The sequence below is a fragment of the Lissotriton vulgaris genome, chromosome 6 (genome assembly GCF_964263255.1).
Source record: "Lissotriton vulgaris chromosome 6, aLisVul1.2, whole genome shotgun sequence".
In the NCBI taxonomy this organism is placed as follows: Eukaryota; Metazoa; Chordata; class Amphibia; order Caudata; family Salamandridae; genus Lissotriton; species Lissotriton vulgaris.
In genome coordinates, this window is record NC_141694.1 from 734353941 (window position 1) to 734498119 (window position 144179).

Consider the following 144179-nt stretch of genomic DNA (forward strand, 5'->3'; position numbering starts at 1 on the left):
GAACCCTGTTTTAGTTTCCTGGAGGTACACAATTGTCTCATCTCCTGGAAGCTAAGGGCTGCATATCTGGAAGTGACCTGTGGAGGGTCATCAACCACAAGGGGGGCCTCTGTGTTCCCTCCTGTGGTAGACATGCTTTTCTAGTGAGGTGTAAGTGGTGCACTTACCTACACTATGGGTTTACCTACTGATCCCATGCTAAGAGTTGTAGTCAGGGTGTGCTACTCCCTTTCTACTACAACAGCTGGTTCAGTAGAACTCAGAGTATTTCTAAGCTTGCTATATGTACCTATGGTACCTTATGTGATTTTTCAAATGATATCTCAGATTATATTTGGTAAAAACAACAGCAAGCTCAAATCCCAACCGCTGCACACCAATGTGAGAAGTTGGCCTGATATATGATGTTCACTAGTTATAGTGATCACCTTGTATCAGTCCAACAACCCTTATGGTGATTGGTTGTAAGTCAACCTTATAGACCAGCTATCCTAGTAGCGTGGACAAAAGCAGTCATTAGGCTAAACTCTTTATGGCATGTGAAGCCAGCTGTTTTACCACATATAACCTTTGAATACCAAATGAAAAGGACACCACACAGGTTGTTATGAAAATAAACAGTTATTTATTAACTAACATACACCTCTGAACTCTTTATGAGGTCAGAGGGCTAAGCACATGACAAACTCTTAGGAAAAATACGTTTAAGTTGCACGATTTACAATGGTGCCCTAGGGGCACGACAAACCATATACTAAGTAAGTGGAATGTGAAAGTCAATTAAAGGAATGGAGCTGTCCAGAGGTTGTAGGATCGCTGGGACCACACTATACTAACTTGAGGTAGGTAATAGGAAGCCCACGGAGCGTGTGTGCAGAGTGTGAACTCACACGCGAGATGCGTACAAACGTCTATGGACAGTACAGTTTAAAGAAAAGGTGAGTACGGACGTTCCTGACTAGATAGGACTGAAACAACAATGGAACTGGGCACTAGGATAGTCAAGCTACCCTTGAGCACCGAAATACTCGTGTTACCTCACCCACAGGCTGCGGGTGCATAGGTGCGAAGTCATGTCGGGTTTCCGCGGCGAAGTCTATGGAGCCTTGAAGAAAGATGCTGCAGGCGACCAGGAGGAAGATGTCCGGTGCAATCCAAGGGTGGATTGGTGAAGAGAGGAACCTGAAAGCAGAGGGGACAATGTTCAAAGTCACTAGCCAGTGACTGGAGTGGAACCAGGAGTGGAACCAGATGTCATCGTCGCGATCAGGTGAAGGTGGACGCTTGTCTCTGCAGCCACATGGACCAGGTGGTGTCTTCGACGACCAGGATGGAGGCACGAGCTGTCCCACACAGGCTGTCGCTGTCGGGGGTGTCGTCTCCAGATTCGGGTGCAAAGGCAACCCACGCGGTGACTGGAAATGGCGTCTGGAGTGAACCAGGAGGGTCCGGGGTGCTCCTCTTTTGGAGGGGAGCAAGGGCCAGTCTGGAGCAACCAGACCAGCAGCAAAGTTGTCGGTGTTCATCGTGTAGGAGGTCACTAGCCAGCCGGCAAGTGACCAGACAACGCGTCGAGCAGCAACCAGGCAGAAGGGCCCCACGCAGATCTCGTGGATGCTGGAGGGCTGATCTTCGATGTAGGAGCTGCTCGTGGTCGGGACTTCTCAGTCCCCAGAGCACTTGGATGAGGATACCTCAGGAGTCGTGCTGGAGCGAAGTGCTGCTTCCTTCAAGATGGCCGGTCCCATGTGTCTCATCGCACCCACGGGTCTCAGCTCTGCTGCAGATGCGGGTTGAGGTCTGAGAGGTCTGGGAATCCGAGTCTCGTCGGGCTCTGAAGTCTGGATCCTTGCAGGAAGACGACAAAGGGAAGTCGCGGTAAGCTGATGGTGCCTGCAGATGCAGGGTGGACACTCCTTGCCCACAAGGGAGATTCCTTCTGTCTTCTGTGGAGCAGAACGTCGAGGCCCAGAGTTTCTTCTTGTGAAGTTGATCAGGATATTCTAATTTGGAATGGGACCAGCTCCTACCTTTATCCGGCTAAAGGGGGCTGCACTACGACTAGGTCCCTCTTCTAAGTGGGACCAGGAAGGGGGGTGGTTACACCCCCTTTCCTTTGTCCGGTCTTGCACCAGCTCCGGGGCTGGGGTGCCCTAGGAACTGGTTTAGACCGGCATAGGCACAGGGACACCTTGTGTGCCCCAGGCATGTCTCATTCCTTTCAGCCCTGTCCTACCTAATACACAAAATCCTGTCTGGGGTGGTGCTAGCACCTCCCAAGGCAGGAAAGCCTTTGTCCGTGCCTCCCTTGCTGGAAGGACTCCCAGCTAAGCATGGGCAAATTTTGCGAATCTGGCGTTCGCGAATTTTGCGAATTTGCGAACTCGCAATCCGCAAAATCTGCGAATTCTCGCGAATTTGCAGATTTTTCTTTTTTTTTGTGTTTGCAAGGATTTCTGCCAGTTCGCAAGGATTTCTGCCAGTTCGCGAGGGTTTTGTACCAGTTCGCAATTGTGAACTTACATGTCGGCTGGCAACGGTCACGATTATGTTGTTTCTACGTCTGGTTCATCATCACAGGTTCCCAGAACCCTCTGTTTCACCCCTGCCACCCTCTGTTTCACCCATGCCATCCTCTGGTGCATCAATGCCACCCTCTGGTTCATCATCACTGTAGATTATGGGGGGGAAAGCAAGCACACCTGCCTGCTTCAACTGATATGAATTAATTTGGGGTTGATTTATTAATGCGTCACTGTTTTAAAATTCCAGTCTGGCACCTGCTTCCTTATCTGTAATTTGCTTTCTGTTGCAGTGCAATTTTTTTTTCCAGGACCTTTGTGGCCTACTTGTAGCTATTCTATGAGGCTGCTGTGAGGGTCAGAGCAGGGTCATATAATTGTTGCAACTAGCAACTGAACTCTGGAGGGGCCCTTGTCAGGAAGCACTACAGGGAATGGTTACTAATGATGAGTTTGAACTTTTGAACCTGCTGAATGCTTTTTTGTGTTCGCAAGGATTTCTGTCAGTTCGCAAGGATTTCTGCCAGTTCGCGAGGGTTTTGTACCAGTTCGCAATTGCGAACTTACATGTCGTCTCGCAACGGTCACGATTAAGTTGTTTCTACGTCTGGTTCATCATCACAGGTTCCCCGAACCCTCTGTTTCATCCCTGCCACCCTCTGTTTCACCCATGCTATCCTCTGGTGCATCAATGCCACCCTCTGGTTCATCATCACTGTAGATTATGGGGGGGGGGAGCAAGCACACCTGCCTGCTTCAACTGACATGAATTAATTTGGGGTAGATTTATTAATGTGTCACTGTTTTAAAATTCCAGTCTGGCACCTGCTTCCTTATCTGTAATTTGCTTTCTGTTGCAGTGCAATTTTTTTTTTCAGGACCTTTGTGGCCTACTTGTAGCTATTCTATGAGCCTGTTGTGAGGGTCAGAGCAGGGTCAGATAATTGTTGCAACTAGCAACTGAACTCTGGAGGGGCCCTTGTCAGGAAGCACTACAGGGAATGGTTACTAATGATGAGTTTGAACTTTTGAACCTGCTGAATGCTTTTTTTGTGTTCGCAAGGATTTCTGCCAGTTCGCAAGGATTTCTGCCAGTTCGCGAGGTTTTTGTACCAGTTCGCAATTGCGAACTTACATGTCGGCTCGCAACGGTCACGATTATGTTGTTTCTACGTCTGGTTCATCATCACAGGATCCCAGAACCCTCTGTTTCACCCCTGCCACCCTCTGTTTCACCCATGCTATCCTCTGGTGCATCAATGCCACCCTCTGGTTCATCATCACTGTAGATTATGGGGGGGAAAAGCAAACACACCTGCCTGCTTCAACTGACATGAATTAATTTGGGGTTGATTTATTAATGTGTCACTGTTTTAAAATCCCAGTCTGGCACCTGCTTCCTTATCTGTAATTTGCTTTCTGTTGCAGACCAATTTATTTTTTCAGGGCCTTTGTGCCCTACTTGTAGCTATTCTATGAGCCTGCTGTGAGGGTCAGAGCAGGGTCATATAATTGTTGCAACTAGCAACTGAACTCTGGAGGGGCCCTTGTCAGGAAGCACTACAGGGAATGGTTACTAATGATGAGTTTGAACTTTTGAACCTGCTGAATGCTTTTTTTGTGTTCGCAAGCATTTCTGCCAGTTCGCAAGGATTTCTGCCAGTTCGCGAGGGTTTTGTACCAGTTCGCAATTGCGAACTTACACCGCACGCAGCAAAATTGTATCACCAAGAAAAAAAATCCGCTGCGTGCGAATTTGCGGATTGTGTGGGAAATTCGCGGATCTCGCGGATTGCGAATTTACCGAAAATCCGCATAATCCGCGAGCGTAACGGATTTTCCGCCCATGCTTACTCCCAGCAGCAGGAGGTCAGACTTGTGTCTGTGGAGGCAGCATCCATTTTGTGATGCTGAGGCTCGATTTAACTTTAACCGGGGTTCACAGTTACATACATGTCGTGTCCCTCTAGAAGTGTGGAATGCTACCCCCGTCGCCAGAATTGGCGAGGGGGTAGTATTCCAATTCGTATGACACCTAACTTGACATGTTTTGATAATGCTATACCAAAGTTAGCATTTGACCACGAGGTTCATAATGCACTTAAGAGTATATGGTATAGCGTTATCATGGAACAGCTATTAGGACTTGGTTCCGCAAGCTGCAAACGGGCTCAGCTCATGCCAGAGCACCATCTCACATAATTCCAAGCACTCTGCCTTCAGGACTGTTAAGGCCTGCCATAGGAGTGACTGATAGGAATATATGTGTCCATTTTAGGGTTAGATATAGAGATACTATATCTAAAGCAAAGGGTGATTACACCACCTTGCCCTAGCTGTCGTGCAGCCAGTTGTGTCAGATTTGGATGGCCAGCCAGGGGTGGCATAATACATGCTGCAGCCCCTGGTAGAGCCTTGGTGCACCTATGCCCTGGGTACCTAAGGTACACTGTATAGGGACTGATAAGGTGACTCAGTATCCAATTAGATATGTACCTAAGGTACAGGGAATCCATTTTACAGAGAGAGCAGTGGGCCTGGGGTCCTGAATAGCAGGGTTCCAGGTCAACTAAGTCGAAAAACCAGCAAAACACCAGGCAAAAAGTTGGGGGCAACCCTAGTTAGATATCCACCTTCCTATATCCATTATGACTAAAAGAGTATCTACAGGGTCATAAGGATTCACCAACATTCAACACATGGTCTATTTTGTTTGCACTAGTCGGTCTCTCATCTAGTCCTTTCTGAATATAGTATATCGTTTTATTGAACAAACAGCCTTACTAGCACTACTTGAGAACATACAGTTGATGGTAGCATCACAGGACTCCAATATTGAGTCTTGATCACTTGTCGATAATGAATGATGGCCTTCTTTTTTAGGGATTTGTTAATATTTTCGACACTAATTAAGATTTTCTATAAACAACCGACAGCGTGGGTTTTGTATACACAGCACTATAGTGAAGTTATAGTGTGGACTCTAAATAACTGAGATACGGCTCTGTTCTGTTTTGAGTCCTGAACACATACCTAAACAGTAGACTCAATAATATTCGTACGATTTTCACGATTGCGCGATTGGAATATTAGTCATATTTCTATTGACATAGATCGGTATGTGTGAAACATTCAAACGTTATTAAAACATCAAACCCAAGATACTTGTAAGAAATGGCTAGTTTAAATAAATTGTTATACAGTCTAAAGGTTCTACTGCTATATCTGTTTAAAATATATTGTAAAACCTTACACTATGACAATAGACTACATTTCCCAAGCCGCCAGTGCACGTGATGAGGAACTGAGTTGTCGGATATGGTCGGGATAAAGAGAGCTCACCAACGCCATTTGGTACATCCCCGAGACGGCTTGGAAGCCGGCAAGGAATATAGATGGATAGTCGAGGGTTGTGCATGTGGACATTTTCGGTCTTTGAAGTGCTCAGCAAATGTGACTATTGCCAATGCTGTGAAGGGCTAGTGGTGCTTTTTAATTTGAACTGTGGCTGTGTGTAGCGGTTTAGTATGATAAAGCGAACTCTTGCAAAGCCAATGCCACATTGAACACACAAGGTGCTGTGCAGCGTTCATGACAAGAGACTAAAATATAAGATCCTCCATTCTTTTTTAAGACTGTTTCTAATGGCTGATAAAGGCACGTAGCTGCATTTCGGTAGCTACAGCATCTGGCTATATACAACGAAGGAAATTGGCTTTTCAGGCCATTCAGAGTGATGAGTTTCAAAGAGAATAGTGCACTTGATTGCTTATAAAAGTGAAGTGGTTCTGTGGTTTAATATGCTTGGTCCTCTGGCTTAATATGTTACTGAGTCACGTAAGATGGCACAACAACATAAGAGAGGATGTGGCTGAATAATCTGACCACAATGCAATAACTTATAGGACATGACAAGAAATTTTTGAGAATTGTATATCTCGATTTACACAGGTTTATCAGAGACAGCAGGGCATTTAACTTGGTTTTATGTTTGTTTCCCCTGATTTTTATAGAGCGGTGCTTCCTCTCCCTGAGCCGCAGCCAGGTGAGGTGAGGCCTTATCCTCCTGCAAAAATAGGTAAGCGGGAGTGTCAATGCATTTATGTAAAGAACATTACATGATGGATTTATTAATAAAACTTACGCAGACACGTATATGCACGGCATTATAGCCTGATTGGGATGTCTACTTAAAGAGACACCTGTTATATTGTTTCTACCTCTTTGACAGACTACCTAAAAATTGGTAACAAGAAATTATGTATCTATTTCAGTGGCCTATTAACCCACATGCAGATGGATACCAATATACACCTTGGAGTTCAGGTGATATGTTTTCATTTTAATCACATTTCTATGTTGTCACATATTGCAGTAGCAATTATATTTGTAAGGTCCTGAGGAAGGCAAGGACAAAGGTGTCCGCTGAGATTGCTGAAACATGTCGACCTAAGAATACTAACTTTGGCAGGTATTTGTTAGAACTGCCTTATTTTGCTCTGTTTTTAATCTTGGGCATTTGAGTGAAAATAATAAAACATAATGTCTCTCTCATCTACCCAATTTTAAGTCACTTTTTTCTACATCTTTTTGCATGCACTGCAATTTTCTTTTCCCATCACACCTCACTACCAGCCAACATCTAGAGGATCATCTAGTATTACATAATCTGATGTAGGAAACTGTCATCAGGTCCATAGTCTCATCATTTATATCACACACTGGTAATATCATAAGGAGTCCCAGATGATGACCGGGGCGGTATCGAGTGGTGAATGATGGGTTTCCCTTAACTTTAAGAATAATTTTGTGTTCGTATACATATAGATTATTTTGCTTATCGTTGTTCCGTTTTGTTAGGATTGTTATGTCATAGAGGTAGTCTCTCTTTTTTTCCTATTGTTAGAACAGTGGACATTCCATGAAAGGCTGCCCTGCTCATACCCTCAATGAAGTCACGAGTCCACGAAATGTGCAGACCCAGCGCCGATAAATACATATCTACTGAGTGCCTGCATGAAGGGGTGCGCAGTTGCAATATACCAACTCTTATAGACCGACTTAGTAGGGCAATCTTATAGGGAACATCCCATTCTGTAGCTATCAGCTAAGAACGATACAATACTTCACCCAATTTGATTGTAAAGCATCATCATGACTTGAGCATCTACAATAAACAATTCAATAAGCCTCCACCTCCCCAAACCCCGTAGCTTATATATGCTCTACTAATAGCAAAGCGTACAATGTGCTTCTAGTCATTTTCATCAATGGTGCCCCCCTCAGCTCCCTGTGACTGTTCCACATCAGTTGTGCGTTGTTGCACCTTGGTGTAGTCCTTAAGCACTTTCTACAGGGACTTGGGATCCAGAAAAATCTTTGAGACACCATTCATAGTAACTCGCAGACGCGCAGGGTAGGGCATAGCATAATGTACTTCTTGGGCACGTAGTGCATGCTTTAATGGGGAAAACAGTCTTAGCGCCTCCTGAACTTTGGCTGTAAAGTCAGGGAACAGCGAGATTGTAGAACCCTCACAATGTAAAGTCCCCAAGTCTCTGGTTTTTTTTCAGGGCCGCATCTCTATCCCTGTAATTTAAGAACTTGGCGATGATCGGCCTCGGGGAAGCACCCGGAGGGGGTCAGACCCAACGAGCTATGCCCAGCTCGATTTGAAACATAGTGGAAAAAGTGTCACGGCCCAGTAGCGATACAAGGAGGGTTTCAATTAATAGTTCCATATTTCCGGTGGATGTGAACAGTCCAATGAGACGTATTTTGCTGTTCCTAGACCTAGCTTCAAGGTCTTCTGCTTTGTCTTGCGGCTGCGTTAGGGCCTTGCCCATCTGCTTTTGCATTGCTTTAGTCTCCATGTGTGTCACCTCTACCTCAGTAATTCGCCTCTCTGTCATGTCAATCCTCTCAGTATGTTTGTCAAGGCATTCAGACATACGCTCAACACGATAGAACAGCGAGTCTATCTTACCATCTATGGAGCTGAGACTAGATTGTATTGTGGCCAGGATTTGGTGGAAATCTGCAGGGGTTGTTTCACCCATATTAACCCCGGGTCCTGGTCTTGCGCTGTTGAAATGGGAGCTTGAATTGGACTTTGTCCACCTTCCCCATCGCTGCAGGGTAGTGCCCTAGGGAGAACACCTCAGATCCTTACTGTCGCGTGATCGCAGTAGCTGCATGTCGGCCAGGTGCATGCCCCCTATCAACTCGCATAGACGAACCAAAACCCCAAAGGTGATGTAAAGAGGGGACGGAGGGGGGCCCCAGTAAGCCCAGCTTATTTTTTTCAATTTATTTTATTTGAGAAGTTTTCTATAGTGCTGGCCAGACCCGAGGGTATCGGAGCGCTTTACAGCAGGATGGAGTGAAGTCAAATACAGGATAATAGAACATAATAAATGTAATCATAAGTGTTCAGAGATTACAATTGTGCTGAGCGACTGAGGTGCAACGTTGAGGTAGAGAAGTTCAGGGATCTGAGGTGCGCCATTGAGGTAGAGAGGTCAAGAGGTATTCTTGATGCATAGACAAAGTTTCATGCTGAAATTTTCTCCTAGCGGCGATGGGTTGGGGAGAGGGGGTGAGGTAGGCCGTGGGTGTGCGATGTCAGTTGACTGCCAGGTGGAAGTGTGTGTGTCACATAATTGAGTTCGGGAAGGCACGGTTGAGATAAAGGACTTTTAGGAGGCTTTTGAATCTTGGAAAGGAGGGGGTAGTTCTGATGTCCACAGGGATGGAGTTCCAGATTTTAGGAGCTTTGCCTGCAAAAGAGCGGGCTGCGTTTTTTTGTTTGCGCATTTTCAGGAGGATGAGTAGAAGGGAGTTGGAGCTCCTGAGACTTCTAGACTGGCTGGCTTTCTTGAGTTTAGAATCTAGGTATTCCGGTTTCCCTGTGTGCAGGGCTTTGTGTGTAAGGCAGGCAGTTCTGAAGCTGGCATGCATTTCCACTGGGAGCAATTTTAGATCTCTGAGTGCGGGAGATATGTGGTCAAATTTTTTGACTCCGTTGACCATTCTGGCAGCTGCTTTGAGGGTAGTTTTCAGTGGTGCTAGGTGGGAGAGAGCCTTACCGGAGAGGACTGCGTTCCCATAGTTTAGTCTAGACAACACCGGAGATTGGATGGCTTGCTTGAGGTCCAAAGGTGGAATGTGAGGTTTGATTTTATTGTGGAGCTTCAGGTTGAGGAAGGCGCTCTTAGCGGAGTTCTTGATGTGATTAGTCATGGATAGTTTGTGGTGAAGGGTGATTCCAAGTGATTTTACTGAGTTTGTCAGGGTGAGATTCCCATTGAGGGCATTGATTGCTTTCAGCCATTCAACGTTTTGCAGGTTTTCTTCCATGTTGGAGATGAGCAGGATCTCAGTTTTTCCTAGAATGCGTTTAAGGTGGTTCGTTGATAGCCAATCTTGTACTTCTCTGAGAGTAATGTTGAGTCTTAGAATGTTGTTAAAGGAGGAGGTTTCCAAGTAGATCTGGATGTCATCTGCATATAGATGGAAAGTGATGTTAGCTTTTTCAAAATGGCGGTGAGGGGTTCCATATATATGTTGAACAGTTGAGGGGCGAGTACGGTCCTTGGGGGACACCTTTGTTCACGGGGAGAAGGTCAGATGTAAAGGATTTGATTTTTACTCTTTGGGAGCAATTTTGAAATACGGAGGAGAACCATTGAAGGACCACTTCGTCTGCACCTACCCGCTCCTTGAGAGCCTTGATGAGAAGACTGGTCTACTGTGTCAAAGTCTGCTGACAAGTCTAGGAGGATGAGTAGACAGCAATGATCTGAATCAAGGGAGTTGCGGATGTCATCCACGATGTTGAGGATTGTGGTTTTGGTGCTATAGCCTTTTCTAAAGCCTGATTGGTGGTGGTCAAGTAAATTAATATTGTCAATATGTTTGTTCAGTTGGCGGGGAACGCATTTTTTGAGGATTTTGGCTAGGAAGGGGTGATTGGAGACAGGTCTGAAGTTATTCAGGTCGTTAGTATCTCGGCCTGGTTTCTGCAGAAGAGGTGTGACTTGGCCGACTTTGAGGCAATCTGGTATGATGCCAGTTTTTAGGGAGCTGTTTATGATTTCGCACCAAAGTGGTGCAAGGATGAGTTTCATCTCTTTGGCCATTAGAGAGGGTATGGGGTTGAGGTTGTGGGTTGAGGGCTTGGAGGAGGAGATTAAATTGAGGATCTCAGCTTCAGGGACGGGGTAGAAGGAAGACCAGGTAATTGCGGGTCACCCTCTAGAGGTAGTTTCGATTGCTGGGATGTAGTTTCTGCCGGGAGGATGGAGGTTGATGTCGAGTGATAGTTCGATCTTGGAGATTTTTTCGGTAAAGAAGTTGGCGAAGTTGTCACATAAGGCATTATAGGGCTAGACATGGGTAGTAGACGGCTTGGACGTTTGTTTTTTGATGATGTCAAATAGTTCTCTTGATCTGGGGGGAGCTAGGGGGTGCACAAACGGAATGGCCGCCTAACTGCGTGGCTCCCGTTCCTTGATGCATTGGTCCTTCCTTAATCCTTACCTGCTGGAGGGTTGCAACTCCCAAAAGTGGCTGCATTGGTGCTGTGAATAGTCGCCCACACTCTGTCCAACTCTGGGACCTCTGGGAGCAATCAGGAGTGAGAAAACATCCTTCCAAGATTAACCGACATCGCCCCTGGAACTGCTGTGACGGCGAGTTCGGGCGCCGACTGCTACACAAGACCGGTGCTCGCCACGGGGTGGTGGGCCTCGAGCGTGGGCCTGCCTGCAGACACAGAGTTGCTCTTGGCCGTAAACAGCATGATCGGCCTGCTCATCTGGGTACTGTGAACCTACCCGAGGCTCTGACGGCGATTGTGACCTCACACCTGGCTGGGGCATCGCAACTGGAGAAAAGTCGCCTGCAGAGCCTACAGCGCGCAGAGATCGCCGCTGGATCCGCCATCTTGCTCATCCTGACCCCGTCGCTGGCGCTGAGGTACTGGGCACTTTTGGGGGCCGCCAAATAATTCTCCTCAGCTTTGGGGCGGCAATAGACTGACTCGTTTGCCGCCGGACCCACGGGGGACACCCCCCGCCGTGAGGAGACCCCTGCCCTTGCCGGGGACTGTACACGGAGAACAGACACTGCGAGTGTGGTGCCGGGGAGATTGCGGGAAGAGTGGCCTTCCGCGCTCATGCGCGCACATTGAGCCCCGCTTGCCCGGGACTGTCGAGAACGCCGGTGGAACTGGGCGTGCGGCTGCTGCCTACCATTGCACTATCTGCTTTGTGCTGCTCGGTAGGCTCCTGCTGACATTGCGGCCCTGGCTGTTGGAGAGGCTGTGAGCCCCGAGCACTGACCGAAGCTTGCTGTGGAGGTTGTTCTTGATGCATGGTGATACTGGCCCCTTGGCCTGTGGGCTCCACTTACCTCTTAGAAATATCACGTAGCTTCTGGCTGATCCTGTCTGAGACGCACTCCTGGCTACCTGTCATCTCCTCTTGGCCAGTGACCTTCCTTATTGCCTCACTGAGGTGGTCCCTGGTTTGTTAAGGCTCAGTGGAGTGCAAATTTGCGGGGTGCGATCCTTGCCCTGCCCTTTGTCCAGAGACAGGTTAGAAGTTGCCACAAACCCCCGCCTGGCCAGGGTACACCCCCTATTGCTCCAGTAGACCCCAGGACGGCGGGTCATGAGAGGCGCAAGAGCACGATGGTGCGCCCAGAGAACCGTCAGACAAAAATCAACTTTGTTGGCGCAAAGAAGGGGCCTAAGTCGGGGACTGCGGAGCCTGGGCCTAGCGGCGCGGATCCTACAACTATGCCCTCTCCCTCTAAAGAACTTGATATGCACTGCCTGCTCCTAGAAATGCGACAGGGGTTCGCCACAGTAGTGGAGAAGGTGGACAGGATGTCCTCCAGGATGGACGCCTTAGTGCATAAAGTGGACCAGCATGAGGAGAGAATAACTGCGGCGGAACAACGGATCTCGGACAACGATGACATCACCGCTTCCCATACATCTCAACTAGCCCGCATGGATAATCTACTGCGAGTCATAGCAGCCAAGAATGAGGACTTGGAAGCTCGAAGCAGACGCAATAACATCCGTGTCACGGGCGTTCCGGAGTCCACAGATACTGGCAGGATGGAACTATATTTGGAGAAACTCCTTCGAGCGTCGGTGGGAGAGGATGCCTTCTCACCTCAATTTATAGTGGAGCGTGCGCACAGATCACTGGCACCGATCCCTAAACCCGGAGCGCCGCCTAGGCCGATCATCGCTCGATTGCTGAATTACCGTGACCGAGAGGTCGCACTAAGAGCAGCTTGGACCAAACAGAACCTGCATTACAATGGAGTCACCTTCTCTATCTACCCTGACTTCACTCCCCGGGTGCAGGAGGAGCGCCGCAAATTCCTGGCTGTTAAAAAGAAACTGAGAGAGGCCCAGCTGGATTATGCCCTGCTCTACCCGGCAAAGCTGCGGGTGACACATCAGGGTAAGCAGAGATTTTTCACCAATCCGCAAAGAGCAGAAGACTACTTGAAAGCGTTCCGCAGGGCACAGAGGGAGGACCGGAGTAACAATGCAGACCTTGAGGACGACTCGATTTTAGTAGACAATGAAGATTGATGTGAAATGTCCCTCATGGACCAGATTGTTCGAGGACTGTCCCCATGGGCTTGACCCTTAAGACATTGAATCATTTAGATTGGTCCCTCTGCAGCCACATGGGACTACTAGACCTCTTCTATGGTAAAGTATTACAAGGACCACTATCCCTACCCTGGCCTCCACGAGGGTAGAACAGTACGGTGGGCTATCGGAGGGAGACGTGGCTGTGCGCCCTCGATGTTGTTCCCCCTACGGGTATACCCCACTTGTGGACACAAGTTGTGGAAGTTAAGGGGGGTGGGGGGAGGGGGGACGTGGACATGGGTGGCTGCTGGCATGATTGGGATGCAGTAGTGGGAGCGGGGTTGAGTTATTTCTTTAGGGTGGGCGTTTGGTTCAGCTGGGAAGTAGGACGGCTGATTGGGCGCTGTGGGGATCCGCATCATTAGAGAGACGTTGATGTTCTTGTATCGACTAAGGCATGTTACACTTCTATACAGAAACTTAAGTTATGGCGGGTCCGGGGTTTGATGCACGATTGAATTGTATGTCTTGGAATATACAGGGTCTTAACAATGCTAAAAAATGTCGAAATGTGATTGCGTACTTAGATTGCCATAATGTTCAGATAGCCATGCTGCAGGAAACACACTTCTCACCGCAGACACACCCCACCTTTGCAAGCAAATGGGCTACTGCTCGTGTTTTCTCCTCTTACTCTACCTATGCGAGAGGAGTCACTATCCTAATTAAACAAACTGTGCCATTTCAAGCATGTGGAGAACTAGCGGATGCAGAGGGCCGTTATGTCCTGATGTGGGGACGACTGGGCCGTGATACTGTCACTTTAGTTAACTGTTATCCCCCTAACTCGGACAGACCCTTATTTTTCACCATGCTCTGTGGAAAAATTCTGGATGTGGGGTCCCGTCATGTCATTTGAGGGGAGACTTTAACTTAGCATTGGTGCCTCACCTGGATCGGGCGGACGGAGTGTCACATTACAAACCTAGGTCTAGGGAAGCGTTGGGTGGCCTGATCATGGAGGGTGACCTTGTGGACGGATGGCGTTATTTACACCCCCTCCGAAAGGATGGCACACATTTTACATCACTGACAGGCACATGGGCACGACTAGACTATTTTTTCACGACCAGAGAGATATGTACGGGGGTCACCAAAGTGGTACACCTTCCGAGAACGTACTCTGACCATAGCCCGGTCCTGATGCACTTGCAGATATCTGGGTGGGGCAATCCTAGACCGGTTGCAGCCAGCGGCCCTTCTGGACACTGTGTTCCGCACTGTGCTCAGAGAGGAGATCGCTGCTTTTTTCCCCAGAAATAAGGGCTCTGTTAACTCGGTCGAAAGCATCTGGGAAGCCTTTAAGGTAGCGGTACGAGGCTATTGCATATCAAAGAGCTTCGGGGTCCTGCGCGATATTCAACGCACAATCCGCAAACTTGATAGTGAACTGAAAACATTGGAGGCTCGGATGGCAGAGGTAGATAGTACAGACACCCATGCAGAGTTTAGAGACAAACTGTCACAATATAAGAATGAAGCCAACAGGGAAGCCAAGTTTAAAGGAAAACACTGGCAGGCGAGAGGGGGATAGACCAGGCAGGGCTCTGGCACTATTGACGAGAACACCACACACTAGCAACACAATTCTGGAGCTGTTAACAGAACAAGGGCAGACACTCAGAGACTCTGATGACCTGCTCGCCACTTTCGTCTCACATTATCATCCCACATTATCATACACTGTACACCTCCACCACGACCTCTGACGTACCGTATGAAGACTTTCTGGGCGTTGTGGCCCTCTGCTGTCTTAGTGATGGCGGCAGGGCCTTCCTTGCTGCCCCATTTGAGCTGGACAAAATTCAGGATGCCATCATGTCGCTCCAAAATGGGAAGGTACCCGGCCTAGACGGGCTACCCGCAGAGTTTTTTAAAACATAAATAGACATTATGGCCCCCGTACTCCGTGAGATCTTTGAGGAGTCACTGGCAGACGGACTCCTCCCTAAGTCGTAATTACATCACTCTTAAAGCCTGGTAAAGACCCTAAAGTCTGTGGCTCTTATCGTCCACTCACGCTCCTGAATTGTGATCTTAAAATATTGGCGAAGGTACTGGCTACCAGACTGTCTCTGCTGATGACCCGAATTGTATTACCTGATCAGTCTGGATTTGTCCCGGGCCGATCCACCTCTCATAACGTGCGTACTCTGTTTTCCCTACTACGCACGGTACACCCTGACCTCCCTGTCGCTGCGGTCTTTCTCGATGCCACTAAGGCCTTCGACTCGGTCGAGTGGCCTTACTTGTTCATCGTACTAACGCGTATGGGTTTTCCTAAATTATTCATCTCATGGGTCAAGTTAATTTACACACAACCGACAGCGAAAGTCCTGATTAATGGCCGCCTGTCCACCTCTATTGACATTTCCAGAGGCACCAGACAGGGATGCCCATTGTCCCCTCTCCTGTTTGCTATAGCTGTCGAGCCCCTGGCTTGTAGGCTGCGTCAGCTGCACCGTGAAGGCGCGTTTCGCTGCCTTCAACGCCAAATTGATGTATCGTTATATGCTGATGATATGACGCAATTTGTCAAAGTCCCTGCATGTAACCTGAACCCCTTACTCAGAGAGTTTGTTACCTTCAGCGGGATGTCAGGTGTACATATTAATTGGGCCAAGTCACAATTTTTCCAGCTCACGAATGCCGTCATAGATTTTTCCCTTGACTACCCTCTGGATCTCCCTCCCCTCTCCATGGCGGGCAGGGCGTCACTCATCAAAATGGTGGTGCTCCCCCGCTTTCTTTATCTTTTCCTTTATTTACCATACTATTCAGGTGCTTTTTTTCTTTAAAACATTGAAGTCAGAGCTCTGTCCTCTTTTCTGGGGGGGTAAGAGTCCGCGGCTGAAATGGTCCGTGCTGATTCAGCCGTATGATAAGGGGGGGTTCGATATATCCGACTTTGAGGTTTACTACCTGTGCGCTCAAGCACATTATGCCTACCACTGGATGACCCCCACCCCTTATATGCCGCAGCTGGCAGTGGAGGACTGGATTGCAAACCCTCTTCCCCTTAATGGGCTCCTTCACTGCCTGACATCGGTTATAACCACACCGTATACCTCCGTCACATGCACAATCGATGCCTGGTGCCGTATGGCTAAAAAACTGGGCGGCAACTTGATATATTCCCCTTGGATGCCACTGGCATATCACCCTAAACTTGAACTCCTATGCGAACATGGCTTCCAGAAGCTCTGCAAGAAACTCCAGATCACATGCTGGGGCGACCTTTTTATGGCTGGCCGATTCAAAACTGCGGACCTCTTCTTTGCTGCACACAGCTGCACTCCGCTCGAGGTATTCTACTACATACGACTGCGCCAGGGGATGAGGGAAATCCTACCTGACTTCCCAGGCGAACCCGAGGCCCTGCCTCCTCTGCACTTCATGCTCTGTTCACAAGATGGCTCATACTTAGTGTCGGGCATGTATCGCCATGTAAGGGCATGTGCTCCAGTGCTGGAGGCCTCGGCCCGCCTGCACTGGTCCGCTGACCTAGCCATTGAGCTCACTGACGAGCAGTGGTCGTACTGCTGTACCCTCACAGTCCGAATATCAGCCAGTAGCAGGCTCAAAATGATACATTACAAATAAGCATGGGCGAATTTTGCGAATCTGGCGTTCGCGAATTTTGCGAATTTGCGAACTCGCAATCCACAAAATCCGCGAATTCTCGCGAATTTGCGGATTTTTTTTGTGTTCGCAAGGATTTCTGCCAGTTCGCAAGGATTTCTGACAGTTCGCGAGGGTTTTGTAACAGTTCGCAATCGCGAACTTACATGTCGGCTCGCAACGGTCACGATTATGTTGTTTCTACGTCTGGTTCATCATCATAGGTTCCCAGCACCCTCTGTTTCACCCCTGCCACCCTCTGTTTTACCCATGCCACCCTCTGGTACATCAATGCCTTATGCCACCCTCTGGTTCATCATCACTGTAGATTATGGGGGGGAAAAGCAAGCACACCTGCCTGCTTCAACTGACATGAATTAATTTGGGGTTGATTTATTAATGTGTCACTGTTTTAAATTCCAGTCTGGCACCTGCATCCTTATCTGTAATTTGCTTTCTGTTGCAGTGCAATTTTTTTTTCCAGGACCTTTGTGGCCTACTTGTAGCTATTCTATGAGCCTGCTGTGAGGGTCGGAGGAGGGTCATACAATTGTTGCAACCAGCAACTGAACAATTGTTGCAACTAGCAACTGAACTTTGGAGGGGCCCTTGTCAGGAAGCACTACAGGGAACGGTTACTAATGATGAGTTTGAACTTTTGAACCTGCTTTCACTTTTGCAAAACTTGTTTTTCTGCAGAGCAGCATTACAGCAACTTTAATGCCCCACCAAGCTTATATGAGAAAGTTGATTTCTAATCCAAAAGTTATCCAAAGAAAATCAAAAGGCCTCAAATCTAAAAAAGTGCAGGCAAATATCAACCTGAGGAGTTATTCTGATAAAAATAATCATTTTCAGAAGGTCTATGCTGCTTGCTAGTAGATTTCTTGTGCGGAATTGCAATTTTTGTAATTTCGCGAGTGCGAGATTGTTGCTGCCCGCCGCACCTACATGTTCGCAATTGCAAACTTACACCGCAAAGAAAAAAATCCGCTGCGTGCGAATTTGCGGATTTTGCGGGAAATTCGCGAATCTCGCGGATTGCGAATTTACCCAAAATCCGCAAAATCCGCGAGCGTAACGGATTTTCCGCCCATGCTTAATTACAAATTCTTGCAGCGCTTATACTATACCCCGGTGAAAAAATTCAGGTTTCAATTGACTGATAATGATAGATGCGATCGTTACCGTATGGCACATGCAGGCTTCTTACACCTTGCCTGGGAGTGCCCCCCGGTCCATGTCTATTGGCAGCAGGTACATGGGGCTCTCGAATCCATGACTGGGGAATCCATAACTACTGATCCATTATTAATGCTCCTAAGACACATACCACACATTCCCAAGACATGCAGGAAATTCTTAGATATTGCACTACTCCTTGCGAAGAGGCGTGTGGCATGCAGATGGGGTCAGGGCAGGGCTCCGAAGTTCAAGGAGTGGCTCACGGACATGACACACAGTCAGGAACAACACGCAATCTTTGCTGAGTTACTTCCGGTTCCTAGCAGACCGAAGGACATTTGGGGGCCGCTAGTCAGCTATCTTCTGGCCCAGACTGGGTACGATCTCCAAGGCGATAACAACGCTCAGATGTAACACAACCACTCCATCAAATAGAATCACAGGTGGGAGGCGACAGATTACAAGCATCAGCATAATATGAGTATGACTGCCCCACTGCCGACGATGGGGCATCACTAACCGCTATTCGTTGCATTTGCACGCAACTGTTGTAATCCCCTACCTACCATTGTTAAACACCGTGACATGGCCCCCCCTAGTGTATGCTAACAAAATTGTATTACCCTGATAGACAGGCATTGTGCTCACCCTGTAGACCCTCTCGCTGTTACATGCATGTGCTTACATTGCCATATACTGTAAATGATACATGCTCTTGATGCTACCCCGCCGACTGAATAGGATTAGGTGATGGTCTGACCAGTCGACCGGAAAGATGTGGCATCCAGGATTGACCCTTTGTTTTGAGTCTCTTTTGAGCAGTGCTGGGTAAGGTTGTTGGAATGTAATAGCTCATTCATGTTTTGTACTAGAGCACTGGTCTTATCATTCCAGTGGAGGTTGAGGTCGCCTAGAATGAGGTTGTTGGGATCTCGGAGAGAGCAGTGGGTGATCAGGTCTGACAGGTGTTCCATGAACGTGACAGTGTTGCCTTGGGGATGGTACAGGAGATGGCAGTGCAGTAGATTGTTGTTGGTGGTTTTGATGTTGGCGGTTAGGCATTCAAATCTCTGCTCTTTGGAGCCCGCTAGTATCAACTTATCCTGGCTTGGCACTGCGGAACACCCTTGCTCTCCGGCTCCCTGGGGGTGAATGTTGTTGAAAGCAGCTATATGCAGACCCCAACCTTTGGGTTTATATTGCTGTGTTGCAGTATCTGTCTTCCTGCGTGGACTTAGGCCTAAAGGCCACTTCGCTGTACCCCAGGCTGATCAATGCTCCCTGCCACACCCCGATCCCGGAGGGGTTCCCCCAGACCTCCGGCTCCAGGTGTCAGATTAGTCAGGTGCAATCAGGCCCTGTGGGGCGCTTCTGCTGACACCTTCTCGTGCCCGCCAGGACTGTTTCCATTAGCGCTCCAGGGGGGCCCGCCTCACTGCTAACGCTGATAGCTAAGACCAATGAGAGTCTCTTCCAGGGGACTTTCACAGACCTACCCCGCTCCTCACCAGCGCATAAAGCAGGACTCCCGGTCTCCGTTGTCCGGATGTGTCGCAGGGGGCTCCCGGTCTTCAGCGGTTCTCACCGCCATTCTGGGTCGGGCCTTCGGGTCTTTGTCTTTGGCCGCCACCACGCCCAATTTCAGGCCCACTGTGCCGCCTGCTCAGATCGGGGAAGTCAACTGGGGCTGCCAATCTGCCCGCACGCCTCATTCACCAGCGCATACTGGCAATTCCACCGCAACTTTCAGGTGGTCGGGCACTCCTCTTTCATTGGGGCCCCTCACGGGAGAACACCGCCTTTTGCCGTAGTTCGCATGCGGGCTCAGGGCACACGTCACCTCTCGGTGGGGGTATCTCTGTAGCCAGCTCAGAACAGCCCAGATCGATACCGTAGAACCTCCAGCACTCCAGGCGCCAACATTTGTGCCAATCAGGCTGCAAGGTCTGCCAAGAAAATGCAGGATAGAGCTATGACCTAGCGGAGCTCAACTAGCTTGCGGCTATCTTGTTGAGCCGGCAAGCTCCGCCCCCACTAATGAAGGAGAATTGTACTGCAAGATCCTTGGGTGTCTTTTGTTTACTTAGGAATGATTGTCTCCTTTTGAGAGAGCCTTTAGAGTGATCCCGGGAGATTCCAATGGATGAGCCCTTCCAACTGTTTTTCTGTAACTGGGATAGGATCAATTCTGTGAGTGATAGATTAGTGCTCTGGGGGGAAGAGCTGTTTTTATGTTTGTACTTGGGGAACCTATGGGCGTGGGTTATTTAAAAATTCCTTTATAAAGTTAATTCTCTAGACTTGAGGAATCCACTTTCCCACAAAGGCTCACATGATGAGTCATGGTCTTATATTCCGTCCTGGAGCCCATAGCTATGGAGGTTACCCATCCAGTGGCAATCCGCCAAGTTTGGAAGACTTCTCTCCAGTTGTGTCAGCCTTAGTGAGGTGGCAGTTAAGGCTTTCATCAAGCTCTGTTTTTGGTCCTTTAGGAACGTATTTGTGACTCTCTGACTCTGCTCCCATCATTCTTTCTCCTAGCAGCTGGAGATCTTGTTTAATGCATGTAAAGTCATTTTGCATCGTGATATGGTAGCTTTTGTAGATTGAGCAAGGACATGTAGGGTATCAAGTTTTTGCATGATGAGATCCGGAGTTGGTCCAAAGTCCAGCTTAAATTTGATTGGTGACTCCGGAGCAGGAGGACCCTGTTTGAATCTCTATTGGCCAGGTTTCATGTCCTTCTAACCCGCTTTGCCTTCTCTGGAATCATATTTCCTGAACTCAGACGTTGTGGTGGGTCAGGTCTCCAAAAATGAGGGACAAGAGGGACCCAGCAAGGCAATCAGTGGCGTCTACCATATGGTGTATATTGTATGAGGCATAATATCAGCCTACATATCTATTAGGTATTAAACAAACAGTAGCCCAACAGGAATCGTTCAATTAGACAATTAAATGGGATATGAAAAAATATTATCAATGACAGAAACAAGAGACTCAATATATCCGTTTGTATGTGCCATTGGCTTCATATATTAATGCAAACAAAAAGGGAGAAGCAGTACTATCTGCACTGGAAGTTAAAATTATACAACCCAAGTTGTACTTGGTGCAAACAAGGTGCAAGTGATGTGCACAACAGCGACGCAAGTGACAAACGTGCTCAGCGTGAACGGCGCAAGAAATACAGGTATACAATATTTACAGTGATAGAATACAATGTGACTAGATCCTACGTAGGAACTGAATTTATTGGCTATTGAAGGTGGTCACATTGTAGGTAGCGCCTTTTGAATTGGCTGGGGAGTCGACGACGTTTCGATCCAGTCAAGTTAGGATCATCCTCAGGACAGAGTTGCAGGATGAAGCAGTGCTGTAGAGGGGGGGGGGGAGGAGTTGGGTTAGGAGAAGGGGAGTTAAGCGCCAGGTAAGGTCGTCAATTAGCTGTGAGAGTGTTGTATTGAAAGAGCCAAGGGGTGGGAGGGCCTCTAGGCAATGCGGGCAACAGAGTGAAACTGTTTGCCGCATGAAGATAATCAAAGATCTCTGCGTAGAGCATTGCGAGAGAGCGACCCGAATGGTTGGAACCAGCGTCTACGGCAATGCGGGAAACAGAGTGAGACTGTTTGCCGCATTAATGGAATCATAGATCCCAACATAGGACAGGGGGTGGGTATGACAATGAAGGTCAGAATCATCGTCTGCGAGGATGGCGGTGCACCGTGTAGAATACCACCATCTAGTGAAACTAAAAACGCATGGCAGCCAGGCGTGGAAACAGGGTGAAAAAGGGGGGAGGAAAGCCGTTAGTGCTATAACACAGCAGCGGAGTGAGAGGCCGAGTGAAGGAATGGGGCCGGGAGTCATTGGTGATGAACTGAATTAGCCGGCGATATTAAATCGGGTGTGGGCGGTATGCCTAATAGAAGGACCGGGCCGTGAATAGAACCGGATCAGGCCATGCATGAAGTTAGGGGAAACGGGAGGGCTGTACACGGCATGTGAAGCATAGCGCGCTTGGACTGACTCAATTAGTGCCCAGGGGCTCAAAAGGGAGTGAGACGCAAGCGTTAAGGTTACCTGTCAGGTATTGGAGTAAGTTCCTGGGTGTCGGCTCAATCAGATGTCAAGGGGAACTGTGACCTGAGGGAGAACAGGATATGAGTGAGGGGGTCAATCGAATATGACCATGGGCTAGGGGTGTAGTCGCGTAAAGGAGCATACCTGGATGGCGTCTGTAGTCTCTTATGACAATTTGGTAGTCGAGGATCAGGGTCCGGCGGTCGGGATCGATGTCCTCCGTCCGGTAGAGTGTGCGGTAGCACCACAAGGAAACCACAATGGCCGAAAATTAATCCTGGGAATAGAGGGAAAACTAATCAAGGGATAGCGAGGTAGACATGGGCAGTCAAAAAATTGGCAGTGTCGGTGCGGCATACCTCTGGCTGAATCTGGAGCGCTTCCGGGTCAGTCAGGACCCTCGGGCGTAGTCATGGAGACAAGGAATGTCCAAGGAGAAATAAAGTCTGGGGGCGTGGCTAACTAGAGAGGGTGGGCCCAATGAGTGAAGGCAGGCAATGAAAGGAGTGGCGAGAGGTCGGGGGGGTGTGTAGCAAGGCGGAGATAGCAGTAGCGTGCTAACGAGGGATGGCGGGAGCCGCGAGGGGTAAGGGGTCGTGTAGCAAGGCGGAGCTAGTACTTTTGTGTTCTCGAAGGGGAGCATAAACATTGACACTCGGATAGGGTAGCAATGGAGTAAGGGAGAACTTGGGACTCGCCTCTTTCGAAAACCCACAGAGAGAAATACCCTCTTGCAATACGCAAGCTACCACCACCGCGGGCTACGTGATGGTCTACCCTACGGCCAATTCCTTCAAATTAGACGTAAGTGCATGTGGCGTGTCGACTACTTCCGCAAATCTGAAGTACTGGCCAACATACTCATTCTCGCGGATATCCTAAATGACTTGTTTCAAGAGCTAAAAAGAGGGCATGGTATTGCCCCTGTGAACATCTTCTCACCCCACAAGTCAAGAAACCAATGAAGAGGATTCCATTTGTATCTAAATTCAGTCCCTCAAGCAATCAAGTGGCCAAGATTATAAAGAAAAACTGGCCTATATTGCGGGCTCTTAAACCATTTCAAGAACAACCACTTTTCTCCTATCAGAGAGGCGATAACCTTGTTACTCACCTGGTACATGCCATTACTTGGCCCAACAAATCTATCAACAGAAATACCCTGACAGCAGCATGGGGGCTTCTACCTGTTATTGGCCATTTTAAATGCCAGAATTGCTCGGTCTGCGACCTTACCATCAACTCTAAGGTTTTCGCATACCTGAACAGAACACACAATTTGAGACACTTCACCAACTGCCGATCTACCAACGTCATCTACGCCATTAAATGTCCCTGCGACCTTGTGTACATCGGCCAAACCACCCAGATGGTAAAAAACCGCATTATCCAGCACAAGAGCCGCATTAACTTCAAAACCATTAACGCACCTTTGGTCACACACTACTTAGAAAAGGGACATAAGGACATAGACATGAGTTGGCAGGTTGTAGAACAAGTTTCTTTACCAGTCAGAGGAGGTGACATTCGCAACCTGCTTAACCGATGTGAATGTAAGGATGACATACTGTGACTCAGTCAACCAAGGGCTCAATATCCTAGATCGGAGTTCTTCAAACTGTGGGGCCGCGCCCCCCTGGGGGGGCGCGACACCATCCTAGGGAGGGCGCGCACTCCACTCTAATTTGACCTTTGATCCCTGTGGCAAGTCGAGGGAGGGAAATCAACAGGGCACGAAGTGCCCTGCTCTTATTATGTTCACGGTCCCAGGAGGGGGTTAATTAATTCAGCTTTAGCTGCAGTGAGGAGGCAGGAAGTCTCCTCTGCTAAATTGGAAGGTAAATGAACAGACAGGCATGTTCCTTTGCATTCTAGTAGAGGAGACCAGGGCCGGCTCTAGGGCGGTGCAATCGGTGCCACCGCACAGTGCGCTGAATAGGGGTGGGGGTGTCATTTTTTGCCAGTATATCATCATGTTTAAAACACCTGCTGTGCGTTCCTGGCATCAATTAAAATGTCAAGATAACTCAGCTGATTAATAATCTTCCTTGAAAGAGACCGGAGTTTGTCAAGTGGAAGTTCTGAAAAAGCGCATTATTATTTGTTGTATTTTTTACTCCATCGTCGCAGATGTGCACATTCTTCACAAGAAAGAAGCAAGAAGACGGCCATTTCTCCACAATTAGAATTTATGTTTATGCAGGCTTAAGTGTTATACATTGGGTAATATTAACAGATGTTACAGCGCTTAGAAAACGGCACTTGTGCGGTATGGAGCGCTATGTTGAAACACGGTGTTTATTAATATTGGGAATGTGTTTGTTTGCCTTGGTCTTCTAAGTGCAATTGATAATGTACTGTTTTTGTTTTGCTTCCACCCTGCGCATCTTAGTTCCCCTCAAATGGGATGAAAAAGGTGAATGGTCTCTAACAGGGGTGTGGCTGATAGGAGTAAGAAGTCTTGCCAAGTGACTTGACGTGTAATTAAGGGTGTGGCTTAAAACATATTAGCAGCATACTGAGCTAGGCACGGCATGGTGTGTAACAAGCATTTGGATGTTTTCATATGTGTTTTCATCCAACCATAATAAACAGTGAGCACATGCCCTTAAAGCTGACCTATGGGCTTTGAAAGTGCTAGTTAGCATTGGTGTGCTCAACATCAGATACATGGATATCCAGTAATACCGCCCGGGACATCAAAATAATGAGCTGGCAATCCTAATCACAAGACTGGGAGTTTGTTGCAGGATCACCACATTTCTTTATTTCCTACACCCTGATCCCTGATTACTGCCATATTAGCAATAGTTTAACACATTTTAAACCCTACGCTGCCCTCAATAACATTCTGAGTTACTTCAAGTGTCTGGGAATGCACCTTGAAATCAGAAAACTTGCTTCTTATTACCGCCCTTCACTTTCACGCTCACCCTGCACTCACACTGATCCCCATGCATTCACACCATTCAAGCACTTACCCTGCACTCACAGTGATAACTCTGCACTCACATTGCACTGTTCACCCTGTACCTCACCCTGCAGTCACAGGAGCACACTACTCACCCTGCGCTCATGTGACATTTCACTCAACTGTCCCCCTCACTGCTTAATCTGCAATCCCACTAAAATAAGCCCACCTCTAACCATACGTTCATTTGTCCCACTCTGCACTTATATCTGCACCCAAATTCATATGGTCACCTCTCTCACCCTGCAGTCACTCCTCTTACCCTACTCGCAAACTGTCGCATGGCTCACTGTGCACTCACATGAGCACTCCTGCCACCCACACAGCACAGAGGGTTAATGTGCCTGCTCCACAGAATGTGTACCATGCAGATGACAGAACTGAGTGTGAGTAAACAATGAGTAGCGCTATCACAAAATAAAGAGATGAGGTGAATCATTGGTGAGTGGTAGTGAGGGAATTCATGAAGAAAGGGGGAAATGTGGGATGGGGTACCAAAAAAAGACTGTTGCACTGTGCTTGGGCCAGCCCGGGCTGGAAGTGTTAGCCCCCACCTGGTTCGGCCCCTTCCTGCACAAAAACAATCTCCCCACGACGCAGTCATCCTTGCACCATGGTGCAAGGATGCCTATGCCAGCGCGTGGCTGCAGTTTGTGCGCCAGCACAGGGGGAAGCACAGAGATGCGTCATATTCTTGTAAATATGTTGCATCCCTGTGCTTCGGAAGTGCTGCAGCGTGGCGCAGCCAAAGGGCTTGCAGTGCCAAACCGCGGCACTTCCTTGTAAATCTGCCCCTGGATGTGGAGCACAACCGGAGGATGGCAGTAGCAAAAATCCATCCACAGGTTGATCGTCTGTGGCGAAAAACAGGCACACCCGTGACATTTATGTTGGTGGTGTTATAAATCAATGTCCATCCTAGTAAAAACTATTTGCGCACAATTTATCTAGGAAAATGGTTGTTTGAGCTATGTAATAATCTGTCATTGCAGCACACCCACTCACAAACCTGCACCTAACTAAACACTCTTATTATGTTAAACATTATATGCTGGATATGGCTCAGGATATGAGAGCGGCGGTCAAATATGCAGTGTACCAGATTCCAGAAATTCCTTTCAGGTATTGGGGGGCCCAACAGCTAAACAAATTGAGGTGGGGGGGGCTCAACCTACAAAAGTTTGAAGACCTCTGTCCTAGATGAATGGAATAGTACCATTGCCATATAATTTCAATAGTGTCATTCCATACTGACTTCTGCTTCTACATCCTCCACCCACCACTGCTGTATCCATGATCCCTCGGAGTCATCACAATTGTTTGCTATAGGCTTAACTGTATGATTGTTACAGCAATCTGTCCAATACTTGCCTTTGGCTTCCATAACTGTTATTGTTCATAATCTGATTTTGTCTCATCTTGAATTGTAAATGAATGTTATGAATATTATGAATTTAAGCTCCCTACTGCTTCATTTATACCTGCTGGTTACTACATTATTTACTTGATGGAGACCACCGATTGCTCATGATCATATTTATTAGGTGTCATATTTAGCTGTTCTCCCTTACTCCATTGCCACCCTATCCGAGCGTCAATGTTTACGCTCCCCTTCGAGAACACAAAAGTGCTAGCTCCGCCTTGCTACACGCCCCCTTACCCCCGCGACTCTACGCCATCCCTCGTTAGCACGCTACTGCTATCACCACCTTGCTACATGCCCCCCCGACCCTGCACCACTCCTTTCGTTGCCTGCCCTTCACTCATTGGGCCCACCCTCTCTAGTTAGCCACGCCCCCAGGCTTAATTTCTCCTTGGACATTCCTTGTCTCCATGACTACGCCCCAAGGCTCCCGACTGACCCGGAACGCTCCAGATTCAGCCAGAGGTATGTGGCACCGACACTGCCAATTTTTTGACTGCCCATGTCTACCTCGCTATCCCTTGATTAGTTTTCCCTCTATTCCCAGAATTGATTTTCGGCCATTGCGGTTCCCTTGTGGTGCTACCGCACACTCTACCAGACGGAGGATATCGTTCCGGACAGCCGGACCCTGGTCCTCGACTACCAAATTGTCATAAGAGACTACAGACGCCATCCAGGTATGCTCCTTTACGGATTACACCCCTAGCCCATGGTCATATTCGATTGACCCCCCTCACTCATATCCTGTTCTCCCTCAGGTCACAGTTCCCCTTGACATCTGATTGAGCCGACACACGGGAACCTACTACGATATCTGACAGGTAACCTTGATGCTCTCGTCTCACTCCCTTTTTGAGCCCGTAGGCACTAATTGAGTCCGTCCACGCGCGCTATGCTTCACATGCGGTGTATAGCCCTCCCGTTTCCCTTAGCTTCACGCATGGCCTGATCCGGTTCTATTCACGGCCCGGTCCTTCTATTAGGCATACCACCCACACAAGATTTAATATCGCCGGCTAATTCAGTTCATCACCAATGACTCCCGGCCTCATTCCTTCACTCGGCCTCTCACTCCGCTGCCGTGTTATAGCACTAACGGCTTTCCTCCCCCCTTTTTCACCCTGTTTCCACGCCTGGCTGCCATGCGTTTTTAGTTTCACTAGATGGTTGTATTCTACAAGGTGCACCGCCATCCTCGCAGACGCTGATTCTGACCTTCATGGTCATACCCACCCCCTGTCCTACGTTGGGATTTATGCGGCAAACAGTCTCACTCTGTTTCTCGCATTTCCGTAGACGCTGGTTCTGACCATTCGGGTCGCACTCTCGCCATGCTCTACGCAGGGATCCTTGATTATCTTCATGCGGCAAACAGATTCACTCTGTTGCCCGCATTGCCTAGAGGCCCTCCCACCCCTTGGCTCTTTCAATACAACACTCTCACAGCTAATTGACGACCTTACCTGGTGCTTAACTCCCCTCCTCCTAACCCCACTCCTCCCCCCCCCTCTACAGCACTGCTTCATCCTGCAACCCTGTCCTGAGGATGATCCTAATTTGACTGGATCGAAACATCGTTGACTCCCCAGCCCATTCAAAAGGAGCTACCTACAATGTGACCACCTTCAAAAGCCAATAAATTCAGTTCCTACTTAGGATCTAGTCATATTGTATTCTATCACTGTAAATATTGTACACCTGTATTTCTTGCGCCGTTCACGCTGAGCACGTTTGTCACTTGCGTCGCTGTTGTGCACATCACTTGCACCTTGTTTGCACCAAGTACAACTTGGGTTGTATAATTTTAACTTCCAGTGCTGATAGTACTGCTTCTCCCTTTTTGTTTGCATTAATATATGATGCCAATGGCACATCCAAACGGATATATTGAGTCTCTTGTTTCTGTCATTGATAATGTTTTTTAGATATCCTATTTAATTGTCTAATTGAACGATACCTGTTGGGATACTGTTTGTTTAATACACATTCTTACCCCAATCCCAAAGTGGTTGATGGGTTGTACTCTTGTTCTTTTCATAAATACATATGTCTTACAGCAGTAGAAGGCAGTAGATTGCGTGTCCCGCTGCCAGAGGAGGATTCGTGTATGGTGGATTGGAAAAGAGGTCTGCCATTTTATGGCAGTGAAAGCGGTGGATAGGAGATGCAGTTCACAGTATGGGAGGCAGCCAAGAGCCAAGTAGGTTATATAACTAGATGATCTGTTTAGGGGAGTAGGTAGCACATTTTGGAGCAGGGGGATATTTAGCCAGAATCCGTATTTATTTGAGGCAGAGTATGCAACTAGATGTTGGAATTGTCGCTCTCAGGCTCAAGTGTGCAGCATGTAGGGAGAAGGCACCTACCCCACTGGTAACAAGAGGCTGGATTTGGGTGGTAAAAGGCACAGTACTTATAAAAAGATCCCATGAGGCACAGGGTCAAGACTTATTTGTATATAGCTGTGTCTGAACTGGGGTGGCGAAGTGAGCTAAAGAACGATGATGGATTCAACCCAGATCTGTAACTGGGGGTGAGTGTCTGAAAAGTTTCAGCACTCCATCCATCATCTCCTTGTGTTTGCTTTGTTCACTCTAAGTTGGCAGGGTATGCCCAGACGTGGGCCCCTTGCTCACTTTGCACTGGATTCAAGCTAGCCTGGCTGATGAATGCTGTTAGCCCGAAATTGGTCCCAGGATATTTTTTCCGGTCCAGGGAGGACATGGCTTGGCAGTTCAGGCTGGACTGTTCCCATGAGGCACAATGTCAAGACTGATTTGCATATAGCTGTGTCTGAACTGAGGTGGCGAAGTAAGCTAAAGAACGATGATGGATTCAACCCAGATCTGTGACAGGGGTGAGTGTCTGAAATGTTTCAACACTCCGTCTATCATCTCCTTGTGTTTACTAATAAAAAGTTAGCAAGCAAGGTGTGTCAAATCGTGGATGGATATGTCCCATTGGTGGCCATTTTGAAATGTTCACTGAAGGGCCATGCAATGCTCAGGGAGTTCCTCCAATACTTCGTCGAGAGGCCTGGAGCAATTACTGGCAGTTGCACACAAGGAGCGCCACACCAGCTGGACCCAGGGTCCGCTCCTCAAAGTAGTGTGCGACACCACTGGCCGGAGGGGAGAGCCGCGGTGATTGCGGAAGTAGAGGAGTTCAGGGACTAGGTAGTTGTCTTCTCAAGTGCTAGCCACACCCCTTCCGTTCATTCAGAGGTTTTATTACACACAAACATTTCTTATAGGCACATACTTTCTGCCAAAACAATAGCGCTCAACAGTACAGTGCCATAAAGTAAATAAATATTTTTCCATGGTTTTCACTTCACAGGTGCCTATAAAAACATATTAATTTCAAACCAAATATATGTAACAAATTAGACTGTAGAGTTGTATTTATGCTCTGTATATCTGTGTAAACAGAATTTTAGTCAATGGACTACATAACCTCTCAGAAAGAATGGAATGCTGACACAAGAGTAGACAGTAACCTTTTGTTGTTTTGTATATGCATGCTAGAGAAGCTGATGTCCCACAGAGCAAAATACTTACCCATGTTTCATAAATACTAGTCAAGGGGATACAATGTACTTAGCACTGAAGGAACACTGGAATCACAAGGAGTGTGTCAGCAGAACAGCTGAATTCTTTACTGCTCCTGGGGCTCTGCCATAAAAAAAATACCCCTTCAGCATGTCGTCACTGTGCTATATATACATTCAGTTCAATTTTATCATTATCAAGTGACTGCCTCTAGGTTCTGCTTTATAATAGAATCTTGTGTGCACTGCTTAAACATGGCTCAAGAAAGAAAAGGCAACGTGCCAGTGTGCCTTTGTGACAGCACATGACCAGCAGGCACATTCCAGGCATATCTTGCTAATGTGGAACTAATTCTCCTGCTTTTTCGCTGGGTGTCAGGGGGGCTTATTTGGAAATCCTTCACATTTTGACACAATTAGTTGATTCAGATTTACAAAGCCTTGCACCGAGTTTGAGTCACAATACAGGCCCGACGCAAAGCCTACTGGGGGGATTTACAATCTGAGTTGGATAGTAAACTAAATTAATTCAACGCAGCCTTGTGCTTATATGCGTTAAGGGGGGCATTCCACGGGTGGGGCATTGGCGTTTTCTTGCAACCACCATAAATCCCTATCTGAGAAGAATTGTAGACAGGGATTTACACCAAAATTCTTCGTCTCCCTGAGGGAGGCATAATGAGGAGAAATTTTTTCATTTTTTCTCAATGTTTCATCTTTGCAGGTGTGTTGTATTCTACAGCACACATACAAAGAGGAAAATGCCTTAAAGCATAGTTTTCTTAGAGAATAGGACCGCTTCTTGTAGAAAAAAATCTATGATGACCACAATGCAGACCTCCTTGCATTATGTCACAAGTGTGCTTGCATATGGCTGCCAAAAGTGGATAAGCGCAAGGAGAGCACAGAACTACTCCACTGCTTATTAGATATGGCACAGTTCTAATCACTCCCTTCGTGCAAAGCAGTGCAACAACATTACTTGCTGAGCTACACTGTGTGAACTCTTTGTAAATCTGGCCCAGTGTATTTGGGAAAACACAAATACCCATTTGCTTCATTTAAATGGAAAACAAGAATTAAGGTCCCAGATACCTGAATACCCAAAAAGTTTTTTAAAGGATGGATGGACACCTATGCTTAGATTTGTGGATACGATTGACAGAGATTTTCAACTTTTGGGGAATTCACAATAATCCCACAGAGATGCATGGAATCCAATCAAATCGTACATTTCCACAGGTACTGCAGCTCCTCTAACATACTCCTTTGGGTAAGCATTCAACAGAGGCATGGTCAACCATTTTTGCACAGAACACTTTAGAGCATATTTGGGGTCGCCTTTTAGGACGGGTCAGTGGCAAAATGCCCTGCTCTGTATTTACAAAGCAGCGATAAGCTACTTTGCATGGCTTAACGCCACTTTGTAAATGGCGTACCCTTTCACTGCGTGAAAGGGTAATACAAAGGGTGTTGCTGTATGCGTTCCATTCCAACACCCATTGTTTTTTGAAGCAGCCACAGATTTACAAAGATCTGTAAATTTGAGACAGTGTCAAAAATCTAATGCCACTGAAAAGCAGGCGTTAGATTGGTGCAATGTGTAGAAATACTTTTATCCTCTTGTTTGCTCTTTCTATGTGTGCTAGATTCTGCAGCACATAAAAAAGGAGCACATTTCCTTTAATGATTGTTTATGTGCAGGAAAATATCCCTTCCTGCGCATAAACAATCTTCCCTTCAACACAGAGACCACTGTACCATGGTGCTAGGGTGGCTGAGTTGCAGGGAATCATCCCTGCACCGCAGGCACCTTGCACCTGGGCGGGCGAAGGGGTGTCTGTGTTGGCGCCAGGCAGCTTTTTTTAGCACAAGGGAAAATACAGGTGTGTGGCATATTGTTGTGAATATGGTGCATCCCTGTGTTATTAAAATGATGCAGCACATTTCTTTGTGAATATGCTCTTTACCTTTTCCCAGCAATTAATTTCTTTTGACTTTGTGGAAGCTTTTCTCAAAAAATATGGCAGACTTTTCTCTCGCTTAGCATTACTTAAATAAATATGCCTCCTTTAGCAGAGTAATTTTAGTTCTGGATACAACCTGCTAAATGAATACCCACAAATATTCATGTTTGTCACTGCATTTGGCATAGTCAGCCCCAAACCCCTTGTGACAGCTGGGGCCTTTTACCTCTGGTGTCCTCTAGCCGTACCTACTGATGAACTCAAAATTGAGCACCATGTACTCCCCATTAGCACTCGATCCAAAAGGTAGCAAAACATAGTGATCCAAGGATTGAAGAGTAGATTTAGGGTTTGAAAATCAGACCTCCATATAGCATACAATTACATGTAATGAATCAAGAGGTGCACAGTCAAAATATCGATTCCTTAATATCGACCTACAATAATATCAAGTTGTAAATATCGAAGGTGAAGAATATCGAGGACAAGAATATCGTTGGACAGAATATCGACCCTAAGGTAAGTAATATCAATTATATCGATGTCACTAATTTCGATGTTACTAATATCGATATTTGTTTGTTATGTATTTTATTATGTATTTTATATGTATGTGTTATATGTTTTTGTTAAGTAGTTTATTTGTTTAAAATTATATGTGTACTATTTATTATATATAAAAAATGTTATATTAAATTTAATAAAAAATTTTAATTACATTTTTTAGTTCTGGAGCGGGTTGTGGGTTTATAGGGGAATAGGGTAGGAAGTAGGAAGTAATTTAATTATATTAAATTAATTATATATTTTTAGTAATTGTAAATTAATTTTAAATAATTTTTGCGTTTAAGTTCTGTAGCGGGTTGTGGGTTTATAGGGGAATAGGGTGGGAAGTAATTTAATTGTAATAAGTAAAGATTTTGTTTGGATTGGTATTGATAAATATTGTATTTCTAAATAATTATTAATTGGTAATTAATTATTTTAATTGGTAATGAATTTTATTAATTGGTAATTTAGGTTTGTAATTGATAAATGCATTTTTTAATAGGTAAATAGTTTTAATAATTGGTAATTTAGGTTTGTAATTGGTAAATACATATTTTAATTGGCAATTATTTATTTTAATTGGTAATTAAGGTTTGTAATTGGTAATTACATATTTTAATTGGCAATTATTTTTATCAATTGGTAATTAAGGTTTGTAATTGGTAATTACATTTTTTAATTGGCAATTAATTTTTTTAATTGGTAATTAAGGTTTATTTGTAATTACAATTTTTGATTTGTAAATAATGTTTTAAATTGGTAAATAATTTTTTGTATTTTTTTTTTAATTTGTTTTTATTGTTGCATCATTATAATTGGTTACATTGAGAGAATCAGCTGCTGGCGTGGCTTCAACATTCAGCCGCGGTCAGCCGCGCGTGCAACTTTTCTAAGTACAAACTTGTAGAATGTGACATTTCTTCCGTGAAACAGTACAGATCAATCAGATATATTCCCAGGCTAGGATCCTATAATCGCGCTCCGTGAGGGAAAGGGGAGCACTCTAGCGGGTACATGATGCCCGTCTTAGCGGCGTAGGATCGGGGTCTGTACAGTTCCTATAACTGTCTTACTAGTAACTGGGGAAACACAACTGTGGAGGGGAGCATATAGGCGTTAGCAGACATACGGTAGAGGATAAACAGGTGTCGGATGTTGGGAGATAAGGGGTACCCTCAAAGTGTGCCCATGTCAAGGTGGCGTAGTCAGGGAGCAGGGGCATTCCATGTTAGTGCTTAGTGGGATGGCTAGTGTGGGGTCAGGGTCTTGGCCAGGAGCTATGAGTTCACTCGGGAGAGGGAGGGGGGGTGGGGGGTGGGGGAGGGGCCGTAGGCGGGTCTTCTGTGTGCAGGGACTGCCGGAAGCTGTGCAGGAGCATGGCCCATTCCATGGAGATGGGATGTCTACGCGCGCCCCTGGCTTCTTCTTCCCTGACGGCATCTTCCTCCGCCGCCGCCCACTTACAAACCGCTCCCGTCCAGGCTGCTATAGGGGGGCCCTCCGGGGAACGCCAATGCATAGCTATACATCTGTTTGCCAACAGCAACGCCAAGGACACAAACCGCCTGTGTACTGGTTCTTGCTTAGGGATATGTAGGATGCCTAGAGCGCTGGATTCCCATGAGGCTAGTGTTGTGAGGCCTGTGAGATCTGTCAGTGTGTCGTGCACTGTTTTCCATAGGGGGCGGAGGTCGGGGCAGTCCCAAAACATGTGGCGGAGATCTGCGTCAGGGGATCGACACCGGGGACATAGGAATTGTGTGGATGTGTAAAACCGCTGTAGGCGCGCCGGTGTAAGGTATGCCCTATGTAGTATATAGTATTGGATGTTTTTGAATCGAGCATTCCTGGAGACGCGTTTCAGGGCCTCGAGCGCCTTGGTCCATTCTGAGTCGTGTAATGGGCGACCGATGTCCTCCTCCCAGGTGGCCCGTAGGGCCGTCAGAGGGGTGAGCGAGAGTTCCTGGATTGATTTGTACAACCAGGTGACCAAGTGGCGTCCCACTCCCATGGGCAAGATAGCATGTATTACTGGGTGCGTGTCTGGTTCCCCTGCCCTGAGATTATGGTAAGGGCGGAATCCCTCGAGTAGTTGCCGGTGCCTGAGGAATTGACCCGGGGGAAGGTCATATTCTGCAACCAGCTGTGTGATTGGTTTCAGTTGTCCCTCCTCAAAGAGCGACTCCATATCCATGATGGCGCAACGTGTCCACTCAGCCAGCATCGGCGCCGAGAAATAGGAGTCCTTTCTGGGGCAGCCCGCTGTGGTAAATAAGTTTTACCTGATCAATTTTTCCATATAATTATCAATACAAGACAGCTCATTAAAATGAGAGGCAGAGTCCGTGGTATCTGAGTCATACGGGCTTTAATATTATGCTTCGAAGCAAAGGATATCAAGTTCCATCACCATGCAGGTTCAGGAAGGGACATTCAACGTTTTATTAACATTACACATTATATATAGTAAATCGTTACACATGAATCCAATACAGGAGGCGTAACAGGTGAAAAGAGAGAGATAAGAACACATGTGCGTAAGAGGAGGCGTGAAAAGAGGCGTACACATGGGCGTGCACTGTACATGCCAGAGAAACGTCACAGGATACGTCACATGTGGGTGGAAGCAAAGTGAGAAGTTGCAGAATCAGCAGAAACCCTTCGCCTATATGCGCGCGCAGCTAGTATGACGTGAGACTGGGGGCTTTGACTTTAGCACAAGTGGAGGAGACTGGTGTCTGGAGTGTCAGGGCAACCTGTACCTATAGCATATCTGATATCTGTTGTTTGGAGGATGTAGTGTCTGAAGCAAAGGTCTCTCGGGCAGGGGCCTTTCAATACCGAATGCTAGTACATGCATACGTGTCTTGGTGCAATGCGCGGAGCCATGGGCCTACCATGGTAACGGGTTCAGTAAATCACCTGCAAGGAGGACAGGAAGGCCGGGCCCTTTGCTCTGCAGCCGGGAATATGTTTACCCATTTCACTAGACTGGAATGTGTTTTCGAGGAAGGCTGAGCAGATACCTGTAGGCAAAAACATGAACTTGGCAGGCAGTCCAGGCTGAGCCGGGCACCGCTGCGCTGGCAGAAGTAAGGCAGGGGTCAGGGATGCGTGCAGCTTTCGGAGACAGGAGGGATGAGGCAGAGAGGCCTCGTTAAGGGCCTAGCTTGACTGAGTCAGGAAACATGGAGAAAACGTGTGCGAATTTCAGAAGTGCACCACATAAAGACGGTGGCACCGTATGCTTAGGAACATATTTAACGGGATTTCTTGGCATGGTTGGATAGCTAACATGTTAAGGATGGACGCAAATGTATTTGCGTCTCTCTAGCATGTACAGAACGGAAGTTACACGACATACAGGGAACATGGGTGCATGGATAGGGTGCGAGTTTGGGGACACTTTGGCTACCTAAAAATTTCTATTACCTCATTCCCTCCTTGGACCCTACTACACCCTTCAGGATATATCTATATTCATGAGACCATCTATCTGTTCATAGAGCATCATTTGTTCATCTTTCTTTATTCGGGAATGGGAACGTGTACTTGGACGGGGAATACAAACTGTGGCGCACAAGCCGCAAATCGCTGGCCCACATTGCAGACAGAGACAACAACTGAATACTATGGCCAATATTATTCCTAGGAACGATAGCAATTTCCATCCCCAGGCAGAGACCACACTCCAGAACCAACCGGACCAAGTCCAGGAGCCTGGATTCTGATGCATCTGATGGGCTATTTCATGAAGTCGAGTTATAGCCTTATACACAGATGGCGCGTTATTTGGAATAAAAACACAACAACTGGATCCGATGACTCTACAAGCCCCGCCCCTATCCGCCAAGATGACGTCAAGGACAAGGCGATTTTGAAGAACAACAAGTCTCATAGCAGACTGTTCCTCGGTCAGGTTACCTAAAGCAGAAGCAGTCTCATTCACTACTGCTTCCAATGTTCTAGTCAATTTTCGAATTAGTTTACTATTTGAGACAGTGCCTATGAATGGAAAGAATCCTTTATTGAAGTCTATGTATTGTTCTAAAGTAGTTTCGGTCTGATCGAAAATCGGGATTTTGATCTCCCTTCGATGTCTTACATGAACGAGATGTGAGTTTCTGCGATAATCAGGCGGGGCTAGAAAAACGGGTGGCAATAGGAACGCAATATAGCACGTCCCATCCCAATCCAATGGCAGACGTACATAGGCTGTCTGACCACATATGAAATAAGAATGGCGAGAAGCTTTGAAAGTAGACTTTCCTTTATCACTGAAATCGACAACAGTGTTACAATCACTGTGTCCTAAATGTACTGAGCCATTCTTTCTGATGCATAGTTCACCTCTCACTGGTAAAACTGTAATAGACGGCAAGTCCGAATTAGTCTCGGACTGGACGTTCAGGATCATGAGGTTGAGGGAGAAGTTACCTAATGCATACACTTCATTTTCTAGATCGGTCCCAGTCCTTTGTGGGAGACCGTCTGCATCTGGAAAACATGCTTTATTCATGACGGTATTCAGGTTCCCCCATATCCAATTGCCTTGGGAAACTTTGGACTTACTATCTAGGGAGGACATTAATGTAAACCATGCTCCACACGAACCATTATGTGTGAACGGGTAAGGAAAGAGGGGCAAAGCTCCCTTGTACTTCTGATAGGGAGGGAGTCGGCCACATATCCAGCAATTAGTGGCATTGCTGGTTTGGTGTGAATGATGTAACATACGGATGAACGTATTGTTGCGCATTGCTAAACGATAGGACAATTCGTGGGGAGGCAGGTCGCTGAAAGTGTGCTCCATAGTGTCATTAGAGGAAACATGTACATTTGAATCAAGAGGAAAAAAGATGTGTAACATTAAACTTATACAGATTATCGTAAGACTCAGAAGAAACATTGAGATCAAGGCGATGATGCATCCGCTGTGCAAAACTTTACAATGTTTTTTCCATTTCTCGTTTCGCCTATCTCTCTGACTACTGGGGTCTATTCTATACATGTCAGAAACCTGTCTAACCGCTTCACCCAGGGGGACTTAAACAATTAAACTCTGTCTGACTTACTAGACCTCAGCTTCTCCCGATACTCCTCTTGGGGAGTTTTCTCTAGGATGGGGAGTTTAGTATCAGTCTCTGGAGAGGAAAAGGGGCAGTCCTTAATAGGCAGGTCTGGACACAGTCCGTGAATCCTTTTTATGTGGCTGGAGTGCACCCAGCCCTTCCTGCCCTCCAATTTCACGGCAGTTCTTGTAGATAATAAAACCAACTTCGGCTGCTTCCATCTGGGTTCCAGCGGACTCTTCCGATCGAAATTCCGAATCAGTACGAGATCTCCTGGGCGGACTTCATGTGGCTTTACTTGGGTGTTGTCCGGGAAGGCAGCCGCGACCTGTGAACGACAAGATTGTAGTGCAGACATCAAGGAGGCCAGGTAATCTGTCAGCATACTACTGTCAACATCAGTGATCCTACGGGGCATAGGCGTCCCCCACATATTCGGAGGTCTCCCAAAGACCACCTCATACGGGGATAGCCCTGTCCTGGAATGAGCTACCATTCGCATATAAAAGAGTGCAACTGGCAAGGCAACTATCCAATCTACACCTTTCTCGGTACAAATTTTGGCAAGACGGGTTTTCAGGGTCTGATTGTGTCTCTCTACGAGACCTGCGGCTTCAGGATGTCGGACACAGTGGAACTTCCACTGGTAACCTAACAAAAGTGAAACCTGTTTCATGAGCTCGGACGAGAATGGCTGTCCATTATCAGAGTACACAACACGGGGCAAGCCGTATCGTGGGAAAAATTCACGAACCAGCTGCTTGGCAGTGGTCGGGGCAGTGTAATCTGGGACTGGATATGCTTCTGTCCATCGGGAAAGAGCACATACGATTACGAGGACATACTTGAATCCTCGACATCGGTCCATCTGGATATAATCCATCTGGAGGACTTCAAAAGGATGGTCAGGAGGATGAAATCCACCCTGTTCCACGGGGACACCTTTTCCGGGATTGAACTGACAACAGATCATGCAAGTACGCACTTTCTGTTTTGCTGCTGCTCGTAAGTGTTTGTTATACCAGAGGTTCTGTAAGCTGTCTAACATGGCTTTTTCACCTAAGTGTGCTGGACTATGTGCTGTGTTAATGATGATTTGAACCATAGAGTCAGGGAGGAACCATGTGGCCCTTCCCTTCGTCATCCATCCCTGATCTGTTTGGATCCCTCCTTGTTCAGTCCATTTCTTGATTTCGTCTGGTGTAGCATGTGTTTGTATGTCGAGTACATCTAGAATGGGATCCTTAACCATCAGGCAATGTGTCAGTGTAGTCCTTGTCATGTCAGTCGGGATAACTGTCTGAGCTGTGAATTTGGCTGTACGATCTGCCAGGTCGTTACCCTGGGAAATCCTGTCAGTGACTTTGGTATGTGCTTTGCATTTCATAATGGCTATGGCTGTAGGCAAGTGTATTGCTTCTAACAAGGCTTGAATGAGGGGACCATGCTGGATCTTGGTACCGTGAGAAGTTAAGAAACCTGTCTCTTCCCAAAGGACTCCGAAGTCGTGAACGACTCCGAATGCATATTGCGAATCAGTGTATATGTTTACTTTCTTGTTCTTGGCTAGTATACATGCTTGGGTCAAGGCTATAAGTTCTGCAGCTTGAGCAGATAGTATGTCAATGCGATGTGTATCCAAAACTTTAGTTTCAGTGGTCACTGCATAGGCGGCCACTAACTCTCCTGTGTTTGTTCTCATACATGAACCATCCACGTAAAGTGTCAGGTCTGGATCAGGTAAAGCAATGTCTGTCAAGTCTTGTCGGGGCTTTGTTACTGTATTGATGACTTCAACACAGTCATGTGGTGCTGGATCTGTTGTGTTCGAGGGTAACAATGTGGCAGGATTAAGTATGTTGCAGCGTCTGATTTCTATGTGTGGCTGGAACAATGTCAGTTCATAACCTGTCAGTCGTGCTATGGTCAAGTGCTGAGTCTGAGTTCGGTTCAGAAGTACTTCCACGGAATGTGGAACCTGTACTGTCAAGGGATGTCCTAACACTATTGAATCGCTTTGTCTGATAGCTAGAGCTGTTGCTGCAACTGATTTTAAGCACGCAGGCAGAGCCTGGGCTACTGGATCCAATGTACTAGAAAAATAAGCACAAGGCTTATGGTGTCCTGCTTGATCTTGTGTGAGAACGGACAACGCTGTGCCATCACGTTCTGTGACAAAAAGTGTAAAAGGTTTGCTGTAACATGGTGTCGCTAAAACTGGTGCTTGACATAAGGCTTTCTTTAAGTCGTTAAAAGCTTGTGTATGTTCCTGAGTCCAAGGGAGGACAGTCAAAGTCGCTGCCTCCTGTGTTGTCAACTGAATAAGTGGCTTGGCTAGAAATGCATATTGGGGAATCCATTGTCTGCAGTATGAAGTGAGGCCAATAAAGGCCCGTACTTCCTTTTGAGTCTTGGGTTGTGGCAGATGTGCTATTAACTGGATACGATCTGGTGTCAACTGTCTCCCCTCCTTGGACAGCAAGTGCCCAAGGTATACCACTTGCTGGGCACAGAATTGGAGCTTTGAAGGGGACACCTTGTGCCCCTTGTCGGCAAGGAAAAACAAGACTGTCAGTGACGCGCTCTCGCAGTCACGTTCGGTCCGTGCTGTGATCAATAGATCATCAACGTACTGTAGCAGAGCAGTGTCAGTAGGCATGTGAATACTGTCTAGTTGTCGTTTCAGGGCTTGGCTGTAAATACTGGGACTTTCCATGAACCCTTGAGGTGCACGTGCAAATGTAAAACTTCGGCCATTTAATGAGAATCCGAACAAATATTGGCTTTCCGGGTGAATGTGAACACTAAAGAAAGCGTTCTTAAGATCAATTACAGTAAAGAACGCTGCTTCGGAATCAATGGCAGTCAGTAGTGACGAAATATCGGGGACCACTGGGTACTGTGGTACTATGCATTTGTTGAGTTCTCGGAGATCGATCACCAGCCTATAAACTGGAGGTGCATTTGGGTCAGTTCGTTTAAGAATCGGAATGATCGGAGAATTACATACATTGGAGTCAGTTTCTACGACTACTCCCTGAGCAATGAGTTCGTCAATTATTTTCAATAAGGCTGTTACAGCCTCGGGGGCAATTTGTATTGTCGGATACGTGGTAGCACAACACCTTGCTTGAGTGTGACACGATAGGGAGTAATGTGCATACAACCTACATCAGTTGGACCTTGCGCCCATAAATGCAGTGGCACATTTTGCAATCTGACATCAAAATCTCTCAAAACATAATGACCCTTAAAGTCACGAAGGAACAGTCTCACTCCTTCCGGAGAACAACATATAACAGCTCCTAGAACTTTCAGTGTTTTGATACCAAGCAGGTTTTCAGGACATGATTTGGTAAGCAATAAATCTGTAGTACGGGACAATGGACCAACTGCAAGGGGAACTGGCTGTGATACTTCATTAACAATAGGGTTTCCTGAAAATCCAAGGGAAACATTCTGTGAGCCTGAGAGGGGTGCCCCTGGAACCTCGTCATGACTAATGGTAGTTCTGCTCGCCCCCGTGTCAATCAAAAATGTTCTGTCTTTCCCTAATACCTGACTATGTACATAGGGACCATCTTGATCTACAGGAACCTCGATAAGGGGCAAGCCAACCTCCCTCTCTAGGCTGTTTCATGTGTACTGCTGATAATCGGGGTAATCTGACTGTGCATACTGGTACATTTGGGACGTGACATGTTGAGTTGCAGCAATAGGTTGGGGTTGGGGTACAGCTACTGTCTGTTGCTGTACATGCTGTGGAGGTTGCGGATTCTGTGGAATATTCTGTTGAACGTGTTCTGGTCTAGGTGGGCGTGGTCTTTCTTTAGTTTTGCCGGTAGAAATATTGTGTCTGAGAACGGCACAATCACTTATATAGTGCCCTGGCTGCTTGCAATAATTGCAATTACCTTTAACTGGACCTTGTAGAATGACTAGTCTGTGTGTTCTGCGTGTTACCACCCTTCTGACCATTTGCTGGTACAGACTGGGCAACTAGTACTTTCATTTTCGTGTCTTTCATGCGTCTCTGTTCATGATCGTGTTCTTCTCTGATTCTGTTCTGGTGGTACTGTAACATCTGTAGCATTTGGGAAGGCGTATTAGCTTGCCATGTACTTTCTACCTTCAACACTCTGTTTTTAACCTGGGGCAAAGAATTCTCGACTAATTTGGTCACAAAAAGATGTGGGAAAGACTCGCTACTTGTTTTCAGGCCACTATTGATAATGAAACATTTCTCGAATCTCGAATAAAAATCACTAGTGTCTTCATCTTGTTTCTGTTTGCAGGCTGAGATCGCATCCCAGTCTTCCTTTTTAATTGTCAATAATCTAGGCAAAACCTGTACTAATAATCCTGGTAGTGCTTTAGCTTTATCCCCAAGACCTAGACCTGGGGTGCGTCTATTTTCCTCGTTTTCTAATTCAGTCCAAATAATCCTTTTATCTCCCACCTCCCATTCTTTTTCTTTCAGTTTTTCGTATATCCCTGCTGGCAATAATACTTTTAGCATTTTAAGAATATCGGGATACGTATAATCTCCCATAAGTAACATGTCTTTTAATTCACGGTGGAAGCCTGCAGGGTCTTTATCGTGACAAGGTACAATTTTCTTCATTTCCAAAAATTCCATTTTAGTCAAAGGAGTGTATACGAATACACGTTCAAAAGTATTATCAGGCTTCCGAATTGGATGTACTTCACGTAAGGGGTTCTGTCTATCTAAGTGATATGGCTGTCTTACTGGGGGTGGAACGGAAACAAGATGTGGAGTCAGGAAAGTTCTATATTTATGACGTTGTTCTAGAATAATATCAATTAAATCAGTACCTAGGCCTCTCCATCTTCTCAGGAGTAAGTCTTGTAATAAATTATACAATGGACCTGGATCGGATTGCTGATTTTCATATGAAGTGATGAGATGTTGGGTCATGTATATACCAGCTAGTCGCTGTTCATCTGGAGTAAGGCTTAAAAATGTTTGCACTACTAAGTCATCGTTATATATACTGTCATCCCCGGCCCATTGGACTGCTGACCGGGCTAGTTCTTGATCACGTAAGGTATTAAGTTCATGATAACCTATTCTTTCTTTCAATATTTTATCAGTAACTTGAAAAACATGTTCAAGAGAACATTGCTCTGGTATCGGGGAAAGGAATCGTTTTTTGTTTTCTGAACGAACGGATCTGTCATAAGTTCTATCAGAAGGATACTGTTTAGGGAGTTTCACTCTACCGACGTACGCTATTGTACCCGGAGTCTGATTCTCTAATGATGTTTCTATTTCTTCCTCCTCTGAGGATTCATTCTTGTCTGACCCGGCTTCAGCCTTCTGTCTTGTATGTATTGCTACTATTTCCTTACGAATCTTTCTGGTCATGGCATCTATACACGTTTGTTTATCATGTTTACAATCTGCAATATTTTGACCCCATTTTGTCAGTACATCCATCTCTTCCTGAACAACACCTGTCTGATCTTGTTCCCTTATCAAACAATTAATCAAGAATCGTAATATAAAACCCTGTGTCTCAACCTTCTGATATGCCATGGCTTCACGAATACATTCTGGTCTTTCACCTGTCCTAATAAAATGATATATTTTGTCTAGATGTTCTGGCATTTCTGGTAATAACATCAGATAATCTGTAACACGTCGTAGACGTAACGAAGCTAACATCATGTCTTTGGTCTTGCCTGGTACTGGATCATATCTACAATCAGTAAGATACTGTTTAAGTTTTTCTTGAGGCATCGTTTTCGGAGTACGCTGTGATGCTAAGTCTCTCATTGTCACTCGATGTAATTGTGGCGGGGTGTGAAATTGGCCCCCTGCGGCACCTCCTAAAGCAGAACCATGAGCATGACTTGACGTTGTGGTATGTGGGAGAGGTACATGTGTCGGGGACTGACTCTGGGTCGCATCTGTCGAAAAAGGATTATGAGGGCCGGTAGTAGGGGAACCAATAGCAGGAGAAGTGACAGTAGGTGCGGGAAGTGAATCTTGGCGTGGAGGGGTCGTGGCTAAAGCAGCCGGAAATTGCTGCGGTCCATTATTAGCTGGTTGTATGGGTACATTGGTATACTCTGGGGCTACATCATCTAAATAGGAAGAAAGGAAAATGTCTGCTGCGGTCTTTTTGTGACGGAGTTGGGTCGGGACCAATGGTGGTGGCAAGCTACGGGGTACTTCCGGGGTCGCCTTGAGCAGGCCCTCAGTTAAAACTGGATACATGCCTGTAATGAGTGCATTTCTTTGGCGGTCTAATTGTTCTGATCTGACCTGTTCTCCTTCTTCTATTAACTCATTTTCTCTGGCTTTTTCGGATTCTTCTCTACTTCTCTCGACTTTCCTGAGTTCTTTTTCTGTACGTCTATGCGATTCTTTACGCCACAATTCTATGGCATCTTTCTGGGATTGTCTGGATTTCTTTTTCCATAATGCTTCTTCTACTCTCATGATGCACTCGGCATCCCATGTCCCTGAGGCAGGCCATCTAAACTTCTCTTCCAGATTCTTGGTGTACTCCACCCATAAGTCTAAATACAGCACAGCATCTAAGCCGTGTTTGTGGTACATGAAATATCCTGGAGTGTCCCTAGGTGGGACGGGAACTGCTTCTTCTAGTATCCCTTTCCTAGTACCTATCTGACGTAATTTAGAAAACAGCGGCATGGCCGAATTACTTTAAACGTAGGCACAGTAAAACACAATAATGAATAGCAAAACAGTCACTCATACCACAACATTAAAATATATTGCAAACATGTTATCTGATACATAGAAAACACATAAGAGCCAAACGGAAAACGTGAGTTGCAACACTAGATACTGGATCCCTGAATTACTAGACTAGATGCACTGCTAAAACAGTACAGACCGGTCCCATAAAGAGACACGTCGGACCGTATCCACCTAAGTGAACACGTACGGACCAGGCCTGTGTACCCAGACCTGTCTTTACCGAGCACAAATTAATGAACCCGTCTAGATGCGTTCCCAACAACGGTACTCACCGGGAAGCAAGAAACTGAAGGCCTCGGAACGGAAACTGGACTGGACTGGACTGCGTCAGGTGACGATTCTCATACGCATGCGCTTCGGAACAGGTGGGCCTCCGGACACCTCGGACCTTGCTCTCTCGTCTAGGGCTCTGGTCGGGATCCTCCGCATTCCTCACCGCCTCGTCTGGACGCCAGACCGCAGTCTCCGTCTCCCTCGTGGACCCGAGGGAAGATAGCGGGAAACCCCGCAACGTGCACGGTTTCCGTCGGGGTTGTGGAAGGGGGCAAAGGCCGCGTGACTTCACCGGCGAGTGGGGAAGGGGGGGTCCCTATTCGGGCGCTAAATTGTGTGGTAAATAAGTTTTACCTGATCAATTTTTCCATATAATTATCAATACAAGACAGCTCATTAAAATGAGAGGCAGAGTCCGTGGTATCTGAGTCATACGGGCTTTAATATTATGCTTCGAAGCAAAGGATATCGGGTTCCATCACCACGCAGGTTCAGGAAGGGACATTCAACGTTTTATTAACATTACACATTATATATAGTAAATCCTTACACATGAATCCAATACAGGAGGCGTAACAGGTGAAAAGAGAGAGATAAGAACACATGTGCGTAAGAGGAGGCGTGAAAAGAGGCGTACACATGGGCGTGCACTGTACATGCCAGAGAAACGTCACAGGATACGTCACATGTGGCTGGAGCCAAAGTGAGAAGTTGCAGAATCAGCAGAAACCCTTCGCCTATATGCGCGCGCAGCTAGTATGACGTGAGACTGGGGGCTTTGACTTTAGCACTAGTGGAGGAGACTGGTGTCTGGAGTGTCAGGGCAACCTGTACCTATAGCATATCTGATATCTGTTGTTTGGAGAATGTAGTGTCTGAAGCAAAGGTCTCTCGGGCAGGGGCCTTTCAATACCGAATGCTAGTACATGCATATGTGTCTTGGTGCAATGCGTGGAGCCATGGGCCTACCATGGTAACGGGTTCAGTAAATCACCTGCAAGGAGGACAGGAAGGCCGGGCCCTTTGCTCTGCAGCCGGGAATATGTTTACCCATTTCACTAGACTGGAATGTGTTTTCGAGGAAGGCTGAGCAGATACCTGTAGGCAAAAACATGAACTTGGCAGGCAGTCCAGGCCGAGCCGGGCACCGCTGCGCTGGCAGAAGTAAGGCAGGGGTCAGGGATGCGTGCAGCTTTCGGAGACAGGAGGGATGAGGCAGAGAGGCCTCGTTAAGGGCCTAGCTTGACTGAGTCAGGAAACATGGAGAAAACGTGTGCGAATTTCAGAAGTGCACCACATAAAGACGGTGGCACCGTATGCTTAGGAACATATTTAACAGGATTTCTTGGCATGGTTGGATAGCTAACATGTTAAGGATGGACGCAAATGTATTTGCGTCTCTCTAGCATGTACAGAACGGAAGTTACACGACATACAGGGTACATGGGTGCATGGATAGGGTGCGAGTTGGGGGACACTTTGGCTACCTAAAAATTTCTATTACCTCACCGCCAGCGGTAGCAACAGGGAGTATGGGGTCCTACTTGGGGCCATCTGGTGGATCCGCATCATACATTGGCGCGCTATCGTGACCTGGTGGGGGTACGTTCGTCTGGGTTTGGTACCCGGAAGGAGGAGACGGATGAGCTCCGGGGTCGAAACTCTACCGGTCGGGGTAAGAGTCTCCTGGGTGTAGCGGTCCGCTTTCCAACACGATAACCATTGAACCTGTTGTGCCGCCAGGAAGTAGGACTCGAAGGATGGAGCTCCGAGTCCGCCTACTGTTGTGGGGAGTTGGAGGGTTTTCAAGGCCACTCTGTGTCGGTTCGCGCCCCAAATGAGGGTGCCTAGGAGAGTGTTGAGGTCCCGAAAGAAGGATCTGGGCGGCACCACCGGTAGGTTCGTGAAGTGATAGAGAAGGCGGGGGAGCATCACCATTTTTGCCAGGGCTATCCGTCCTATCGGGGCCAGCGGGAGCTTGTTCCAGAAGGCTACAGTCGGACGTAGGTCAGCGAGCACCTTCCGGTGATTGCCATCGAAGATGTCCGCCGGAGAGTGGTACAGGCAGACACCGAGGTACCGAGGAGCCTCCGCGGACCACGAGAGTGTATGGGTTCCCAGCCCGACGTTCCGGGGAGGCAAGTGTGGGTGGAGGGGGTAGACCGTGGACTTGTCCCAGTTCACCCGGAGACCCGAGGCGTCCGCAAACTCCGTCAGCGCTACTCCTATGGGAGTTAGATCCGCCTCTATGTCACGGACATATATTAGGAGGTCATCTGCGTACAGAGAGACGCAATGCGTCTCGTCCGCTAGCAGGATGCCCCAGTGGACTCCCTCCCGACGCAGTCTGGTCGCCAGCGGCTCGACCTCCAGGGCAAACAACAGGGGTGATAGGGGGCACCCCTGTCTCGTGCCTCGGCAGACCTCGAATGCAGAGGAGATGTGTTTCCCAATCCGCACTCGTGTTGTTAAGCCGGTGTATAGGAGGAGGGTGTATGCCATGAGGGTCGGGCCAATGTTGAGACGACTCAGGGTCGCGAATAGGTACGGCCAAGTGAGAGTGTCGAACGCCTTTTCCAGATCCATAATCAGGCAAGCGGCGCGTGGGAATCTGTCCCGAACCTGATCCTGAACATGGAAGACGCGGCGGATGTTCTGTGAGGTGTTCCTGCCTGGAACGAACCCACATTGGTCTGGATGGACCAGCGGGCAAATGACCTGGGAGTACCTGTCAGCCAAGATCTTCCCGAGGACTTTGCAGTCCGCCGATAAGAGCGTGATAGGACGATACGATCCCAATTGTAGAGGGTCCCTGTGGGGTTTGGGGAAGGTCACAATTACGGATTCCCGTAGTGACTGGGGAAGTACTCCGAGATGGAGGGCTGCCGCGAACATCCGAGCCAGTCGGGGAGCCAGCAGGGGAGTAGTACTCCAATGGGAAGCCGTCGAGTCCCGGGGCTTTATTCCGGGACAGGGCGCGCAACGCCTGAGTGATATCCGAGGGCGTTATTTTATTGTCGAGCGTGCGCTTTTCAGCGTCCAATATCGCGGGCAGCGTCAGTGAATCGAGGAAGCGATCCACGCATGATGGAGTGTAGCGGGTTGTGGCCTCGTATACCTGTGCGTAGTGGTGTTGGAACGCCAAGAGGATCTCGGCCTGGGATCGGACTAGCATGCCTTCCGGATTGATGATATCCGTAATTGGCTTGATCTCGGTGTCCTGCCTTGCCATCCAGGCGAGCATTGCCCCCGTTTTGTCTCGGTCTTTGTGTACCCTGGAGGCGTAGGCCCGGAAATTATATTTCCGGAGATCGGCGCAAGCAGCTTGGTATACCGACTTCGCCTCGGCCGTGAGCGTGACAGTCTCTTCCGAGTCATCGGTTCGTTTCGTGAGCGCGGCCAGGCGCCGCTCCGACGTGAGGAGTGTCTGTTCTAGTACGCGGCGAACCCCTGCGATTTGTTGTATGCAGTCCCCCCGTGCCACCACTTTGAATGCATCCCATTCCACCAACGCCGATGATGCCGAATCCGCGTTGTTTAGGAAGTATTCCTGTATGCTGGTTTTGTGCGTATCCCTGAAGACCTGGTCTGACAAGCAGTCCTTAGGGAGGCGCCAGGTGGGGACCGGCGGGTGTGGGGGGCGCCAGACCAGGCGTAAGATGTGAGCATCGTGATCCGAGAGGATCCGACCCAGGTAGTCCGAGGATGTCACCTTCGGGAGGATAAGTGCAGAGCATAAGAACCTGTCCAGACGGACCCGAAGGTTGTGTGGAATCGAGTGGAACGAATAGACCCGGGCCAGCGGGTGTAAGTGTCGCCACGCGTCAGTGAGTGCCCAGTGTGTTGCCCAGGCCCTGAAGAGTTCCGCCTGTCGGGGGGTTGGGGAGCCTACGGGGGGGGTGTGATCTGTCCAGGGCGGGGTTCAGTGTGCAGTTATAATCGCCTCCCAGAATCCATGGAATGGTAGTGAATTGGGCCAGGACTACTGTGAGGTGATCCCAGAATTTATCTTGGTCAGTGTTAGGGGCGTAAATGATGCCCAGGAGGACCCCTTGCCCATCTAAGATTCCTTCTAACAATGCGTATCTGCCCTCCCTGTCAACCACCCGTCTAAGTGTTCGAAAAGGAGTGCCTGGCCTAACCCACACTAGAGCGCCTCGAGCGAACGCTGAGTAGGTCGTGGCGCAAAAGGTCCCTCGCCATTTAGCCTGCAATCGGCCCAGTTCGGCAGCGTTGGTATGTGTCTCTTGTAACAGTGCCACGCATGCTGACATACGCCTAATGTAGGAGTAGACGGAGTAGCGTTTGCTAGGTGTGTGGAGACCCCGTACATTCAGCGTGAGGACGTTAACGTCCGACCGTGAAGTCTCCATTGCTGTGAGTTCGTGCTTGCGAGTGGGGCACCCCTGTACCTCCCATGGATCGCGTGGTCCTGTGTTTCATATGTGCACCTGCGCGCCATGCTTCCGTATGTGTAGGGGGTGTCTAACGGGGGTTACAACAGGTAGAACCAAAGGTGGGCAACAGACCCAATGCGAGGGATATATCACTGAGGGTGGCATATCCAAACTGGTGTCCCACTAGGGGAGAAATATAACAAAATTCTGTGGGGGTGGCAGCAAGTGTTACTGCAGGGCTTCTTCGCGGATCGGGCTGTTGTAGGAGAAGTGACATTCGCACGTGTGCACATACAGCCAATTAACTGAACTTCTTCGGCGCGCAGATTACGCACAGCGCAAGCAACAACCAGAAAGAAAGAGGATACAGCAATTGTCCAGTTGTTCATCCTGAAGAGGCGCCTGGTTGGCCCGCTTGGGTAGTGTCTGTGGTATGCATCACAAGGAGGGGAGATGAGATCGGACCAAATCCTGACATTGTTCCGTCGCTGTCTCGGTCCTTCTCAGGGGTGAACAGGTGTGGCTGGCTCTCCAGGTCCGAGGCTTGGGGAGAGGTGTGTAGTTCGGTCACCGCTCGTAGGGCGTCCCGTCGCTCCTGCATAATTTGTGTGAGGTCGGGCGAGCCTGAGGGAGAGGACGCTTGACTCTTGGAGTTGCCTGTCTGGGTGCGGTTCATGCCACGTCTTCTGGATCGTCGTGAGTCGTTGTTTTGTCTCCGCTGAGGACCGGGTTTAGGGATCAACGGACAGTGGAGCTCCGCCCAGTCTTGTGCCTCCTCCGCCGTGGTGAAGAATATGGATTTCCCGTTATGAAGCACCTTGAGGCGGGCCGGGAACAGTAGGGGGTACTGTAGGTGATTTTCACTGAGACGTCTTTTAACCTCCAGAAAGGTCGAGCGTTGCTGCTGTACCTCGCGGGCATAGTCCGGGAACACCATGACCTGTTGGTCTTCCACTTGCAGAGGGCCCGCCACCCGGGCCGCGCGAAGCACCGCATCTCGGTCCCGGAAGTGTAGGAACTTGGCCAGCATAGGGCGTGGAGGCAGGCCCGGCTTGGGCTTCCGGGCGGGGACCCTGTGTGCTCTCTCGATTGAGAAGAACGCTGACCGCTCCGACTCGGGGGTAAATGAACTGGTCCATGATTCCATGTAGGTCAGCGGGTCCGAATTTTCGATCCCCTCCGGTAAACCCAGGACGCGGATGTTGCATCGTCTTGAGCGTCCCTCCAAATCGATTGCGCGCTCCTCAAGGGCCGCCACTCGACGCATGACTTCCTTCATGTCTGCTTCTTGTGTTTTCACCGTGGGCTGAATAGCTGCCACGTTTCGCTCTCCCTCCTTCACTCTGTCCGCCAGCTTGCGGTGATCATCACGGATTAGGCTGATGTCTGTCGTCAGGGCGCCCAGACGTTCCTCCATAGAGAGCCGGGACATTTCGATCGCAGCCAGTACCTGGTCCAGTTTCGCCGACAGCGTGGGGTCCGCGTTAGGCGTGTTTGCCTGAGTCCATGTCCTTGTGTGCGGCCTTTTCTCGATGGCCGTTTCGGGGACGGCTGTCGTCTGCGTGCCCCTTGGTTTCCCCATTGGGCTGTGGGATGGGGCGCCGTGGCGTCGTGGGGTCCTAAAGCCACGAGTTGTTGGGGCGGGGGCCAATCCTGCGGGGATCAGGTATGCAGTCTTTGTGGTTGTCGTGGTACCCCCGGGCTCGCCTCGGGGTCCCTCTGGTTCGGTGGTGGGGCCTGTGCTGGCGTTTGCAGGCTCACGGCAGCAGGTAGTTGGCGCGGTGTAGGGCCAGCTGCGCCCCTCCCTCAAGACTGTGAATAAGTTATGGCGGGAGCCGAGGCCGGACGGGCCAGGTAGAGGGCTCCTGTGGGACCGTGGTGATGAGGAGCTGGCCCTAATGTGGCGCGCCTCCACTGTGCCCTGGGGGGGGAGTCGTCGTCGCCGTCGTTATGGGAGGGCCCGGACCAGGCCCGGTTTCTGAGCCCTTCCGAGCGCCATGTTAAGGTCAGGCAGCCCGATCCTTGGAGTTGTCCACTGCGCCAGGGGTGTCTGTGTTGCCTCGTTCCCTGGGCCAGGAAGTGCGGTGTTGGAGAACCGCTGGGGGTCTCAGGGGGGGTCGGAAGTCACTGGGGGGGTTACAATGAGGGCCCCTAGGGGGGGGGAGCCGACACTCACCGCCCGGCGGGATCTTCTCCGCCGCAGGAGGGTCCGGGCGCCGCGTTGGTGGTATGCTCGTTGACGTCCCTCAATGCTCGGTGGTCGGGCCGGCATCCAACCGGGCAGGAGTGCTGGTGGGGTGAGGCCCCAGTCCGGGTGCCGCCATCTTGAGCGCCGATGCGCGTTCGCCGCAGCGGATCCAGTGATTAACACCCCTCCGGGTGTCAGATGCGCCGATCTGCCAGGGGCGCCGCAGCTCTGGTCCATGTGCGCGTTCCCCGGGGTCTCCGGTCCAGCAACGAGGGTGTAGACGCCTCTGGTCTAAGTGGCCGGGGACGCGGCCGCCATCTTGCGGTCCGACTCCCCACTCCGGTAGTCGAATCTTCCACCCTGGATGCCGCACTTCAGCAGCGGCCGCGGCTCTCACAAAGGAAGCCCCCGGTGCTGCCGCCTCCGCCGGTCTCTGTTGTGTTGGCTGTGGCTCACTGCGATCCCAGGAAACGGGCGAGATGCAAGCCCGATCGCGGAGCCTCAGCAAAACACCGCCGCCATCGTGGCTTGCTAAGCCACGCCCCCCATAATTTTTTGTATTTGTTAAATAATAATGTTTATTTTGTATTTAATTTTTATTAATTGGAAATTTATTTTATTAATTGGAAAAGAATTTTATTAACAAATATTTTTTATTAAAAAATAAATGTACTGTTTACCATTTTTTAATTGTTAATAAATTTGTCATAATTAATATGTTTTATGTTTAGAAATATATTTTAGAGTTCAATATCATTTGGTTATTTATATTTATTATTTAATATTTATTTGTATTTATTGTTCATTTATTGTTAATTAATTATTTAATTGTAAGTATGTATTTAGCAATTATCAATGGGGATTAGCGAATGATATAGTTATTTAAAAATAAATATTTTAATTATTTTATTTACAACAATTATTTATAAGTTTGTTATATTTAATTTCTACACTATCCGATGCTTTCCCTCCTGTTGCACTCTCTGGAGTGGGAATAGTAATTTTTACCCCTACGCTATCCAACGCTTTTCCTACTGTTGCACTCTCTGGAGAGGGAATAGCAATTTTTACTCCTACGCTATCCAATGCTTTCCCTACTGTTGCACTCTCTGGAGTTGGAATAGTAATTTTTACCCCAATGCTTTCCTTACTGTTGCACTGTCTGGAGTGGGAATAATAATTTTTATTCCTACGCTATCCAACACTTTCCCTACTGTTGCACTCTCTAGAGTGGGAATAGTAATTTTTACTCCTACGCTATTCAATGTTTTTCCTACTGTTGGACTCTCTGGAGTGGGAATAGTAATTTTTACTCGTACGCTATTCAACGCTTTCTCTACTGTTGCACTATCTGGAGTGGAAATAGTCATTTTTACTCCTACGCTATCCAATGTTTTCCCTACTGTTGCACTCTCTGGAGTGGGAATAGTAATTTTTACCCCTACGCTATCCAACGCTTTCCTTACTGTTGCACTCTCTGGAGTGGGAATAGTAATTTTTATTCCTACGCTATCCAACACTTTCCCTACTGTTGCACTCTGTGGAGTGGGAATAGTAATTTTTACTCCTACGGTATCCAATGTTTTCCCTACTGTTGCACTCTCTGGAGTGGTAATAGTAATTTTTACCCCTACGCTATCCAACGCTTTCTGTACTGTTGCATTCTCCGGAGTGGGAATAGTAATTTATGCCCCTATGCTATCCAAAGCTTTCCCTACTGTTGCATTCGCTGGAGTGGGAATAGTAATTTTTACCCTTACGCTATCCAACGTTTTATATAAATAATTTTAAAAATATTAAAAGTATATTTAATTTATTATATTTTTTACTTTTTATTTATGTTATTGTTTTATGTTTGTAAATGTATTTGTAATTTATAATATTTTTTATTAATTTATAAATTAGTAAAATAATTATTACAACTTATTGTTAAGTACATATATATCATATATTTACTGTATATATTTAATTAATGTATTATTATTATATATGTATTATTTATTAATTTTAAACATTATTAGATACTTTTAACTATGTTGATTTTATTTATTTGTGTTATTTACTTTATTTTACATTTATATTTTAAAAGAAAAAAACTATATTTTTAACACCGATATTTTTAACATCTACATTATATTTTCGATATTTTTGTACTTACCATGTTGTAGATAGGATGTCGATATTCTTGCCTTCGATATTTTTGACTCGATATTCCTGTTGGTTGATATTTTGTAGGTCGATATTTTGTCAGTGATCCGGGAATAGGGTGGGAAGTAATTTAATTATATTAAATTAATTATATATTTTTAGTAATTGTAAATTAATTTTAAATAATTTTTTCGTTTAAGTTCTGTAGCGGGTTGTGGGTTTATAGGGAAATAGGGTGGGAAGTAATTTAATTGTAATTAAGTAAATATTTTTTTGGGATTGGTATTGATAAATATTGTATTTATAATTAATTATTAATTGGTAATTAATTATTTTAATTGGTAATTAATTTTATTAATTGGTAATTTAGGTTTGTAATTTGTAAATACATTTTTTAATAGGTAAATAATTTTATTAATTGGTAATTTAGGTTTGTAATTGGTAAATACATATTTTAATTGGCAATTATTTATTTTAATTGGTAATTAAGGTTTGTAATGGTAATTACATATTTTAATTGGCAATTATTTTTATCAATTGGTAATTAAGGTTTGTAAATGGTAATTACATTTTTTAATTGGCAATTATTTTTTCTAATTGGTAATTAAGGTTTGTTATTTAAAATTACAATTTTCAATTTGGAAATAATTTTTTTAATTGGTAAATAATTTTTTCTAATTGTTAAATAATAATGTTTATTTTGTATTTAACTTTTGTAGACATCGGTGACTTACATCAGAAGCCACTTTTTATGAGATTTTAAGCCTCATCTCTGTACTGCACTTTCCCGTTGAGGCTTCTTCGGCGGAGCGGAGGTCCACACCAAGGAGCACCGGCCATATTCTAATTGAGAGTACCACATGGTAATAATCACAAGAATGAGCTTAATCTAGAAGATAGGAGTGGTTAGGGCACTAACAGGTTTAATAATCGCTCTTTCATCTTTCTAGATTCTTGAGACCTACATTAGAGGTACAATCCTTATGAATACATAAGCGTCGCTTTTACTTTCAACACTCCAGCTGGAGTGGTACACTGCAGTTCCCCTGGACCAGTGGTAAAAGGTATCTATATTTACAGTGAGACTCTTAGTGGTAAAGCAAATTACGACTATATCTACACTTTTGTTTAAAACTTACAATTTGGGCAATCTGCCTGTCTATATTTTGTGCTCACAATACACAACATGGGTGACGGTGGCACTGTGGGTGTGGGTGCATGATACCCATAAAACTAGAGCTCACTAAGAGTTCATTGGATTTAAGCATGTCCATTCCACCTATCTCAGTCTGCATGCCCTGAGCCGAAAGGGCTTTCTGGCCCGCTTTTGGCCCTGTGTCTTTAACCATATTGCTCTGGACTTTCTTTTGTCCTTATTTTATGATATGTCAGAGTCACACATTGACTGGCGCTTTAGGTATTACTAGTAGCTGTACCATGTGTATAGAAACAGCAGAACCTCTTTACTCCCTTTGTAGCATAAATATTAATGTTTTCCGATTCTAAAAAGCACTGGTGATGGGTTCAAGACTGTTTCTATCTGGGTGTAAATAGGATGAGAAAGTATTCACATTTTAAGTATAGAGCAATGAGAGATAGATTTTAGGGTCATTTAAATCAAATTTCTTCTGTTACTGTTTGTCTTTAGATCCCATAGCCTCCACTCATATCAAATTGTGAATTATTGGACCTGATGAAGATGGAGATTATCAGCAATTTCCATAGAAACGTATGCCGACCGGATGGTGTGACATCCCAGTCACCAGCACAGCCACTGAGGGTTTATGTTTTACCCCTTGTGATTCCATCTGTGTATTCAGTGTTGTACTGGGGTGTGTATGAGTGTGTGCAGTATGTGTCAGTGATACGATTTACGAGTCTGTGAATGAGGTGTGAGTATGGGGTTCTATCGTGACGAGAGTGGATTTTAGTCCTCTTGGACGAAACGGTAACTGCATATTGGATTTACAAATAATATACTGATTATGTTTGCCAAATGAGAAAATTAAAATGATCATGTGCATATACTGTTTTGCAAGGTAAACAGTCTAAATATTGAGTTTTTTATTTTGACCTACAAGAATATCGAGTTGGAAATATCGTAGGGACAGAATATCGAAATCAAGAATATCGATGAACAGAATATCGACCTGAAGGAAAGAAATATCGTTTTTGTTAATATTGAAGTTAGTAATATCGATAGCAAAAATATTGATGTTACTAATATTGATATTAATATTAGTGTTATGTATTTTATTATATATTTTATATATATATATTTTTAATTTTTGTTAATTGTTATACTAGTTTTATAATATATGTATTACATTTTTAGAAGTTAGTAATCATTTTTTTAAGTAAACTATGCATTTTAGTACTGTAGCGGGTTGTGGGTTTATAGGGGAATAGGGTGGGAAGAAATTCAATTATAGTAAATTAATTTTAAAAATGTAGGAATTAGTAAATATTTGTAAATACATTTTGCGTTTCAGTTCTGTAGCAAGTTGTGGGTTTATAGGGGAATAGGGTGGGAAGTAATTTAATTGTGATTAAGTAATTATTTAATTTTTATTTATTGGTATTAATAATTAATTTTAAGTTAAATAATTATTAATTGGTAATACATTTTTATTAATTGATTAATTGGCAATTATATTAAGTGTATTCATTTAAAATTGAAGTGTGTTGTGAGATTATAGGGCAAAAGGGTGGGAAGTAATTTAATTGTAATTAAGTCATTATTTATTTTAGTGTTGAGTATTGGTAACTAATTTATTGCTAATCAATTATTAATTGGTAATAACTTTTTAATAATTAATATTTAATTTTTGGGAAATTAATTTATTGTTCATTAATTATTAATTGGTAATTAAGTTTGATTATTTATAATTGATTGGTATGTATCAATAATGTATTGTTATATAATTATTAATTGCTAAATGTTTTTTAATAATTCTTGTTTTTGGTATTAAACATTTTTTTTATTTTATTAGTATTTGGTAATACATTTTTAATACTTATTATTTAATTGTATTTATCATTAATTTAATTGGTAATCAATTATTAATTGGTAATTATTTTTAAATAATTATGTATTGGTATTAGTAATTAATGTATTGTAATTTAATAATGAAGTTTTTTTTTTACAATTTTTTTTAATGATTAGTAAGTTATTTTACCCCCTACACTATCCAACACTTTCCCTACTGTTGTACTCTCTGGAGTTGGGATAGTAATTCTAACCTCTACGCTATCCAACACTTTCCCTACTGTTGCACTCCCTGGAGTTGGAGTAGTAATTTTAACCCCTACGCTATCCAACACTTTCCCTACTGTTGCACCCTCTGGAGTTGGAATAGTAACTGTAACCCCTACGCTATCCAACACTTTCCCTACTGTTGCACCAGCTGGAGTTGGAATAGTAATTTTAACCCCTACGCAATCCAACACTTTCCCTACTGTTGCACCCTCTGGAGTTGGAATACTAATTTTAACCCCTACGCTATCCAACACTTTCCCTACTTTTGCACCCTCTGGAGTTGGAATAGTAATTTTAACCCCTACGCTACCCAACACTTTCCCTACTGTTGCACCCTCTGGAGTTGCAATAGTAATTATAACCCCTACGCTATCCAATATTTACTGTTTTAGCTAATGCATTGTATAATGTATTTAAACTTTTTTTAATATAATTTGTTGTATATAGTTTTGATATTTTTATTTATATTATTGTTGTATGTGTATGTACGTATTTATAATTTATAACATGTTTTTTATCAATGTATAAGTTATTAGAATAATTATTTGTCAATAATATTCAATAAGTATATATATATTATATTTAACAGAACACTGGCATTGAGAAAGGCGAAGCAGCCGAAACGCGTTACAGCGATGGCGATTGTTATCTACAGCAGAATGTAATCAGAAACACTGGAGCATGTGTCAGCCCATTTTAAATGGAAGCGGGACAGGTGGAGTATGAAGTCAACCGGACGGCGCTTGAAAACTGGCACACCTCTCGATCTGGTGCTCGGCGACTTGCCGGCAACTTTTTTGTGTGAGCATAGAGGGTACACATCGCGGCGCCCCCCTGCATGGGTATATACAGTGCTGGGCAGGGGAGAGAGCAGCAGATCGCCTACCGAAAAGTGGTTTTCCAGGTGAGCCAAATCACCGCCAGAGTTGCCGCAGCAGGAAGAACGCGCCAGTCAGCTGACGACGACAGGGCACAATAGTATGTTTGGAACATAGTCACTGCACTATGACCACGATTTGGAACTGTGTTTTTCCGTTTGTTTGCGGCATGTACAAAATCGCATTCTACTGACTTCTGGGGGTTTGGAACGTTGCGAGTTGGAAGGGACTAAATTAACATCCCCCAGTGAAAGGGCGATTCTGACCCTGCAGTCCGCTTTCTATGGCCACAAACATCCACCAATAGGTTTGAACATAAGACTTCTTAAGACCTCCAAAGGTGCTCTATGTCACACAATACTGGCATTGAGAAAGGCAAAGCAGCCTAAACGCGTCTGCCAGAGTTACAGCGATGACGATTGTTATCTACAGCAGAATATAATAAGACGGTGAAAATAAAACTTACGTGGGAAACACTGGAGCATGTTTCAGCCCATTTTTAATGGAAGCGGGAGTGTTGGAATATTATATTTTATATGTATTTGTTTCATTGTTTTTACATTATATGTATTACTTATAATTTTAAATATATTTTTAACTATGTTTATTTTAATTATATGTATTATTTATTTAATTTTACATTATTTTTAACCATTTTAAAAAAATGATATTTTTAACAACAATATTTTTGACAGCGATATTTTTTGTTCGATATTTTTGTACTTACCATAATGTAGATAGGACTTCGATATTCTTGACATCGATATTCCGCCTCCAATATTTTTGACGTCGTTATTTTTGACGTACATTTTATGTCAGACATTCGTTTTGCAAATAAGGAGCATTGTCTAAATTATGTATTATGATGCAAAAAAAGTTGTTTACTCTTTTTAATACAAATGACAAAGAAAATAAATGAAGTTTGAATTATAAACAATGTTTGGAGATATGTTGCATAACATGAGATTACACACTAAATTGACGTCAGCTGGTAGTAAAGAAATATAGGTCAAATGGGAGGCTTTCAATTTTGTAACTGTTTATTCCCCCTTACTCCCAGACCTGCAAAGGTATCTTTTTAGGGGAGCACCTTTCTCATTCAGAAAACAAGGAAGCAAGCCTTACAAAAGATATTATTGCTAATTGCCTTAGATGTTATAAAGGCATGAATATCCCATGACTGGCCAGGGTGGAATCTTATTTGCTTGAGAATGGTTACCAGCATCTCTTGGAGAACCCTGAAGGCAATCAAGCTACCAGTAAAAAGAAGTTAAAGCTAGCTCTGTACAGATTTTTTAATGGTGGAAGATTGGCCACTGAGATTAGGAAGACTAGTGTGGAGGTATATTGGAACCTTAGAACAGACAGCTTATTTGCAGGGTACATGAGTACATCTTTGGGTGGCTGGGAGCATTGTTCACTGTTCCGCATTAGGGCTTGCACCGTCAAGTATTTGTTATGCTTCCCCTCAGGCTTTTAAGCAAACCTTGACTCCATGCCCTGCCCATGTAATGACAGCTCAGGTCAATCCACATATCACCTTCTATTCTTTTTTGGCTTTCATTCTATGTACACAAAGCTCTTTTTTGCTCCGACTGATAAAGAGGCGCAACATTTAAGACTTAAGGGCAGCATTTAGTATGCTGCTTCAACTCAGTGATGATGAGTCAATCGCTCATACAGGTGCTCCTTTGAGAACTGCTGTTCGAGCTCGTATTTCAATGAAGAATGACAAAATCTGAATATATAATCATGCAGTATTATTTCTAGTATGGTTGATTAATGATAATTAATTACGTACTTTCAGAACTGTTTTAATTATTTATATGTCTTATTACATACTTTTTATGAGTTTTATTGCTTTTTTCTGAACTTTTGTGGATACCTTTTGTGCCCTAATTAAGATGAATTAAATTTAAATCAATTGAACTAAACAACAAAAACATAACATGGATCGAAACAACAAAGCAGTCAAAACAGATTACAACACAATAGCAACAGTGAAACATAAAAATAACATCATGCAATAATGCAGCACAAAAGCACAATGGGACAATCAGCAACACATTACATCATAGCTGCAACACAATGTAGCACACCAATTTACCACCTCCACAAAACTACTTTAAAAATACAGTGGTAAAAGTGGTTTGTACATACCACTGCCAAATTTACCCCCAAAAACTTATGATAATGCCAGTCAAAAATGTTTTGCGATCGGACCCCTAGACTCTGCTAGACTATTTGAGTCATGCCACAGTGGAACTCTTTTCGTTATTAAATAACTACCATCCTCATAACTACACTATGACTAGCAGTTGTTGGAAAGCTAATCTATAGTTGTGAGTTACATAGTTGTTGGTTACAGGCCTTTTTTGTCTGCACCCTAAAGTACATAGACTGCATTCTATCTTCCAAACTAGATGTTTTCAAATGTCCTCAGTGGTGCAGGTAGGCACTTTTATGCACCTTCCTTCGATCAAGACAATTCCAGTTGTCTAGCTTGTGACCTGGAATAAAGACCAACTCCACAAGGGTCTGTGACCATGGGCATGATCAGCACAAATTACCCTCACAAAGTAGTTTGCTGATTTTGAGAATGACCTGTGAGCAACACCAAAAATCCCTCTTTTAAAGACGCATTGTGCTCAAGCTCAGAGATAGGCTAGCGGTAGGAGGTTCAGTTTTTCGCACGATGGAGCAAACAGCATATTCCAGAACTAGAACCAAGGAAGATTAGGAGATAACCTTGAAGATAAGGAGATAAACTGGAAGATAAGGATGTAGGCTGGTCATTATCATGCCTTAAAGAAGCCCTGAACCACAGTCTAACTGCTCTTTGTGCTTGCTGCCATGTGGAACTTTGATCAGAGAGAGTGACCAAGATTGGACACTGGTTACTGCTGCCTAGCCGAAGAAGATTAACATTGACAGTTGTGCACTTCATAACCTCTCTACATTGTTTGAGAGAGGATCAAAAGCAATGTGACACCAGCAGAGAGGTGATACTTCACCAGATATTGATCCTGATATGTGAGGCAGAGACGTTTTAAGCCCAGGCAAAGTTTGGATTGCCCAGAGCCTCCACCTTCCAGAGTTTCAGAGGCCCACCTGCTAATGTGCACTTGTCAACATTCTATGAGAGGTAAGATTTTTAAGGTTTTAAAACCACATATGTTACAAAAACACCTCCTCGAACAAAACCGCACTAAGGGGCCCATTAGGATAGCAGGCGGAAAACCTCCCCGACTGCCATGGACGCGGAAACCAACCGCCCACCAGGACTGCGAAAATACCGTCCGCCGCATTAGGAACAACCGCCACAAAAGACCGACCGCGGCGGTAGCGGGCGAAGCAAAGCCGTCCGACGCGGGCGGAGACGGCAAAAAACTAACCGCGGCGGTCGGATAAGCAGCGGAAAAGGCACAACCCACCACTGGGAAAGCGGACACACCACACGGTAAATTACGATATCCCCGAGGGTGTCTCGGTCGGAACCGCCGACACCGACTGCCGCGGTCGCACCCAGGAGTGAATTGGAGAAATGGCAGTCAAGCAGCAGCAAAGCCACCGCAGCGGACAAACATTAAAAAATATGGTGTGTCGATGTGAAAACACCGCAGTGATGCCTAAATTGCATAAACAAAGTAGCACCGCCCCCAAAATATACGCAGTGGCATGATCTCAAGAGGGTTGTCAAGGAGAGGAGGAGCAAGAACTGGACGCTGGCAAACGCGACTGGCAGTGGCCCTCCCATCCCACTGAAGACATTCACACCATGGGAGGAGAAGGTGCTTGCCATCCTGCTTCCTGAGAGACTCACAGGAGTAGCCGGGGGAGCGGAGGCTGGTAAGTACAGACAAATGACAACCACCACAATGACAATTACTACCTTGCAATACCCAAACACCATTACACTGTCCATCCCCACCCAACATGTAGCCAGCCATCCTGCTTAGGAGGCCTGTATGGGGGAGAGAGGTCTGTACAACAACTGACACCCTAGCCCCTGTCCCACAGCTGAGCAGCATGGAGGCCTCCCCCACCCAGGAGCATGTGTCAGCCATTGCACTGTTTAACAACCAGACTTACAGGTTGGTAGCCATCTTGTATTGGAGCACTGTTTTGGGGCGGGAGGCCAGTCTCACTGCTCCCACCATTCCCCCTGGCCCACAACCCAGCAGCAAGGAGGCCTCCCCCACCCAGGAGCATGTGTCAGCCAATGCACAGTTCAACAAACAGACTTACAGGTTGGTATCCATCTTGTATTGTAGCCCTGTTTTGGGGCGGGAGGCCAGTCTCACTGCTCCCACCATTCCCCCGGCCCACAACCCAGCAACAAGGAGGCCTCCCCCACCCAGGAGCATGTGTCAGCCATTGCACTCTGCACACTCACCTAACAGGTACGTACCTACTATAATTCTTCATGAAGTGTGTGTGTGTGACCTGCATCCAGAAAACCGACAACAATTGCACCCAATGCATTGACATTCTACATGTATGACTCAATGATGTCCCTCTGCACTATGAAATGTTACACGGTGTTGCCATGATTTGTACTACTGATGACTGCATATCTAACTAGTGTACAGACAGATGATGATACACAGATGACACAAACACTGACCACTCCCCATCTATTCCACAGGTGACAAAGAACTCACTGCTGAGGACCACACCAACGACCAGCAGAGCCAGTCTCCACCCCAGGCACATGGACTCTCAGATGTGGACTCCCAGGACAGTTTGGATGATGAGCTCCAGGCCGGCCCATCTGGTGTGCCACGGAACCAGAGGTCCCAGGCCCCCATCCTCCCCACCACCACCTCTGCTGCCACTACAACGCAGCAGACCCCTGCAGTCACGGCCTCTACCACCGCAACCACCACCGCCGCCACTGCCACCAACACCACCAGTACCGGCAGTACCACCTGCAGCACCCTCCCTGTCCCTAGGGATGACCATCCCACAGCAACATCTGTGGAGGGCAGGGAGAGAGTGCGTGGCCCCCCAGTGGCGAGGGAAGAGGTCCGTGGCAGCAGAGCAGGTGGGAGGGCCAGGGTCACCACCAGACCTTGGGAGGAGTGGACACCATCCCTGGACCACTTCACCAGAGTTGTGGAGGCCTACCAAGAGGTCCAGGGACGAAGTGGCCGGTCTGATGAACTATTGAGTGAGCTCTTTCTGCTGATGAGGTCCATCGATAATCGCCTGAGACAGGTGGTGGACCTCATGGGCCAGCAAGTGGCGTTGCAGAGGGACAGGCCTGTGTCCCAACCACCACCTCCGTCCCCTTCTGTTGGTCCGCAGGATGACAGTGCTCCATCCTCCCCTGCGCCAACAGAGAGGGGTGAGTCCTCTGACGCCGCTGGCCATTCAGCAGGCCCCCCATCGCCCAAAAGATCTAGGGGGCGTCCTAAGAAGAACCTGGGAGTCTCTGGAGGCAAAGCACCTGCCACACGCCAGTTACGGAGCCAGCCGTGAAGACAACCCTCTTCCCAACTGCATTCACTGTTTGGACTATCTTTCCCCACAGTGCCTTGGCAATGGCACCTCTCTGTTGGACTGGGTCACCACATCCATGTGGTGTCTACTCTTGCATCTCATTGAACAGGACTGTCAACTCACAGCTCATTCCACACCTTCATGTAAATATTACCACACCAACCACATGTTCACTCCCAAAATAAAATACCTGACGCACAAGAATTTGTGTAGTGCATTATTTAGTGCAGCATTTACATTGTTGATAATGTCCATGATGTCTACAAAGGATGCACAGTATGCAGGTCAGGAACCCTCCGTAGCACCTAGGTAGAGACAACAGAACAATAGTCACTGGTCTCATTGTGGCAACACACACAGATCACTGCACAAAAATTATCCAAGACATCACAGGCATACAACACAATGTCTAGTAGATGTGCACCAATACAGTCCACCATACATCTCGGTACGGAACGTCAATTTTACAAATACCACACTTGGGTGACAGAACATGTGCCTATCGGTTACATCCGCGCATAGCCATTCATAACAAGAGGAACCACACCAGACAATGTACACGTTGTACCTTGTCAGCCACTTTCAAGTGAAGTAGCGTTCAATGAGCTGCTGGTGCAGGTCAACTCCTTCCTCCTCAGCACTGTCCTCATCACTGGATTCAGGTCCATGAGCAGGTGGTGGCCCTGGTTCATCACCATCATCCAGGAGCAGGGGGACACCCCTGTGGAAGGCCAGGTTGTGTAGCATACAGCATGCCACAAAGATCTTGCACACCTTCCCAGACGAGTATGCCAGTGCGCCTCCGGTCCTGTCAAGGCACCGAAATCTTGACTTCAGCAGGCCGAAAGTCCGCTCGATTACCAGTCCGGTCCTGCCATGGGCCTCATTGTAGCGGATGTCTGCTGGTGTCCGAGGATTCCGGAGTGGGCTCAACAGCCATAGCCGACTGGGATATGCTGAGTCACCTGTGAATGACAAACACACATTGCAATGTTGTACAGCCAAAGTGCAGCAAGTGACACACAGCACGCCATAGCAGTAGTGATACTCACCCACAATCCATGCACGTTCGGGATGCAGATTCTCCATCATCCATGGCACAATGCTGTTCCTCATGATGTACGAATCATGTGCCGAACCTGGATACTTTGCACACACATGTCATGGTCATGTCCGCAAGGAACACCACCTGCATATTCATGGAGTGGTAGTGTTTGCGGTTCCGATAAATGTGCTCCGTCGCCTGCGGAGGCAACAGACCTACATGGGTGCAATTGATGGCACCGACTATATGTGGGATGCGACCAAGGGGATAGAAGTCACCCTTCACGGCAGCCAATTCATGTCCCCTGGGGAAATGTATGTAGCGATTGCGATATAGCATCATGGCTGCAAGAACATCCCTCAGCACCATGCTGAACATGGGCTGCGACATCCCCCCAGCGCTAGCCACGGTCTCCTGGAAGGGACCAGTCGCAAGAAAGTGGAGTGCTGACATCACCTTGTAGGTGGGTGTGAATGCCGTAGGATAGTGACGGCGAGGCTGCAGGTGAGGCTCCAATAGATCACACACGATCTTCAATGTTGGTCTGTCCAGCCTGAATTTCCTGATGATTGCCTCATTCTCCATGTCCTCCAGCACTGTCAGGTGACGTAGGAGATTCAGCCTCCTCCTAGTTGAGGAGTGAACTGAAAAAGTCAGTGACAAGCATCATGAGATGGGCATAGCACAAAACATCAATGATGTAATGGGAAAACAACGAGTGCCAGAGAGATGCACGGCACATCAGGTTACATGGCTGGCCAATATCTATACACAGAGGGCACGCCTCTCCAGTGACAATACACAAGTGTCACATACACATCTGGGACTGTGAATGCGGATATAATGTATGAACAATTCACATGTGCAGACAAGGTGCAGCAAGACCTGCCAATGTATTGTCACTTACTATGTCTATCATACCCATCTGCTGTACCTGCCAGACCTCAATGCATCATGTAAAGTCGGAACACATTAATCAACACAATGATCACAGTAGCAGGTTGTGTGCATGAGCAGTTGTGAAAGTAGAAGCCTGGTCCGATACAATGCAGTGACACCAGCCAGGTCAAGGTCTGCATTGACCCACAGCACATTAAATGTCACAACATCATTTACAACAGCTGAAGTCTGTCAATCATCATCAGCCATCAAATGTCTCACTAAAATGGCAGAACCACAGGCCAAAGTGACTCACACTGAACCTGCTTCCACCTGTGGATGACATCGCTGTGTGGCATCGTGTGTACAATGATGTCCCCTTCACCATGTTGCTATAGGGTGCTGATACAGTGTCCTTGATTGACATACACAGCAATTTGTATGAAAATGGCAGTACCTACCGCCGGGCCCCAGCGGTGTGACCCCAGTATCACCATCTCCCCAGACAAGGTAGCCATTGGCATATGGACATGTGTATATGGCGGTGGGTATACTCCACCGCATGAGTCGCGGTACCTACCGCCAGGCCCCGGCGGTGTGACCCCAGCACCACCATCTCCCCAGACAAGGTAGCCATTGGCATATGGACATGTGTATATGGCGGTGGGTATACTCCGCCGCATGAGTCATGTTACCTACCGCGGGCCCCGGCGGTGTGACCCCAGCACCACCATCTCCCCAGACAAGGTAGGCATTGGCATATGGACATGTGTATATGGCGGTCGGTATGTTCCGCCACATGAGTCACGGTACCTACCGCCAGGCCCCGGCGGTGTGACCCCAGCACCATCATCTCCCCAGACAAGGTAGCCATTGGCATATGGACATGTGTATATGGCGGTGGGTATACTCCGCCGCATGAGTCGCGGTACCTACCGCCGGGCCCCGGCGGTGCATCACCGCCTTGGAGCATTGCATACAGCCAATGGCAGCGATGATGGCGGTGGCATGATGCAGATTTGAAAATCGCTGAAGGTGTGCTCCTCTACCGTGGAGGCGGTCATTGGATGCTGTTGAATGATGCACCATCGCGGTAGCGCACCCCGGGCACCCGTGGTGCGTCACCGTCTTGGAGCATTGCATACAGCCAATGACAGCGATGATGGCGGTGGCATGATGCAGATTTGAAAATCGCGGAAGGTGTGCTCCGCTACCGCGGAGGCGGTCATTGGATGCTTTTGAATGAGGCAGACCCGGACAACCCGATGTAGCAGCTTTCAAGCTTCCGAACGACCCCAGGGGGCTATAAATCTGTGGGAGTGAGCCTCACATTTCCACTGCTCACAGAGCCTGCTGCCTGGGACCCTGTCCTGCTGCTGCCCCAAGAGCCTGCTGCCTGGGACCCTGTCCTGCTGCTGCCTCAAGAGCCTGCTGCCTGGGACCCTGTCCTGCTGCTGCCTCAAGAGCCTGCTGTCTCGGACCCCTCACAACTCACTTCCACCACAGGTCTGCCATATCCACAGGGATGTCAAGAACAGATAAGATCCGTGCCAGTCCATTCACGAGTGAGGAGCTAGATGTCCTTGTGGACGAGGTGCTGGCACAGTACCCACGGCTGTTCGGTGGTCCCAATGTTGTGGTAAGTCACCATGAAGGGAGCTGTAGGGCAGGGTGGTGTCAGACGTGTAGTGGTGATGCTGCATCATATGATTTGGGATGTGGGGTGATGACAAACGCTGACAGACAAGCTGTCTCCAGGTCGAGGGAGTGTGTGTGTTGCAATGTGACTCTTTCCTAGCCCTGTACTCGTATGTGTGAGTGGGGTGTGTTACATTGTCGGGCATACAGAACCAACGATTGTTATCCTTATAGATGGCAGGACAGTGAATGCTTGTGAGGACATTTGAGGGTGCCCCTGTAGTCCGAGTCAGTGTGACCCACAGAGTAGGTTCAGTGGCTGGACAGCCAAACGTTGAACATCAGCCGGCTTACCTGCTACAGTTGCTTCACACTGAATAGTAGATATGCCCCATCAGTGCCCTGTACAATTACTGAATTACACACTGATGTCAATGCATTTGTGTGGAGGCATCATGCATTTGTGTGAATATCATGGAGACTAGGAACCACAATGTGTGCATGCATTCACTATTGTTTATGCCATACCGAGTGCCCTTGTGAGGTTACCCCCAGTTCTGGAGGGAGGGAGGTTACTGTGAGTCCTGAGTCAGTGTCTGGCTGCTGTACTGATAGATGCTGACATCTCACATTGTATAAATGTTATGTTGCCCTTCTTTACTCTCATACCTGCAGCTCAAGGCACACCAACGTAAGGCCGTGTGGAGGGCCATAGCAGCAAAGTTGCGAGCTCTGGGGGTATCAAATAGACGACACACACACTGTCGCAAGAGGTGGGACGACATCAGCCGGCTGGCTAAGCAAGTGGCAGAGATGACCTTGGGGATGCGACCACGCACAGGGCGTTTGGCACGGCGCACCATGACTCCGCAGATGGGAAGCATACTGGCAGTGACCAATCCAGACCTGGATGCACGTCTGAAGGGGCATCAGCTGCAAGACAGAGATGGTGAGTATCTGGGGAGGGAGAGTGTGTCTGGGAGTGGATGCATGTGTACAGGGCCTGTGGCAGCGGTGACACATGTGATGTGCATGTGTTGCCATGCTGTGATGTGTGATGTGAGTGGCGACTGTGATGTGTGCCTGTATGAGGCATTGGCCCACCATGGACTTACTGTGCTGCTCCTGCCTGCAGTCCTCAATCCTTGACAGATTTATTGTGGACACATGGTCACTCTTCATTGGGATGGTGTGGGGAGTCCATATCGTGCCGAACTGCAGTGTCCACTTCATGAGTGTGACACCATGTCTGTCTACTTTGCATGCACCATGATGTTTGAGGCCCACACATCCGACAACAATGTGAAACCAGATTGGCACATGGTGCTTGCTATGGCCTGGTTGCCATCGTGGCATGTGTACTCAATACAGGTGTGTGTGGTCCCCTCTGGTTCCCTGTAGGGCTGTCAGTGGTGTTGAGTGTTGTGGCCACATCATGTCCATGGGGCAGGTCAATGTGGGGTGGGGGCACTCCATCCAGGGGCAGGGTGTTGTGCTGTGTGGCATCTACATGCCTCACTCCAGGCAGTTTGTCTGCATGATAGGCACTGTTGTGGTCTATATAGTGTGTAGCTGCACAGTGATTGCAGGGTGTGATGGTTACCATGTAGCTCTAGGCCTGTACTGTGCTGCATTGATCTGTAATCGTGTGACCAGATGGTGACACTTACACAACCCTGTTTCTCTCACTAATGCAGAATTGCAAGGCACCGCGGCGGAACATGATCCCGAGACAAGTGGTGGCGAGACCAGCACGACAGCGGCAGCGGAGCCAAGTGAGACTGAGCCAAGTGACAGTGAGCAAACCAGCGCATCTGAGGGTGACAGGAGTATGCTGGAGGAATCGCTGAGAGAAAGAGTACCACTTCATCTGATGCCAGCGGTGATGCATCCATGTCAACAGGCACAGGGGATGGGGAGTCTGCTGCTGCATCTGACACCCAGCGGCCAGTGCCCAACCTCCCATCCACTTCACCTGGTGGTGTCCGTATCCGTGTTACTAAGAGGGGAAGAGTGACATTCACACATGGCACCGCTGCCCCTGCACCTGTCCCCTCTGCTGCCCTCAGTGCAGAGTGCGTAGAGCTCCTGCGCCAACTTTGCATGGGCTAGACCGCCCTGCTCAATGCCTTCAGTGCCCCTCATGAGAACAAATTAGGCCAGGTGATTGCGTTCATGGAGGTCATACACTCTGACGTGGGTGGGCTACACCGTACAGTCCAGGCATTGTCAGCCACAGTCACGTCAGCCCTCCAACAGGCACATGCTCCCATTGTAGCTCAGGTGCCTGTGATGACCAGCCATCAGTGGCCACATCAGATGACAGTGACCACTTGGCACCTTCATCACCTAAAAGATACAACATTAGGAGCACACGTCAGACCCAAACAAAACAATCCCGTCCACAGACTTCTTCCCCAAAGAAGAGCAGGGCCCCCCAATGAGAACAGACAAGGGAAAGTCACAGAGAAGCAATGCCAGAAGATCATTGTGGCAGACATCAGGCTCATTTGCTGCAGAGGAATCACCAGAAATCGACTCTCCTATGCCCACAGAGGATGTGTGGCATGTCATGGGTACACCTGGGGGGAGCACAGGGACACACCCACCCACCACATCAACCCCAAAACAAAGTACATCGGGGAAGGTGGTGGAGAGCCCTGTTGTGACCAGCCCAGTCATTGAGGCAGAGGAGAGCAGTGTTCTGTCCAGGCCAGTGATGAAGGGAAAGGAGGGCAGTGTTGTGTCCAGGCCAGTGATGAAGGGAAAGGAGGGCAGTGTTGTGTCCAGGCCAGTGATGAAGGTAAAGAAGGGCAGTGTTGTGTCCAGCCCATTGATGAAGGGAAAGGAGGTCAGGGTTGGGTCCAGCCCAGTGATGAAGGGAAAGGAGGGCAGTGTTGTGTCCAGCCCAGTGATGAAGGGAAAGGAGGGCAGTGTTGTGTCCAGACTAGTGATTCAGGATAAGGAGGGCAATGTTGTGACCAGGCCAGTGATTCAGGATAAGGAGGGCAATGTTGTGACCAGGCCAGTGATTCAGGATAAGGAGGCCAGTGTTGTGACCAGCCCTGGCAAGAAGGGACAGGAGGGCACTGTAGACACCACCCCTGGGGAATGTGGGAAGATGGGCACTGTAGGGGTACACCTTCCAGGGAGGGTAAGGTGGTCCAGAGGCGTAGCCAGGCCAAGCGTTCTGCAGGATCAAGCACATCACCAGAGGGAGTGCCAGTGTCTGCACCTGATGTGGGACGGTTGGTGTGTGTGCCTGTTGTGTCAACACCACTTCCCATCAACCCCTACACCGGGAGGCCATTATATGTTCCCAAAAAGTGGAAGGGCACCCCTCCAACCTCTCCCACCCACACTGTGTCAGGGGTGTGCATGACTCCACTTTCACGTGCCACTGTGCCACCTGGTTCACACAGCCCTCCACCTTGCAGGCCCTCTGTTATTACCACATCACATGGGCCTCTGTCATCCCAGTCAAGTGGGCCTGCAGTCCACAAAACACAGCCAGGTCCCAGTCCGCATGACAGCCAGAAGTGAGTTGTCAACACACTCATGGGACTGTGCCCCACACAAGTGTGCTAGTGAAGGCCATTATTTGCGACCTGTGTGTGTTGCTGGCCCTGTTGCTCTGCTGTGCTGTACTCTCCCCTGCCATGGACTCTGGGCCTGTTGCTCTGCTGTGCTGTACTCTCCCCTGCCATGGACACTGGGCCTGTTGCTCTGCTGTGCTGTACGCTCCCCTGTGCAGCCTCTCATGTACTTGCTGTCTCCCCTGCCATGGACTTTGGGCCTGTTGCTCTGCTGTGCTGTACTCTCCCCTGTGCAGCCTCTCATGTACTTCCTGTTTCCCCTGCCATGGACTCTGGGCCTGTTGTTCTGCTGTGCTGTACTCTCCCCTGCCATGGACTCTGGGTCTATAGCTCTGCTGTGCTGTACTCTCCCCTGCCAGGGACACTGGGCCTGTTGCTCTACTGTGCTGTACTCTCCCCTGTGCAGCCTCTCATGTACTTGCTGTCTCCCCTGCCATGGACTCTGGGCCTGTTGCTCTGCTGTGCTGTACTCTCCCCTGCCATGGACTCTGGGCCTGTTGCTATGCTGTGCTGTACTCTCCCCTGCCATGGACACTGGGCCTGTTGCTCTGCTGTGCTGTAATCTCCCCTGTGCAGCCTCTCATGTACTTGCTGTCTCCCCTGCCATGGACTCTGGGCCTGTTGCTCTGCTGTGCTGTACTCTCCCCTGTGCCATGGACTCTGGCCTTCCTGTTTGTGTTTCACCTGTGCATAGTCTCTACCATTTGTACATGATTTTGTGGCTTGCTGTTGTATTCTAATGTTGTATTGCTACATCTGTGCAATATGTGAATAAATACAGTTACTTCTGGTGTATGTTTTATCAGTCTCCATGCTGATTATAGTCCTTTTCTTGTTTGCATTTGCTTGACTGTGTACCATGCTCTATTTTTCAGTTAAACATTGCAAGGCTCTTTGTAGCCATCTGATTTGTAGACAGGGGTGACAGGGTCTTCAGTCCATTCTGGCCCTACTGATGTTGTACTCTGTGATGGCTATTTTACAGGCCATGCACTTACCTTGTTGGTGATTTGCTATTGTTGCATACACTGTTCACAGGTCATGTTGGAGGACACTGGCAGCACAGGGTGTGCTGCTGTTCAGAGGTTTTGTAGCTGGCTGTGATGTCATGAGGTATGTGTGTGTTTGCCTTTCTGTATGCCCAGGCGTGTATGTGCATGGTCATCTTGTGTTGGACCTTAGTCCAGGTGGCATGGCTTACATGTCATGTGTGGTGTTGGTTGTAGCAGAGGTGTGCAGTGTGAAGGGTGAAAGTTAGTAGTGCATGTATATGTGCCCCTGTATAGTGTGAGACACACATGTGTCAGCCAGGAGTTGTTTGCCTGTTGTTTGTTTTGTATTGCCCTGTGTGGATGAATGTATGCAATTGTGTGGGCTGTGGGGAGTGCACTGGTGTTGTGTGTTCCTTGTCAGCCAATCCTGCAGTGCCTGTGTCTCTGGTTGTGTGTTGTGTGTTGCAGTGTGTGTGTATTGTGCTTGTTGTTACAGTGCTTGTTGGTGTGCATGGGGGTGCACGGGATAAGCACCTGGCCTGTGACTAGCTCGGGTGGGGTGCAGTGTGGTTAGGGGCGGTGTGTCCCTGTGATGTTTGTTCCCTGCCCATGCCCTGGTGTGGCCCTGCCTTCGGCATAGTGTGCATGTGTTGACCGCGGTGGTGACGTCACCGTGACCAAGACGTTGCTGCTCGTTGGCGGGCGTTGTGTGTCCCGGATGCTGTGGGTTTCCTTGTTGTGAGGTGGGTGATGTGTGGGTGCCCATGTGGATGTGTTGTGCCCCCCAGCAGGATGCCTGTGTGGTGCTTGGGCCCTGTGTCGGCATGTGTGTTGTGCGGTGCATATGTGTAGTGGCGTACCTGCGGCGGCGTCCGCTGCAGCCCATCTGGCCATAGTGTTGCAGCAGGTACATTACCGGATGCATGTAGAGGGCTGGGTCCATGGGGTTCATGTCGGGTCTCGGCGTTCATGCTCCGCTGTCGACTTTCCGCCTGCTTCAGCTGTGCGGTGTCTCCGCTGCGATGCGTCTGCTTGTTTTGGCCATCGTAATTTGTTGGGCAGGGCGGACGTCAACGGGCGCGGCGGAGGGTCTTGATTGGCTACCGCCGCCGCGGTGGCAGACGCACTTTGATGGCGGTGCGCGGCGCTCCGCGGCGGACTGGAAATGACCTGTGTTTACCTATCCTAATCTTGCGGACGTGAGTTCTGCTGCTCGCGGGCGGTAAATGCTGTTTTTCCGCCCCACCACCACCGCGGTGGTCCCACCGCCCGTCATCCTAATGGAACCCCATGTGTTCGACCCAAGTCTCATCATGTATAAGCTTCATACTTGTGAGCACAGAGTCACATGATTACCACTGCGAGGACACAAGATTTTTGCAGATTCACCCCCGCCTTTTACCCCATTTTTTACTACTAGCCACTTGTGTAAAGACTCTGAAATGCCATGGGCCCTGCTACTCAGGTCCCAGTGCATGTACTCTGATCCTTTTTAAAGTGTATGTTTAAATGTCTTATCTCCAATTGGCAGAATTTAACTGAACTAGTACGTACCTAGTTAATTGTACCAGGGGCACCAAGGGCGTGTAAGGTAAAGTGTCTGTCTTTGACTATGGCACTGGTTGTTCCAACACAGGTGTGACAAAGCAAAAGCAAGACTGCTAGCAAGTCATTGCTGACTGATAGCGCAACCTCCCTTTTTCTAATATATAAAACTCACCACTGAAGCAGACCTATCCAGCCCTGAGGCTAGGTTCAGTATATTAAGAAGCAGAACATTTATTTACCATGTTCTGACAGTAAAATCCCTAAATTTACATTTTTACTGTAGAAAAGCTAAAAGCCCCATTGGCAAGTGCAAGGTTACACACTGACAACTCAGCAGTGCTAACTTCTGAATGGGACTACTAAAAACAATACTTCAAGGTATCAAAGGAATCGTGACATGAATTCCAACTTAATGCTTAAGTCAAATTTAATGACCCTTCTCAGTAAAAGGCAACTTTAGATAGTTGGCACTCTGTTGCCCCAGATTCAAGTGGCCATTTATGGTTGCTGGCCACATGACAGTTTTCTGCCCTCCTGGGGAGGAGTGTGAATAACTCCCAAGAAGAAACGACAAGGGCTTACCATGGGAGGAGGTGTGAATCTCTTCCTGGCAGAATATCTAAATTGGGGACAGATTTATCATAGTGTTGCATTGCCCTTGCGTCACACAAGGTAACACAAGGGAAACGCAACCATAAGTCAGATTGACCGAGTAACGCAAGGCCACCTTGCATGGCCCTGCTGTGCTTGGTAAATCTGGGGCTGCCTTGCATTACTCTGCACCATGGAGATTTTCCATGGGTAGAGAATGGGTGTTCCCACACATCCACCAATGGATTTTGGTGCATTACAAGATTTACTATGAGTTGTAGACCTGGGAATGAGTCAAAATGCTGCACCTTTCCAGGCAAAGCATAACAAGGAGAAATATGTTTATTTATAGTTGTGTTTTCCTCTTTCAATGTATGTTGCATTCTGTAGCACAAGTAGAAAGAGGGAAACACCCTCAGAGGATTGTCATTGTGCAGGAAGGTGTCCCTTCATGCATAAACAAAACTGCTTACAAAGCAGGAACCCTTGAATCACGGTACAAGGGTGCCTGCATTGGCACAAGGCAGCACATTGTGCACAGCGCAAGGACAGGACAGGAATCCACCATATAATAATAATTGTCAACTACATTATCTAATCAATATCTCATGACAGTCACAACATTAGGGACATGCAGTTCTTCAGGTTGACTAATACCATTCTCCTAGTTACTTGCATTCTACCTAATTCGAGGACTGTGTTTTTGGAGACTCCGAAATGTAGGACACAACACAAGAACAACATAAATATGAAAATTGGCAACATTGCTCAGCCACTGGGGAGCATGGCAAACCAGTTTAAATACCGGGCTTACTCAATTGCACCTCCCTCCTCACACGTGTCACTTGTAAATGGTGCATTGCTTGTATGGCAAGAGTCAACATTCCTTTATCAGGTTGTTACCTAGGATAAAAGGCCAGCTGGATGCACCAATCTAGGCACACATCCCTCCCTCCATTGCGGTCATTAAGTCCAACACATATCGATGTTGCATCACCATGAGGCGGATGGCTCTCAGTTTTTCCTCGATCGCATTAAGGCCAAGGTCGAGGCTGTTAATCATCTTGAGCATCTCCCACCTGGTTATCATTAAACAGTGACATAAACAAAAGGAATCCTACTGAGAGTGTCGGGAAAGCGTTTCCCACAATAGTGTGGGAGCACTTAGTGTTTTTTAAAATACCCCTCACACACCAAAAGGCCCCTTGGTGTCATGCTTCATCATAGGGGTCTTCGCACCCCTCTAGTGGGATGGGGCGTGCTACAACCTACGACTATGCGGGAGCACTTGTAGTAATGAATATGTGTGGTGCATGTGATGCAAGTGATAGGGATATTTTATGTGAGTTGTGGGATTTAGTGAAGGATTATAAAGATACCTGGCTCGTGGGTTTTATGGAAAAAACTTTATTCACAACCCCGGGCTGGTACTACTAAAAGAAGTGAAGTGCGAGGTTGGACCTGTCGTGTTAATGGACAGTACCTGGTGTGTGCGCCGACATGTTTCGGAGCTTACGCTCCTTCTTCAGGACGGGGGCACAACTTCCCCACCTTACTCACGTTTCACTAGTTTTGTCACAAAAATTTGTGTTAATAACAAAAAGTGAAAAATTCAATATGTGTATAAAAATACAGGCTATAATGTGCTTACAGCGGTTTAGCTCAAGTTAAATGCAAATTGCATGACCTGAGAGAGAAAAAGAAAAAGATGGTCACCCTGGTCGTGGGTAGCTCATACAGGTGCAGTCACCTGGAATGAACTATTCGCTCAATTGGCCCTGTAAAAGGAAACTGACAAGACATACAACACAGAAACACATACACTCAAAGGATGTAAAGGAAGTTGTGGTCATACTTATTAGGTATTGCTTGCTTGCTTCATGAGCATTCAAGAACGTCTGGGGGTGATTGCTATTGTGCAATCTAGGTAGAAAACAATGTAAGTTTTAATATGGTTTATTACTTACTTTGTTAGTCTTAGGAACGCTGGTATTGCACATTCTATACTCACAAACTCGGGATGAGTTGTCCTCCAACTTACCCCACATGCTGCTCCGTCGGACTGGTTTGGAAAGTCCGGGGTGTGTGGTATTTATACCTGGTTTTCAATTAGTGGTACACCTCGTTAGCCTTAAACCGGATGTAATTATGTGCCCATATAAGGGTGATCCGCCATTAGTTGGGTGGTTCTGCTGGAGATAGGTAAATTATCTGTTTATTGTAGGTCCTTTTTAGGCAGATCCGGCGAGAACGATCAGTTGTCAGCCCCGCGGTTCCGACTAGGAGATGTGCGCATGCGTGAGTATCACCCACTAGGTTGCGTATGCTCAGATCAAGGTTACAGTATTGCGCATGCGCGAGGGATGGCAGAGTTTCCCTGCGCATGTGTGCAGTATGTTCAGCGCTTTGTTGTTACCTCAGGAGTTTGCTCTTGACCCGAGGGATGTTTATTATACCTTGCGATACTTGACAAAGGGTAAATTTGATTGTATATACACTGCTTCTTTCACTCAAGATTATGTCAACCTTTGCCTAGCATTTTGTAGAACCAATAAAAAGCAATGATGATTGAAGTAAGAGATCATTATTGTGCCTGTGTACATAATGGTAAGATCCTCCATTCTGAGGACGGTAATGATGTCGGCTAATTAGACAGCTGTCCCCAGGGGACCTCATCATTCAGTCCCATGATGTGGGTGCCCAGACGGAACACCCACCTTTGCTCTTTATGAAACAGACCTACTTCTGATGGCAATTGTTCAATAATTGTCCATCTTAGGTCGTGTACACAGTGTTGGGCGTTAAGGTAATGTGTTGCCATCTTAGTTGTGCTCTTTTTGCAATGCACATTACTCTTGTGCTCGTTTATGCATGTTTTCACAGCTCTCGTGGTCATACCCACGTACTCCAACCTCCATGGACATGTAATTAAATAGACCACGTTCTTGGTATTACAATTTGTCATTTTGCGCTTTTCCCACGTGGTGCCATTTCTGAATGTTAGTACAGTGCTTTTTTGGGTCAAATAGCAGCTGCTGCAGTTCCCACACGGGAAATGACCCTGTATTCCTATGGTGGTTTGTCTTGTCTCATGAGTAGGTTTGGGTCGTGTATGTACCAAAATGTCTTTATGTTTCTGCCTCTGCGGTGTGCGTACATCGGTTTCTCCAGGTTAAGGGTGCCACATGTGAGGATACCCCAATGTTTATTAATGATCTTGGAGACCTCATTGGACATGGTATTGTAGGTGGTGACACATATTGGTCGTCTGGTTTCTGGTGTCTCCTGTGGTCTGTCCTCTAGTAGAGCTTCTCTGTGGTTGTTTTTCGCTCGTTTCATAGCTTTGTCAATAATTTTTACAGGGTACTGCCTCAGTATTAATTTCTCCCTCAGGTCACAGGCCTGTATCCTGAATTGCGATATCTCAGTGCAGTTACGTCTGAGGCGCAATAATTGGCCGTATGGTAAGTTCTCTCTGAGGTGTCTTGGGTGGAAACTATCATATCTTAACAGACAGTTCCTCGCTGTTGGTTTGAAGTGGGTCATTGTTTTGAGCCTCCCCCTTCCGTATAAATGTTTAAGTCCAAGAAAACCAATGATTGGTTAGAGACTGAGCTAGTGAACGTCAGAAATGCATTCTGGTTATTTAGCCAGATATGGAAGTCGTCTGCAGACTGTTGGTCTCCATCCCAGATGACCAGGACGTCGTCGATGTACCTTTTCCAGGTATTGATGTTCCGTCTGTAGGGGTTGTGTGCATGAAGAATTCTAGTTGCTTCTAAGTGGTGCACATATAACCCAGCCAAACTTGGAGCAAAAGTACTTCCCATGCTGGTACCATGGCTCTGTAGGTAGATGGTTGACTTATATTGGAAGAAGTTCTTCTGTAGTGCCAATAAAATACACTCAAGGACCAGACCCCTGGGTGTCTGGTATTTCCATGGTGTCGTGGAGTAAGAATCCTACTTCGTTACTCTACCTTCCTACTTTTGTTTATTTGTATCATTAACCAGTGGGCATTTGATTTTGCCTGCACTTTGAAGAAGGCTATGGAGGCCCTTGCATTGATTTGTCTGTCAGAAATCAGTTTGAATTAATCTCAAATGTCCTTGTACTTAGTCAAATCAAAACATTCAGCAGTTCTTTTTTCCTTTAAGGGTTATGGTGCAACTCTGACAGATCTTCTCTGAGAACTGCTAGGGTCAGAGTGTGTATGGTGATGAGGGAGCAGAGGCCACACCATCTGGGGATGAGCTGAGTGTAAGCAAACTTGCCACATTGCCAGTAGGTATCATCAGCATGGAAGTGCCCCTTGCATGTTCGGAATATGCAGCACTGTACAACAATTCTCATTTGTTCCCAGTGGAATGGTTCCTTTTCCTCTGATACACAAGTAATACCGTGTAAGTTTCCATACAATTAAGGGTTGTACCTTCTCTTCCAACCACTTGTATCTATTCACCTCAGAATCCCATATTTCCTGACATGAGGTATTTACGCTATTGTTTAACTCTCCCCTATGAGACTTGTTTCCCTTTTTTATCATCGAAGTGGTTAGCCCCACAATGGAACTCCATGTCTGTGGTCCCTTTGTTATTAAAGAAAACAGTCCCAGAAATGCTAAGGGTCACCCTGGGGCCGCAGATGGAGGCAAGAGCAGATGTGTTTGTGCATTGGTGTGGTGGTTTATTTACCTGCAAATACCTTTTGTTACACGAGCACTCCTGAGGCGGAAGCCGGGAGGTTTTAAATTGTTTATTCTTAAAATTGTTTCTGTTAGAATTGCTTTAATTACTTATCACGCGCTAGCAAAGCACCAGGGCACTCTCACAGAGCACAGCGAGTAGCGGATCTATCGCTCGCTCGCAGACCACCTATTTCCTCTGAAAACGCCAAAGTCGGCGAGGACTGAGGCCACGCCCCCTGTAGGCCACGCCCCCCTGACGCATGACTTGAAAGCGTTGACTACAAGCATTCTGGTCAGTTACACGAGCACTCCTGAGGCGGAAGCCGGGAGGTTTTAAATTGTTTATTCTTAAAATTGTTTCTGTTAGAATTGCTTTAATTACTTATCACGCGCTAGCAAAGCGCCAGGGCACTCTCACAGAGCACAGCGAGTAGCGGATCTATCGCTCGCTCGCAGACCACCTATTTCCTCTGAAAACGCCAAAGCCGGCGAGGACTGAGGCCACGCCCCCTGTAGGCCACGCCCCCCTGACGCATGACTTAAAAGCGTTGACTACAAGCATTCTGGTCAGTTACACGAGCACTCCTGAGGCGGAAGCCGGGAGGTTTTAAATTGTTTATTCTTAAAATTGTTTCTGTTAGAATTGCTTTAATTACTTATCACGCGCTAGCAAAGCGCCAGGGCACTCACACAGAGCACAGCGAGTAGCGGATCTATCGCTCGCTCGCAGACCACCTATTTCCTCTGAAAACGCCAAAGCCGGCGAGGACTGAGGCCACGCCCCCTGTAGGCCACGCCCCCCTGACGCATGACTTAAAAGCGTTGACTACAAGCATTCTGGTCAGTTACACAAGCACTCCTGAGGCGGAAGCCGGGAGGTTTTAAATTGTTTATTCTTAAAATTGTTTCTGTTAGAATTGCTTTAATTACTTATCACGCGCTAGCAAAGCGCCAGGGCACTCTCACAGAGCACAGCGAGTAGCGGATCTATCGCTCGCTCGCAGACCACCTATTTCCTCTGAAAACGCCAAAGCCGGCGAGGACTGAGGCCACGCCCCCTGTAGGCCACGCCCCCCTGACGCATGACTTAAAAGCGTTGACTACAAGCATTCTGGTCAGTTACACGAGCACTCCTGAGGCGGAAGCCGGGAGGTTTTAAATTGTTTATTCTTAAAATTGTTTCTGTTAGAATTGCTTTAATTACTTATCACGCGCTAGCAAAGCGCCAGGGCACTCTCACAGAGCACAGCGAGTAGCGGATCTATCGCTCGCTCGCAGACCACCTATTTCCTCTGAAAACGCCAAAGCCGGCGAGGACTGAGGCCACGCCCCCGGTAGGCCACGCCCCCCTGACGCATGACTTAAAAGCGTTGACTACAAGCATTCTGGTCAGTTACACGAGCACTCCTGAGTCGGAAGCCGGGAGGTTTTAAATTGTTTATTCTTAAAATTGTTTCTGTTAAAATTGCTTTAATTACTTATCACGCGCTAGCAAAGCGCCAGGGCACTCTCACAGAGCACAGCGAGTAGCGGATCTATCGCTCGCTCGCAGACCACCTATTTCCTCTGAAAACGCCAAAGCCGGCGAGGACTGAGGCCACGCCCCCTGTAGGCCACGCCCCCCTGACGCATGACTTAAAAGCGTTGACTACAAGCATTCTGGTCAGTTACACGAGCACTCCTGAGGCAGAAGCCGGGAGGTTTTAAATTGTTTATTCTTAAAATTGTTTCTGTTAGAATTGCTTTAATTACTTATCACGCGCTAGCAAAGCGCCAGGGCACTCTCACAGATTACAGCGAGTAGCGTATCTATCGCTCGCTCGCAGACCACCTATTTCCTCTGAAAACGCCAAAGCCGGCGAGGACTGAGGCCACGCCCCCTGTAGGCCACGCCCCCCTGACGCATGACTTAAAAGCGTAGACTACAAGCATTCTGGTCAGTTACACGAGCACTCCTGAGGCGGAAGCCGGGAGGTTTTAAATTGTTTATTCTTAAAATTGTTTCTGTTAGAATTGCTTTAATTACTTATCACGCGCTAGCAAAGCGCCAGGGCACTCTCACAGAGCACAGCGAGTAGCGGATCTATCGCTCGCTCGCAGACCACCTATTTCCTCTGAAAACGCCAAAGCCGGCGAGGACTGAGGCCACGCCCCCTGTAGGCCACACCCCCCTCTCCCCTACATAATGTGCTGCCAACGGAAGCGCAGCGGACGAGCGCAGCGGGAGCGCCGTTTGCGCGCCTAAGGCAAGCCCGTCTGCGCCCGTCCGCGGCCAGACGGGGCCCGGGGCCAGAACCCCTGGTCAAACCTACTCCTATTCCTCCCTGGACTTGCTGCAACTTAGACCTCCAGACAGCCCGGGGCCAGCCCTACCTGCGTACGTATTCAAGCGCGCTGCCACTTATGGCATTCTGAACCCTAAATACGCGGCTAATAAACCCACGCACCTCAATCCTCCTCCTCCCGTACCTGATCCAGAGACGACTCTTAAATGCTACTATTTAAACACTAGATCCATGGTCAAACATCACATGGACATATTTCTCCTGCTTCAGGCCGAGCAACCCGACCTTTTACTCCTTACAGAGACTTGGCTCAATGCAGACTCCTTACCTCATATTTTAGCAGCAGTTCCTTCTGACTATTATATTCTTAATGTTAACAGACCTGCCGACAAAAGGGGTGGGGGTGTTGCAGCAATTATACACAACACACACAAATTCTCTCTTTTACCGTCTTTTGATCTTATAGGATCTGAGAATATGACCTTCAAAATGGACACCAACAGCGGATCACTACTTATGATCCTTATTTACCGTCCCCCTCAAAATATGCCCACCTTTGCGGCATCCTTAGCAGAACATCTAGCTCCTTTAATAATTAATTACAAAAAAATCGTGCTGCTGGGCGATTTCAATCTCTGGCTGAACTCCACTGAGTTGGATGCTCAGGCCGCTGCGTTGAAAGAGTCCCTATTAGATATGAATCTGACCCAACAAATACACCTACCCACCCATGAAAAAGGGCATAGCCTTGATCAAATTTGGTCATAGAACATTCCTCTGGCTATTAATTCCATCACCCCTTGCATCTGGTCGGATCATTTTCTGATACATTTTACTATCACCATTGTAAAAAATCAAACACAGCCTTCTTTGAAAGGAGGGAAGGTCAGAGTATGGAAAAATGTTGATATTTCCGCTTTTATTGATACTCTTACTTTATCCCTCCCCCCATTAGATCAGGATATTGACGGGACTGAAGAAGCCTTTTCCAACTGGCTACTTCAGGCAGCCGATGTGCATGCCCCTTGCTCTAATTTTCCCCGCTCCCGCCCCAATGACGCTCACAGGTGGTTTACACCCCACCTCAAAGCCTTAAAACTCGAAGTTCGTCAAAAGGAGCGGAAGTGGCGAACAGCATACTCTGAATTAGACAAAGCCAATTACTGCAGGGCCCGAAAGGATTATCAGAAAACTATCCAAAAACACAAAACTGATTATTTCTCGGCTAAAATTCTTAACTCCCACAACAAATCAAAAGAATTGTTTCACATCGTGGAAAGTCTCAGTGGCAGTGACAGGACTTCTCAACCTGTGGCCCCTACCCAGGACCTCTGCAATTCCTTGAATTCTTTTTTCCTTAACAAAATTTGTACTATAAAACAAAGTATCCTCATCTCTCCGTCCCCCTCCCCTCTGTCTGACACCTACTACAACCCTTCTATCCTGGAATCCTTTCCCCCCATTGACGGTGCCATCTTATCCAAACTATATGCCAGGGTTAAATCAGGATCTCCTGACGATATCTGCCCCCCACACATTTAGAGGGAGGTGGGAACGACTATCCCTGAGGGCATGCTCTCCATGCTGAACGGATCCCTCTCACAGGGTAAAGTCCCTGAAAACCTCAAAAAAGCTCTCCTCATTCCCCTGCTAAAAAAAGTCGGAGCTGACCCGTTGGACCCTCTTAATTACAGGCCTATATCACTGCTGCCTTACTGTGCCAAACTTCTGGAGGCTCACGTCTGTGATAGTATCTCCAAATTTGTTGAAGAATCAGAGTATCTTGCACCCAATCAGGCGGGTTTCCGCCCTTGTCACTCTACCGAGGCGGTCATCCTCGCGGTGCAGAACACCCTGAGGCGGAACGCTGATAGAGGGATCCACCAGGCTCTGGTACTGTTGGACCTTTCGGCGGCGTTCGACACGGTTGACTATGACATCTTGGTCAACCGTGTCGAGCAAGCAGGTCTAAGGGGCCCTGCACTGAGCTGGATTCGCTCTTTCATCACTGGTCGCACTCAATCTGTTAGATTGGGTTATTTTACAGCTCCCACTATACCTACCACCTGTGGAGTACCTCAGGGCTCGTCATTATCTCCTTTGCTTTTTAATTTATACCTGCGCCCTCTTCTGTACTCCCTCAGGGATGCAAATGTTACCATCTTCAATTATGCAGATGATTTGCAGCTCATCTTTCCTCTAAACACAAAGGACTCAGTGGAAGATTTTCAAAACACCATGTCTCACATTCTGAGTTGGATGAGCTGCAATCATCTGAAACTTAACCCTGGCAAGACGGAATTGGTCTTGCCTGGGCAGAGTGCACTTAGCTGGAAACCTAGCTTCTGGCCATCTAGCATGGGAGTCCCTCCGTCCAAGTCATCTTCAGTCAAGAGCTTGGGGATTCTCATCCGCGAGGATCTCTCTCTGAAGAGACAGGTAGGTGCAGTTGTGTCATCCTGCTTCTTTCAACTGAAGAAAATTAAGAAAATTGACTGCTTTTTCTCCTCGGCTGCCCTTACTCAGATCGTCATTTCTCTGGTCCTGTCCAGACTAGACTTTTCCAATAGCCTCTACCTTGGGCTTCCAGGTGGAGAGTTAAAACGTCTCCAGTTGGTCCAAAACCAGGCAGCGAGACTTATTCTGAACCTATCTAAAAGGCAGTCTGTCAGATCAGGGCTGAAACAGCTACATTGGCTGCCCATTGAGCAGCGTGTTGCTTTCAAAACTGGGTGCATTCTATTTAAATCCTTGCATGATTCTGGCCCTCAGTTTATCAGAGATCTTTTCAACAGATATAACCCTTCCCGTAATCTTCGTTCCGCTCATAAATCCCTTCTGATTATTCCATCTTATAAGAGGAAGCGTCTCGGAGGTTGCTGCTTTGACCATCTTGCAGCCACCTTCTGGAACTCTCTTCCTCTTCAACTAAAACTGAGCGACAACATCCTGAGTTTCAGACGCTCCCTTAAGACCTTGCTCTTTTCCCAGGCGTATTGCTGAGCTGTCCCTTTTCTGTCTCTAACCGGTGTGCTGTGTCTCCTCTATAGAACCATGAAGCCCCTGGTGGTGCGTGCGCTTTATAAATCTATATTAACATTTATAACATTTAACATTTTGTATGGTAAGACTCAGGGCCAAGCAGTATCCTCTCCTATGGTGTGCCTCCTGCAATCCTATCTAGCTCTGTTTGAATGTCACCAAGCTCGGTGAAAAGGTACATTACTATGGGATTGGTCTTGCATTGGGTCAGATACACCTCTACTCTATGGAGTTCTACTCTGATGGGTTATATCTTCAATCAATCAATCAATCAAGAACATTTTTAAAGTGCACTACTCACCTGTGAGGGTCTCAAGGCGCTGGGGGGAGGGGTGCTGCTACTGCTCGAATAGCCAGGTCTATAGTAGCCTCCTGAATGTAAGTAAGTCCTGGGTCTGCCGTAGGAGGATGGGGAGGATGTTCCAGGTTTTGGCGACGAGGCAGGAGAATGATCGACCGGCGGTGATCGCTCTTTGGATGCGGGGGACGGTGGTGAGGGCAATGTCGGCGGAGCAGAGCTGGTGGTTCGGGGTGTAGAAGGTGAGTCGTCTGTTGAGGTATGCAGGTCCAGTGTTGTGGAGTCCTTCGTGTGCGTGGGTGAGGAGCCTGAGGTGATCCTCTTGTTGACGGGCAGCCAATGCAGGTCTCTCAGGTGGGGTGTGATGTAGCTGCGGTGGGGGATGTCGAGGATCAGGCGTGCAGGTGCGTTCTGTATGCATTGTAGTCGTTTCAGGAGTTTGGCTGAGGCTCCTGCGTAGAGGGCGTTTCTGTAATCTAACCTGCTGCTGACGAGGGCGTGGGTGACCGTTCTTCTTGTTTTAGTGGGAATACACATGTAGATCTTGCCGAGCATGCGGAGGGTGGTGAAGCAGGAGGATGAGATGACGTTGACTTGCTTGGCCATGGAGTGGGTTGAGTTTAGGATAAAACCTAGGTTGCGGGCGTGGTCGGTGGGTGTCGGTGGTGCTCCTAGTGTGGTCGGCCACCAGGAGTCGTCCCAAGTGGAGGGGGTGGAGCCGAGGATGAGGACTGCCGTCTTGTCCGAGTTCAGCTTCAGACGGCTGTTCTTCATCCACTCGACGACGGCTTTCATTCCTTCGTGGAGATTGGTTTTGGTGGTGAGGGGTTCCTTGGTGAGGGAGAGGATCAGCTAGGTGTCATTGGCCTAGGAAATGATGTTGAGGTGTGGATTCAGGTGACGTGAGCGAGTGGTCCCATGTAGATGTTGAACAATGTCGGCCTGAGGGATGACCCTTAGGGTACGCCACACATGATCTCGGTGGCTTTGGATTGAAAAGGGGGGAGGCACACGCTCTGGGTTCTGCCGGAGAGGAAGGAGGTGGTCCAGTCCAGTGCTTTTTCTAAGATCCCTGCGTTGTGGAGGTGTGCACGTAGGGTGCGTTGGCAGGCAGTGTCGAAGGCGTCTGACAGGTCCAGGAGGATTAGGACCGCGGTTTTGCCGATGTCCAGCAGGGCCCTGATGTTATCGGTGGCGACGATGAGGGCAGATTCGGTGCTGTGGTTGCTGCGGAACCCAGACTGGGATGGGTCCAAGATGCTGTTCTCCTCGAGGTAGCGGGTCAGCTGTCTGTTGACAGCCTTCTCGATGACCTTCGCCGGGAACAGAGCAGGGAGAAGGGTCAGAAGTTATTGAGGTCCTTCGGATCGGCCTTGGGTTTTTTGAGTAAGGCGTTGATCTCTGCGTGCTTCCAACTCTCTGGGAAGTTCGCGGTCTCGATGGAGATGTTGATGGCCTTGCGAGATGGGGTGCGATGATGGCACTGGCATTGTTAAAGATGTTTTGTGCGCATGGGTATGACGGAGAGCCGGAGTGGATGGTGTTCATGATCATCGTCGTTTATGTTGGCCCAGGTGAGCAGGGGAGCGGTGTGGATGATGGTCATGAGGTTGGAGGTTTTGGTGGCTGTAGAGGTGGTCAGGGTGCTGAAGCTGTCATGGATGTCGTGGATAACTTGGCCCTAATACTAAATAGATGTATGTGGAGAAGGCATTTTGCTTTTTTGGGGGCTACCTCTTGGGACAAGTAAAGCCAGTCTGCACCTAGTGAGCGCGGTATCGGCAAACACTCGTAATATGGCCTGGCTATTGTCTTGGAGTCCATGGTGGTCATTGTGAGGATACCAGATGTTGTGTAGGAGGGCACTATGTATTGAGTGTGGAATTCAAGTGATGGGTTCAGTGTAATTGTAAGTTATGTTGGAGAGATTTCTATGCAAGCACAGTGAGCTATGGGGTAAACTCCATCAGGCTAGACAGGGCTTTGATGATGAATGGATGCTGAAATATCCATAGCAAACAGAGGGTACATAGAAGTGCAACAATACTTAACTTATGGAACATTGAAGTTCTTGGGACTGGATCCAGGCGAGGTTTTAGTGATCCTACGTCAATTTGAAGTGTCTTTAATCAAAAACTCAGAGACAAAAGTTCACTGTACAGTTTATAGTCCTTAATCCGCACATTGTAGATCCTGTTGGGGTGCTGTTGCGGACTCTGAAAAGGTGGCGAGCTTAGATGTTTGATTGCCAACCCGTTGAATAGGAGCTATGTTTGTTTTGTTAGTTAAAAAAACAGTGCATTATTACACGCACCTTAATTTTCCTTCGGGGGTCCTGTGCTTTTTCTTTTGAGGGGTGTGCCTTTTCTCCATTCATTCACGTCATTCTTATTGAGGCACAGGAAGGTGTCCCCAGTCGGGGTATCTTAATTTGTAAAGGGCGTTATTGAGTCATAGGACGCATTCATTTCTAAGTGTTGTTGGGCCTTTTAATTTATATGGGATATCAGGCCTCTCCCTCTTCATGTCTAGCTGGCAGTTAAGTTGGTGCAACATTTTTACGGGGTAATCTTTTGTAAACATGGTGTTGTGTTCGATTTTAGATTCCGTATGCATTTCCAGATACATGCCTTTATGTTGGTATATTTCACATTGCCCTTATATAAGCATTGAAATACAGTCCTTATTTGGGCATTGCCCATGCTGCCTAAATACAGGCATGGCTACTTCCATCCTTTCATCTACGTCACAATGATTTCTTGGGAAACCAGACTCTTAAGCCTTTAGGGACTTCCCCTTGCTTGAATATTGTTTTCTCCAATAGCTCATTATTATGCATGAACATCTATTCCTTAGGGGTTCATTCATGAAGTTCATATGCCTGACTTTACGTGAAAGGTGGCATTCCTAAACACCTTCAAGGTATACATATACCTTCACTTGCTAAGGCAAAGCACGGTGTGGTTTGGTGCAGTTCGACTACCTAGTTGCATGACGCAGCTCGCTACAGCAAGTGCCGAAGGAAGCCATCTCTCCAGCTGACGCACTGACCAGAAGCTGTCCTCCTCCTGCCGAGAATCCAGCTCCAGTGTTTTTGACTCCCTTTGCAGGGTGTTGGTAAATCTAGTCCATGAAAGAGATACCAACCTCTCTCATTCTAAGGTATGGAGCTGATTAGAACCCAGAGAAACCTTTGGCAATTCTTGGCAAAACCTAAACCTATGCTTAAAACAGCACCTACTTCTTCCCTCGTACTAGACTTAGGTTAGGTACACTGGGGTAGGCAAATTTTAGAAGCACCAGTTGAGTATTTTAGCTTGTGTTATTTATGTATATATTTTTACATGTCATAGCAACAGCCAATGCTATTACAGTATTATTTTATATTACTGTTTAGGCGGCACGCATTATACTTTGCATTCTGTCTAATGATTGTAGCAGTTCACCTCTCTTGCATGAGAAAGAAGACTGTTCAATAAACCCCTTTTTATTGAAACGCCCATCTCTCTATTTCTATGCAAACTCTCTAGAAACAAAGCATGCACGATTGACTGAGTGAAATAGTTATCTATTGTTTCCATGACGCTGAAGATATGTTTCGATTCTGGGGAAACAAAGTTGTCATCTTTATGCGCTTGTCAGAAACGAATCCCTTCTTATTTATTCGAGAAAGTTTCTAGTGACCTCTGAGTTATCTGGCACACACAATTAAGTTTAGTATACTCGATAGAGACAAACTGACCTCAGTCCTATGTCAAATCTGTAGTGTATATTATTATTCCAATGCGCAAAGCCCATTGGGAATGTAGGAACTACACTTCATGGCACCCAACGGTTTGGTAAGGCACTAATTTAACGCTAGATACTGGAGTAACTCAGTCGTGCTTTTCTCAGGGACCCATTTTTCCGTAATACTCGAATATACGTCTAGAGTGGGTAAAGGGATAATATCCGCCATAGCTGAGTAGGACGAAAAATCCTATGTATTAGCATTTTGGTTTGTTCAACGTTGAAAGATACAATGTTCCAAAATATTGTGCACCTTATCTTTGTTTCCTTGAAACTTGCTCTGCAATTTTCATTTCACAATGACCGAAAACGAGGACAACAACTCGACTGGAGCTGCAGGCGAAAACGCCGGACCAACTTTTAACTTAACAGGTTTCCACAAAACGGATGAGAATGCTGTAGTCATTCCTCTAAATTTAAGGAAAGCCATCAATATAAAACTTATAAAACATGGCCTAACATCAAGAGGTGGTAGGGCAGTTTTTGTGATAGAGGCACGTGAATATCACCAGACAGAGGTATTCTATTCATGGTTGATCTTCCCAGACGCAAATCCAGTAACACACATGTTTCACTTCTACAAAGAAGATGATCCACCAGAGGAATACATTCCTTTCGAGGATATTGAAATTCCACTCATATACCAGGAGCATGAGCTCCCTAAACATTTAAATCACATTGGCCAGCTACACACCTCATCCTGACATCGAAGAAATGTCAAATGATGAGTTACTAACTGAACTAAAAGAGGAAATCAAAATCAATAGACAATTGCTTCAATTTGTCATGCAGACTCTCACAGCCCACCCTCCAGTAGTTATTCCACAACATACCTCTAACCAGGGGAATACACTTAAAATTACACCACAGACTTTACACTCAGTCATAGGTAAATTACCTGCAAAACGGGAACAAATTCCATTCTGGGTAGCTCAAAAGATTACTCAGATTGAAGCAGTATTTCCTAATACTAGCCCTCATGAGAAACACGGAATTTTAACAATCTGTTACCAATGGGGGTCACACCACATCTGGAGGATTTCACCACTTGGGGTACAGTCTTTTCTGCTATTTACACTAAAACACACGATTACAATCCTGTAAAAAAAACATCTGTACGATTTTCATCCGGAGCCATCACCGTACGATTTGTACCCATCCGTCCGAGTCGCATAGTACGATCCGTATTCCGTCAATCCGTCCGAATCGGCGCGATTCGTACGTATTGCAAGGCTGAAACAGTGAACCGTACGACTCGTACACATGCCGTACGACCCAATAAGTACGATCTGGACAGGGTTTGAGGACGCGATTCGTACGGTCCACGTCAGGTAAGGGCGATTCGTACAGAAAAGCACACAATCACTAACACACTGTACGGTGCGTACACCCATGATAGCAGGGGTACAGTGCATACCCCTGTGATCTTGGGGTGTACGCACCCTACCCCATGATCAAAGGGTGTACGCACCGTACACCCAGCGAACATGGGGTATGGTGTGTACACCCCAAGATCCCAGGGGTACGGTACGTACACCCCGTGATCGCAGAGTACACACCGTACCCCTGCGATCATGGGGTGTATGCACCGTACCCGGGGGGCTGTTCCATACCTGTTTCGGGGCGAACTCTGCTCTTATGGCTGTTTTCAGTTCCTGTAGAAAAAGGGTTATACCGTGCCTACCCGACACAAATCGTACTTGCTGGGTCAGAAAAAGCAGCCGCGAACCGTACAGATGTCACGTACAGTGGGTTCTGAGGGAGATTCGTACGATGATTTGATTCGTGCAGTCTCTGTCCGATTGGTACGGAGTCCAGCTCCTGGTACGAATCGTACTTCGTCGTACGTACGGGGGACATTGCAGGGTAATATTCGTACGGGAAAACGCTCCGAACGGCTATTCGGAGCAGTTTTTCCCGAATCGGAATCGACCCCATGGTGTTCCGTCTATGGCGGTAATACCAGACGTCCTGAAACAGATTCAAAACGAATATGGGGCAGAGTCTGTTTTAAATTTAGGTATGAAACTACTGAAAGATTTCAAACAGGCTAATATTAAGGGTGAAGCAGCATCAGTGGCGATCCACCAAAAATTAAGGGAATTTGATGTAACTGAGCAACCACAAGAATTAACCAGAATAATTGTAAAATCCTATAAAGAATTAGGCAGAGATAATCTGGGTGGCAAACCAGTGAAACCCCAACTGTCTGAAAATCCTGAAAAAGTCTTTACTAAAAACACTCCTACTGCTTCTAAAAATAATTTGGAAAATAGCAAACAAACATCTAAAGAGAAGCGTTCTCATTCCAGAGGTAGGTCTCCCCCAAAAGGGGCCTTTTGAAAAAAGGTATGACCCTAAGAATAGGGATCATTTGAGAAAACCTGATAGATATCAAGATACTTATACACATTCCTCTCGTACCTTTCAGACTTCATCACAGAAATCAGAAAGAAGAGGACTGTCAGAAAACAAGGAAGAATGCGTGAAGTCCAAAGACGATCAACATGCTCAGAAAAGCAAGAAATCTCAATTCACCAAAAAGAAGGTAGCAGGTCTAAAAATCCACCATGCCGAAGATCTTGTGGACACAACTCAAGAATGGAGAATGGGCTCAGACAATGTTGTACAGTGCAGCCAAAGTCACCAAAGCTCGCCAGAACCTGGAAGATCTTCTGGAGACAGTGGACTTGAATGAATTCATTCAAGTTGAAATTGCAGATCCCAGGGTTAGTTCTCCACATAAGTTATATGAAGTAACACTCCGGATGGAGGGATACATGCCAAGAAAAAATAGGAGCACTCTTTTGGGAGCAACTTTCTAAGGGTTATGACATTATTCTGTCCGAACAAGACTGGCCACCACAATTTGTCAGGGAGTGCCCACATGGCGAAGACATCATTATGCCAGCATTCTCCAACCATATTCCAATTCATTTAAAATATACTTATGCCTGGAAATGGGCAGTAGCTCAAGCTTCTGCATTATGCAAATCATGTAGGATGGGATGAGGATTCTCCTCACCCTACGATCCAGTTAAAAAATCAACTAACTGCACAGAGGCAGTATCCAGTTCAGCAAGATGCTATAAAACAGGTCAGGGACATCTTAGATCAACTTGAATACCAAGGGGTGGTTGAAACATGCACCTCGTCAATGAACCATCCTTTGTTTCCTGTCTCCAAACCAGACAATACATAGCGTCTAGTTTTGGATTACAGAAATCTAAATTATTGTTGCAAAACATTTGCAATGTAAAATGTACACAGTACAGCATTAATGAATAACATTGTGCTTAAAAAATATAAAACCCCATTAGATATTTCGAATGGGTTTTTTTGTCAAAACATTTCAACAAAAAGTAGGTATTTGACCGCTTTCTCAATAATGGGGAAACCGCATTACTTCTGACGTCTCCCTCAGGGATTCAAGAATAGTCCTGGGTTATTCTCAGCAGGGGTAACAGAGTTACTACAAATTTATGATGACGAGGCATTGTCATATGTTGATGATATATATCTGACAGACGATGACCTGGACAGGCACTTGAACATGGTGAACACCAATTTTACTGGGGTTCGCCTCTGAAGGGTACAAATTCAATTTAAAAACATCAAGAATTGCCCATCTCAACATCCTTTTCCTAGGATATGAATTATCAAGCGACAGCAAAAGCCTGTCAGCCAACTTTTTAGAAAAGTGTCCGCTGCTCCAACCTCCAAAAACGCTGAAAAACTTACAGTTGATTCTAGGTTTCCTGAACTTTGGATGAAAATACATTCTAAATTATGCAGAAAGGGTTAAACTGTCAGGACTGAGCAGATTTTGGGAATCAATTCATCTTTGGCCCCAACATTTAAGACTAGGAGAGGTTACACAGATTTGCAATCAGATTGTAAGGAAGAGTGTCTTCCTCCTAGTCTTCTATGACTCCACTTTGCATGCACTGCTAAAAAGACTTATTCCTTAGACGTACTAACTCCTAACTACACAGAGCCTAAAGACAATTCATTATTGTGCTCTAAATTTGAACTATCTGTAGATAGAAATATATATATATATATATATATATATATATATATATATATATATATATATATATATATATATATATATTTACTTACCACCGGTCACAGAGGAGTTGTTATTCCAATAGAAGAATCCACAGGAGAAAGAAAGAAAGAACAAACTTTATAACTGCAGATCTTTTTCTCTTGCAACTATATCAGAAGAATACTAAATGGATTCATGCTCAGCATAGAGAGAGGCTAATTGCACACGCGTGAAGTTTAGACTAAGGGTGTTCAGGAAATAACATTAACTATAGTCTTTTGGGAAAACCTAGAACTGTAGTAACCATTTGCTTATTATTACAGGTGAGCCTCCCAGTCCAGAAGAATAGCGGTGAGGTCATCTGTGAGGCAGTCTCTCTTGTATTTTCCATTCCCCTTTCCCCCTCATCTCTAAGCCCAGAGCCCAGAGTTCTTTGGGTTAGAGGCATAGGGGAGTTGGGAAAAAATTCTAAGCAGAACACCTTCGGTCATTCGCTCCCACTGAATCAGGAATTTCGGGTACTGCATCTTGACAGATTGAAGTGCCCTCAATTGCCTTCCGTTCGGGCGATATGGCTGAAGGTTTTGATGTAAAGACTTTGGCCTCAATCTTAGAAGGATTGCAGAAGCAATTAAGTGAAACTAGAGAGGAGGTGAGAAAATCTAATCAGGAGGCAACCTACTTGCTTCAGAGGATAGATGAATTAGCTGTCAGTCCTAGTCCCAATTTTGGTAGACAAAAGTCCCAAAGTTTTGCTCCTTCACCGTCCTCTTCTGAATTAACTACTCAAATGGTTCATGCAATGTCTCCAGCCATTCCGTTGGCACCCCCAGAGAGATTTCAGGGAGATCCTCATAAGGCTCTGTTCTTTATAATGCAGTGCTCTTTACATTTTTTGTGTAAGCCCATAATATTTAAGGAAGACCAGTGGAAAGTGGCGTTCATGCTGTCATATCTGAGTGGCGATGCAGCGGCGTGGTCCATGCCGTTGGTGACTACAAATGATCCTGTTTTGTAAAATGTTGATGAGTTCAAAGCAGAGTTTTTGAGAATGTTTGATCATAGAACCATCTCACAGACCACTGATAACGAGCTACTAGATTTGAAACAAGGAAACAGAAAGCTGGTGGCTTATTTAGCCCGATTTAACAAACTAATTGTGGAAACTAATTGGCCAGAGGCTAAGAGGGTGGCCATCATTTATAGGGGTCTGAAGGATGAGCTGAATGATGGTTTGGCCCAGATTTCCAAGAGACCAACTGATGTATCTGAGTTAATTGATGTAGTCCTTTAGATTGATCAGCGTCAGTCAGAAAGAAGAAGTGAACGCCGGAAGGAAACAAGGCCCTTCCAACTCAGATTTGACCGGATACAAAATGAAGGTGTAAAAGTTAATGACGGAGTTGCAACAGAAGAACCCATGCAAATTGGCACAGTTTGAGGTCTCTCAGCAAAGAGGAAAGAGAAAAGAGACGTTTGGGTAAGTTTTGTATGTATTTTGGTGGTTCGGGACATTTTGTTAAGGAAAGCCCTAAAATGCCAAAGACTAGTCAGTGGGTAAAGGACAAGCTCCACCAGTAGATGGAGTTGCTCTGGTGGGAGCTCCTCAGGAGACAACTCCTAATTCTCAATTGTTAACTAACACCTTACAGTGTTCAGCTCCTCATTTAATAGTTTCCAGCCAGATATCGTTTGGAAATCCCAGGAAAGAAGAAGTTGCAGTCATGATTGATTCTGGGGCAACTGGGAATTTTTGCAACATCCAATTTGCCAAGACATTGGGTACTCAGTTTGTAAAAAAGATGAAACCAGAACCAGTTTGAGACGTTGAGGGTACCAACCTTTCCTCTGGCCCAATAGCTTTTGATACCGAAGAAATTACAGTGATGGGCCCTGGAGAACATCGAAGTGACGTAAGTTTTAATCTAATTGGTGCCCCACAGTTTCAATTAATTCTGGGATTGCCATGGCTCACAGAACATAACCCCAGGATTGATTGGGCTAAGAGGTCAATAGAATTGAGTTCGTACTATTGTTTAGAACATTGTTTTCATCAAGATCAAAATGAGAAAAGGCCAACTCAGTCATCTTGTCTGGCAATTCAAACTCAAATGATATGTACTGTGGAAGTTTCTCAAAATACCTGAGGATTACAATGATTTGAAATCAGTCTTCAGTGAAAAAGACGCTCAGAAACATCCTCCTCATCGTGAATACGACTGTAAGATTGATTTGGAACCGGGGACATCTCTACCATGTAGTTGTGTTTATGCTTTATGGGAGTCTGAGAATCTTGCCAGTGGGCTTATTCAACCATCACAGTCACCAGTTTCCTCTCCTCTTTTTTTTATTCCGAAGAAGGATGGGAGTCTGCGAACTTGTATTGACTATCGTGTGTTAAACTTAGTCACTAAGAAAAATTATTACCCACTTCCGCTTATTTTAGAACTTCTGGATCAAGTCAAAGATGCTCATTTTCATACCAAATTGGATCTGAGAGGGGCTTGCCATCTGGTTCGTATGGCTGAAGGTGACGAGTGGAAGACGGCATTTAGAACGAGGTTTGGCCTATTCGAATACCAAGTCATGCCCTTTGGCTTGTGTAATGTCCGCCTGCTTTTCAACATTTTGTGAATTATATACTTCGAGAGCTCTTAGATCGTTTTGCAGGTCTTTATATTGACAACATACTTATTTTTTCCACGAGTTTAGAAGAACATGTTCATCATGTACGATTAATCCTGGAACGCCTACTGGAAAATCAGCTGTTTGTGAAGTTAGAAAAATTTGTTTTTCATTCTACCCGGGTTGAGTTTTTGGGTTTAATACTTTCCCCGGAAGGAATCTCTATGGATGACACAAAGCTGAAGGCAATTAAAGATTGGTCAGCCCCAAGATCCGTCAAGGAGATACAAAGCTTCCTTGGTTTTGCTAATTTTTATCGACGGTTCATTCAAAATTTTTCAGGAAAAGTGAGCCCCATCACGCGTTTGCTCAAAAAGAATGAAAAATTTGTTTGGGGAAAAGAAACAGAGGAAGCCTTTCAATTATTGAAGAAAACCTTCATTTCAGCTCCCATATTGCAACATCCAGACCTGAATGAACCCTTTTTTGTGGAAGCAGATGCCTCAAATCTAGCCATTGGGGGAATCCTTTCCCAACGGCATAAGAATACGGGTCAACTTCATCCGGTTGTTTGTCATTCTCGGAAATTAACAGCTGCAGAAATCAATTATTCCATAGCTGACAAAGAATTATTAGCAGTCAAAGATGTGTTTCAAGAGTGGCAATATTATTTGTTTGGGGCGAGACATGTCATCACAGTTTTTACAGAGCATCATAATTTACAATTCTTGAAATCTGCCCGAACTCCGATGCCAAGACAACTCAGATGGTCACTTTTTTGCGGATTACGATTTTGTTTTAACGAATAAGCCCGGATCTGCCAATGGAAAGGCCGGTGCTCTTTCGCGTTTGAACGTTGGGATGGAGTAGGAAGCTAGGACGGAGGGTTGCATCATTCCTAAAGAAAAAATCGTGGCAACCACTGTGGTGGATAAAGTGGAAAACAAGATACAAGAAGAATTTCAGAAAGAAGATTTTGCAAATTCAAAACTAGGAGGGCCGGGTCGTGAAGTAAAGGATGGGAAACCATTCTTCCAAGGAAAACTCTTCGTACCTGGGAAAGATTTGAGAAAAGAGGTTATTCATCTGTTTCATGATCATCAGTTGGCTGGGCATAAGGGAGTAAGAAAGACTGTTGAACTCTTAAAGCGTACTTTTGATTGGCCTGGCATGGACACTCAGGTTAGACAGTATGTCGCCACTTGTGAGCAATGTGTAAAGGGGAAAAATGTTAGACAACCACCAGAGGGCCTCCTCATGCCATTACCTGTCGCCCCGTATCCTTGGCATATTGTATCCATGAATTTCATTGTTGATCTGCCATCTAGTCAGAGAAATTCGGTAATTTGGGTAGTGGTAGATCAATTTTCCAAGATGAGTCATTTTATCCCTCTAAAGAATCTTCCAAATGCCAATCAATTGGCAACCCTGTTTGTTCAGCATATTGTAAAGTTGCATGGAACACCTAAAGTGGTGATTTCAGACCGGGGGCCACAATTTGTGTCCCGATTTTGGAAGTCGTTTCTAAAAGTATTAGGAGTTGACTCTTGTTTGTCCACCAGTTATCACCCTGAGATGGATGGACAAACGGAGAGAGTGAATCAGGATTTGGAGCAATACCTACGTTTATATTTAATGGATCAATAGGGTGAATGGCCATCTTTGCTCAGTACAGCTGAGTTTGCCTATAACAACTCTGTTCACACTGCTACTGGTTATTCACCATTCTATTTGAATTCTGTCAGACACCCCAACATGCCAGTGGGAAGAGTAGATGTTGAGGTCCGAGCAGCGAGCGAGGTTATTCAGAATTTGCAGAAAGCCTATTGGTTGGCCTCAGCAAATCTTACCAAGGCCAAAATGGCATACAAGAAATAGGCTGGCAAGCATTGCAGAGATGTTTCGATTTTTGAACCTGGAGAACTGGTTTGGATTTCGACTCGTCATTTGCGACTTAGAGGGAACCGGAAGTTTCAACCGAGATTCATAGGTCCTTTCCCAATTGTCAGGATGATAAATCTAGTGAGTGTCAGAATAGAGCTCCCAGGTAACCTTAAGATTCACCCCACTTTTTATGTCTCTTTGATTAAACAGAATCCTTCAAATCTTAGACAAAGTCCAACCTCCAGCCCCCATTCAGGTTCAATCTGAGGAAGAATTTGAAGTAAAAAGAATCTTAGATTCAAAAAGGAAGGGTGGTAAATTATTCTATTTGGTGGATTAGAAAGGTTTTGGTCCAGAAGAAAGATCCTGAGAACCTAGCTGCAATGTTCATACCCCGAGTCTTGTGAAAGAATTCCATCAGACCCATTCACAGAAGCCTAGAGAGGGGGTTTTGGTGGGGGATACTGTCAGGACTGAGCAGATTTTTGGAATCAATTCACCTTTGGCCCCAACATTTAAGACTAGGAGAGGTTACACAGATTTGCAATCCTCTCTTAATTCGAGTCAGCGAGTTGCAAAGGTACTGTGCCATCTATAGTTGCAAGTTTACTTTCCAACTGGGGGAGTGCTTGGGGAAGGTTAGCGTTCTAGTGTTTATTTGCCTTCCTACGCGCTCCGCCATTTTGTGCGCGAGCATTCTGAATGCTGCGCACTTCAACTGAAGTATCAGTGGAGACGGACGTCTTTTATCCTGACTGTTCCCCCTTTCACGAGCATTTTCATTGGAAGCCTGCAGTTCGGAGCGGTAAATCATAGCGGATTTCAGTGACTGTCTTTCGACTCGCTTCCATTCATTTCTCGTCCTTGCGAGTGGAAGTTAAGTTGCCTTTGAAGATTCAGTCAGGTACCTGTGTCTGTTCATTTTTATCCGCTGCTCCTGATTTTTTCTGAAGGCTCACACTGAAGTTAGTAAGCGAGAGTATTGTTGTTTTTTTTTACTTCCTTGGCGAGGTAATCCATTTTCCTGCAATTAAATACGCGCGCATTTCACAGATTGATGAACAAATTTCCTGACATGCATTAAGAGACTTTCTGACTACAGTTATTTTAAATTGGGATTGTAAGGAAGAGTGTCCTTCCTCCTAGTCCTCTATGACTCCACGTTGCATGCACTGCTAAAAAGACTTATTTCATGGACGTACTAACTCCTAACTACACAGAACCTAAATACAATTCATTATTGCGCTCTAAATTTGAACTCTCTGTAGATAGAAATATGTATATATATATTTTTACATACCACCGGTCACAGAGGAGTTGTTATTCCAATAGAAGAATCTTCAGGAGAAAGAAAGAAAGAACAAACTTTATAACTGCAGATCTTTTTCTACTGCAACTATATCAGAAGAATACTATATAGATTGCATGCTCAGCATACAGTGAGGCTAATTCCACACACATACAGGTAAACATTAGACTAGGGGTGTTAAGGAAAAAACATTAACTATAGTCTTTTGGGAAAACCTAGAACTGTAGTAACCATTTGCTTATTATTACAAGTGAGCCTTCCAGTCCAGAAGAATAGCGGTGAGGTCATCTGTGTGGCAGTCTCTCTTGTATGTCCCATTCCCTTTCCCCCTCATCTCTAAGCCCAGAGTTCTTTGGGTTAGAGGCGTAGGGGAGTTGGGAAAAAATTCTACGTAGAACACCTTCGGTCAATCGCTCCCACGGAATCAGGAATTTCAGGTACTGCATCTTGACATAAACCTCTCTACGAATTAATCAAACCTGATTTTAAAACAGTACATTGGACTAAAAAACACACTGAAATTTTGTGTTCACTCCAAACAGACATGTTAGCAACTAAACATTTCCTAACCTGCGTAAACGAACGCAACTTAGTGATCGGAATCATTCCAGGACAATGTGGATTCACGTACTTAACTTTTAACGAAGGTGAAAAAGTACCAATAGCTTACAAATCACACTTGTACACACAAGCAGAAATGAAATTCACTTCTATAGAAAAAATTCTGACAGCTGTTCAAACTGCTGTAGCAAAAGAAAGAGCCCTCGCACAGGGAAAGAACATTATGGTCGTGACACCTGTACAGTAACGAAAGCGAGCATTCCAAATGCTAAAGCTTTACATCCAAGATGGATAAAATGGGTTAATTCTCTTACTGCAACAGATATTGAATATGTTTTCGACCGTTGCTTGAAAACACAAGCATTTCTTCAATACGAACAAAAATGTCCTCTGCCTACTGAAATTCTGCCTCTAGAACAGTATAAATGTATAATTTATACTGACGGATCAGCTCAACCCGCTAAGGAGGTAAACAAGCCTATAGTGCAGCGTGCGCGATCGTTAAAGGTCGTTGGCGCGATGGCAAATTCAGACCAATGGTCACTATAACTCAATCCTTAGGAGATTGTACAGCTCAGCGAGCTGAACTACAAGCATTCAAGATGGCACTTGAGAATACGGACCGCAAATTACTCACACTTATAGTGTGCGATTCGTATTATTGTGTTCAATCTTATTATGAATATTTGCAAAATTGGCTTCAAAATGGTTACAAAGATGCAAAAGGTGGCACAATCAAGCATAAATTACTTTGGGAACAAGTAGTTTGGTTACAATGACTACAAAACACTCACGTGTTACTCATGCTGAGTCATCAACGTGATAGCGTTCACGTTGAAGGACTAAGCAACAAAGCTATGGAACTTGTACCTCTTGAGACCCAAATAACAGTTCATCAAGAAATACCTGTCTACAACGAAGTAGCACCTGTCTACAATGAAGTAACAAGTGATCAAGTGGTTCCAGTGATTTTATCGAACCCTGATGCAATCCCAACAATTGACAGAACTGCCTCTGGCTATTTCATTAAGTTTGATGCATTTTCTGAGGATCCCAGCGAACCTAAAATGATGCCAGCGAAAAGAACTTTGGAAAAAAATGCAGCAGACCTTTTTCATCAGCTGGAAAAGACTTATCTGGTTTCACCATGGATTGAACTTTGGATTGTGTTGTGAACATTTTGTCTTCTACTTTAGTTGACTCTGGTAATAACTCTGGGAATGCTGGGAATGCTGATGAATGGAAGAGATGTCAAAATGGACACAGCAAGTAAGAACATCAACTTACTACTCAAGCCACACAAATCATCCCATCGTGAACAAAGAGACTTGTCATCAGTGAATATCACAGCCGTTCCTATACCAGGTGGTATAGCTTGGGACAAAACAGAATATGACATTTTTTCCCGTCGGGGCTGTTGAAGATTCCACACTTATTCAAAATTTCATTAAGTGACTTTGTTTCATCTAGTACCTTTTCTGATGTTTGGGACTTCGAGACTGTTAATAATATGATGTCAGACCTAGAAATGTCTGCAGTATTTACAAATCATGAATATTTAGGAGGTTCATCAAACTATGAAAAAATTTATTGTTATAATCATTATGGTCATCATTTATTGCACAAATCTGAAAATCTTAGAAATATTCTGATGTATAACCAATGGGAACATTGTCCGACGCCACCAAAGGGGAGCTCAAAAACATTTACAATGAAATTTCTGTACTTTTCAGGGTTCAATGCATCCAATGCTGAATCATTTTACTTTAAAAATGTAAACAAAACAGGCATGAAAAGTATGGTGACAAATACCAAACAGATTTATTCTGCAGCCTTTTATGTACAACTGTCTAAACTAGGTTTCGACTTTTGGAAAGACAACATTGAGACGGAAACTGTCTGGGGCACAAAAGATTGGTAGGTGCAGGGAATAGAAGCTATGTTTAGAGCCTGTATCATCCCTGAGCAAATTATGTTTTTGAATGACACTGTCCAACAGACGCCTTGCCTTGGGTTAGCCAAGATTAAAGACATGAACAATCCTTCCATACCTACACCTACACCTGATAGTAGTAACACTTCAGAGGAGGAGGTCAATGTACATACTATTTTGCATCACAACAGAACAGATCCAAATTGAAATAAATGGTTGATCTGGCCCACAGACACAAAGAACTGTCAAGATAGATTCCAGAACAAGACACAGGGTTTCACGTTCAATAGGCCAGATCTGAGATATGTTCAAAGACAGCATTATAGGAATATTAACAGGGAAGCTGTGTCTTGATTGGCTACATAGATCTACACTTAAGGATGTAAAGCAACACTTATCTTTACTTAAAGATGGCGCTGATCTTAGGGAATTCTTGCTAAGGCCAAGAAAACTGCGTAATAAACGTTTTATATATGCCGGTATCTATGTTGCTTATAATGAAGCATTGAAGATTACGCAAGCAGAGACTGCAGAAAGAATACGAGAAATTGATTGTATTAATTTAAAGAAAATTCTCTCTGTGGTTGACAATGGGTTAGCGACTCTGTCGTCCAGTATATATTCATTGGACAGTAGGCGTAGGATGCGAAGCTACGCGAAGACGTTCTAGCACTACACGAGCTTCTCGTAGCTTCGCAAGCGTGCGTTGTAGCTTGTCAGACCCGTTCGCGAGGCGTTTTTCTTGCTCGGGAGCGTGTTGTGCGTGTTCGGGGAGCTGTCTGCGTGCTCTGGGGATCGAAGCTCACGAACTTACCCATCACTGTCTCTCTGTCCCTAAGTTTATATTTTGTGATTTATTTCTACTTTCATGGGCTTTTGTCACTTTTCTACTGTTTTATTTTACTTCTTTATTCAAACTCCTACTTCTTCTCCCTAACTTTCTTTTTTCCTTCTTTTCTTTTCTGCCTCTACCCCAGAACCATGGCCAAGGGCAAGAGTACGGGCTCCAAGGGCAAGGCACCTGTGCCCAAGAGCCGGCTGCCTTGCGGCAGAATGCGCCCTGTTGGGGTGCAGGCCCGACAACTTTTCGGGGAGGCGGAGGTAGCCGCCCTGGTTTTCTTCATCCAGTGCCACCTCCCCTTGACCTTGGCAGCAGGCGGCAGGCCAGATTTCGGGTACCTTACCCAGGAGCGTCAGCTCGGGTGGGCGAAGGTGCGCCGGGCAGTGTTTCACTGCTAGGGGATCCGGCGCACACACCAGCTGCTGACCCACCGGTGGTCCGACATCCTGGACCAGGAGCAGAACCTGTTGGACCTGCTATGTTTCAAGGTCGTGGGGCTTGGTGAGTAGCTAGTAATATATAGTAGTATCAGTTTTGTGTATAATTCTTGGACGAATAACACGATTAGTGGTGTGCTTAGTTACATTGCAGATCAATTCTGTTCCAAAATCTTCTGTGATTGTATGACACAGGTGCTGCTCGGCACTTCTCTTACTTGTTTGTAACTTTGCGCTAGCTTGGGCTGATTATTGATGTTAGAGTTTACTTTTGAGAACTGAAGTTAGTTATTGCTAGAGTCTAGTCATTCCATTGTCCTTCAGTGAAATAGTGGTGGATGGATAATAGGTTTACTTAGCATTAGTTCATATTTTTGTTTACGGCCTGCGTGACGCCTCCTCTGTCACTGAATGCTGCTTCTTACCCCAGTCCTCCATAGAACCTTTTTGTAGTTTGTTTAGTGAGTGGTAGGCTTAGCAATAGCATTGTCACTGAGTCAGTAGCAGAACATCATATGACGCAACCAACCAACAATTTGGTGTCTGCACAAATTTACGCATGTGTCCTCCATCGCATGTATGCATTTTGCTGGCAAAAATAAATTGGACATGCCAACTTACTGAACAATTGGCCCATCTGGAATAGGCGGTAAAGGTCAGGTGGTACTGCCTTCGTTAGTTAGTATTCTGCAATCAGAATGATTATGGAACATTTGATTAGTGTTCATATAAGTAGACGGTCCGTGAACCTGCAAGCCAGTGGTCGTTTAGATAGGTCAATTTTATTGCAATTGTTGTTTCCTAAAATGTTTGAGCATTTTTTTTAATGATTTTTTTGATTCACAGCACTCAATGTTTCTCTCTTTCTTCAGTTTTTCATACATGATCAGCACCCAGGGGCAAGAAGACGGGGTCCGAGTTGGCGGGACAACAACCACCAGAGCAGCGCTCCTCTATCGAGGATCCTGCTGCTGGCCCCAGTACGTCCCACAGTGCTTATATTATTAACAATTATAATTCCCTAACTTTTCACACACCTTATTTTTTCCAAACTATTAATTAAGCTTCCTCCTAATTCCATTTTTAACAGAAGCTTCTTTGATCTTCATTATCTGTTTTCCAACTTTTGGGTATCCCTGCCTTTCAGATCCTTCATCCTGCCTCTGCTATGACTCACTGTACTACTACTATTAGACTACCTGTAGCTAAGCTTGCCCTGTTGGCCAATCTTTAGTTAAGGTATTCTTTTGAATAAAGCTGTGATAGAATAGCTGTAGCCACTGGGTCTACTCCTGTCCTTTGCATTGTCCTCTTTAATCTCTAGGCTTTGACAATTCCCACCAACAAAATGTGCAACCAGATGTTTGTCTAGTATTTTTTGTTTGGGTAGTAGTCCATACTCGGACTACTGTTGTGGTATTCTGCACAGCCACATACAGAATTATGCACAAGAAAATAGGATGTTGGTGATGGGAGGTTAGACCTTACTTACACCTCAGTTACAGAACTCAGAACCCACAATTCACTGACCGACTAGCTATAGTGTCTCAGTCATTAGTCATTTGTCCTGACCCCCCACACGAAGGTACCCAATGATTTTATAACACAACCATGAACATAACACCCTTTCGCTCACTCACTCGTGTAAGTACACAACACCACAGGCACTCCAAATATACCACATGTGCAAGTTCAAAAGTTTAATTTTTTTCAAATAATAATAAGCTTTGTAAGTTGTTCCATGAAATACATCCAGCTCCAACATGCAAAATAAAGAAGATAAAAACTAAACATTTGTACAACTTGCCAATCGTTGCCCCGAGGCCCCGTTCTGACCTGGCTTGTGCCATTTGATTCGGAGGGCTACACGGGAGCAGAAACCCTCATCCTCACTTCCGGCGGATGCCGCAAGCAGCGCTCCAGTCTCTGGACGGCCCCAGACTACTTAGGGCAGAGAGACAGGCTGTACTCAGTGGACGCATGCAGCCTGATCTGAGAGGTGCCGCTTCGCTGTTAAAACTGTTTTCAAACCTTCACTTGCACTTTACTTTTAAAATAATACTGTTGTGGTAACTACCTGATCTTTGTACTTGCTTGCCAATCGTTGCCCCGAGGCCCCGTTCCGACCCGGCTTGTGCCGTTTGATTCGGAGGGCTACACCGGGAGCAGACACCCTCATCCTCACTTCCGGTGGATGCCGCAAGCAGCGCTCCAGTCTCTCGACGGCCCCAGACTACTTAGGGCGGAGAGACAGGATGTACTCAGTGGACGCATGCAGCCTGATCTGAGAGGTGCCGCTTCACTGTTAAAACTGTTTTTAAACCTTCACTTGCACTTTACTTTTAAAATAATACTGTTGTGGTAACTACCTGATCTTTGTACTTGCTTTCCAATCGTTGCCGCGAGGCCCCGTTTCGACCCGGCTTGTGCCGTTTGATTTGGAGGGCTACACCGGGAGCAGACACCCTCAACCTCACTTTCGGCGGATGCCGCAAGTAGTACTCCAGTCTCTCGACGGCCCCAGACTACTTAGGGCGGAGAGCAAGCGCAAGCGCAGTGGACGCGCGCAGCGGGCGCGTGGGCGGCACGCCAAAGGCAAGCCCGTCCACGCCCGTCCGCACCTGGACTGGGCCCAGGGCCACAGAATTTAGATTTTCTCCATCAGCCCCCATTCTTAGATACACACGCATGGCCCTCCTTAATCTACGTCCACAGACCAAATGTCCAGACACTATTTTCAACTTCAATGAATCTCTTTTCTTCCATAAAACTTGCCCATGCTGCCATTATAAAATTGAGGCTCCATTACGATCACGGGTATGCTCCTCTCCCCCTCCAACAATGATTAACAAACAAATAAATATCAGGATCCCAGCATCTGTTATTAATGCACGATCCTTAAGCAAACATAAAGACGAAATTGCAGAATTTATCAACCCTCAAAAACTTGACCTACTCTTTATAACAGAAACTTGCACCAACCCCTCGTCCGAACCAGACCTCCTGGTAGCTACCCCGGAAGGTTATAACATTCTCAGGCAGGACAGAAAATTAAAAACAGGGGGGGAATTGCCATAATTTACCAAAGCCAACTAAAAACATCAATCTGTTCAGTCCCACTTTTTACCTGTGAGGCACTACAATTCTCTATTGCATTAGGTCCTTCCCAACGTTTTAAAGGTATCCTCTTAAACCGGCCGCCGGGTAGCAAAACACAATTTCTAGCCACCTTTCCTGAAATTATGGAGTCCCTAGCCACAGATAATTCCACCACCATTCTAGGTAACTTCAATTTTCCTTTAGAAAATCTTGTGCATAAAGACACTAAAAACCTTATATCTGATCTACAATCCCTCGGACTTATCCAATTGGTAGTAGACAACACCCACAAAGGTGGGCACACTCTAGACGGCCTATTCACCAATGACAAAAATATCAGATTCACAGAGGTCCTCCCTCTTGGGTGGTCAGATCATCATGCGGTCATGTTTACAATTGAATCTGACTCACTATTTCATCCCGGGCCTAACATTCGCTCCTCACATACCTTTAGATCCTGGAAAGACCTGGATAACCAACAACTCAGGGAATTACTGCCCTCCCTGATGACCGATCTCTCAAATGACCCTAATATACCTGCCAACGAGTACTCTCAATGGCTCTTCACAGCCATGAACAAACTAGTTCCCTTCAAATCCACCTCCAAAAATCGTAGTGCACCCTCAGCACCCTGGTTTAATGAAGCCCTTAGGTAGCAGAAACAAATATGCAGAAACAAAGAAAGACACTGGAGAAAGACCTACTCTTGCGAAGAGAAAGAACTATATAAAAGAGAACTTACCAACTACAAATCCTTAATTCTGCAAGCCAAAAGCAGTTATTTCTCATCCCAAATTGAACAAGCCAAAATCTTCAATAAGCAACTATACCAGGTTGTATCTAAACTGTCACATCTACCCCCTCAATCGACCCCTAAACCTTCCCAAGCGTTCTGCAATAACCTGGCCACATTCTTTTTTGACAAAGTAAATAACATATACACCAACTTCTCTGATAAAATCAAAAAGGACCACCTTCCCCCTATTACCACTAAGACCCACCCTACTTTCTTGCAGTTTCACAACACCAACCCCACCCTAGTTGCCAATCCAATGATGGCCATTAAATGAGGCTCAGCCAAGGACCCTTGTCCACCAGCCATACTCCTCCCAATTACTGACATTGTGGCGCCTCAACTAACTAACATCCTCAATGCCATGTTCAGTACCGGGATTTATCCTGCAATATGGAAAGACACTCTCCTTAAACCTCTGTTAAAAAAAAACATCTTGACGCTGACAACATCAACAACTACAGACCCATAGCCAGCCTGCCATATCCAGCCAAAATTGCAGAAAAACTTATGAACAATCAAATCTCTCAATACGTTGAAGACCACTCCCTCCTCGATGACACTCAGTTTGGTTTTCAGAAACACCATCGGACCGAAACTGCCCTCATCAAAGCCACCGATGAGATAAGAACTGTTCTCGACCAAGGAGGAGCGGCTGTGCTCATCCTGCTGGATCTTACTGCGGCCTTTGACATTGTCGATCACAACACCTTGATCGACCGTGTCAACGTTATAGGCATTCAGGCTAAAGCAAAAGATCTGGCATCCTTTCTAGCTCACCGCACCCAGACAGTCCAGCTGGGAACTTTCCACTCCGCACAGATGACGCTACCTTGCGGTGTCCCTCAAGGCTCATCCCTCAGTCCAACACTATTTAACATCTATGTAGCAGACTTAGCTAAGGTCATTAGAGATGGGGGGATGAGCCTAACATCCTACGCAGACGACACCCAACTGGTCCTTGCCATCAAAGACAATGGAGATAAAATTGCTGCCAACTTCCAACATGGCATGCTGGGCATTAGCAATTGGATGACAACAAATTGTCTCAAACTAAACTCCAACAAAACGGAGGTCATGACATTCGGCAAGCTCACCCCCACCTGGTCTGGCTCCTGGTGGCCCACTGACCTAGGCTCCCTCCCTTCCAGTCTCTAAGGTAAAAAACCTGGGAGTACTCATTGATGACAGACTGACCTTCTCTGCTCATGTAAACTCTATTGTTTCTTCATCCTTCTTTAAACTCAAATCCATAAAAAGATACTCCCTTTTCTCCCCCCTAACTCAGGCAAGACCCTGGTCACTGCTTTTGTGATGTCCTCAGTGGACTATTGTAATGGACTCCTTGTTAACGCCCAACACAATGTCATCAAAAAGTTACAGTCCATACAAAATGCAGCGGCCAGAATGCTCTCAGGTACCCCAAAATTCCAACCCATTGCCCAAACCATCAAAGGCTACCACAGGCTAGCAATGAAAAATAGGATAAAGTTCAAAGCCCTTTGCATTGCATATAAAGCCTCGCATAAACAAGGTCCTCGATTTCTTTTGAATCCTCTGGCGTTTCATATCCCTAAACGATCATTACGATCTATGAATGCATTTCTCATGACAGTGCCACGAACTCGGACTGTTTCATGGGGCGATCGCAGATTCACTGTGTCAACAGCCAAGATCTGGAATTCCCTCGATCCTGACATTAGGTCATCTCCTTCTCTGACCATTTTTAGGAGAAAAATAAAGACTTGGCTGTTCAACCAATAGTCTTCCATTTCCCTCATCTTCTCATTCTGCTCCGTCCATAGCGCCGAGACGCCTTCGGGCAATTGTTCGCGCTCTACAAATCTCATAAATAAATAAATACAACTAGTGCATGATAGAGAACTGTGGGAATTGAGGGAGACCCCTCACCGTTGAACGTATACTGGTTACATGCATCTTTCGTAAGCCCTGCAAATCTCTGATTCGTAGAAGGCAATCTTCTCATCTGCCTATTATGAGAAAAATGGGGCACTTTAGACAGTATAAAATACAATTATGCAAGCTTTTGCAGTCATGCCAAAAAGTGTAACATTATGGCTAAGCAATAGGGACTAACCAAACTCCATAAAAAAGTGCCTTGTTTTTCAACCTCTTCACTTGTATGCAACACTCATCTGGCCTCAAAGGCGTCTTACTGCGCAACAAGCTGCGGTGAAACAACATGCGCAAAACAGTAGACATGAATCTAAAATGGTTACATGGCTCAGGCTAACTTTTCAAAGACCAGAGTAGGAGTAGGGATGAGATCACCCTAGGGACCATATAATAAATTAATACTACTAATGTCTGTCTACTGACTCTACTGAAGTACGCAATTTGGACTAGTGATGATTTATGTTGTATTTTAACTGTTTTTTCAATCTTCCTTCCTGGTGAAAAAACGAGTAAAATAGGGTGAGGTGCACAGGCATCTAAAACGGTGGACTTGTTTTTATAGATGCACTACCAGTACCAACCACCAGTGCCGACGGGGCCAGCGGCGATGCCAATGCTGCCATTCAGGAGAGAGCAGGAGATGCGGCACCTGCAGGAGCACCAGTGGGGGAGGAAACAGCAGCGGTGGGCGGTGGTAAGTTATATTCATTACTTATTGGCATTACTAGCTGGAAGGGGAACACATCCCTCACTGTACTGTGAGACTTATTAAGTAAGTATGAACTTGAAGTTGTACTGAACAATATACAACGGTTGAAGAAGACACCCTTTACTTAGCATTACCAATGCATTAGCAATAGCATTACCAGCGTGAGTTGAGTAAACAAAGGCCTCTTCTATAAGACTCCGACTCAGCTGTGAAAGTTATGGAGAAGACTAAAAGTCAAATCAGATGACCTTGATGGATGTGTTGAACAAAAAGGGAAAGAACTTGGGTGGAAGGAGGAAGGACGAAAGAGATATAATACGACTAGCAGAGAAGGATACTTTGGAAGCAGCATGCAGGTGGCTGATAGGAATCAGAAGCATGGGTTGTTGAAGGATGGGTGGAAGGTGAAAGAAGATGCCTGCCTGGGTGGGCAACACAATATGGCTGGATAGTGGGTAGCAAGAATCATCAGCAGTGTTTGTGTCAAACCCAAAGCCAAGGCAAGGAAGGAAGGAGTGGACGCATGGGTGGTTGTTGGTGAAAGTTAAACCAGCTAAGGTTTGTTAAGCGATACCTAATAAAGAATGATAGACATTTACTTTTAATGGATGGATGCCCCCTGGATGGATTGTATTCATCATAGGTGGAGACTGTCACTGGATACAGAGTCTTACTTTGAAGATAATATAAAAGAAACTGCGCCAGTGTAGCAAAGCAGAGGGTCATCATATATTATATAAAAGTAGGATTTCATTTCAGAATACAGTTGATGACTCAGTAGTTTGCAAGCACATCATATATATTATCAAGCGCCTTCCTCTGAATCCAAGGACCACTTCCTACCTATGTTATTTTTTTCCGATTTTTATTTATATGTTTACTTACCAGTAATTGTCCACAATCCATAGTTTGCTCCCCCCACCCTGCCCCTCTTCACGTCACGGCCCGCCAGCACTCCCACCTCTGACCGCTACTGGACTGATATACCGTTCCTTATAAGTAATGATCATTGGATCATAAGTATATTATATTATTATTAATCTGCCTTTTTGTAGTGGCCAGACGCCAGGGCACAGTGAAAGTGAAATTGAGCAATTGCCCTTCATGTAACAGAGAGAGTATGGCCAGTGCCACCCGTAATTGAAAAATATACGAGCTTCCCCATCTGCAGCTTAGTTAAAAGTAACAGGCATCTGCTTATCCTCGTATGTTAGTGTTGGTCGCAAGCTTAGCTGACTTGCCGGCTACAGCCTACAACAAGGTTATCTAATTTCTGTAAACTAGAGATACGAAAAGGACTGGTGTTCTTCTGTGTACTGGAGTCCATCTATAGTACTAGGGCAAGTATAATGCCGGAAAAATACTCCAACAAATGTTAGAGGCCGGGGAAGCAGGAGGATAGATACTTAAAGTTACCACAAATGTTATGTACTGCGCTTGCTAGGGGCCCCTATGTGTTGAATTAATTTTGTGTTACTGTTTTGCTAAGAGTTTCGGTTACAATTCTGTGTCTTTGTTTATAGATCCTCCTTCCCAAAAACCATCACGGAAGGAGTTGGCAGCCAGGGCCCGGCAACGGAAACTGCAGGCCATCGTGAAGAAATATAGCCGGCTGGTGACTCAGGCCAAGGAGGAGGAGGCGGCGGCAGCAGCTGCTGCCTCTTCCAATGCCCCGGGCCCCAGCCAGGCCCCGCCTGCAGGAGTACGGCACCGCGGTCAGGCAGCCTCCCACCATCACCATTTGTCAACATCTGCCACCCCCCCACATGGATGTAAATGTAGGTGCCGTGCATTTCGCCAACAACTTCTACTCCGGATGGCACAGCTGGAAGACCAGTTAGAGGAGCGCGTCAAAATTCTGGTGGACAAACACCTTAAAGCCCGCCGATTATAGCTGAACCCTGTTGATTGGCCCCTTTTTTAATACTTTTGTTGGTGGGTGGGAATTGGGTGTTGGGGTTTCTCTTTGACATTCGTTGGACTTGGAGATTGGTTGGGGTTAGACAGAGGGGTGGGTGAGGTGTAGGATAGGCTATTTTTAAATGAAAACAAATGTTATTTATTTATACTTACACATACAATGTTAATGTTTTGTGGTGGGTTACTGTTTCATGAATTAATTTACTTCACAAGGTTTACTTGCAGATGCAGGGCAGCAGCCAGTGTTTGATTTAAATAATCTGCCAATTTTGTAGCATGCAAACAGAAAGATGCGGTACCCCTCACTGAGTTATATTTGTCCTACTAGTACTACCAGTCGCTCCTCCTACTCCATTATAACTCCCAGCAAACATATCTTACCTAAGATTGATGATGATTAAGTTTGGCACAGCAATGGCTGCATGGTTTCCCAAGACAATGGAGAAGATGCCTTGGTTGTGGTGGTAGTAGTCGACACTGGCACTAGCATTTGCAAACAAAAAAAAAGAGACAGTCATTTGCCTGAGAGAGACTGTAGGAGTAGTAGAAAAGTACAGTACATAAAAAGACTGACAAACAAACAATATTGCAACTGCTAAACTAAAAGAAAACAATGGTGTCGGAGACAGCCTAGTACAAGAATATAAGAAGTTAAACTGTAGTTGTGTTGAAGGAGTCACTTAAACACAATCCTAATTCGTAAACTTTAATGCTTTAAATCCAATCAATGCTGGCAATTAATTAAGATGTATTTGTTGAGTCTCTTTGGAAAATTAATCGGCTTGTACATAAACTGAGCATGGGTGGGCAAGCAGAAGTAGATCCTCGCCCTGCCTCGTTGACATTTAATTAGTGTAGCTTTCACCACATCTGCCCCAGCAAGAGTGTGATCAATTGTTGGTGTAGATTTAATGTAGTCACATCACACCTCAATATAAAACCACCCAGCCCGGGGAAGAGGGTTAGGGTTTGATGAATGGATGGGAAGGGGGGTTTGGGGAAAGGTTTGACAAAGAAAAACAGTACGCATGGAGACAACAAAAGCAAAACAATGAAGACGATGATTGATGATCCACTATGCAATAAATCTATAAACTAAAGGTTGAAAAAGGAAATGCATGCATGATGAAGATAACTTGATGGTTAATAATGAGTAGTACTTAACTACTACTACACAATTCAACAGTACAGGGAAGTATTTATTATCTATGACATTTGCCTTGGCTGTATGCCCTCAGAGAAACCCTAATTACCTGCTGTACCGGGCTGAAAGCTAGCAAAGAAAATTAAAAAATAGTTGTAGGGAGCAATTACCAAACAAAGTCGCACAGTCTTAAAATGATTGAAGAGAAAAAAGGAATCAAATTATTAAAAATACAAAAATGATACTAAAGTTACTGTATTATCCAGGTCCAAAAGTGTAGTTGTATCTCGTCATTCATCTTGGTCCTCCCTTCCATGGACATCATTCTTGAGTGCCACTGGCTGGCTGATGAGGATTGGTAAGGTAAGTGTGAGTTGTTGCTCCAAGTATAATAGCACTGGAAAAAAGGCCGGCCTGTAAGTGTTGATGGAAAAACAAAAGGGGTATTAAAAAATAAATGAATGAAAAAATAAAAATCAATTACGGTGTTGTGCAAAAGACAAGACTCGTGAGTGAGAAGACTTTCAGACTGAGGACTTGGATACATTGTGTCTACTCTACTAGTTACACAGCATTAATCTGGAAGAACAACAAGATCGGAGCCAGCACAGAACAGGTCTACGGCACCGGGTCGTGAGTCCGTGACACAAACTCCATTTACCTCAATTTTTGACACAGCCAGACAAAAGGCATATACATACAGCAACCTAGCATTTTCCAAATCAAGTGACTAAATCAATGCGCCACTGTCAGTCATCATACCACTTTTCGACTCCACCACTGCACAGACATGTAGCCTAGGTCTACAGTGGTTCTTGTTGATTGGTTGTGTTTACCTTGTATTCCCCTTCCTGAAATGTATTCCATCAATCATCTCAGATCCAACTGACTGACAGCGTGTAAAGACAGCATGGTGGTCATCATCATCAGGTGTGGTATGTGTACGTGTTGTCCAACAGAACAACAGCAACTCAGTCTGTAGTGAGTGACTGCGATTAAGTAAGTCCAGACTGCACCTGCAGTAGTAGGAGTACAATTGGTTAATATTATTAAACAACATATAAATATTGACTATCACTTGAGTCACAAGTACTTTGTTATTATTTAAACTACTAGTATAGTTCTACTTCATGCACATTTGCTCAGAGTCAGCAAGCATCCAAGGCAATGCACGGCATCATTCATTTCATATACCTGTCTTGCTCTTCTCTTTGGCTGTCGGATCAGAGATGCCCAGCCTTCTAAAAGTGATGACGAGGTTACTTTAGTTTTGGATGCCTGATCAAGTTCTGACAGTGAAGAGTTGTGTATGCCTGCAGACAGAGGTGGTAGCCTTAAGACAGTGATGAGGTTCGGTTTGGAAACAAAACAGAAGATGGCTTAAGTCACATATGTTCCACGTGTTATGGAGGGACTGTTAGAGGCTACATTATTGTACTATTCTCCATCTCCATCCAATGTCTGGCAAGATGGAAATGTATTTAGGGCAAGTTAGGAAGATGGAGCAGGACTCTGAGGAGTGGAATGAACCGTTAAATGCACAGATGTGCAACTCCAATAGGTAAATAAAAATAAGAGACGGTGGTGATGGATTTGTTGTGGTTTGATTTGAACCGGAAAGACAGATATACACACAAATAAAGGATGGGAGAAAGTAACAATTTGAAAGCCTAGTTGTCAGGGAAGAGGAGCTCATCCTCAAACCCTGGTGGTTAGGACAGAAGTAGGTAATGTAACCCACTAGTTATGTCTTGGGAGTTGCTCTCCTCTTCCTGCTGTGATTCACATATTTTGTAGTCCGATGGTATGAAGTGTTGATTCATTTTGATCATGGTTAACCTCTCTACGCTTTTGGGCGACGGACTGGTCCTTTTCACAGTTACAATGGCACCAGCAGCACTGAAAACACGCTCAGACGAGCCACTTGCGACAGGGCAAGCCAGATACTTTATCGCCAGCCTGCTGAGCATTGGCCATTGGCTTCTTTTCCCATACCAATACACCAATGAGCTTTGCTCCATGAACACCTCTGTTGTGTCATCCAGATAGGCCTGGACCATCCGCTCAATGTTCAGTGGTGCTCCGATTTGCTTGGCCTCATTTGACTTTGCACCAGCAACGGACTTACCCATTCCTTTCTGCAGAAACCAAGCAGCTATTTTTCTTGTTGTGTCTAATGAATCAGATCCTGTTGGTGCTTTGATGTTATTGGTAGTGTTGGTGATTGCTGAGAAGCAAACGCACTGATCTCATGCTCTGAAGAAGAACTTGACTCTGGAGGATGCCCTATAGTACTTGCATTGTCCTGGGCTGGCACTGGCAGGCCTCTAATTGAGAGCTGTTGGTTTTCTAAATCAGTGGCTTCCTCAGCTATTAAAGTTTTGTACTTGGCAACATCCCCTTCTGAAAAAGGAATTACTGCTCAGAACTAATTTGTACCGTGGATCCAAAATTGTGGTAGTAATGTAATGTCAATGTGACACAATCTTATTTTGAATCCTTGTATTGTCAGATAAGCAGACGGCTAAGGCGTTTGCCAAATAACATGCATCTACTTTTTTTCCACACCTTTGTATGTTTCAGACACCTCCTTCAGCTCTTGCTCTAGCATGTACAACAATGGGATAGCGTGGCCCATAGTACAGTCCGCCCTGCTGACTGCACTTGTGAAGACCTCAAAAGGCAGTAGCATCTCTGTCAGGCATTTAATGAGGTCCCATTGCCACATCTCAACGGTCATGGCTTTCACTGTAGGATCCCCTAATCTTCTTGTCATGACATAAGCATTAAGTGGTATATACTGCTCAAACAGACGATCAAGCATGTAATAAGTTGAGTTCCAACGTGTTGGGACCTCCTGGATGAGTGCTTTGACTGGCATTTTATGCTCACGTTGAATGATCCTTAGCTGCTTCCGGGCTTTAAAAGAATGGTTGACATGTGTGTATATTCTGCAGAGGGTCAGTAAGTTGCTGTCTTTGCTTTCATTTTTCTGAAAGTCTTGAACAACAATGTTAATGCAGTGTGCCAAACATGGGACCCTGAAATAGCCACCATCTTTCATGGCCTTAACTACATTACTGCCCTTATCCGATTGTCCGTGGCAACAAAAACAATGTTAAGCCCTCTTGGTTGCAGCCATTCAAAGACCTTGCTGTTAAACTCCGCCAAAATGTTTGCAGCAGTATGAGATTTCTCCATAGCAAACATGGCTACAGTTGCATGTCTGCGAGTCTCATTAAAAATCTCAACAGTGTCAACGCCTGCAGATAATTTGTCTCTAACACCTGAAAAAGAGATCTAGTGTGCAGTGATGCACATGTAATCGGTGGCTTGGCAACTGGTCCACATGTCTGTTGTCAGGTGGATACTATGAACAGCACTCTGATGTAAGGCTTTTCAAAGCAAATCCAGCACGTCATGATGTAGTGCTGGAACAGCAACTCTGGCAAAATAGTAGCGGCTGGGAACATTCCATTTTGGGCAGATGGTTGTCACAAATTCCAGAAAACCCACCCCTTCAACAAAAGAAAAAAGAGAGAAGGTCCAGTGCTAACATTTTAGCAAGCTTAGCATTGTACAAACGTGCTATTGGGTGGTTGCGTTTGTACTTTCCCTCTTGCCTAAACATGCTAAGAATGGTACGCCGCGTGGTATTTCTTTCGGTTAGGCTCGACGCAGCACTTTGCATCGCAGACTTCGCAGTACTCCTGGGTGTCTCCGGCTGACTCTTACTCTTGTGCCACTGAGATGTTGCTGATGCGGAGGATATGGACTGTACCACTGCAGTGTTGGGGACAGGGGTACTTGTGTACCACTACCAGATAGAATGCCTCCCTCTTCTTCTTCTTCCTGTTCGACCGTGAGTGGACCTTCTACTAGTTTATCCCCACCAACATCAATGGTTCCAGTTTTTATGCTACGAAGGTGGTCCTCCCACTTGATTGCGTGGTGTTTTTTTAAATAGGTCATTTGGCCTCCGGTACCATAGTTAGTACCAAGCTTACCACGACTAACAGAGGAATGACAAATGGAGCATATAGCAATGTTGTCCTCCTTTGCGCTAACCGTAAAGAAGTCCCACACTGGGGAGCTTAACTTTTGTCTCCTGCTAGAGGTGCCACTTCCAATGCCGGATGAACTGGAGGGTGTGTGTTAAATTTGACTGGGGGCTGCGCAGTAGTACCACTACCTACTTCTGCTGAGGTGGTGCTTGTGCTGGATGTAGGACGCTGCCGGCCCTTTGCTAATGTAAAAATGGAAGCTGGAGGTCGTGCTGGAATTGCCTGTGTTGGAGGTATGCATGCTACATACCTACTAGTCACAGACATTCTGGATAGGGTGAAAATGTTGGTCTCCATGTCCTCGGGGCCAGGAGTGATGCTTGTGATGACTGGGTCAGACTCATCATCATCATTATCCTGCTGTTCTACATTGACCTCCATAAGTGTAAGGCTTTCGGGAACCTTCCTTTTCCCTAGCCTGGACTTGGGATATGCCTCCCTCTCATGCTCAGGTTGTTGTGGCCCCTAAGTGAGATCTAGATCATGAGAAGGGATGCTTGGCAAAGAACTCGATAGACTACCCCTCCTTTTCCTTGGTGGGGATTTGAAAGACAATAGATCTCCTGCATGAGTGGCTTTCTCTTCTTCTTGCTATGCATGAGGCTCAATTTCCTGAACTGCCCCTACTTCGGGAGGAACAACAAATATTATTGCGGGCATTGGTTGTGTTTGTTGTTGTTGAACAACTACCATTGCGGGTGGTGGTTGAGGTTGTTGTTGTTCACCACTTATCTGCTGTGTTCCCTCCAGTGTTGATTGTGTACTACTTTGAGATAGCGGTAAGTTTAGGTCAGGCTCAGTATCACTGCTTTCCACCATTAGGTTGGCTACCACTTCCACACTCATCTGCTTGGGCCTGGGTTGGTGGGTTGGACCCACTGATGCGGAGGTGCTGGCCCCAGCTTGCACCCCGGACACCCCTGCTGCAGCCGTACTTTTTGGTTTCCCAAAAGAGGTTTTGGGGTCAACGCCAGACTTAAGCGTCACTTCCTTCTTCTGTTCTTCCTTCTTCTCAGCAACGCTCTTGGTCTTGGAGGACCTGGTACCTGCTTTCTGTGGGCCCACCTTCTTCAGATGTCAGCAGCCCTCAGTTGCAAAAGTTGCAGAGATGTCTGGCCAGATCACACCACACGTCACGTTACATACAACAGAAGAACGTCCGTCTGGCAGTACAACGGGCGATGAATGATGACAGACACCTCCTCCTCAGTCTTTTATGCACCTAGAAGCAAAGAAGGCAGAAGAACATCAGTCAAATGTGGAATTTGTTGAGCTTTATTTTAATTACTAGTATTGTTAGTACACTGAGTAAGAGTAAGAATAGCAAATAACTAAAATACAAATGTATGTGGAAGTGGAACTTGTTTATTCTTAATTTGTGCATCATGTCGGATGGATGCAGCATCAGTGACCTGCAGCAGATAGCAATGGGGATGTAAACAGTAAGCCAACAGGAACAATGGAAAGACACACAGGCCTATGTGGCAAAAACAAAACAGCACACTACTACTACCACCACAAGGCACCCAGCCACATGGTCACTCATCACAGGCACATGGGTAAAGCCCAGAAAACAATAAACTCAAGCAGGCCTATATCCCTATATGGCCAGATAAAGGAGGATGCCTGTTACACATCACAGCTTTATGCAAAAAAAGTAAATCCCATGGTTAAAAAAGTTGGAAGTTACACAACAACAATACATACAACAAAGGCATTTATTAACACACATCCAAAAAGTTAACTACACCCCAAACACCACATTTGGGAATTCAATTGAATGCCATTCATGCCCTAAATGATGTTAAATTCAATAAACAACATAGAAACAGCTACATCAAGCACCCCCGCTGACTACCTCTGGGACTCTAGGCCTACTGGCAGAATAGGCCACAATTATGGAGGCCTACTGCAAAAGCACAGTGGAAGGTCACACAAAATGGTCGCCACCACATGGTCAACCCACCCTCAAACAACAAAGTACATACAAAGGACAGGAACAGGAAGTTGAGGTCTCTGGGGAAATCCCTTCCTCTCTTTTAAAAAAAAAATAAACAGAAAAATTACTCCATGCTCTAAAAACTACAACCAAATGACAACCTGAGGAGTATTTTTAGCAAAATTAACGAAATCCTCATTTTTCAGAAGGTTTTATGCAAATCGAAACATTTTGCTCGCGAGATTGCAAATTCGGCGTGTTCGGCAGCGCCAACTGTACAAAAAGTCGTTATCGCGTGCCCGAGCACGCAGATTGAGCGCGCGAAGAAGACAAAAACGGTAAGGTCGTGTTGTCGCACTGTGCAAAGTTACCAAAACTACGCGAGCTGAATTCCAAGGGTTACCTACTGGCAGAAAAAGCCATGTTATTTACACACACCGCAAACCTGCAATTCCACACCAAAAACCACATTTTGCAAATCAATCCAAAGCCATACATGATGTTACAACTTAAAGAAACACCACAAAAACAGTTGATTAACTTTCATGCACCCATGATGATTCGAGTAGTATCCTTGGGCCTACTGGCAGCATAGGCCACAAGCTTGGAGGCCTATGGCAAAAACACAGTGGCTGGTCCCACAAAATGTCCGCCACCACATGGCCAAGTGCTCACAAAAAATAAGAAAATGAATAAAAAACAGACAATCCAGGCGTATGGGAAAAGCACAATGCCTGGCTTCACCAAATGGCCTCCACTCACATGGTCAGCCCACCAACAAGAAAGTACATACAATAAACTCAAACAGGCCTATATCCCTATATGGCCAAACAAAGGAGGATGCATGCTATTTTATTTACACATCACAGCTTAATGCAAAAAATAAAATCCGCATGGTTAAAAAGGTTAGAAAGTTATACAACAACAACACATACAACAAAGGCATTTATTAACACACATCCAAAAAGTTAACTACACCCCAAACACCACATTTGGGAATTCAATCCAATGCCATCTATGCCCTAAATGATGTTAAATTCAACAGACAACATAGAAACAGCTACATCAAGCACCCCCGCTGACTACCTCTGGGACTCTAGGCCTACTGGCAGAATAGACCACAAGTTTGGAGGCCTATGGCAAAAGCACGGTGGAAGGTCACACAAAATGGCCGCCACCACATGGCCTGGCCACCCACAACAACATGAAGAAAAAGAGAAGACAGACAATACATGCCTATGGCAAAAGCACAATGCTTGGCTTCACAAAATTGCCGCCACCCACATGGTCAGCCCACCCTCAAACAACAAAGTACACACAAAGGACAGGAACAGGAAGTTGAGGTCTCTGGGGAACTAACTTCCTCTTTGAAAAAAAATAAATGAACAGAAAAATGACTCCATGCTCCAAAAACTACAACCAAATGACAACCTGAGGAGTTTCTTTAGCAAAATGAACAAAATCATCATTTTCAAGAAGGTTTTATGCAACTCGAGACATATTGCTCGCAAGATTTTCAAACTCGGCGAGTTAGGCAGCGTGAAATGTACAAAACATCGTTATTGCATGCCTGAGCACGCAGATTGACCGCACGAAGAAGACAAAAACTGTAAGGTCGCGTTGTGGCACTGAGCACAGTTACCAAAATTTCGCGAGCTGAATTCCTAGGCTTTCCTACTGGCAGAAAAAGCCATATTATTTAACACACACTCAAACCCTGAAATTCCACACCAAAAACCACATTTTGCAAATCAATCCAAAGCGATCCATGTCATACATGATGTTACAAATTAAACGAACACCACAAAAACAGTTGATTAACTTTCATGCACCCATGATGACTCGAGCTGTACCTTATGGGCCTGCTGGCAGAGTAGGCCACAAGCTTGGAGGCCTATGGCAAAAACACAGTGGCTGATCCCTCAAAATGGCCGCCACCACATGGCCAGGCCACCCACAGAAAGTACATACAATGAACTCAAGCAGGCCTACACTAACTATATGAACTCCTAGGGTTACCTATTGGCTGAAAAGCCAATATTTAATTAACACACACACAAAAACTGAAATTCCACTCCAAAAAACACAGCTATTGAATCTAATGCCAACCATGATGTTTAAAAACTTGAAATTCAACAGACACCACGTGGTTGGACCCATGGGTACCTCTAGGCCTACTGGATGAAATTCCAAAGAAATACAACTTGGACCCTCATGAAAGTACAGGCCTCCATCAACAATAATTTTGAACAAGGATTGAAAAGCCCAGAAAACTGTAGCATAAAAAAAGCCCAAATCAAACAAACATGTACACCAATTCTCCAACTTACTTGTAAAAGAAAATTTCAAATCCAAAAGTCCTCAATAAATCCAATCAAATGATATGATGCAGCAGACATACACAAAAAGTGATCCTTCCAGCTCCAAATCTAAATGAAAGTGAACAGCACATGGACAAAGCACTGGGAGGAGCCTGTGGACAGGAACAGGAAGTTGGAGACTCAGGGGCACTTCCCTACTCTTGAAAAAAAGAGTAGAAAAAAGAGGACTCCTTCCACAAAAGACTACAGCCAAATCACAACCTGAGGAGTTTTCCTGAGCAAAATGATAATTTTCGAGAAGGTTTTATCATGCTCGAGAGATATTCTGTGCCAGATTGCAGTTTCTGCGTGTTCGGAAATGCGATCTTACCAACATTGCACCGGAAGGAAGATCGCGCGTCCTAATGACGTGATCGCGCGTCCAAATGACGTGATCGCGTACGCACAGTCTCGCGGGATTGTGCGGCCGGATTCCAAACGTCGTGGTGCACGCGACTGGGAGAGAAAATCGAGAAGGTGAACGCAGAACCACAGTAAGTCGTTACCGCGCACGCGAGAATGCTATTGAGCGCGCAAGGAAGAAAAACAACTACGCAACGCTCTAGATTGTGAAGTAGTCGACAACTTTGCGTTCATTGCGAAGCGCGAAGTTGCCGCTACTTCGCAAACTCCGCGAGCAGAGCGTAGTTCACTGCCCAGGGTTATTGGACAGCATAGTGTCTTCTGCCATAGACATCATGGAACAGGATTTGGTCATGCTGCAACATGATCAGTCGCAACTATGTTCTATCATGCTATTAGGCTGGACGTTGCAAAACCTTCATTCAGGCTATGTGCCTTGGCGTTTAATCAATACCATGTCTCTGTTTTCAAAATTCAATCTCACTGATAAACAGATCAAATTAGCACAAAGGGGAGCAGAGACTATACGGTGCTGAGCATTGAAAAACTGGAAAGATTGCCATTTACAGTAGCAGAAAAAACAGCTATTGAATGGATACTACATGGAACAATCACTCTGCCTGTTACAATTGTTCATTTTCTGTATTGCCTAAAACATATACCAGCAGGCACATATGAAAGGTTGGGTAAAGAATACATCAATGCATCCTGGGAATTACCGTGCACACATAGATGTTGGAGTGGGGGACGTGAAGTGTTTATTAGTGGGAAAAACTGTGAAAACACACTAAGCGGTTCTCTCCTTTGTCAGGGTATACACTTACACAGGCCTGTGATGGTTCCTCTAACAATTTATCCTGCCACCTGCAAGGTTCACCAGCTGCAGTGATTGATACAATTTTTGGACAGCTCTCGAATGGGAGTTACCTCATGTTGAATGATCATGGCTGCTGTGGCATGTTGCCATGCGTACCATATCTAGTAACTGTGTCAGCCAGGGTCACTTGCTGTATGCAAGTATTGATTCCTCAAACTAAGACAAACAGGGAGTCGCCCTTATTGCCTTCACTGAACATCTCTGCTATACAAATTGATACTTTAAGCAGAATGAAAGCCATTTGTAACAGGGGAGCGGGGTCGGATAAGGAGGAGGGTCCCCCATTAATATTGTTTGACCCCCCCCTCTTGTCTCCGCAGCCTCCCCTCAATCCTGGATGGTCAGCAAGCGAGAGATATAGTTGCGACGAGGAGGAAGGATGGGGTCCCTTTAAATGGACCGACGCTCTGATGGAGGAGGAGCCTAAAGAACAGGTAAAAGGCGGCTCCGATAATCACCAGGTGTGTTTTTTCACCGGAGGAGCGGACAGAGTGCAGGAGAGCGGAGAGGCGGGAAGCAGCGAGTCGGACTGGAGAGGAGCCGAGCGGTGGTTACAGGAGGAGGAGACGTGGATCGGGACGGAGCGGTGGTTAAGTGAGGAGAGCCTGGAGGAAACCGAGACGCCGGAGAGACAACAGACGCCGGTGGAGGAAGCGGAGCAGGATTCCCCAGGAACGGAGGTTGGAGCAGAGAGCGCCGGAGAACCAGAGACGGGACCTGCAGAGCCTGGAGGCCATCACCGCGAGCCGCCCAGCCGTGCGCCAGGAGGTGTACGGCTTGCAGAGGTACGGGACCGATTCTTGGGGTGGTGGAGGCGTAAAGGCCGCCGTCACAGTGGTGGAGAATGCGGGCAACCCATCCGTCTGTAAACCAAAGATGGAGGAATTGGTGAAAGCCCTTGTGCAAGGTCAAGAACGCCTGGAGAAGATTGCAGAGCAGCAGTTCCTGGCAGCTGAGGCGGACAGAGAAGTCATTAAGGCTGCCGTGGTGACTCGCACCCTGGACCCTCCCGTAACTACAGGATCAGTGGCTGTGGGAGGGATACCCCATACGATAGGAGGAGTGTCCCTACAAAAGTACCAGCCCGGGGAAGACCCGGACGCCTTTTTACTGAATTTCGAACGAGCTGCTAGGGCCTGGGGATGGCCCGTTGTGAAATGGCCTTTTTTCTTGGCCCCGTTACTGGTGGGGGAAGCCCAAGCCGCCTACCAGGTGGCTAACCCCCGAGGAGACACGTCCTACGCGGACATAAAGCAAATCATCTTGGACCATCTAGGCCTTGATACAGAGGCCTATCGGATCCGTTTCAGGAAGGAGAGAGGCGTACCAGGTGAGACGCCAAAAACATTATTTGTCCGCCTGAAAATGGCTGCGGACAAATGGCTACGGCCCAACGAAAGCTCAAAAGATGAGATCATGGACCGCATATATCTCGAGCAATTCCTCGAGGCTCTTCCCTTCTCGACACAAAGATGGCTAAAGCAACACCACAATCTGACCACTCTACAGGCCGTAGAAATGGCCAATACCTTTTCCCGGGCTCCCCAAAAACCCCCGTTGGTAGGGGACACAGAGAGGCAGAAGCATCCCTACAAAACGGAGAAGAAACCTGGACGGATGCCGGAAGCGCCTAAACCACGTATCTGGAAGCCGGAGCCTGTACCCCATAGTGGGCCACAGTGTTTTGATTGTGGGACCTGGGGACACATAGCCCGTCACTGTCCTCGACGGAAACAGGAGGAGGAGCCTATGGAGGTCGGATATCTACCCCGGACCGTCTTATACTCCGCTGAGATGGGACACGCCTATAGAGTGAGTATAATGATCAATGGGAACCCGGTAAAAGCACTGCTAGACTCGGGATGTCGTCAGTCCGTTGTCCAGGCCCACCATGTGCTGCCCCAACAGCTCCTTCCCCGAGAAAAGGTTTACATCCGGTGTGTTCATGGGGATGTGAAGCAGTACCCCGTGGCTATAATACCTCTGATTCCCCAAACAGGTAGGCCGTCACGAGTCAAAGTTGGGGTGCTGGCATCTCTGCCCGAAGATCTAATCATTGGGACTGACAACCCCGAGTTTCTGGACATGTTCAAAAAAAGCCTTGCCCCAGTGACTGTATCTAAAGACACCCCTGAGAATAAGAGGAATGTGCCAGCCTTTGCCTCCCCGGACCCGTGGATTTTGGATAGAAGTTTCCAATTCGCCCAAGCAAATGACGCTACTTTATTCAATGCCTGGGAAGTAGCCCACCAGAATCAGGGCCAAAACCCCATACGGTACCCACGATTTTTCATTAAAAATGACCTTCTGTACAGACAAGGAAAAGAGACCGACCCAGAACAGCTATTGGTCCCAGTATCATTTCGGGAACAAGTATTGTTCTACTCACACTCCCACTTAGTGGCAGGCCATACAGGAGCCGAAAAAACAACACAAAATCTGTTAAAATGCTTCTACTGGCCCGGTATATACAAAGACTCGATGGTGTATTGCCAGGAGTGCGATGTCTGTCAGAAACGGAATATGACCCGGCCGCCTGCCGTGCCCTTACAACCTCTCCCAATAATCGGTGTACCATTCGAAAGGGTAGGAATGGACCTCATCGGGCCTCTCCCCAAGACTAAGAAGGGTCACCAATATGTATTGGTCATCGTCGACTATTCCACCCGCTTTCCAGAGGCCTTCCCCCTGACAGCGACCACCACCAAGAACGTCGCCGACAAAATGTTGGAATTGTTTTCACGGGTTGGCTTTCCGAAAGAAATACTAACCGATCAAGGTACCCCTTTTGTGTCCCGTCTCATGAAAGAAGTGTGTGCCCTGCTACACATCCACCAAATCCGGACAGCCGTATACCATCCCCAAACGGATGGTCTAGTGAAGCGGTACAACCGGACGTTGAAGACCACTCTCCGGAAAATGCTAGAAGTAAACGGCACTGAGTGGGATCAAGTACTCCCACTGGCTCTATATGTCATCCGGGGTCAAAAACAGAGCAGCATGGGGATTTCCTCGTTTGAACTCCTCTATGGGCGACAGCCACGGTCCCTATTGGACATGACTAAGGAGGCCTGGGAGCGGGAAACTCCCGAAGAGGTATCCAAAACCCTGGATTATGCGAGACAACTGAGGTCCAAACTGGGAAAGTTAAGAGACCTCGCTTTTGCCAACCTGGAGAAAAGTCAGAGAAAACAAAAGACAATATATGACAAAGGAAAAAAATTGAGAAAACTGTCTGTAGGTGATTGGGCTCTAGTACTATTGCCTTCGTCTACCCAGAAATTTAAAGCGGAATGGAGTGGGCCCTACGAGGTCGTAGAAACCATTGGAAATACTAGCTACAGACTAAAAATACGTCCCCGCAGCACACAGGTGTATCACATCAACATCCTGAAAAAATGGTTGGGACGACCGCCAGCAGAGATTCACCTCACAGACTCGAACCCACTTGACCACAAGTCAACCCTTTCCAGTCTAGTGGTTAATGAAGAGCTGACAGCCCAAGAGAAACGACAGATGGAGAAAACGCTACAAAACCATGCAGAGGTCTTTTCAGACCTCCCTGGAAAAAACAATTTGGCGGAACACCATATCCATACCGCGCCGGGTAAAATCGTAAAAATCAAACCATATCGAGTCCCGGAGTCCAGGAGAACCGGGATACAACAAGAAGTTGAAGAGATGCTTAGGCTCGGAGTGATAAGACCTTCCCACAGCGAATGGTCAAGCCCCATTGTGCTGATACCAAAGCCTGATGGAACGAGAAGGTTCTGCATGGACTTCCGAGCGCTGAACGACATCTCCACCTTTGATGCTTACCCCATACCCCGGATAGACGAACTCATAGAGAAACTGGGTGAGGCTAAATACATAAGTACCATCGACCTTACTAAAGGCTATTGGCAGGTCCCCCTAAAAGAGGAGGACCGGCATAAAACCGCGTTCACCACTGAATCAGGCCGGTACGAATTCACCATTCTTCCCTTTGGCCTTCATGGGGCTCCTGCCACTTTTCAAAGATTGATGAACCGAGTGCTGAAGGATATTTCATCATTTACTTCTGCTTACCTTGATGATATAGTCGTCTTTAGCCCTGACTGGAACTCACATCTGAAACACCTGCACACGTTGTTCGAGACGCTCCAGCAAGCTGGGTTGAAAGTCAACGCAAAAAAATCACGCATAGGTTTTCAGAAAGTAAAGTACTTGGGCTATGTACTAGGACATGGCAGGATTGAGCCGCAAGTAGAGAAAGTGAGGGCCATATCGGAAACACCCTTCCCGAGTACAAAAAAAGAACTCAGAGCTTTTTTAGGGCTAATCGGCTACTACAGGCAATTTATTCCTGACTTTGCCCAGTTGGCCGCCCCCCTAACAGACGCCCTACAGACTAAGGTCAAACAGTTGATGCTACGAACACCCACTTCCTCTATGTTGGACGCTTTCGCTTCACTGAAGAGGACCATCACCTCCACCCCCATCCTTGCTTCCCCGGATTTCACTCGGCCTTTTGCCCTACATACGGACGCGTCTGACTATGGTATAGGGGCCGTGCTATCTCAAGTGGGGGACGACGGAGGTGATCATCCGATACTGTTCATCAGCAGAAAGCTGTTCCCGCGGGAACTAAAGTATCCGACGGTCGAGAAAGAATGTCTGGCCATACGTTGGGCCGTGGAGAAGCTGGCGTACTACCTGGAAGGGCGTCAATTCTCGCTATATACGGACCATGCCCCCCTTCTCTGGATGGCCCGTAACAAGTCGAACAATGCCCGTGTCATGAGGTGGTTTCTTGCTCTACAGCCTTATGCCTTTAGCGTGCATCACAAGAAAGGGGTCGACAATACTGGAGCTGACTTTTTATCAAGAAATCCACTTCCCGAACGGAAGTGTTCAGGGGGGATGGTGTGTAACAGGGGAGCGGGGTCGGATAAGGAGGAGGGTCCCCCATTAACATTGTTTGACCCCCCCTCTTGTCTCCGCAGCCTCCCCTCAATCCTGGATGGTCAGCAAGCGAGAGATATAGTTGCGACGAGGAGGAAGGATGGGGTCCCTTTAAATGGACCGACGCTCTGATGGAGGAGGAGCCTAAAGAACAGGTAAAAGGCGGCTCCGATAATCACCAGGTGTGTTTTTTCACCGGAGGAGCGGACAGAGTGCAGGAGAGCGGAGAGGCGAGAAGCAGCGAGTCGGACTGGAGAGGAGCCGAGCGGTGGTTACAGGAGGAGGAGACGTGGATCGGGACGGAGCGGTGGTTAAGTGAGGAGAGCCTGGAGGAAACCGAGACGCCGGAGAGACAACAGACGCCGGTGGAGGAAGCGGAGCAGGATTCCCCAGGAACGGAGGTCGGAGCAGAGAGCGCCGGAGAACCAGAGACGGGACCTGCAGAGCCTGGAGGCCATCACCGCGAGCCGCCCAGCCGTGCGCCAGGAGGTGTACGGCTAGCAGAGGTACGGGACCGATTCTTGGGGTGGTGGAGGCGTAAAGGCCGCCGCACTACTAGTTAACCCTGTAAAGACCACCTGTAGTTTCCCTACTCACGTTTGACACGAGTTTGGCACATACCCTAGCATAACCCGTGAAGCACTGTGTGTTCCCCTCACGTCCCTCACACCCCCCTCCCTCAAAGACCATGGTTGTAACCGCCGAAACACTTACTTGTCCTCTCACTTCTTTTCTTCTTGGTGGACGGCGAGGGCGAGCATTACGGAGCCTCCAGAGCCCAGCAGTCAGAGGAGGAGCCCCGTTAGGAGGAAGGAGGAGGGAACCAGACGAAAGACCCGGCCCGACAGGAGCCGTTCACCCAGAAAGGGAGCTGTCAGAAAGACTTGTACCGATACCCTATACGATAAAATAAAATCAACTACTACCAGAACACGTCTACTGCCTATTCCTAGTCCCGCCGTCACACCATTCTTTTGCAAAAAACTGTGCCACTAACCTCGGCCAAAGAAACCTATGATCTACAAGTTGCAAGGACTTCTGCTGAGATACATGCCCTATTAACTACAAACTGCCCTATACATTTCTCAGAAACGTTAAGTCGTATCTTAAACATGTCTGATACGAGCGGTATTGTACATTTATTTAAGACCGTTTTTTCTGGACTGTTAGCACCTTTTCAAATTTCCAAACTTCGTGCACTCTTTGTTTGGCGGACGGCCACTCCTTTTGGAAATCTTTGCAGGGGTACTATTTTTGCTACTACTGCTCCAATATGGCAAGCCAATTCACCAGCGACACCCAGTTCTCCATGGAGACAACTCTACTGGCGATGAAGTGTCGTGAGCGCATCGTCCAAATTTTGGGACTACTTCGTCTACGAGAATTAAATACCACATGGTTTTTGTCATTCAGACCAATTTGGCAAGATTGCATCTTACCTGTTCTACGCTGCCTGCTATGCGGAGAAGAATGTGTGCTAGACATCTGTTTCACATTCCCATCAGTCATGCCAATTGATGTTGACACTTTGCTGGACCTGGTAACTGCCCATGCTCTGTGTTGTCCCCAGCGGCTACCAATCCTGATGACGGCATTCATTGAGATCTCACAGATGCAAAATGCAACTGCTAAGGTACGAGAAGAAACATGCACACAGGTACCATCCATTACGAACATTGCAAATGCGACCAATGCTGATGGCGATGCTTCACGTCTATGTGCGGTTAATCTTCTAAACGAGGTAATCGAACTTTTACCTACAATGGTAGACAATTTTTGGTCAACAGACATAGAAGATTTCATGTTTTCTCCAAGCCCTAACACTGTCTTTTGTTTTTGGCACACAGTGTTCTGAGAGACTCTGAATTTGACCTTCATTTTTCAAAACAAGGTTCTATCTTTGGAACTCTTTTTCCTATGATAACATTTTTTTCTCCAAATTTGTATTTTTTCATTTTTGGGCACAAGTAATCTGCTTATAGTAGAACTATACCTAGAGAACAGGATTTCTTTGAGTACTTCCAGAGACAATATATGACCTTGTCCACATACAAACACTTTTATGTAATCTGACATAAAATGGTTTTTGCACCTTTTTCTTCTGTATTTACGAGCCATTTCATAAATGTATATTTTCATGATTCATTCAGTTAGCATTCACATGTCGAAAAACTGCTTCAAATGAAACATTGCTTTAAATGCGTACAGCACCAATGCTTCTTTTATGTATACAACCGATTCTAATGCATTATTTATGTGTATTTTGGATGGGTTTTTAACACTTCATGTTTAGATATGTTTAACTTGTTTAGAACTTAGTAATGTCGTACATAAGAAAGTGGAGTGGGTGTTGTGTTCGATTTTAGATTCTGTATGCATTTCCATATACATGCCCTCATATAGGTATATTTCACATTACCCTTATATAGGCATAGAAATCCAGTCCTTATTTAGGCACAGCCCATGCTGTCAAATACAGGCATGGCTACTTCCATCTGTTCATCTATGTCACAACGGTTTCTTGGAAAACCATACTCTTAAGCCATTAGGGACTTCCCCTTGCTTGAATATTGATTTCTCCAAGAACTCATTATTATGCATGAACATCTATTCCTTAGGGGTTCATTTATGACATTCATATGCCCGACTTTACGTCAAAGATGGCTTTTCTAAACACCTTCAAGGTATAAATATACCTTCACTTGCTATGGCACAGCACGATGCGGTTCGCTGCAGTTCGACTACCTACTTGCATGACGCAGCTCACTACAACAAGTGCCGAAGGAGCCAACTTTCCAGCTGACACACTGACCAGAAGCTGTCATTGTCCTGCCGAGAATCCAGCTCTAGTGTTTCTGATTCCCCTTGCGGGGTGTTGGTAAATGGAGTCTGTGAAAGAGATACCAACCTCTCTCAGTCTAAGGTTTGGAGCTGATTAGAACCTAGAGAAACCTTTGGCAATTCTTGGCTAAAACTAAACCTATGCTAAAGACAGCACCTACTTCTCCCCTCGTGCTAGACCTAGGTTAGGTACACTGGGGCAGGCGTATTTTAGAAGCACCAGTTGAGTATTTTAGCGTGTTGTTTATTGGGTGTTTCCAGTTCTGTGTTATGCCCTTTGGGATGAAGAATGCCCCTGCCACCTTTCAGAGGTTGGTCAACCAGGTGATGGTTGGACTGGATGAGTTCAGTGCCGCCTACCTGGATGACATTGCAGTGTACAGTGTCACTTGGGAGGAACATCTGCACCACCTCTGGGAAGTGTTGTTGGCACTGTGGAAGGCAGGCCTCACGATCAAGGTGAGTAAGTGCCAGATCGGGCAGGGTTCTGAGGTGTGCTTGGGACACCAAGTTGGGAGCAGCCAGGTGGTGCCCCTACAACTCAAGATTGAAACCATCCTGGTTTGAGAGCCCGGAAAAAACCCAGACAGAGGTGAGGGTCTTTTTAGGACTCACAGGGTACTACAGGAGGTTTGTCAAGAAAGTTGTTGAGGCCCTGAAAGCTGCCATGTGCACAGCGCCTGTGCTCCTGGCACCCAACTTCTCCAAAGAGTTCATTGTTCAAACAGATGCTTCAGAGCATGGTGTGGGGGCTGTTTTCTCACAGATGAATGAAGAGGGCCTAGATCAACCTGTAGCCTTCATCAGTAGGAGGTTACTTCCACAGGAACAGAGGTGGAGTGCTATTGAGCGTGAGGCATTTGCTGTGGTCTGGGCACTGAAGAAGCTGAGACCATACCTGCTTTGGACTCACTTCCGGGTTCAGACAGACCATAGGCCCCTCAGATGGTTGATGCAGATGAGGGGTGAGAATCCAAAGCTGTTGAGGTGGTCCATTTCCCTACAGGGTATGGACTTTACGGTGGAACACCGTCTTGGTACAGAACACGCCAAAGCCAATGGTCTGTCCAGATTTTTCCGCCTTAGTGATGAGAACTCCCAGGAGGTAGGGTAGTCTCCCCACATTTCAGCTGGGGGGGACACGTGTTAGACCTGGCACCATTGGTGTGAGTCTCCCTTCCAATTTTGCTGTTGCCTCATGTGTTTTTGCTGGTGTTAGATGCTTTGGGCACTGTGCCACTGCTGTCCAGTGCCACACTGCGAGTACTCCCTACTGTAAATTGATGTATTGATTAGTGGTTCCCTGATTGGATGCTTGGTTTACTTGTCAGACCCTAGTACAGTGCACGGAGTGCACGCAGGACGTGTAAATCCAAATGCTGCTAGTGGGCTTGCAGCACTGGTTGTGCCACCCAGAGAAGCGACATTGTAAAATACGTCTACGGTCTATCATTGCAGAGCCTGCGTGCAGTCTAGTACTGTCATGCTGACTGGGCAAGTGCACCCACTTGCCAGTCCCTAAACCTTCCATTTTCTTCATATCAAACACCCCTATGGTAGGCCCAAGGGCAGGGTGCATTCTAAGTATAGGGTAGGACAAGCCCTGATGTGTGTGGCATGTCCTAATAGTAAATTACAGCTATTTACGTTTTTCACTTTTGCAAGGCTACCTGTTCTCCATAAGCCAGAATGGGCTGTTAGAATTGTTACACTTTATCATCCTAGCAGACTCAGACAATATGGTGGAAATACGAGTTTAGTATGCCTGGACTCAGAATAATAAAGTACACCTTTTAGTGAAGTTAATTTTAATATTTTGCGTTTACAAATACCCCTTTTAGAAAGTAGGTATTTGCTTGCCAAACCATTTGAGCCTGCCTCAGCGAGGTTGTGTATTCCTTGTCTGGGTCTGTGTGTGACAGGGCTGGGGAATTCTAGAAGACAGGCTGATGCTGCCCGGTGGTGAATAGGGAGTTCTGCATCCAGATGGGAGGGAGGAGTTGCACCTGGGACCTGAATAGGGCTGGGCCTTCCCTCTACAATACCTGCTCCACCCGCTGTGGTGCATCTGATGTCTCTGCCCTGCACACTTAAAGAAGAGGAGGAAGATTGTCAACAAAGTGCTCTAGGACTGTACTTGCCTTCCACAATGCTGGCTCCACCTCTGATGTGCCTGCCCTGTGCTGTGAAAGGAAAGGAGAAGTCTGGTAAACAGAGTGCTTCAGAATTGTCTTGAACTGGGCACAGGCCCCTCTCCCCTCAGAGAACAAAGGATTTAGGGGTATACATATTGGGACCCTGATCACAAGAAATTAGATCTCTTCTGGACTTACAAGACAAAACCTCTGCTGAGGAGAAGGAACCTGAAGAAACTGAGGAGAGACTATTGTGAAGCTAAAGTGATACTTGGGGGATTGGCCTGCAGTGGTTGCCTGACTGCCAAAGAGAGGAGAAAGAACTTTGTGGACTTTTCTTTCAAACTTGTGCAAAGATCTCCAAGGGCTTGGAAGAGAGCTTGCCCCCTGACCAAAGTTCCAGGAACAGTGGACTTCACTAGCCTTTATGAATTGCTGCCTGAAACAAGTGCAAAAACCACAGTTGATGGACAGAATGCAGAACAATGTCATACATTCACCCCAGTACAGAGATCTGGGCCTAAATCCATAGTTTTTTTGCACTCCACACCACCCCAGTTCAGACATGGCCATATGCAAATCAGTCTGACCCTGTGCCTCATGAGAACAGTCCAGCCCGAACTGCCAAGCCATGCCTTCCCTGGACCGGAAACAAGCTTCCGAGGACCGGTTTCTGGCATTCCAGCCATCTTCAGCCCGGCTTGCTTGAATCCAGTGGTGACTCACGTCTGAGCATACCCATCCAACTCGGGGTGACAAATGCAAAAACCACAGTTGATGGACAGAATGCAGAACAATGTCATACATTCACCCCAGTACAGAGATCTGGGCCTAAATCCATAGTTTTTTTGCACTCCACACCACCCCATGCACTTCACACCATGGCCATGTCTGAATTTTGTCATTTATTGGTCTTGTGGAAATCTATATAAAGTATAACTTATTTTTAATATAAAACCTGTGTGGTGTCCATTTGTAGTGTTGTCACTGGGTTACTGTATGTGGTCATAAATGCTTAACTTACACGCCTCTGAAATAAGCCTTGACTGCTTGCGCCACGCTACCTAGAAGGTGAGCTGGGGTTATTTTAGGAGGGAAATCCCCCTTACTCTGACTAGAGGAGAGGGTCCCTATTTGTCACAAGTACCAACCTGTGCCAAAAAGAGACGCCCGATTCTAACAGTGATGAAATTTCGTTTGTGTAGGTTAGTGTTCCATTATGAGCATTGGCATCATTTTGATCAATATCAACAAGCTCATACATCATACTAACTAGAGATGCCCAGCTAACATCAATTTTGTCATGTGACAGTTTTTGGGGGGCACAACATACAGACCAAAATGCTATAAAAGTTCCACTAAGAGAAAATCAGGTTAGCTGCAGTGATAGAGTTACAAAAGGAAGTGGGGTCGCACACCACTCACACACCGGCGGTGTCGCCCCTAAGGACTCTGGTTAGTGTAGTTAGGTGTTCGCGATGCATCATCTTTCGATCTTCCGCTATCTTCGCCGTCTTCGCCATCCCTGGACTCGTGTTTCGGGGTATCACCCCTCGTCACCAGGGATAGGCCGTGTTCTGGGGTTGCCGATGGCTGCCAAATATCTGCCAGGTATAGTACCACTCAGGCGCGTAGGTGCGGGATCCCTGGCTCGTCAGCCGAGTTCTCAAGGGAGCTTTAAAGTTATAAAAGGAAGTGGGGTCGCACACTACTCACACACCGGCGGTGTCGCCCCTAAGGACTCTGGTTAGTGTAGTTAGGTGTTCGCGATGCATCATCTTTCGATCTTCCGCTATCTTCGCCGTCTTCGCCATCCCTGGACACGTGTTTCCGGGTCTCACCCCTCGTCAGCAGGGATAGGCCGTGTTCTGGGGTTGCCGATGGCTGCCAAATATCTGCCAGGTATAGTAGTGATAGAGATTGTCTGTGCTGAATGGCACACTTCAGAAAAGTAGCCACGCCTAAACATACATCCAGGGAGGGGTGATCTGTAGAAATAAAAGGGCTTCATCATGCTTAGTAATCGAGGCACTTTTGAGAAGAGGAATTAAAAGCCTTTTACTAAAACAACAATAAAATCTGCAAAACAAATACAAAGTGAACCAGGGTTTGCATGGAGCATTCGTCGCAAGGGCAAAGCAAAATAAAATTCGGATCATATGGCCCCCGAGGGAACGAGAGCTGACTCCTGATGACTCCCAGCCTAAATCTAATCCATAAACTCCTATTTTAAGATTATGGCACCAGTTCCAAATATGGCTCCAACCCTGGACAGGGATACTCTGCCTTGTCACAGCTGGCATCTCCTTCCCCTTGGTAACTAAGTTGGAAGTCCAGGCCAAGACTCTAGTTACATTCACCATTTGGCCCAAACCTAACAGTAGCATTGTAGTCTATATGGAGGGCTATTAAAAAAGACAATGTAGTCAAAAAGGGAATCCCTGGGTGTACACTGAGATCAATGTGTTTAGTTTACTGCATGGGTTCTAGCCAATCATACAGACATTCCTACTAGGGGTGTTAACGGGAAAGTTTAAGGTAAAATTAAAACATTAGATAAGTAGTTCCACACTAGAAGTAAACGTTCACAGTCTCTTTAATGTTTTGTAAAAATAAGATCTCTTATCACAGAAAAGTAAATTAAAAATCCAAAGTGCATCCCTTTGGACAAGTACAGTAAAATTTATCACAAGACAATTAAAAACAATTCATTGTACATAAAAAACATAGTATCACAGTTATCAGAATTATAAGACAAAGGAGAAGTTAACCAACGTAATTCCACACAAAACAGCAATTGGATCCTTTTCACAAACCCCTTATTGTGGCCTTGATATTTTTTGCCACTACTCATATAGATCCACTGGTCTTTTCTGTAATTCTGGTGGTACAGTAGACAGTATCAATAATTTATGGATATCTGCTACCTCCTTGACTTTGTGTGGATTCTAGCCAAAGAAAATGCGTTGACGCGTTTCGGTGTTATTGTACTTGGTCTTGTAACACCTTCATCAGAACATGCCGTCTCTTTGGGGTCACCGGCTTCTACACTTATATTAATGAATTTCCTTTAAGTCTTGGAAGGTTCCCTGGGGACACAGTCATCAAGGTGCCTCTTATATTTGACCTCTTTGGGTTTTGTATTGTGCCTTTAGGGAAATGGACTTTCTCAAGGTGGAAGGATCTTTCTCTTGTATATACAAGTAGACTGAAATTTTCCTCTCTTTTTGGGGTTGTTGTCAATTCAACAATAACCGAATATCTCCATGTACTTAAAACGCTCTTCTGAACGGGCATATGTCAATGTCGATTTCTTGACCCGCAAAGAGATGGCATGTTCTGATGAAGGTGTTACAAGACCAAGTACAATAACACCGAAACGCGTCGATGAATTTTCTGTGGCTAGAATCCAAACAAAGTCAAGGAGGTAGCAGATATCCATAAATTATTGATACTGTCTACTGTACCACCAGAATTACAGAAAAGACCAGTGGATCTATATGAGTAGTGGCAAAAAATATCAAGGCCACAATAAGGGGTTTGTGAAAAGGATCCAATTGCTGTTTTGTGTGGAATTACGTTGGTTAACTTCTCCTTTGTCTTATAATTCTGATAACTGTGATACTATGTTTTTTATGTACAATGAATTGTTTTTAATTGTCTTGTGATAAATTTTACTGTACTTGTCCAAAGGGATGCACTTTGGATTTTTAATTTACTTTTCTGTGATAAGAGATCTTATTTTTACAAAACATTAAAGAGACTGTGAACGTTTACTTCTAGTGTGGAACTACTTATCTAATGTTTTAATTTTACCATAAACGTTCCCGTTAACACCCCTAGTAGGAATGTCAGTATGATTGGCTAGAACCCATGCAGTAAACTAAACACATCGATCTCAGTGTACACCCAGGGATTCCCTTTTTGACTACATTGTCATTGTACCCTGTTCCCTGTGGATAGTGGGGTACTCTCTCTTGTGTTTACTATTAAAAAAGACCCCAGGTCAAGATCCAACCCCTTAGGTTCAAGTACCTCCGAGAGTTTGGATCTGACTACGCTATCAAAAGCACAGGCCAAGTCCATAAATGCTAAATCGACCTGGCCTCTTTTTGCTAGCGTAAAATTGTTAATTAGCAGATGTAGGTTGAGGCACTGCTCTTGAGTGCCCAAGCTATCTCTAAAACCATATTGAACGTCAGAGATAATATGGTTCTCAGCAGAACACAACAATTATTCTGCAGAGGACAACCCACACAGTAACTTTTCCCTTTGATTCAATTAGTGAAATATGCCTGTAACAATTGGAGGAGGTCCTGTTACCTTCTTAAAAATTGCCACAATTCTAGCTCAATTCCAAGACTCTGGGATGGCACTCTCACATGTAGTATTGGCAAAATTGGTAATAATGTGTGCCCATAAATCCACCCCCAATTTATAAAGGCCCATAGGAACTCCATCAGGACCCAAGGCTTTAGACTTAGGACTCTCGCGGATTGCCTCTGTGACTTCAAGAGACATCGACCCCTGTGCCCAAAGTTGCCATACCATGACCGTGGACTGAAAAGTAGCCCCAGGAAGGCCCCCATCAACCGCACAGCATCCTCTGCCTCCTACAGCATCCTGAGCATCCTGTATCCCTTGCATCAGACCCACTCTGTGATGTCTATGGCAGTTGGCACATAGAACCTGGAACTGAATTGAAGACTGCTTTGGTGACACCGTAACTGTTCTACAACTCCTCATTCGTCCCTTGACTTGCTCCCTGTTGGAGTTGGTCACTAAATGGGGCCGGACTACCTGAACACAACTTTACAAAGGATTTTCAAAGTTTCAAAAGTTACTGCTAACAGCAGCTTTTGCCAATGCTTGTTTGCAATTCTAGTGAAAAGATGTCAATTACACAGCTATGCTCTCGCAACTACAGTAGGGTGTCACAAAACTTAGTACAATGACCAATGTGATTCAATAGACAGAAGCAGATTCTTTAGTGTTTTTCTTGTCACAGCAAGATGACGGTTTATTGTATCCAGACTTGAAGAACAGTCACAGTAAGCCGACACGTGTTTCGTCGTGTACAGTTGAGTCAACACGACTCTTCAGGGCTTTAGACTCAACTCCGAACACTTGGGTTGACAATAGTCTGGAGACACGTGTTTCGTCGTGTACAGTTGAGTCAACACGACTCTTCAGGGCTGGTGATACAAAAATAACGTATGCATATTCAGTTGCGCGTCTTATCACTGTAACATACTGCATTTAGTGACAAGGGTGCATCACACATGCAGTTGTGACGTGCGTTTTACTTTCACACGTTGTGGATGTGATTGGTGATGACGCTTAACATATTTGGAGTGTCCCATTACAAGGATGTGAGTGGCTAACCTTGAATGGTAGTGCACTGGAAGTGAAGTGAGGTAATGGTTTCAACTATGTGTGTGAAAGGTGTTAGCACGCACACGGTAATCCTGCACTGTGAAGGTTGCAAAGTAACATAACATGCGAGTGAGAGCAGTCTGAAGTGCAGCTTGTGTATGAAAATGTAGGTGATAAGTTCAAATAGGGGCGTGTAAGCGAAGTGGACGATTTAAAGTATCGGTTGTTGCTCGAAGTGAAGTAAGGGAAAATAATCTCTCTCTAAAAGGTAGAGTCATTACCTTTAGACTCAACTCCGAACACTTGGGTTGACAATAGTCTGGAACTCGTAGTGGCGTTCTATGTGGGTAGATTAGAGAGAGATTGGAGGGAAAATGAAAAACTCATGAGGAAGGCATAAAAAAGGGGAATGTCCGAGGATACCTATGTTAACAAAAGAAGTTGGAAAAGTAACATTAAAGGAGAAATAGTGGAAAGTATTCTTACCACTGGGTGTTTAGGTTCATATATATTCGTAAGTAGGAATGGTATATCCAGTTAGGTTAGGTGCAAGAGATTAATCTTGCTGCTATGTTCCGCCCTGTTGGGTAGGTCAAGATTTTCAGAATTTAGCACTATAGTAAAAGGAAAACATAGAATGCAAAGGCCATCAGGCTAGAAATGAAGTATGTCGCGTCGCTCTAAATCACGTTTGAGGTGAAGTTAACAAAAGATAGAAGGCAACTAAGGAATATGAATGTACCTTAATACGGGTATGTATCTGGCTGTACCGGGAGGGGATCCATCTGATGTGGTGCTTTTGAAAACGGATGCGTTTTCTCAATCACGGTATGCTGTGGAGGGAAAGATAAGTGTATGCGCACGCATTAGAAATGCGAGAGCCTGGTCGTGTGATCTCATCAGGTGAATTAAAAAGGGGATTCAGTTGTTGTGGAGAAAGTACAGCAACTTACCAGTGGTGCGGTATCCCTCCTCTGTTGTTTCCCGGTCGCCGTCTTTCGTAAACGGGCACGTGACCGGAAGGGAGGTGTCTTTTTATAGGAGTTTAGACATGGAAGATGTCGATTGTGTGCTGTCAAACATGACCGCCATGTTTAAGAGGGGAGCCGATAAGGCGAGGTGCTTGGTAATTGAGTGCTCTTGTAATGTTAGACGAATGGTGGTGTGCAGAAGTACCACACCTATTGGAAGGAGATAATGGCGAGTGTCAGAGCGGAATGTGTAAACTATCTTAGTCTAAATAGTGGTCGGTTGAAAGCAATGTTAAAGAAACCACAATATCTCTTCGTATTTATCTTTCCAATGTACACCCGAATCTCAGTTTGAGTGTCCTGTAGATGAGTTAATAGTGATTTGGTCGGTGTGGTGCTATTGTGGTTGCCAACGGCTGATGTGACCAGGTGCCCATAGGTGTTGTGAAATTTATAGAAAACAAATATATGAGATGGCTACTCAAGGGGTGAAAGTGCCACATCGCCCAAACACATTAGTGAACTTGCTCATCGTGTTATCAACAGTACTTCATTCTGTGATATCTAGCAAATGGTTTAGTTGATCACATGTAAAAGACCATAATACAAGTGACACATAAATCAATACAGTACATCATAACATGTACACATGACAGTATATACTATTTAAGCATAATCCTCATTCCAAAAGGTATAGTCATCTGTAGAAATGTTTACATATGGTGATGTGAATTGGTGAGTAGTTATTCTTAGGATTTGCAGAGTAGATGTCTCAATTAGTGGATCCCAAGGGGTAACATTTAGTCACCCAAGAAATATTGTAGCTCAGGGTCGTAGTTTAGCCCATGTACCACGCTTTGTAGACGCATGATCCATGTTGCTTCTCTACGTCTGAGTGTCAGTTCACGGTTGCCCCCTCTGATATTGAGGGGAATCATATCAATCCCAAAGACACTCACTTTGATGTCATCCTCCAGTGGTTGACATTCAGCTATGTGTAAGGCTACTGGGTATCTGGGATCTCTTTTCTGAATGGCTCTCATATGTTCTGCGATTCTTTCTTTGAGAGCCCTGATTGTACTGCCTACATAAATCTTGCCGCATTGGCATTCGATTACGTAAACTACGAATTTGGTAAGACAAGTGATGTTGTGTTTGATTCTGTATATTGTCCCTTCCGGACCCTTGAACGTTTTAGTACCATGTTTACCCCAAATACACATGGAACAGAAACCACATTTATGGAATCCTAGGCCTCGTGTGGTCAGCCAGTCCCGAGCTGTAGTATTTGGGGGAACTGTGGGGCTCAGTTTGTTTCTCAGAGTAAAGCCCTTTCTGTATGTAATGGAAGGTCTGTCTGGAAGAAATTCTTTAAGAACAGAATCCTCTGTTAAGAGTTTCCAGTGTTTATTAAAGCTCTTTCTAGTGGTGTGGTTGAGTGCATTAAATTCTGTTATTAGTCTAATTTGCTGGCCGGAGGATTCTGGCTCCGTGCGTGTCTTAAAACAATCTGGTCTTGGGATGACTCTGGTCCTTTGTTCTGCTTTCTTGAGGGATGCATTAGAGTATCCTCTCTTTCGAAATCTGTCTTTCATGTTGGAGATGCAATTTTCAAATTCAGTGGATTCGCTACAGTTACGTTTTGCTCTTAGAAATTCTCCAAATGGGATGGACCGTAACTGGTGCTCAGGGTGGAAACTAGACGCGTGGAGTATAGAGTTACAGGAAGTGGGCTTCCTAAACAGTTTGGAGTGTAGTAGGTTGTCCTTCACATAAAATTCAAGATCTAGAAACTCCATATTCGTGAGGCTGTGTCGCATGGTGAAGCTAATTTCCCACGTATTATTGTTCAGATGTTCAAAAAAGGAAAAAAGTAGTTCCTCAGAACCCGACCATAAAAGAAAACAATTGTCGATGTATCGACCCCAAAAGACTATGGAGTCGACGTATTTCATTCCTTTGGTGCCCCAAATCAAATCAGCCTCCAAAGCCCCCATGAAGAGATTAGCGAAGGAGGGTGAAAATTTGGAGCCCATGGCTACTCCCTTTTTCTGTCGATACCACTTACGATCAAAGATAAAGAAATTGTTCTCTAGGATGATCGTCATCATATGTAGTAGCATGTTGGTATGTGCCCAGAGTGAGGCCGGTCTGTTAGATAATAGTTTGGTAATGGCTGATATGCCCAGTTCGGGATTAATACTGGTGTACAAAGACACCACATCCATGGTTACTAGTATGGTGTCTCGTTGCCACTCCATGTCTGACATGATGCTCAGTATGTGTTTGGAGTCTTGTATATAAGACGGAAGGTTCTTGACTAGAGGTCCCAAGAAAAGATCAACATAACTTCTCCTTTGTCTTATAATTCTGATAACTGTGATACTATGTTTTTTATGTACAATGAATTGTTTTTAATTGTCTTGTGATAAATTTTACTGTACTTGTCCAAAGGGATGCACTTTGGATTTTTAATTTACTTTTCTGTGATAAGAGATCTTATTTTTACAAAACATTAAAGAGACTGTGAACGTTTACTTCTAGTGTGGAACTACTTATCTAATGTTTTAATTTTACCATAAACTTTCCTGTTAACACCCCTAGTAGGAATGTCAGTATGATTGGCTAGAACCCATGCAGTAAACTAAACACATTGATCTCAGTGTACACCCAGGGATTCCCTTTTTGACTACATTGTCATTGTACCCTGTTCCCTGTGGATAGTGGGGTACTCTCTCTTGTGTTTACTATTAAAAAAGACCCCAGGTCAAGATCCAACCCCTTAGGTTCAAGTACCTCCCAGAGTTTGGATCTGACTACGCTATCAAAAGCACAGGCCAAGTCCATAAATGCTAAATCGACCTGGCCTCTTTTTGCTAGCGTAAAATTGTTAATTAGCAGATGTAGGTTGAGGCACTGCTCTTGAGTGCCCAAGCTATCTCTAAAAGCATATTGAACGTCAGAGATAATATGGTTCTCAGCAGAACACAACAATTATTCTGCAGAGGACAACCCACACAGTAACTTTTCCCATTGATTCAATTAGTGAAATATGCCTGTAACAATTGAAGGAGGCCCTGTTACCTTCTTAAAAATTGCCACAATTCTAGCTCAATTCCAAGACTCTGGGATGGCACTCTCACATGTAGTATTGGCAAAATTGGTAATAATGTGTGCTCATAAATCCACCCCCAATTTATAAAGGCCCATAGGAACTCCATCAGGACCCAAGGCTTTAGACTTAGGACTCTCGCGGATTGCCTCTGTGACTTCAAGAGACATCGACCCCTGTGCCCAAAGTTGCCATACCATGACCGTGGACTGAAAAGTAGCCCCAGGAAGGCCCCCATCAACCGCACAGCATCCTCTGCCTCCTACAGCATCCTGAGCATCCTGTATCCCTTGCATCAGACCCACTCTGTGATGTCTATGGCAGTTGGCACATAGAACCTGGAACAGAATTGAAGACTGCTTTGGTGACACCGTAACTGTTCTACAACTCCTCATTGGTCCCTTGACTTGCTCCCTGTTGGAGTTGGTCACTAAATGGGGCCGGACTACCTGAACACAACTTTACAAAGGATTTTCAAAGTTTCAAAAGTTACTGCTAACAGCAGCTTTTGCCAATGCTTGTTTGCAATTCTAGTGAAAAGATGTGATGTACTGTTTACTTAAATATTTATATCTCTGGAATCCTCTAGTGGATTTTGTTCATTTTAGTGTCTACAAATTCATATAGATAATAGCTATTTTCATTAATTGGTATAAGATTTCTTTCATGTTGTGTGCCTTTCTTATTTTGTTGTATTGCTAATGCTAAATGGTTTACAGTTGTTCTTTTGTTTAAGCCGGACTGCTTGAAGCCACAGCTACCCAGGGTTGTGCTAAGGTTTATACAAACAAGCTTGACTAGACTCAAGAAGGTATTCACAACCACACCATCTAACACACCACTTTCCTCACGCTAGCTACATTACCTCATTGGAGTTTCACAACTGAGAATAATCATGTTTGTTTTAAGAAGTTTTATAATTTTTTTCCTGCCTGCTCTGTCCCCAATCCAGATTGACAGCAGCCACTGCAGGTTTTGATCCAAGTCCCCTCAAATCTCCCACAGAGTGTTTTTGCTACATGTATGCCCATATTGTCAAAGTAGATAATTGCATGTTTCCAAGTAAGATTTGAGTATTGCATAAATTGAACTGTAAGATCTTTTTCTACCAAAAAAGTTTAAACTACAAGGTGGTGTTTTAAGCAAACACACTTAGTATTTTTAAAGTTTATAAAACAGATGGTTTTATTGTACAAGGCAATTTTCCAAGTTGTAAGGGTTATTTAAGAGCTTGTCAATCAATGTCCTTGTTAATTCAATAGTGTTGAGTTTGAAAGGAGGTTAAAAATGAAATCATTCACCAAATATCTCAGAAGTAATTTATGAATCCACGCTTGCTCAAGGGTGAGACTTTTCTCCTTTTGCAATTTGTTTGCAGGAAATAAGCCTACTCCTTTCAGAATATTTGAAGATACCTATCCTGACATATGCAGAAGTAACAAATGTGCATTTTGAGGAACAGGTGATGTGTTGGTTTCTTACACTTAGGGGAGTAGATGCGTCGGTTCCTTACTGCTGCACAGGGAGTTGATGCTCGCTTCCTTACTGTGTGAGGAGGTGATGCATCGGTTTCTAACTGCTCTCCGGTACAATGCGATGATGCTCCGGTGCGATGCAACAAAATGGCATCTTGGTTACAATGCAACAACTTAGATGTGATGCGTGCACGCCCAACGGCAGTGCGGTGACTCAATGATCTTCTTGAGCTGCGACATGCCCTGCGACACGCTTCTCCGGGGATGTGACGGTGACCTCTGCGGCACGCTTCTCCGGTGATGCGATGTGCTTCGGCGATGCGATGGTGACAGGGGCGGCGGCGGCGTGTTTACTCAGCGATGCAACGGCAACTGCTGCGGCGGCAACATGCTTCTCATCGTTGAGTTGCGCTTCCAGCTCCCAGTGACACACAGTCTCTCAGAAGGCCCAGCACAACAGCAGGCACTTCAATTCCCAGCAAGGTAATTCAGGGGGGAACTGGGGATGATGACCCTGAGACAAAAGCAGGAGTCAAGCACAGTTCAAGCCCTTGGAGATCTTCTACGAGATGATGAAAAGCACACTCAGTCCTCTTCTCCTGTCTTTGGCAATGAAGCAACCACTGCAGGCCAACCCCCAAACACACATCACAGGGGTCTCCTCCTTCAGCTTCTCTGGTTCTTCTCCTCAGAAAAAGGTCATCTTGGTTCCCAGAAGTGATCTAAAGTTCTGGGGTCTGGGTCCCCCTTTTTATACACCAGAATTGATTGTCTCTGAAGGCAGAGAGTGTCTGTGTGTAGTCCAAACCAGTTTTGTGCAGTCCTGGAGCACTTTGTTTACAGGACTCCTACTCTCTCTTGTCAGTGTGGGCCAGGGTCGTCAGACACACCACAGGAAGAGGAGCTGGCATTGTGGAAGGCAGGCAGAGCCCTATTCAAGCCCTGGTGCTACTTCTCCCACCACTCCTCATGCAGATAGGTCTATTCAGCCTTGTGCTGACTCACCCTGTCTCCTGGAGCTACCCCAGCCCCTGTCACTCAACAACCAGACAAGGAATACACAACCTAGCAGAGGCAGGCTTACATGGTTAGGCAAGAAAATACCTACTTTCTAGAAGTAATATTTTCAAACAGAATGTTAAAACCAACTTCACTAAAACATGTATTTTATCATTCTGAGTTCAGGCATACTAAACTTGAATTTCTACCTAGTTCCCTGACTCAGTTAGGATTATAAGATGTTATAATCAAACTACCCATTCTGGTCTATGGTAACAGGTAACCTTGCAAAAGTGAAAAACAAAATTGGCTGTAATTCACTATTAGGACATGCCACACACATCAGGGCATGTCCTACCTTTCACATACAATGCACCATGCCCTTGGGGCTACCATAGGGGTGACTAATATATAAAAAAGGGAAGGTTTAGTGCCTGGCAAGTGGGTGAACTTACCATGTCATAATGGCAGCTATAGACTGCACACAGGCTCTGCAATGGCAGGCCTGAGCCATAGGTGAAAAGCTGCTCCGGGGGGTGGCAAAATCAGTGCTGCAAGCCCACTAGCAGCATTTGATGTACAAGCCCTTGACAGACACAGTGCACTGTACTAGGGTCTGATAAGTAAAACAAACAAGCTAATCATGGAGTCCCTAATCTATTGCATCAATTACAATAGTGAGCACATGCACTGTGGCACTGAATAGCAGTGGCACAGTGCCCAAAGCATCTAGACCAGCAAAACATATAGCATAAACACAGGAGGCAGCAGCAAAAAATGGAAGGGACACCCACGCCAATGGTGCCAGTTCAAACATACAGTTGGATCATTTAATATAATTCTACATTGTTTTGAGGAGGACCTATGCCACGTGGAACATCTCCAACCAGTAGTCACTTTTGATTCAACATTAGTTTGCACACTAGGGTTTTTAAACCCACACCACTGATGGTAAAAAGAAAAAAATATGTAATCACTGAATGCAAAGTGCTATTGACAAAAAAGTCCACAAATTGCTGTTAGTGTCACCAGAAGGGTAGCCTTGGGGGGTAGTGGAAGTTTCAGATTTTATGAACAATCACTCTGGCTGGCATATCATGACAAAATACATACACGAAAAGCAGGGCATGAGAAATCTTAAGGGGCAGTGGAAAAGGGGAGTAGTGTGGGTTGTTAGGGGTACATAAAACACAATATTTTGTAAAATAACCAACATTTTTTAAGAACTTAAAAAGAGAGAGATAGAGTGTGGGTGGGTTTGTGTGTGTGAGTGTGTTTTCTGTCGGTGTTCACATGTAAACATCCCAGGAAAGATTAGACAGACACCTCACCATAACTGATTGAAAGCACCTGTATGCTTGTATTTACTAGAGAATATATTTATTAGGTGAGTGTAACATCCCAAACACTCACCACTAAAGCCACATTCCTGAGTGTTACACCAGACAAAGGGCTACTTAGCAGCTGAGCTTCTTCAGAAAATTTAGTGCATTGCATGTTCATAGAGATCAGATCCAAAGCTTATTCAAGGCAGAGAAGGAGTGAGAGAGAAGGCAAGAGAAATTAACAGGATGAGAGAGCAGGCAAATGTGGCAGAGAGAGTGAATCTCTATGGTTTTGTGAGTGTAAAATCTGAGCCTAACTATAACATCCCGGTAACCTTTCTTTTTTCCAGCTAATTCCCTAGATGTTTTAAATTCTATTTCCTAACTATAAAATCCCTGTAACTTTTGCTTCTATTAAATATATTGTTTTCATTTTTTTCACTGCCTTGATCACATGACACAGTTTGAACAGTGTATCCCAAATTAAAAGTGCCAGTGCTGGCAAAGCGACAACCAACATACACACATCCTATGGCTTCATTCACATTTTAACGCAGATATGCGAAAAGAAGTATATAATAATTCCACCATAGTTAACAAATATTAATAACAGCATACAAAGCCCTGTATTGCATTAAATATGTTGTGTTGTCTCATTATGCATGGACACAGTGCCCGAGGTTATTATCTATATATTTAAACTTTTCTAAACTCCTACTTTAGTTGGTTCAGCTACTGTGTTAAAAGTTT